The sequence below is a fragment of the Heptranchias perlo genome, chromosome 1 (assembly GCF_035084215.1).
Source record: "Heptranchias perlo isolate sHepPer1 chromosome 1, sHepPer1.hap1, whole genome shotgun sequence".
Classification (NCBI taxonomy): domain Eukaryota; kingdom Metazoa; phylum Chordata; class Chondrichthyes; order Hexanchiformes; family Hexanchidae; genus Heptranchias; species Heptranchias perlo.
In genome coordinates this window covers 31,335,670-31,458,866 of record NC_090325.1, presented here as the reverse complement: position 1 = coordinate 31,458,866, position 123,197 = coordinate 31,335,670, and the positions used below count along the sequence as shown (strand labels likewise).

Here is a 123,197-nt window from a genome sequence, read left to right as displayed (position 1 = left end):
ACAGCGCTAACATTACCGAGTTCAGAGAACAGACAATGCTAACACTACCGAGTTCAGAGACCAGACAGTGCTAACACTACCGAGTTCAGAGAACAGACAGTGCTAACATTACCAAGTTCAGAGAACAGACAGTGCTAACACTACCGAGTTCAGAGAACAGACTGCGCTAACATTACCGAGTTCAGAAAACAGACAATGCTAACACTACCGAGTTCAGAGAACAGACAGTGCTAACATTACCGAGTTCAGATAACAGACAGTGCTAACACTACTGAGTTCAGAGAACAGACAGTGCTAACACTACTGAGTTCAGAGAACAGACAGTGCTAACACTACCGAGTTCAGAGAACAGACAGTGCTAACTACTGAGTTCAGAGAACAGACAGTGCTAACATTACCGAGTTCAGAGAACAGACAGTGCTAACACTACCGAGTTCAGAGAACAGACAGTGCTAACATTACCGAGTTCAGAGAACAGACAGTGCTAACATTACCGAGTTCAGAGAACAGACAGCGCTAACACTACCGAGTTCAGAGAACAGACAGCGCTAACATTACCGAGTTCAGAGAACAGACAGTGCTAACACTACCCAGTTCAGAGAACAGACAGCGCTAACATTACCGAGTTCAGAGAACAGACAGTGCTAACATTACCGAGTTCAGAGAACAGACAGTGCTAACATTACCGAGTTCAGAGAACAGACAGCGCTAACACTACCGAGTTCAGAGAACAGACAGCGCTAACATTACCGAGTTCAGAGAACAGACAGTGCTAACACTACCCAGTTCAGAGAACAGACAGCGCTAACATTACCGAGTTCAGAGAACAGACAGTGCTAACTACTGATTTCAGAGAACAGACAGTGCTAACATTACCGAGTTCAGAGAACAGACAGTGCTAACACTACTGAGTTCAGAGAACAGACAGTGCTAACTACTGATTTCAGAGAACAGACAGTGCTAACACTACTGAGTTCAGAGAACAGACAGTGCTAACACTACTGAGTTCAGAGAACAGACAGTGCTAACTACTGATTTCAGAGAACAGACAGTGCTAACACTACGGAGTTCAGAGAACAGACAGTGCTAACACTACCGAGTTCAGAGAACAGACAGTGCTAACACTACCGAGTTCAGAGAACAGACAGTGCTAACATTACCGAGTTCAGAGAACAGACAGTGCTAACATTACCGAGTTCAGAGAACAGACAGTGCTAACTACTGATTTCAGAGAACAGACAGTGCTAACACTACTGAGTTCACAGAACAGACAGTGCTAACACTACCGAGTTCAGAGAACAGACAGCGCTAACATTACCGAGTTCAGAGAACAGACATTGCTAACTACTGAGTTCAGAGAACAGACAGTGCTAACTACTGAGTTCAGAGAACAGACAGTGCTAACACTACCCAGTTCAGAGAACAGACAGTGCTAACATTACCGAGTTCAGAGAACAGACAGTGCTAACACTACCGAGTTCAGAGAACAAACAGTGCTAACTACTGAGTTCAGAGAACAGACAGTGCTAACACTACCGAGTTCAGAGAACAGACAGTGCTAACACTACCGAGTTCAGAGAACAAACAGTGCTAACTACTGAGTTCAGAGAACAGACAGTGCTAACACTACCGAGTTCAGAGAACAGACAGTGCTAACATTACCGAGTTCAGAGAATAGACAGCGCTAACATTACCGAGTTCAGAGAACAGACAGTGCTAACATTACCGAGTTCAGAGAATAGACAGCGCTAACATTACCGAGTTCAGAGAACAGACAGTGCTAACTACTGAGTTCAGAGAACAGACAGTGCTAACACTACCCAGTTCAGAGAACAGACAGTGCTAACACTACTGAGTTCAGAGAACAGACAATGCTAACACTACCGAGTTCAGAGAACAGACAGTGCTAACTACCGAGTTCAGAGAACAGACAGTGCTAACACTACCGAGTTCAGAGAACAGACAGCGCTAACATTACCGAGTTCAGAGAACAGACAATGCTAACACTACCGAGTTCAGAGACCAGACAGTGCTAACACTACCGAGTTCAGAGAACAGACAGTGCTAACATTACCAAGTTCAGAGAACAGACAGTGCTAACACTACCGAGTTCAGAGAACAGACTGCGCTAACATTACCGAGTTCAGAAAACAGACAATGCTAACACTACCGAGTTCAGAGAACAGACAGTGCTAACACTACTGAGTTCAGAGAACAGACAGTGCTAACACTACCGAGTTCAGAGAACAGACAGCGCTAACATTACCGAGTTCAGAGAACAGACAGTGCTAACATTACCGAGTTCAGAGAACAGACAGTGCTAACATTACCGAGTTCAGAGAACAGACAGCGCTAACACTACCGAGTTCAGAGAACAGACAGCGCTAACATTACCGAGTTCAGAGAACAGACAGTGCTAACACTACCCAGTTCAGAGAACAGACAGCGCTAACATTACCGAGTTCAGAGAACAGACAGTGCTAACTACTGATTTCAGAGAACAGACAGTGCTAACATTACCGAGTTCAGAGAACAGACAGTGCTAACTACTGATTTCAGAGAACAGACAGTGCTAACATTACCGAGTTCAGAGAACAGACAGTGCTAACACTACTGAGTTCAGAGAACAGACAGTGCTAACTACTGATTTCAGAGAACAGACAGTGCTAACACTACTGAGTTCAGAGAACAGACAGTGCTAACACTACTGAGTTCAGAGAACAGACAGTGCTAACTACTGATTTCAGAGAACAGACAGTGCTAACACTACGGAGTTCAGAGAACAGACAGTGCTAACACTACCGAGTTCAGAGAACAGACAGTGCTAACATTACCGAGTTCAGAGAACAGACAGTGCTAACATTACCGAGTTCAGAGAACAGACAGTGCTAACTACTGATTTCAGAGAACAGACAGTGCTAACACTACTGAGTTCACAGAACAGACAGTGCTAACACTACCGAGTTCAGAGAACAGACAGCGCTAACATTACCGAGTTCAGAGAACAGACATTGCTAACTACTGAGTTCAGAGAACAGACAGTGCTAACTACTGAGTTCAGAGAACAGACAGTGCTAACACTACCCAGTTCAGAGAACAGACAGTGCTAACATTACCGAGTTCAGAGAACAGACAGTGCTAACACTACTGAGTTCAGAGAACAGACAGTGCTAACACTACCGAGTTCAGAGAACAGACAGTGCTAACACTACTGAGTTCAGAGAACAGACAGCGCTAACGTTACCGAGTTCAGAGAACAGACAGCGCTAACATTACCGAGTTCAGAGAACAGACAGTGCTAACACTACCGAGTTCAGAGAACAGACAGCGCTAACATAGAAACATAGAAAATAGGAGCAGGAGTAGACCATTCGGCCCTTCAAGCCTGTGTTAACCATTCAATATGATTATGGCTGACCCTTTATCTCAATACCATATTCCCGCTCTCTCCCCATATCCCTTGATGCCTTTTGTGTCCAGAAATCTATCTAGCTCCTTATTAAATATATTCAGTGACTCAGCCTCCTTCTGTGGTAGAGAATTCCACAGGTTCACCACCCTCTGAGTGAAGAAATTTCTCCTCATCTCAGTCCTAAATGTCCTACCCTGTATCCTGAGACTGTGACCCCTCATTCTGGACCCCCCCAGCCAGGGGAAACATCCTCCCTGCATCCAGTCTGTCTAGCCCTGTCAGAATTTTATATGTTTCAATGAGATCCCCTCTCATTCTTCTAAACTCGAGTGAACACAGGCCGAGTCGACCCAATCTCTCCTCATACGACAGTCCTACCATCCCAGGAATCAGTCTGGTGAACCTTCGCTGCACTCCCTCTTTGGCAAGTATATCCTTTCTTAGGTAAGGAGACCAGAGCTGCACACAATACTCCACGCTAACTTTACCGAGTTCAGAGAACAGACAATGCTCACACTCCCGAGTTCAGAGAACGCACAGCACTGACACTCCCGAGTTCAGAGAGGCTATGGAGGGATTTCAACATGAGGATGAGAATTTTAAAATCAAGGTGTTGGTGGACTGGGAGCCAACGTAGGTCAGCGAGCATAGGGGTGATGGGTGAACGAGACTTGCTGTGAGTTAAGATATGTGCAGCAGAGTTTTGGATGAGCTCAAGTACGTTGAGGGCAGAAGATGGGAGGCCGGCCAGGAGAGCATTGGAATTGTCAAGTCTAGAGGTAACAAAGGCACGCATGAGAGTTTCAGCAGCAGATGAGTTGAGGCAGAGGTGGAGAAGCGCGATGTTATAGAGGTGGAAGTAGGTGGTCTTGGTGATGGAGCGGAAATGTGGTCGGAAGCTCATCTCAGGGTCAAACAGGACACCAAGTTTGCGAACAGTCTGGTTCAGCCTGAGACAGTGACCAGAGAGAGGGATTGAGTCGATGCCTGGGGAACGAAGTTTGAGGCGGAGACCAAAGACAATGGCTTTGGTCTTCCCAGTATTTAGTTGGAGGAAATTTTTGCTCATCAAGTACTGGATGTCGGACAAGCAGTGTGACAAATCAGAGATAGTGGAGGGTGGTGGTGGTGAGGTAGAGCTGGGTGTCATCAGCGTACATGTGGAATCGGATGATATAGATGAAAAATAGGAGTGAGCCAAAGATGGATCCTTGGGGGACTCCAGAGGTAACGGCGCGGGAGTGGGAAGAGAAGCCATTGCAGGTGATTCTCTGGCTATGACCAAATAGATATGAATGGAACTAGGCGAGGGCAGCCCCATCCAGCTGGATGATGGAGGAGAGGCATTGGAGGAGGATGGTGTGGTCAACCATATTAAAGGCTGCAGACAGGTCAAGAAGGATGAGGAGGGATAGTTTACCACATAGGATCATAGGATGCTATGTGGTAAATACTTAGCCACACATAGGATGTCATTTGTGACTTTGATAAGGGCCATTTCATTACTGTGGCAGGGACAGAAACCTGATTGGAGGGATTCAATCATGCAGGAAAGATGGACATGTATTTGGGAGACGACGACACGTTCAAGGACTTTGGAGAGGAAAGGGAGGTTTGCAAGGACAGAGGGATCATGGGTAGGTTTTTTGAGGAGGGGGTGATGATGGCAGATTTGAAGGGGAGGGGGACAGTCATGAGGAGAGGGAACCATTAACAATATCAGCTAACATAGGGGCCAGGAAGGGAAGTTGGGTGGTCAGCAGTTTGGTAAGAATAGGGTTGAGGAAGCAGGAGGTGCGTCTCATGGTCAAGATGAGCTCAGAAAGGGGATGAGAGGAGATAAGAGGGAAACTAGAGAAAGATGCGAGTTTAGGACTAGGAAAGGGAGGGAAGCAGAAGAGACAGCTGAATGGATGGTCTCAATCTTAGTGATAAAGTAGAAAGTAGTCCATGAGCTCCTCGCGTTTGTTGTTGGAGGTGAGGGTGGAGGAGGCAGGGGAGAAGGGTTTAAGGAGACAATTTGTAGTGGAGGAGAGAAACCAGTCGTTATCTTTGCAATCCAGGATGTTCCTGGAATAGCGAACAGTTTTGGCAGAGGAGAGCAGGACCCAATAGTGCTTTATGAGGTCCAGCCAGATCTGGCGATGAATGGCTAAACCAGTTGTCTGCCATAAATGTTCAAGTCTGTGAGCCTTGGACTTAAGGGAGTGGAGATAAAGGCTATACCAGGGGGAACGACCAGGGTGAGAGAGAGTAATAGTTTTAATGGGGACATGGGCATCAAAGGTAGAGGTGAGGGTGTGATTGAGCAGATCAGTAGCTGCAGAAATGTTGTGGTGAATGGGGGGGCCAAAGGCTAGATAGTTGGGAATTTGAAAGTGCCATTATAAGTGACTTGGAGAAGAGTTTTTTCCAAGGGGTGAACACAGACGAAAGTGGGATTGGAAGGGGGAAGAGGGATGTGGGTGGAGAGAGATACAAGGAAGTGATCAGAGATGGCCTTATCCGTGATTGACACGATGGGAGTAGAGAGGCCACATAAGACAGCAAGGTCGAGGGGGTGGCCGTGAATTTGGGTAGGAGAGTTTATATGGAGGGAGGGTAGGAGGGCAGTGAACTCAGAGGCGAGAGAGCATGATGAGTTGAGGTGGAGGTTGAAATCACTGAGGATGAGAAGTCGCTCGGTGCAGAGGCTGAGGGAGGAAAGCAGTGAAGATGTCTCAGTGAGAAACTTGACATGGTACTTGGGTGGGCGGTACAGAACGAGGATTTTAAAGGGGGGTGAGAGGGGTGGAACAAGGTGAGATGCTCCAAGGAGGAAAAGGTGCCAGAGGAGCATGGGGAAGGACCAAGATGAGGTTTGGTGATAAGAGCCACACTGCCACCTTGGCTGTCTGGGCAGGGCAAGTGGTGGAAGATATAGCCAGGCGGGGAGGCTTCATTAAGGGGGAAGGTATCATCACCCGTCAGTCAGGTTTCCGTCAAGGCCATGATGTCGATGCAATCATCCACAATAAGCTCATGGATGGCAAGGGCCTTGTTCACAAGTGAACAGACATTCTGGAGGGAGTTGCGGAGAGGGGCGGTGATAGCTGATCCACTGGCAGACTCCACACAAGGTCAGCGCTGGGAGAGGTGAGTGGGACGGGAAGGAGATTGACAAGATTCGCCCCCATTGGACGCGCTGGGCTGGAAAGTCAGTGAGAGAATACGATGGGGCAATTGAGGTTGCTGCTCATAAGGAGGCAGCGACGAGTGTCTCGATGGGCCCTTCGGAGGATGCCAAGAGAGGCACAGAGGGGAGCTGTAGGTTTATTGAAGAGGGAGTCGAGCCTGGGATGGCAGCAGGAGAGTAGGTAGGTCGAGGAGTGCTAAAGGGCTGGGGTAGGAATTTGCGGGGGCAGAGTACTCGAGAGGGGAAAAATGAAAGGAAGCATGACGACAGGAGAGAGGGGCCTTGGAGGAATAAAGAGAAAAGAAGAAAAAAGGGGAAATAGAAGCGATGGGCTCGGGTCTGGAGTGGCAGACAGAACATTCATGTGAATGGACACAGGGAAACTCAAGTTACACAGGCATGGTTACATAGGAAGATTAGGATAGAGATGTCCTGGTAATAAATGGGGAATAGAGAGGAAACAATAGGAGGGATTCCAAAGTAAAAATTGGTGGTGCATCACGGTGGGGGGGGGGGGGGGTGGCAGAAATTATGGAGGATGATCCGTTGAATTTGGAGGTTTGTGGGGTGGAAGGTAAGGACAAAGGGGTCCCTATCATGGTTGTAGGAGGAAGGGGTGAGGGCAGATATGGGAACTGGTGGAAAATTTCATCAACTTTGCTTCCCCGCGCCTTAACATGTTCCATCTCCGACTCTTCCCTTCCTCGACTCCTCTATCTTCATTTCTGTGGATAGGCTGTCAGCCAATATCCACTATAATCCCATTGACTCCCACCCCGCTTCCTGGAACGACTTTATTCCATTCTCCCAGTTTCTGTGTCTCTGTCGCATCTGATCTGACGATGCCACCTTCCACACCAGTGCTTCTGATATGTCTTCCTTTTTCCTCAACCGAGGATTCTCCTCCACTATAGTTGACAGGGCCCTCGACCATGTCCGTCATATTTCCCGCATTCCTACCTTCATCCCTTCCCCTCCCTCCCGGAACCATGATAGGGTCCCCCTTATCCTCAACTTCCACCCCACCAGCCTCCACATTCAACGGATCATCCTCCGCCATTTCCGACACCTCCAGCGCGATGCCACCACCAAACACATTTTCCCCTCCCCCCCATTTCAGCATTCCAAAGGGACTGTTCACTCCACGGCATCCTGGTCCACTCTTCCACCACCCCCAACACCTGCTCTCCTCCCCAAGGCACTTTTCCATGCGAGCGCAGGAGATGCAACCCCTGCCCTTTCACCTCCTCCCTTCCCACTGTCCAGGGCCCCAAACACTCCTTCCCGGTGAAACAGCGATTTACTTGTACTTCTTTCAATTTATTGTACTGTATTCGCAGCTCTCAATGCAATTGCCTCTACATTGAGGGGACTAAACCCGTTGGGTGATCGCATTGCTGAACACTTCGGCTCAGTCCGCAAGCGTGACCCTGAGCTTCCAGTCACTTGCCTTTTAATTCTCCGTTCCACTCCCACTCTGACCTCTCTGTCCTCAGCCTCCTCCACTGTTCCATTGAAGTTCAACGGAAGCTCGAGGAACAGCACCTCATCTTTCGATTAGACACTTTACAACCTTCCGGACTCAACATTGATTTCAATAACTTTAGATAGGGAAGATAGGGAAGGAGAAAAAGGAAGGGGGGTGGTGGCAGTATTGATTAAGGAGAATATTGCAGTGCTGGAGAGAGAGGATGTCCTGGAGGGGTCGAGGACAGAATCTATTTGGTTAGAGTCAAGAAACAATAGAGGTGCCATTACACTATTGGGGGTATTCTATAGGCCACCAACTAGTGGGAAGGATATAGAAGAGCAAATTTGCAGGGAAATTACAGAGAGGTGCAAGAACTATAGAGTAGTGATAATGGGGGACTTCAACTATCCTAATATAGACTGGGATAGTAATAGTGTAAAGGGCAAAGAGGGGGAGGAATTTCTGAAGTGCGTTCAGGAGAACTTTCTTGAACAGTATGTTTCCGGCCCAATGAGCAAGGCGGCATTGCTGGATCAGATTCTGGGAAATGAGATGGTTCAAGTGGAGCAAGTGTCAGTGGGGGAACATTGAGGGAACAGTGATCATAGTATCATAAGGTTTAGATTAGTTATGGAATAGGACAAGGAGCAGTCTAGAGTAAAAATACTTAATTGGAGGAGAGCCAATTTTAGTGGGTTGAGAACAGGTCTGGCCTGGGTAAATTGGAATCAAAGATTGGCAGGCAAAAGTATAATCAAACACTTTAAAGAGGAGATGGTTCAGGTACAGTCTAGGTACATTCCCACAAGGGGAAAAGGTAGGGCAATAAAAGCCAGAGCTCCCTTGATGACGAAAGAGATAGAGAGTAAGATGAAGCAGAAAAAGGGGGCATATGACAGAATTCAGGTTGATAATACAAGTGAGAACCAGGCTGAATATAGAAAGTTCAGAGGAGAAGTGAAAAAGGAAATAAGAGGGGCAAAGAGAGAGTATGAGATTAGACTGGCGGCAAACATAAAAGGGAATCCAAAAGTCTTCTATAGGCATGTAAATAGTAAAAGGGTAGTAAGAGGAGGGGTGGGGCCGATTAGGGACCAAAAAGAAGATCTACTCATGGAGGCAGAGGGCATGGCTGAGGTACTAAATGAGTCCTTTGCATCTGTCTTTACCAAGGAAAAAGATTCTGCCAAAATCACAGTAAAAGAGGGCGTAGTTGAGATACTGGATGGGCTAAAAATTGATAAAGAGGACGTACTAGAAAGGCTGGTTGTACTTAAAGTGGTTAAGACACCCTGTCTGGATTGGATGCATCCTAGGTTGCTGAGGGAAGTAAAGGTGGAAATTGCAGAGGTGCTGGCTGTAATCTTCAAATCTCCCTTAGATATGGGGGTGGTGCCAAAGGACTGGAGAATTGGAAATGTTACACCCCTGTTCAAAAAAGGTTGCAAGGATAAACCCGACAATTACAGGCCAGTCAGTTTAATCTCAGTGGTGGGGAAACTTTTAGAAATGATAATCCGGGACAAAATTAATAGTCACTTGGACAAGTGTGGATTGATTAGGGAAAGCCAGCACGGTTTTATTAAAGGCAAATTGTGTTTAATTAACTTGATTGAGTTTTTTGATGATAACAGAGAGGGTTGATGAGGGCAATGCAGTTGATGTTGTGTATGTGGACCTTCAAAAGACATTTGATAAAGTGCCACATAATAGCTTTGTCAGTAAAATTGAAGCCCATGGAATAAAAGGGGCAGTGGCACATGGATGCGAAATTGGCTAAGTGACAGGAAACAGAGAGCAGTGGTGAATGGTTGTTTTTCAGACTGGAGGAAGGTATACATTGGTGTTCCCCAGGGGTCGGTATGAGGACCATTGCTTTTCTTTGATATATATTAATGACTTGGACTTGGGTGTACAGGGCACAATTTCAAAATTTGCAGATGACACAAAACTTGGAAGTGTAGTAAATAGTGAGGAGGATAGTGATAGACTTCAAGAGGACATAGACAGGCTGGTGGAATGGGTGGACACGTGACAGATGAAATTTAACGCAGAGAAGTGCAAAGTGATACATTTTGGCAGGAAGAATGAGGAGAGGCAATATAAATTAAATGGTACAATTCTAAAGGGGGTGCAGGAACAGAGAGACCTGGGGGCGTATGTGCACAAATCTTTGAAGGTGGCAGGACAGGTTGAGAAATCGGTTAAAAAAGCATACGGGATCCTGGAATTTATAAATAGAGGTATAGGGTACAAAAGCAAAGAGGTTATGTTGAACCTTTATAAAACACTGGTTCAGCAACAACTGGAGTATTGTGTCCAATTCTGGGCACCGCACTTTAGGAAGGATGTGAAGGCCTTAGAGAGGGTGCAGAAAAGATTTACGAGAATGGTTCCAGGGATGAGGGACTTCAGTTACGTGGATAGATTGGAGAAGCTGGGGTTGTTCTCCTTAGAGCAGAGAAGTTTGAGAGAAGATTTGATAGAAGTGTTCAAAATCATGAAGGGTTTAGATAAGGTAAATAAAGAGAAACTGTTCCCATTTGGCAGAAGGGTCGAGAACCAGAGGACACAGAATTTAAGGTGGTTGGCAAAAAAACCAAAGTCGACATGAGGAAAACCTTTTTTATGGAGCGAGTAGTTATGATCTGGGATGTGCTGTCTGAAAGGGTGGTGGAAGCAGATTCATTCATGGCTTTCAAAAATGATGTGGAGATGCCGGTGATGGACTGGGGTGGACAAATGTAAGGAGTCGCACAACACCAGGTTATAGTCCAACAGCTTTATTTGAAATCACAAGCTTTCGGAGTTTTGCTCCTTCGTCAGGTGAAGTGAAGAGATGATATAGGCACAGCATATATAGTCAGAGAACAATGCCTGGTGATTACAGATAATCTTTCTAACTGCCCTTTATCACACCTCAGCAGAGAGATAATCACAGCAATCAAAGGAGTGAATGGTGTTCAAACAGGTTAGTCAGGGAAACATTACATCCAAGAATACTGAGGTGGGGTCACAAGGGGTCAAATGTAGCAGATGCTGGGGTTTGTATTAAAAACAGATAACTTTTTTTTGCTGGAAATCGCAGCAGGTCCGGCCGCATCTGTGTATGGAGAACAAGCCAACTACGACTTGAGTCTGGATGACTGTACGTCAGGTGGGGTTACATGTAGCGTGACATGAACCCAAGATCCCGGTTGAGGCCGTCCTCATGGGTGCGGAACTTGGCTATCAATTTCTGCTCGACGATTTTGCGTTGTCGTGTGTCTCGAAGGCCGCCTTGGAGAACGCTTACCCGAAGATCGGTGGCTGAATGTCCTTGACTGCTGAAGTGTTCCCCGACTGGGAGGGAACCCTCCTGCCTGGCGATTGTTGTGCGGTATCCGTTCATCCGTTGTCGCAGTGTCTGCATGGTCTCGCCGATGTACCATGCTCCGGGGCACCCATGAGGACGGCCTCAACCGGGATCTTGGGTTCATGTCACGCTACATGTAACCCCACCTGACGTACAGTCATCCAGACTCAAGTCGTAGTTGGCTTGTTCTCCATACACAGATGCGGCCGGACCTGCTGCGATTTCCAGCAAAAAAAAGTTATCTGTTTTTAATACAAACCCCAGCATCTGCTACATTTGACCCCTTGTGACCCCACCTCAGTATTCTTGGATGTAATGTTTCCCTGACTAACCTGTTTGAACACCATTCACTCCTTTGATTGCTGTGATTATCTCTCTGCTGAGGTGTGATAAAGGGCAGTTAGAAAGATTATCTGTAATCACCAGGCATTGTTCTCTATATGCATCTCTTCACTTCACCTGACGAAGGAGCAAAGCTCCGAAAGCTTGTGATTTCAAATAAAGCTGTTGGACTATAACCTGGTGTTGTGCGACTCCTTACGGCTTTCAAAAAGGAATTGGATAAATACTTGAAGGGACAAAATTTGCAGGGTTACGGGGAAAGAGCGGGGGAATGGGACTAGCTTGATTGCTCTTACAAAGAGCCGAAACAGGCTCGATGGGCCAAATAGCCTCCTTCTGTGCTGTTACCATTCTATGATTCTAATTTCAGATTTCCACCGCTGCTCCAATTTTTTCAGACAGCAGGTGCTGGTAATGGTTCTGCTGTTGCCATTTACAGCTCCTCTAGACCCATCTTTTGTTTCTTCACTTGTCCCATTACCACCCTGTTTCGCCTTGCATCATCATCCCTTTTGTCATTTAATCACTCCTGCCCTTCACCTTATCACAGTTCTTCCCTTTTGTTTTTGCTCACCTCCCCCCTTTCCTTGGCTCTGTGCTTGCTTAAGAACTGATAAATCTCCAATTTCTTCCAGTTCTGACGAAAGGTTATCAACCTGAAATATGAACTCTGTTTCTCTCTCCACAGATGCTGCCTGACCTGCTGAGTATTTCCAGCATTCTCTGTTTTTATTTCAGATTTCCAACACCCAGAGTATTTTGCATACCCCTGCTTTGAATCCCGCTCCAATGTTGTTTATAAAACAATTAAGCTAATGTGCTCTGGCTCCAACTTGTCTGTCACACAACCATCACTAATAAAAGTACTGTAACGCCCTATTAGCCTCAGATGAACAATATCCATTCGATTAGAAAGTCTTCACTACATTAAATATCTATTCATCTGTAGATTGATATCAAATCTTTAGATTACGTAACATTTCCATAGTTTTGAAAATAGTTTTCTTTCTTTGAGGGTAAGACGAAGACTTCCTGACCTCAGTCGTCAGGAAAATGCTGGAATCCATTATGAAGGAAGTGGTAACGGGGCACTTAGAACATCATAATATGATTAGGCAGAGTCAACATGGATTTATGAAAGGGAAATCATGTTTGACAAACTAGTAAAGTTTTTTGAGGATGTAACTAGTTAGGTAGATAAAGGGGAACCAGTGGATGTTGTATATTTGGATTTTCAAAAGGCGTTCGATAAGGAGCAACATAAAAGGTTATTACACAAGATAAGGGCTCATGGGGTTGGGGATAACATATTAGCATGGGTAGAGGATTGGTTAACGGACAGAAAACAGAAAGTAGGGATAAACGGGTCATTTTCAGGCTGGCAGCTGTAACTAGTGGGGTGCTGCAAGGATCAGTGCTGGGGCCTCAGCTATTTACAATCTACATTAATGACATAGATGAAGGGACCGAGTGTAATGTATCTAAGTTTGCTGACGATACAAAGCTAGGTGGGAAAGTAAGCTGTGAGGAGGATGCAAAGAGTCTGCAAAGGGATATAGACAGGTTAAGTGAGTGGGCAAGAAGGTAGCAGATGGAGTGTAATTTGGGGAAATGTGAGGTTATTCACTCTGGTAGGAAGAATAGAAAAACAGAACATTTTTTAAATGGTGAGAAACTATTAAATGTTGGTGTTCATAGAGACTTGGGTGTCCTCATACAAGAAACACAAAAAGTTAACTTGCAGGTACACCAAGCAATTAGAAAAGCAAATGGAATGTTGGCCTTTATTGCAAGGGGGTTGGAGTACAAAAGTAAGGAACTCTTACTACAATTGTACAGGGCTTTGGTGAGACCTCACCTGGAGTACTGCGTACAGTTTTGGTCTCTTTATCTAAGGCAGGATATACTTGCCTTAGAGGTGGTGCAGCGAAGGTTCACTAGATTGATTCCTGGGATGAGAGGTTTGTCCTATGAGATGAGGTTGAGTAAAATGGGCCTATACTCTCTGGAGTTTAGAAGAATGAGAGGTGATCTAATTGAAATATATAAAATTCTGAGAGGGCTTGACAGGGTAGAGGCTGAAAGGTTGTTTCCCCTGGCTGGAGAGTCTAGAACTAGGGGGCATAGTTGCAGGATAAGGGGTCGGCCAATTAAGACTGATCTGAGGAGGAGTTTCTTCACTCAGAGGGTTGTGAATCTTTGGAATTCTCTACCCCAGAGGGCTGTGGATGCTGAGTCGTTGAATATATTCAAGGCTGAGATAGACAGATTTCTGGACTCTAGGGGAATCAAGGGATATGGGGATCGGGCAGGAAAGTGGAGTTGAGGTCAAAGATCAGCCATGACCTGATTGAATGGCAGAGCAGGCTGCAGGGGTCATGTGGCTTGCTCCTGCTCCTATTCCTTATGTTCTTATGTTCTTTACAAGTTATTGTCTTCTCTTTCTCAATCTAATTACTCTCTCCCACTACCTATCATTCCTTGCTGGGAGGCAGTTAGCCAACTAATTCCCAAAACGTTTTCTGAAGTGCAGTGACTGCTATTATCTAGGCAAATGCAGAACCCAATCTGTGCCAGCAAGTTCCCACAACAACAAATAGCAATGTGAGAGATGACCAGTTAGTCCGTTTTGGTGGTACTAGTTGAGAGAGGAATATTGGTCAGGACACCAGGAATCATAGAATCATAGAATCACAGAAAGGTTACAGTTCGGAAAGAGGCCATTTGGCCCATCGAGTCCACGCCAGCTCTATGCAAGAGCAATCCAGCTAGTCCCACTCCCCCGCCCTATCCCTGTAGCCATGCAAATGTTTTCCTTTTAGGTATTTATCCAGTTATCTTTTGAAGGCCGTGATTGAATCTGCCTCCACCACCCCCTCAGGCAGTTCATTCCAGATCCTAAGCACTCGCTGTGTAAAAAAGTTTTCCTTCATGTCACCTTTAGTTCTTTTGCCAATCACCTTAAATCTATGCCCTCTGGTTTTTGACCCTTCTGCCAATGGGAACAGTTTCTCCCTATCTACTCTGTCCAGACCCTTCATGATTTTGAATATCTCTATCAAATCTCCTCACAACCTTCTCTATCCACATAACTAAAATCCCTCATCCCTGGAATCATTCTAGCAAATCTCTTCTGCACCCTCTCTAAGGCATTCACATCTTTCTTAAAGTGCAGCGCCCAGAACTGGACTCAATACTCCAGTTGTGGCTGAACCAATGTTTTATAAAGGTTCATCATGACTTCCTTACTTTTGTACTCTATGCCTCTATTTATAAAGCCAAGGATCCCAAATGCTTTTTTAACTGCTTTCTCAACCTGTTCTGCCATCTTCAACAATTTGTGCACATATACCCCCAGATCTCTCTGTTCCTGTACCCCTTTTAGAGTTGTGCCCTCTAGTTAATATTGCCTCTCCTCGTTCTTCCTACTGAAATGTATCACCTCGCATTTTTCTGCGTTAAATTTCATCTACCACGTGTCCGCCCATTTTACCAGCCTGTCTATATCCTCTTGAAGTCTATCACTATCTTCCTCACTGTTCACTACCCTTCCAAGTTTCGTGTCATCTGCAAATTTTGAAATTGTGCCCTGTACACCCAAGTCCAAGTCATTAATATATATCAAGAAAAGCAATGGTCCCAGCACTGACCCCTGGGAAACACCACTATAACCTCCCTCCAGTCCGCAAAACAACTGTTCACCACTACTGTCTGTTTCCTGTCACTTAGCCAATACTGTATCCATTTTTCTACTGCCCCCTTTATTCCATGGGCCGCAATCTTGAATACAAGCCTACCATGTTGTACTTTATCAAACGCCTTTTTGAAGTCCATATACACGACATCAACCGCATTGCCCTCATCTACCCTCTCTGTTACCTCATCAAAAAACTCTATCGGGTTAGTTAAACATGATTTGCCTTTAACAAATCCATGCTGGCTTTCCCTAATCAATCCACACTCGTCCAATTAACTGTCAATTCCGTCTCGGATTATCGTTTCTAAATGTTTCCCCACCACTGAGGTTAAACTGATTTGGCCTATAGTTGCTGGGTTTATCCTTACACCCTTTTTTGAACAAGGGTGCAACATTTGCAATTCTCTAGTCCTCTGGCACCACCCCTCCGCCTTTCTAGTACCTCTTCTTTATCAGTTTTTAGCCCATCCAGTATCTCAACTATATCTTCCTTTACTGAGACTGTTCTTTGATAAAGACAGATGCAAAGTACTCATTTAGTAACTCGGTCATCCCCTCTGCTTCCATGAGTAGATCTCCTTTATGGTCCCTAATTGGCCTCAGCCCTCCTTTTACTACCTGTACTCTTTACATGCTTGTAGAAGACTTTTAGAATCCCTTTTATGTTGGCCCCCAGTCTATTCTCATTCTCTCTCTGTCCCTCTTATTTCCTTTTTCACTTCCCTTCTGAACTTTCTATATTCTGCCTGGTTCTCACTTGTGTTATCAAACTGACACCTGGCATACGCCCCTTTTTTTCGCTTCGTCTTACTCCCTATCTCTTTTGTCATCCAGGGAGCTCTAGCTTTAGTTGCCCTCCCTTTCTCCCTCGTGGGAATGTACTTAGATTGTACTCGAACCATCTCCTCTTTAAAGGCCACCCACTGTTCCTCGTTGGGCTGGAAACGTCAAGAAAAATATCCTGAACACATTTCAAAAATTCCTCCCCCTCTTTGCCCCTTATATTATTAAATCCCAGTCTATATTAAGATAGTTGAAGTCCCCCGTTATCACTACTCTTTGCTTTTGTACCTCTCTGTAATTTCCCTGCAAATTTGTTCCTCTATATTCTTTCCACTAGTTGGTGGCCTATAGAATACACCCAGTAGTGTAATGACACCTGTATTGTTTCTTAACTTTAGCCAAATAGATTCTGTCCTTGACCCCTCCAGGACATCCTCTCTCTCCAGCACTGCAATATTCTCCTTAATCAATACTGCCACCTCCCCATTACTTTCTTTCCTTCCCTATCTTTCCTGAACACCTTGTATCCAGGAATAGTCAGTACCCAATCCTGTCCTTTTTTGAGCCAGGTCTCTGTTATCGCCACGACACTGTAATCCCATGTGGCTATTTGCACCTTCAGCTCACTAACCTAGTTTACCACGCTTCGTGCATTTACACACAAGCACTGTGAACCAATCTTAGACTTTCTTCTATTCTCTCTTCGTCTGATCCCACCTAATACCGTACTATTTCTTGCTCTAGTGCTAACTTTCTCTCCCAATCTTTTGTGCCCCTTGTTTCTCCTTTCCAATGCTACATCCTGGTGCCGAACCCCCTGCTAAATTAGTTTAACCCCCCCCGACTCCCCCACAACACTAGCGAACCTCCCGGCGAGGACATTGGCCCCAGCTCTGTTGAGGTGCAACCCATCCGGCCTGTACAGGCTCCACCTCTCCCAGAACTGGTCCCAATGCCCCAGGAATCTAAAGCCCTCCCTCCTGCACCATCTCTCCAGCCATACATTCATCTGCTCTATCCTCCTATTTCTATGCTCGCTAGTGCATGGCACCGGGAGTAATCTGGAGATTACTACCTTTGAGGTCCTGCTTGTTAATCTCTTTCCTAACTCCTTAAAATTTGCCTGCAGGACCTCATCCCTCTTTCTACCTAGTATCATGGGACCGTTAATGTCCAGCTGAACCACCAGGCTGGGCAGGTAAGCCCTTGATTTACTTTTTCAATTGAAGGATGGCACTTCTTTCAGTAGGTGTCAGCCGTGGCCTAGTGGTTGCCTCTGAGTCAGAAGGTTGTGGGTTCAAGTCCCACTAAATCTAGGCTGACACTCCAGTGTAGTACTGAGGGAGTGCTGCATTGTTGGAAGTACAGTCTTTCGGATGAGACGTTAAACTGAGGCCCCGTCTGCTCTCTCAGGTGGATGTTAAAAGATTCCATGGCACTATTTTCAAAAAGAGCAGGGGAGTTCTCCCCGGTCAATATTAATCCCTCAACCAACATCACTAAAACATATTATCTGGTCGTTATCACATTGCTGTTTGTGGGACCATGCTATGCGCAAATTGACTGCAGTATTTCCTATATTACAACAGTGACTACACTTCAAAAAGTACTTCGTTGTTTGTAAAGCTCTTTGGGACATCCTGAGGTCGTGAAAGGCACTTTATAAATGAGAGTTCTATGTTTTAATGCACTGGAGTGTCAGCCGAGATTATGTTCAAATCCTGCTATCCAATGACCCCTGCAGGGAGGGGGGTGCGTGTGTGTCTGTGTGCGTGTGTGTACGTGCAGGCACAAGCATCAGGTGAGGACGCCGGTTCAACTGTGAGGAACCCCACAATCAACTAGCCTGCCATGTACTCAACGTCTAGGCACACACACTTGGAAACTTTTGAGGCTACTGGCGCGTGTGGCACTGCAAACCAGCAGGAGTCACTGCTATCGGCAGAGGTGGGGAAGGGGAGGGGAGGGGGAGAAATAAGAGAAAAATATTGAAGAAGGAGAAAACACAATGAGAAATACAGTAAGACTTTGTGCATGTAAGTTTTCCAAAACACTCTGCAATTTTATTGTGGTGTCTGGATTACAAACGCACATCTCAGTACAGCTGCTGCTTTTCTAGACTGAGCCTGAAGCACGTGGTTTCTAACAATTGGAAAAATGCAATGTCTCCATTTTATCTTCTGCAAATATTTCTTTTCAATCATTTTTAAAAACTATTTTAAGCCTGTATTAGTCCCCCGTAATCAGGGTAGACTAAATACTTTGATACCATTTATTGGATCAGCTCTTATGTTGGTGCAATAAAAGATTCAAATATTATGTCTGTCCTCAAGGTTGTGTGAAATTTTATGGTAGCCATCTGGGATACTCACGGCCTTGCTCCCAGGTTAGCCCCGGATACACAGAAACTAATGACGAGGATTTCAGTATCTTTTGCATTTTGCTTTCCCAAAATTTGACTGTTCATAAAAAAGGAAAGATTAGAATTAAATAGCACCTTATCATGTCTGTCAAAAATGTCTCAAAGTGCAAGTTTGAAGTTCAGTGACTATTGTTATGTTGGCAAATATGGTAGTCATTTTGTGCACAGGAAGGTTCCAGCAACACTATTGATCCAATCCAAAAACCTAAATCCAGTACATAAATCGGTGGGGTGCATATAAACTTCTACCTAGCGATAACTTGATGTAGGCAGCAAATAGATACAACAATAACCCACAACTTTTCTAAAATCCAAAACCGAACAGAGGGCAGATGAAAGTAATTGAAAATCTTAAGGTCGATTTCCTGATGCTGTAGGGAGTAAATGGTAAGGCACAGCATGTCGCCATTCCCGGTTAGATGAGTTAACTGATCTCCAGCGAAGCAGTTGGGGTGCTACAACTGGCCTCAGCACCAATGGAATAGGGAGGGAAGAAAATCATCTGGGATTCCCACTGCTGATTGGCATCCAGTGACCTCTGCTACAAAATGTATATGTGTGGATATCAGGTGAGGTCAGGGTTGGGTTCAAAAGTGATGCATTCCAAAATCCAATGGCCTGCTGAGGCTCACTATCTAGGGTCACACAAAGACAATGGCCATTTGGGCAAGGTACCAGAGTGCTGCCACGTCTAGAGAACTGTAACGCCGCATTTCAGAATGCCTTCAGGAGGGGGCAGCCAGAAAAAGAACAATACCTGGGAAATGGATGGACACAAGGGGTGGGATTCTCCTTCGTCGTGGTGGCAGGACATCCACCCGCTGCCTCGGGACCACTCCAACCCCAACTGATTTTCCTGGGTTAGGGGTCATTTCCCAAGAATTTGGGGGGAGGGGAGGGGCAGCTCCCGCTTGGGATTCCCGCCACCAAGAGGGAGCTCACCACTGCGAGGGTGCTAAATCCTGGCGATGCTGCTGCAGCACTAAAGGGAAATGGATTTAAATGGGGTGGAAACATCCCAAAGAGATTCCAAATATTTTTTTTAGGCCTTGGCCAAAACCAAAGCCTAAAAAGGTGACTGCATTGAGCCATTGTACAGGGGGAGTAGGTCTCAATAAGACCCTCTCCCTGCATTAAAAGAATTTTGAGGCCTTACCACCACCACCACACCCTGGGCCTACTGTCACCTTTCTCCAGGCATTCCCCGGGAGTGTCATATGAGAATTGGATGGCAGCAAAAACAGTTGAGAAGCCAAGTCCCCATCCCCACTCCCCACACCGGCACTGACATGCAGCGGGCAGGGAAAGGGGAAGTGGGCAGAGCTCCTGGCAGGGGAGAGAAACGGAACTCCGGGTGGGAATCCAACATTGGGCCTTACCACCCAAATCTGCTCCCTCTTCTGCCACTACCCCAACCAATTCCAAAGGAAAATCCAGCCCAAGTTCACTGGGGATCCTCTGGTGCAACCTCCTTCAATCTCTGTCTCCAATTCAGCTGGACTGACAGACACAATGTGCCTGAAGATTTAAGCACTGTGGTCATACTCTGCTTTTTCACAACAAACACTGAATAGCTGCAACTAAGGTAAGTAAGCAAAACAAGTCTGTTTATTCAGTGTCAGTGGGTTTTAACAACTCACTCAGTACAAACAGAAATGTTTGGAAAAGCACTGGTTCCCTGAGGTCTAGTTAACCTAGCTCCAGGTTGACGTTACAGTACCATTAATTTCCCTACATACCCCCCCACCCCCACTCTCCTCTCATTCAGGAGGTGACTTGTGCTGTAGAATGTTCCACATGCAATAACAACTCTTTATGTGTAAACCTAGGCATGCTATTCAACCAAGCAAGGGGTCACAGCTGAGCCCGATCCTATCCCCACCAAACACTCATACGTGCACACTGAGGTTAAAGTAGGCCAAAGTAGGACCTCCAACACTAACCCAACAGACATGAACTAATCCAGCACACACCAGAGATCTATGATGGGGTCCTCCTAGTTCTGTTTTTGTCCCTCTTTATTCTCACCTTCTCTCCAAAATGTGCGCACTTTCTGACTAAAGTTCCAATAGTACAACAGCCCTTCAGCACCAAGTGGTCATTCTTTGTGCTGGCATCCTATTCAACTGTGAAGGGCATCACAGTTGTGCAGCTGTTTTTCTCACCCAATCTATGGATGTGTGCACTTTCCGGTCACTGGATAGCAATCAGGGGAAAGAACTCGGCTAGCCCAGGGGCATTCTAGCTGCCACTCAGTCTGACATCAGCTAATTGTGGATACACCAGTAATCAAATCTGCATGGCCCAGTTCCACGATGAACAATAGATTGCCAAACAGAGCCAATGGGGGAGCAAAATCTTCCAATTCTGGCCGCTTAAGTATCCTCGATTTTCATCGCTCTACCATTACCAGCTGTGCCTTCAGCTACATATGCCCTAAGCTCTGGAATTTCCTCCATAAACCTCTCCGCCCCTCTACCTCTCTCTCCTCCTTTAAGATGCTCCTTAAAACCTACCTCTGACCAAGATTTTGATCACCTGTCCTAATATCTCCTTCGATAGCTTGGTGTCAAATATTGTTTGATAATCGCTCCTGTGAAGCTGCTTCGGGACCTTTTACTATGTAAAAGGCGCTATATAAATGCAAGTTGCTGTTGTTGTATCACTCAAAGGTCAATTCATTTCATCCATTTACCTGCTGAGCTTTCAAGGGAGCTCAGGGTGACTGGATTTAAAAGGAAGTGACAGAAGCCATTTTTACCGATACTGTTTTACCTCAGATTCCAGGGAACCGGCAGCTGAAGTGGATTCTGGTGTTTACAGTGATACATTCTAGCTGCAGACTTACAGACCCGTGAAAAACTGGGTCTACAAGTTTGCCGCCTGGATAAGGGAGTTGGATTTAGTAGTGAGCCGGCTCACAGGTGTAAATCTCCTAGAATTAGAATTAAAATGTTCTAGTATTAAAACGGCTGGAGTCTTTTTCTCAGAGGAAAAGAGCTGTACACATAATTTTAATTGCAATGATTTTTTGCAGTGAATTCTGTCATTCTGTCAAACATTTTGTATGAGAAATCTTTTTTTATATAAAGAATGTGCATGCCCCTTTAAGTATTATGCACGGATCAGGAATTCTGTTCAATAGGTATGAATGGGACAAGAGCTGGCCCATTGGAATTCTATGCTTGGGTCAGTATTATGCTTGGATTAGGTACTTGGAGTTGAATGTACTGCTAAATTCATCCTTCAGAGAGAGCCTTTTATCTCACTTACATGCCCCCAGGCAACCAGGGAGGTGATCTTCAGGTGACATCAGCCAAGAGGATCTCAATGGGTGTGTGCCTGTGACCAAACCCTGGTGGCAGTGTTGGACTTAGCATGAGTTGCTCTTCTGAAGACTTTGAATAACCTTTGGAGACAGTTCCACCCTTGAATACAGAAGATTGAGGGGTGAAAATGTTAAAAGGATTCAATAGCGTTCACACAGTAGCTGTTTCCTCTGATGGGGGAACTAAGGACAATTAGAGCCAGGCCATTTATGATGGAAATCAGGAAGCACTTTTTCACACAAAGGGTAGTACAAATCTAGAAATCTGGAATTCTCTACCCCAAAAGGCTGTGAATACTGGGTCAGTTGGAGCTTTCAAGACTGAGATTGATAGATTTTTGTTAGGTAAGGGTATCAAGATATGGAGCTTAGGCGGGCAAATGGAGGTGATTTGCAGATCAGTCATGATCTAATTGAATGACGAAGGAGGCTCGAGGGGCTGAATGGCCTTCTCCTGTTCGTATGTCAGCAGTCCTGCAGTATCTCAAGCAAATGGCTGTTCTTCATGTGTCATCCTAGACTATAAGTGTCAAAATGCCATTTAACCATAGAGGGCCAGCATAGCCATGTTCAATCCTGTCTTCACCCGACAGCCCCCTCCCCTGCCCCCGCAAGTGAACTTTCCAGCAGGGTCCACTGGATTGTGGTCAGGAGCTGACTTTTTTTTTAACCCAGGGACACTGAACCAAATTGTAGGGTCTACTGCCAACGTGGCTGATACCAGTTAATTCAACACAGATCAGTGATCAGATATTGGGACCCCGTGGTCTGTATGGTTCAGTAGAAGTCCACCATGCAGTGGGGTTAGGATTAGGTTTGCTTGTGATACTCAACTTCTAGTTTCAGACATGAATACTGACCATTCAGATAAGTAACCAGAGGGCTGCTAGCAACCATGGAATTGTACTGCACCATAATTCACTCCCTCTGGGGGGAAACTGGGAGGAGAAAAAAAGTTGTGGTAGAATTTCCACAGCTGCTTACACCTTTTCCCCAGGGTTTCTGATGATCTTCCATTGAAGTTACTAAATACCGGGGAGACTGAAGCCATTGTCTGGTCCCTGCCGCAACCTCCGTTCCCTAGCCACCGACTCCATCCCTCTCCCTGGCCACTGTCTGAGTCAAAACCAGACTGTTCGCAACCTTGGTGTCCTATTTGACCCTGAGAGGAGTTACGGACCACACATCTGCTCCACCACCAAGACCACCTACTTCCACCTCCGTAACCGCCCTTCTCCACCCCTGCCTCAGCTCATGCTGGAATCCTCATTCATGCCTTTGTTACCTCTAGGTTCGACTATTCCAATGCTCTGCTGTCTGGCCTCCGCCCTCCAAACACTTGAGCTCATCCAAAAATTTGCTGACCATTATCTTAACTCACACCAAGTCCTGTTCTCCCATCACCGCTGACCTACATTGGCTCCCAGTCTGGGAACGCCTTGATTTCTGTGTGGTCATCAAAATCTGTCCGTCTGGGGTCAGTCATATTTTATGCAGCAAACGCAATGTTTTGAGAATCCTGCATTCAATATTTTTTCTGCATTTGTTGAATTACTCTCACTTGGTTTCTGTTGCCAACACTAATACAGCAATGTTTTCTGTACTGATAGCTCTGTTTTTTCTTTGGGTAGGTACTACTGTCTCGCAAAAGTTAGAACCTGGGGGATATTCCTGGGGATATATCATTAGTTACAGTGAGTCCCACACACAGAAAAGTTTGAAAACTCATGCCATAAAAGAACATATTAAAGATTCAAAATGGAGTCAAAGGCCGTTTACTTTTTCCCCCCACTTTTCTTCCTTCCTCTCTGGAAGTTCTGATTCATGTCGGGACAATGTTCCACAGACGCTACGAGGAGTCCTCTGGTACCATGCCTCAGTGCTGTTCTTCACACCTGAGCTTTAGATAATAATTGTCGGGCGGCAGACACCACAGCCTGACCTCACTTGTGCCAGTAATTTCCTTGGGGGTTTCGTGGGAGGTCTCCCGATCTCCTGCCATAGGTTTGGCGGATTGGCAGAAACTCCAAAGAAAACGGCATAAAGTAGAGGAATTTAGAAGTAAAGGGAATTAGGGGTTACGGGGAGCGGGCAGGAAATTGGACATGAATTTAGATTTGAGGTTAGGATCAGATCAGCCATGATCTTATTGAATGGAGGAGCAGGCTCGAGGGGCTGATTGGCCTACTCCTGCTCCTATTTCTTATGTTCTTATGTTCTTAAATGGCTATTGCTTTGGGGTTTAAGCCTAGGTTATGACAGGAGGTCAGCGAATCCCTGTGGAAATTCTTCCCCCAGGTGTTTAGGGTATGATTTTAACATGGTGGCGGGAAGTCAGTGGGTGGGTGAGTGGGAAACCCAGAAAAATTTTCTGCGCGTCGGCTCGAGTGATAGTGACTAAATTGAAGGTCCTTAATTTTACTTCCGGGTTTTACGTCTCCAAGCTGCACCGCAGGCGTATTGCGCACCTGAATGACGTGCTGTGAACTGGAGTATTTAAAGGGCCAATGCAACAATGGATTTTGAAGGAGAAAGGAGGAAAATTAAAAATGCAGCATCACAATTCGAAGGTAGCACCCCATTTCAGTGACTCCTCTCTTGAGTTGCTAATGGCTGGTGTCAGGAGCAGGAGGGAGATAATATACCCAGCTGGCCGGAGGAAGCGCCCTGCTTCTGCCACCAAGAAGGTGTGGCTGGAGGTGGCAGAGGAGCTGAGCAGCAGGGGCATGGTGACAAGGTCATGAGTACAATGCAGGAAGCGCTTTAATGACTTAACCAGGTCAGGAAAAGTGAGTATAGTTTCTGATTCACCTACATCCTGTGGTGGACAATACCTCCCCCCTCTCACTCTGTCTAGCCAAGCCTACTCCATCACATCACTCCTGATATCCATTTAAGTTTCATCATCAACTTACCTTCACTTTCTGTGCACTTCCCCACCTCCCCATTTATTCACCACTGCCATTCACCCCAATTCTGATGCAATGTGATGAATCTGTCTGATACTCACCCTCTGATGCATCTGCTTCATTGTCAGCCTCACCCAAAGCAATGCATCCATCGGTTGAACACGTCACCTACAGTGACTCACACATCTGTTCTTTCTCCCCTTGTAGGAGAAGAGAGTGCAAAATGCACAGGCGAGGAGTAGGACTGGAGAGGGCCACCACAAATAGTACCCCTGACAGAGGCGGAGGAGGAGGCATTGGACATCAGTCGCACGGTTCAATGCCTGGCTGTCGGAGATGGCAAGAATGACAACCCACAAATGGCTGGTGACAGAACTTTAATGTCCTTCACACACATCACGAATTGATGTTATCAATGACTGACCTGTTGCACACCTCAGTATGCTCATTGCAAACTAACTTCTGCAATGATTGTTAATATTGCTTTACATTCTTTTCCAGGGCCTTCAAGGATTGATGAGGAGGCACATGCCATGGAAGAAGGCGATTCCTCAGAGGAGCTCCATTCCTCTGTGGGTGGACTGTTACATCACATCCAGCCATGCACCAGTGCAGATACTCGACTACAGTGGGTCCTGTTAGGCAGTTAGTTGGGTTGTCACCTGGTGATTCACCATTCACAAGTGAGCACGAGCAAACACTGGTGGCAGGGACAGCTGTGGAGAGTCTGTGTCAGTGGACGCACTCCTGTCCAAGCTCTGCTCAGCTGGACGCAGATATTGAAGCCTGGTGGCTGTCGTTGTGAGTGCGAACGATCAAAGTACAGCTGCACCTTTGTGAGGTACTGGAAAACGTGCCACGTGCACTCTCCACAATAGCAGATAGGATGGAGGAGTCCAACTCCATCACTAGTGGATTGGTGGTGCAGGTAAGTGCGGGAATGTCTTCGATGGAGAGAATGCTATCCTCCATTAAGTTTCAAGCAACGCTCTCAAATGAGTCCATGCAGGCCATGACAACTGCCGTGCGAACACTGGATGCCAACTTGTCTGCCGTCTTAAACAGACAGACAAAAACTTCATCCGTGGCTTTAGAAAGCGCCACTTCTCCTCACCAGCCTTCTGTCCAGCAGAGTGGTGGGAGTGATGTTGCGCTGACCTGGGAGAGGGATGATGGCAAAAGGAGACATGGAAGTGGGGACTACTTGTCTCACCCGTTGCCCCCCCCCCCCCCCCCCTCAACCAGTACCCGCAATGCTGCCTCCTCGCCAGGTGGCCGAGTCTGCTCCTGCACAGGTGCAGGTGGAGAAGTCTTTGCCAGGGCCCTCATGGGCTCCAAAACCCAGAGGTCGTAGGCCGAGGACATCTGATCAGTCAGGGTGTGAATCTGAGCAACTTGCCACTAACACCGCTGAAGCGACAGGGGATGCACCACGTAGAAGCGCTAGGAAGAGAAAGGCTAAGGTTTTGTAATCACCAAGATTAGGCACAAGGGTGTCTGAAGGAATGTAATGCTTTTCATAATTTTTTTGTTAAATGCACATTAAATGTTATAATTCTCACCACCATTGCCACGTCTTGCCCATTCTTGAGTCCCTTTTGTGAAAGTGCCCTTTCCTGTGCTTCATCATGAACGCCAAGACATGACGCCACCCATAGGACACGTGTGCAATGGGTGTATGCGTGGTGGAAGGACTGTTTTGTGCAAACAGAGGGGTAGGGAGTGGGGGGCTGGTGTTGATGGCGGTGGTTGTTCCAGGCGGTCTGAGTTGTTCACTATCTTCAGTTTGCAGATCTCATTATGAGAACCTGTTAGAAATGAGTGAATCCCTGGCATCACAAACAGCCATGTGCGCCACTGCTCTGGTGATAGGTTCCCCATCTTCCTCCTCATCTTCCTCATCTCCTTCGTCAATGTCGATGGCAGATGAGGATGCTTCATGAGTGCATTCGAGCTCCTCCACCTCTAACCCTCTCTGCTGAGCGATGTTGTGCAGGACGCAACACGTGACTATTATTCTGCACACCCTCGCTGGTGAGTGCGGAAGGGCTCCTCCAGATCGATCCAGGCACCCAAAGCACATCTTCAGCATTCCTAAGGCTTGTTCAATGACAGACCTGGTGGTGCTGTGTCTGTCGTTGTACTGCTGCTGTGCCTTGTTGGTAGGGTTTCTCACAGGTGTCATGAGCCACATCTGCAAGGGGTAGCCCTTGTCTCCAAGGAGTCAGCCCTTAAGTCTGTCTTATGCGTGGAAGAGGGCCGGGATGTTGGACTCACACACAATGACGGAATCATGGCAGCTGCCAGGGAATTTGGCACACACCTGCAGAAACCTTCTCTGGTGGTCGCACACCAGCTGCATATTGATGGAGTGATATCCCTTTCGGTTGATGAACAGTCCTGGCTCAAGTGAAGATCCTCAGATTGCTATGTGTGTGCAATCAATTGCGTCCTGCACCCGTGGGAAGCCAGCCAGAGAGTGGAAACCCACTGCCCTCTAAGTCTGGCTGATGTTGTCGATGGGGAAGTTGACGTAGTCGGATGCCCTGGCAAACAAGTCATCCGTCACCTGTCGTATACACTGATGTGCAGACGACTGAGACACCCTGGAGGTATCACCGGTGGCGCCATGGATCCAGAGGCAAAGAAATTGAGGGCAGTGGTGACTTTAACTGCGACGGGCAATGTGTGGCCACCAGGCCCAGCCAGGAGCAGCTCTGCATGAAGGAGCGTATGGATGTATGTGACCACCTGGCGACTCAATCTGAGCCTTCATAGACACTGCTCCTCAGAGAGGTCCAGGAAGCTCAGCCTCTGTCTGTAGACCCTCTCACGTGGGTAGTGCCTCCTGTGACCTCGGCCCCTCCGTTGGACCCCTCTCTGCTCTTCCCCTGGTCCGTCTGGCGCACCTCTGTCTTGTTCACCTGCAGATACCAGAATTGCACGCCATGCTTGCTGTGGATGGTGATCTGCCTCCTCCTCAGATGTACTGTGGAATATATCCATTGCGGCCCCCATCCTGATGGTGTCACTTTGAGGGGGTCCAAAATGTAGGTAAATTTGTCTGAACACAAGAATTCTGAGTGTGAACAAAAAAATCTCAAATCTCTAAACGCAAAGAACTCCCAGCCAAAGGTTTGTCTGAGAGAACCGAGTACCTTGCTGCAAAAACTCACCTTTTATTTACATGTCAATCACTGGTTTAAAGGTCCAAATGAGGGTTGACTGCAACTCGCCTCCGTCTCCTTGGCGTGTTTCAGAGGCCACGGAGACACGTTCAGGAAAAGTTAAAATGGTTTTTGTAACTCAATACACAAAAAGTTAATCATCTTAAGTGGTTTAAATACCTAAATTGGCCCTTTAAATATCGACCCGCCGGCTTTAATTGTCGGCAGGACTTATGGGTTTCTGTTCTGTTCTATTGTGTGCGCACATCCAAACACATCTGGGTCAAACTCTGAAGTGGGTGCGTTAGAGCCGGGATGCAGTCTTGACAGCAAATAAAAAAACTTATTTCAATCCTTCTCAATGCAAATTTGACATGTTGCTTTACTGCACATTGGAGTTTGGATGTGTAACAAAATCCTCCACAATCTGACCTCCAATATGCAGTACAACCTATCTGAACCACAAGTCCCGAATCAGTACCAGTTTAACCAGAGCCACCAGTGTTTATTTTCATATTTACAGTGATTCAGATGCATATTCATTGCACTTATTATAACTAGCTTCACAAACCCACCCTCTGTGTTCCCAATACTGAGGCTGGATTGAAACACAGAGTTTCATATAGCTGAGATAGCTCCATTCATATAGCTGAGATAGCTCCATTCATATAGCTGAGATAGCTCCATTACATACTAGAGTGTAGCTGAATGGACATGAATGAGCCTCCCTGCATCTACTGTGCTCCATAGTATATATATCCAATATTCAGGAGCTTACGTCATGATAGATTCACAAAAATGTACCATTGGATAGATAGGAGCTAACTTCAGGAAAGTAAACGCAGGGGGCAGGTCTCTCACCTTTCCACTGATGCAGAAATTGGGTTCTGTATTCAGCAGTGCAATGAGCATCTCACTGTAAAAGTAAAAGGAGAGTGATGCACAGAGATTACTCACTGGACAAAAACAGTAAAAATAGGTAAGACAAAAGTTCCTTACCCTTGGTATTCCCGTTATAGTGTTTCAACATTTTACTATGTTAAAGGCGCTATATAAATGCAAGTTGTTGTAATGAGTTCAGACCACAGCACGGAGTTTCAGTATAACAGAGTTACCTGAACTAATTTACCCTCAGTACTCTCACATACTGACATTACTACATTGGGTCTTGACTCACTAATATCCAATTTATACTGTGGAACTGCTTTCAACTGCAGCAGTTCAACAATAGGACCCGTCTCCTGTGGTGCTGAATTTGACCTATTTACACTTGTGATGGATTTGGAGTCTGCCAACAACAGAACTATTGCACCATTTTGGTTGTGGATCTTCCCCGATGTCAGGTCAGTATTTTAACATTGCGTAACTGACCTGTACAAGCAACGTAGATTACAGCACTGGCACTCTCTCAGTATAATTGAAGTTATGATCTAAGCAAATTCCTGATGTGGCAGATGGTCTTTGATATGATCATCCTCTGGAATTCCCTTTTTTTTAATCAGATTAACTGGGTAATTCCATTGACTGAGGCAGCCATGTTGTATCCTATTTTATCTTGCTGCTACAGTGTTCTCCTGTGCCTGTTAAATGTACAATTTATAGGGGTGCGTTTTTGTTCTCATTAAGGTTAAGGATATCAGTGCCGGGAAATGGAAACATTTTCCAATTTTCCCACCCAATGTCAACATCAAGAACTCCCAGATATACCATGGCTTCGCCCAAATGTTAGGTAAAGCTCTACTCTGCAATGTACATTTGAAACATATGAAAATGAATGATAAGAAAAGAGGAACTGGCCTATCCAGCCTATCCCGTCCAGACATGATGCAGCCTGCGCTCACTATCAATCCACTCCTGTAGGCCTGCAAACTCCTGGGAGAGGCAAAAAACAGGAAAAAAAAGTGTCAATTTGGGAAAAGAAAGTCTGGGAAATTCCTCCAGTCCCTAAAGGCAATCAAGCAAGCTCCAAGAGATTGCCGTGACCGATAACACTCAATATCCCTTACCATGTGTGGAGACCAAAACTGGGCACAGTACTCTAGATGTGGCCATACCAGGGTCCCATATATATATTTCTAGTTTTGTATTTAGCCGGCCTAGTTATATATCCTAACACCTTATTCGCGGTGACACTGGTTATGGTCTTCAATACTTCATGACCTACGACTCCCCCTAGGCCCCTCTTCTGCTGCACAGCCTTAAGAGGGCCCCCTACATGGTATAACATGCTTGGGATTACAGTGACCCAGATGATCAAACTGTGTTCAGCCACATTGAAGGACATCCACCACATCCAGGCCCAATGTATCTAAATTAGCCTGCAATCTATTTTTCATCTAAAGTCCTAACTCCTACACATACCTTTGCATCATCAGCAATGTAAGGACTATACTCCCAATGCCTTCATCCCAATCATTGATAACTATGGTGAAGAGCAGCAGTCCTAACATGGATTCCTGGACCCCACTAGCAAGTGAACCACATACAGGTGCAGTAAGCAATTAGGAAGGCAAATGGTATGTTGGCCTTTATTACAAGAGGATTTGAGTACAGGAGTAAAGATTCTTACTTGGTGAGACCGCACCTGGAGTATTGTGTACAATTTTGGTCCCTTACTTAAGAAATGATATATTTGCCATGGAGGGAGTGCAACAAAGGTTCACTAGACTGATTCCTGGGATGGCAAGATTGTCGTATGAGGAGAGATTGTGTAGACTCGGCCTGTATTCTCTAGAGTTTAGAAGACTGAGAGGTGATCTCATTGAAACATACAAAATTCTTACAGGGCTCGGCAGGGTAGATGCAGGGAGGATGTTTCCCCCTGGCTGGGGAGTCTAGAACCAGGGGTCACAGTCTCAGAGTAAGGGGTAGGCCGTTTAGGTCTGAGATTAGGAGAAATTTCTTCACTCAGAGGGTGGTGAATCTTTGGAATTCTCTACCTCAGAGAGCTGTGGAGCTCAGTCATTTAGTACATTCAAAACAGAGATTGATAGATTTCTAGATATTAAAGGCATCAAGGGATATGGGAATGGTGCAGGAAAATGGTGTTGAGGTAGCAGATCAGCCGTGATCTTGTTGAATAGCGGAGCAGGCTCAAAGGGCCGGATGGCCTACGCCTTCTCCTATTTCTTATGTTCTTTTGTACATGCAAAACTGCTACCATTAATAACCACCCACTGCCTATGTGAATGCAACAAATTTGCAACCCAGTTTAAAACCTGACCGCCAATTTCAAAGGACACAATCATTTGTGACAGGCATTTTTGAAAATCAAGATATTGGGCTACTATCATCCAGCAACTAGGTGACTTGTTCAAAAGATTTGACTAGTTGGTAAAATAGGACCTCTGTTTCCAAAACCCATGTTGCGATTCCCTAGTAACCACTGCTGTTTCCAAATGATCGGAAAGCTCATCTCTAATAATTCCTTCCAGCAAAACTAACTAATGTCAAACTAACTAGCTTGAAATTCTCAAGAACTTAGTGCTCCCCTTTTAAATACAGGGGTCAGATGGACTTCCCTGAGTCCACAGGAACTGCTGGATATCTGGCATAACAGGCCCCATTTCTTTTAGTACTCTAGGGTGACTAGAGCCTTAACAGTCCTAATCCTGGCCAGGACTGACTCTGCATCAACTTCAATGGATTTGATTTTAGCTTCACATCTATCAGCTCAGGCAACTCAGCATCATCTTCATTAGTGAAAACAGATGCAACGTAACTATTCGGCACCTCAAACTTATCTTGGGACTCTACCCAAATATTGTCATCTAGGGGCTTATCCATAAGTGGTTGTTGCTGCTATGAAGTTTCTTCCAACCTTATGGTTCAGGAATCTCACTCGTGCCTCATTGATAATAAGGCCCATGCTGTTAAGGAGCACTTTTATATTGTCATCCCACCTTGTTCTGGGTCTGCCTCGGGCCTCTTCCATGTTGGTGATGGTTTGGTGAATGATTCGGCAGAGTCAGACTCGGGTTGGCGCATGAGCGTACAATCAATCAACCAGGAGAGTGGTGGTTCATTAGTCAGGTTGTGGCCAGTCTCATTTAAGAATTTGTCCTGAGGCTTAACCTTTAGTAATGTGCGAAGTGATCTAGAATCAAATCCACCGATTTGCCTATTCATTACTTTGGTGCGTACCCACCTTTCTGAGCCATATTTAAATACGGATATTACTAATGCATTGCAGAGCCAGAATTTGAGATTGTGACTTATGTTTGACCTCCATCTATGGGCTAGAGAGTTCATTGTGGAGCTTTCAAGTGCAACGTGCCTGTGGCAGTCAGGAAAACCGTCCTCAATATGCCCTGCAGAATCTCTCTAGGGTTCTTTGTAGTCCTTAATCACTCTCTGACTCCTAACATAATGGAAAAAGCCCTTGCCATCACTGCCACACTTACCTAAATTCATTTTTCATTTCTCTTTTGACTGATCTTATAGCTGACTTTGTTACCCTCAACTGACCCGTATACCTATCCCTATTTTCTTTTTATCATATGCTTTAACTCATGTAAATGGATCAGTGGGTAAGTGCACTGCAGGGTGTGGTATTAAATCATATGGACCAGGACCTCACTAGTGCTCTCTGCTTTTCCACATCTTTCTCCTCCTTTAAGACCTTCCTTGAAACCCACCAATTAGGAGACACCTCTCCTAATATCTCCATCTTTGGGTCAGCATCCATTTTTGTCTGATTATGCTGCTGTGAAGAATCTTGGGACACTCTTCTATATTAAAAACACCATATAAATATACAAGTTGTTGTTTTTGTATTGTTGAATGTTCCAGGTTCTATTTCTGTGCTGAGTTAGCTGATCTTAGCCAAGGATAGCAATGATACAATTGGCCACAGTGTCTTTGAACTAGGAAGCAAGAAAATCAGCCAGGGTTCTTGCTCCTGGTCACTGCTGAAAATATGTGGGATCCTGGGTGAGAACAATGTCAGTCTCACCTGTGATGCTGCCCCCCCCCCCCACACACACACACACAGTAAAACGATCTGCTGACACTCACTATCTTTTCTAAACTCACCACACTGGGCAGTCCATTTACCAGCTGGTCCTTCAGGGGAGCTAAAAAATTGATTCCTTTGAAAATAATTGCATAGGCTGAATTATTCCATGAAGTAACTGCTTGCTGAGCTGTTTTACTGTGCTGTTTACACAATGAATAATAGAGGGAGGCCATTGAGCCTATCTTAGTTCATCATTTTATGGGTTCTTGCTTTCTTTTACTCAGTAATTTTCTCTTCTCACTTCCTCTTCCCCCTTGAAGTCTTCAAGCCCTTACTGGGGTACAGTTCTACAGGCACCAGGCATCCTGTGTTATGTCAGCCAAGTGGCAATCAGGGTAGGGAACTGACTGATTTATTTCCCCCCTCACTAGGCCAGAGGTACTACGGCCAATTGCAGATCAATAAGAAAAGTGTTGGAGAGGCAGCACAAGTGGCTGGATGTGCATTTGCCTCCTGTGTATGTTGCTGATCTCAGTGCACCTGTCAAAGAAGGAACTAAGTAGAGGGCTTAAATTTATTTCATTTAGTGAGATATACTGTGCTCCAAAGTTCTCCAGGGAATTGCTTATTTTGATTTTTTTTCATATTGTATGTGTAATTCCGGTTGCTATGCTGTCATGTGTATTCTTTGTGTCACACATTTGTGAGTTTTCCTTTGTATCAAAGACATATGTTCTTTATATAGTGTACATGTGGGTTATCCACTCTTACCTATCTGATTGTAGCCAGGGCATTTCCAGCAATTGCTTCTCATCCTGCCCCTGCAGGATGAGACCTCCAAAGATCTATCCTTGGCCCCCTCCCGTTCCTTTTCTATATGCTGCACCATGAGGACATCATCCACAGGGGTCAGTTTCCACATATAGGCTGACAACAGCCAGCTCGACCCCTCCACTGCTTCTGTGTTGTCAGACTGCTTAACTGGCATCCAGTCTTGAATAAGCAGTAATTTCCTCCAGCTAAACTTTGGGAGAACTGAAGCCATAGTCTTTGGCCCATTGGAACGTATTCCCACGTTAAAGGTGCAATATAAATGCAAGTTGTTGCTGTTGGCTTATACATGACGAATAGTTACTTGGTTGAAATACTTAGAACCCAGCAAGGTGTCAATTGGCAGTTTTAAGGCATATTTCATAACCCCAAAGGCACTATAAAGGTGCAAGTTGTTATTATCTATCTATCATCTGTCTATCTATCACACAGATATCAATATTTTCAAACGTTTAAGACAACCGTCAAAATTTGATTCACATCTAACCATCCTTTCTCTTTCTCTACGTGTCGCGCAGCAGCGCACAATAACCTCCAAAAGCCAGTTTGCTTTAACATCCCGGCGGCGTTACCTGTTTCCGTACAGTACCCTGGATTCCAGTGAAGGCAAAAATGTCAGAAATTTCCATACAAGAGACTCTAGCAAGTTTCAGTTCCCAAATTTCCCCACCGATTTTTCCTCTTGCCAAAAATAATTATAGTGTGTATTAATTGTGTGCGTTATTAATAGTGGTTTAATGTTCACGGTAGTTCGTTGTAATGGTGTATATGTGTGTGTGTTGGGGAGGGGGGGTTTAATAAGTAAAAGGGTCTGTTAGTAATGTGATCGCTTGTTTGCGTAACAATCACTTTAAACCGGGGGCCGCGACAAAGTGTCTAGACGCACACGTGATCGACCGCGCCAATGCGCAGCCAAACCAAGGGCTTGTAAATTTCAAGCCTTGTGTCAGTTTCAGCCAGGAGTCCGGAGCACTCAGGAAATCCACAAGCAGAGTAGAGAAGAGCTGGAAACGGCGACAACTTTCTTGATTTTTTTTCTCTTTATTAAATCGTGCTTTTATTTTTAAAAGAGAGAGAGAGATTAAGTTAGTAAAAGGAGTGTGGGAAAGAGAGACAGACAAGCAGACGCACGTACAAGTCAAGTCAAAGAGAAAGAAAAAGAGAGGAGACAAGAACAGATTAGAGAAAAGACACTGCATGTGTATCTATAACCGCGGAGAGGAAGAAGGGAGAACGAAGGAAGAAAGCGATCTCCACAATCATTAGAACAGCCTTGCCCGCCGGATCAAGGGTTTGGATTAATCTACCCAAAAGCCAAGGAAGGAACAAGAAGCGAACGCTTGGGTTACATTTTAATGGATACATATTCTTGGCTACATTTTTCCTACTTCATATCGGTGGGTTACAATGCATGATTGTATCTTTGGGGAGCCGCTCTGACCCATCCCCCTAGTTATATATATATTTAATTGCAGTATTGTTTAAACCAATTTTCCCGGATCTTTAATTTTTTTAACTCCCTTTTTTTAAAATAAGGGGGTGGCGTATGCTACAGATTTGTGCGGCTCTTACTGTGTTGTTGCCATCGAGAACAGGCTGGATTCATGTTTTGCGGATATGTTTCTGCTGTACCTGGCTGGATTTTAGCAGATTTCTCTCTGGCGGATCTTCGTCTCGCATGTTCAGGACGAAACGATCGGGTCTGGTCCGGCGACTTTGGCGAAGCCGTACGTTGGGAGAAGCAGACGGACAGACGGATAACGAGGGCGATGCAAACCGAGGAGGAGGAGGGGGAGGCGGCGGAGGAGGTGGAGGTAGTAGTAGTAGCGGCAGCGGCGGCGGTGGATGCTGCGGGGGGAAGGGGTCGAAATCCACCGCCTCGGACCCTGAATTGAAAACCCTCACCCACTCGCTACTGAAAAAGCTGAAAGAGAAACAGTTGGAATTATTGTTGCAAGCGGTGGAGAGTAAAGGCGGAGCCCGCACCGGCTGCCTCCTCTTGCCCAAGATGATCGAGCCCAAACTCAGCAAACAAACTTACTCCTTACCGGTACTGATCTGCAAAGTCTTCCGTTGGCCTGACCTGAGGAACTCTTCAGAACTGAAAAGACTCTATTGCTGTGAATCGTACGGAACCAACAATCCGGATTCCGTCTGTTGTAACCCGCACCACCTTAGCAGACTCTGTGAACTAGGTAAGATCGGTTTAGTTTATTCTAAATTATTTAATGTTTTTTGAAAAAAATCAGGTAACACATTTTTTTTAAGAATGTATTTTTTGGAAGATCTAGCTGTTTTATGACTTCCCTTATGAGCGTTGCGATCACCTGGGCCATCTCTTGTGGTACAGGGGATACATTGATTTTATTTTAGGGAGTCAGCCCGTTACAATAATTGTGACTTTTTAAAGACCTGGAGACCTTAACTTTAGTTCTTTACAAACTTAACCCGCTGTCACTCTTTTACGCCCCGAAACGTGACCTTATAAGAGCAGAATTTGCTTCGTGAATGTTATGTACAAGTTACAATATCTGTAAACTTAAGGTGTAATTTCATGAAAAAACCTCGTTATTAAAAGAACGGGTTTTGTTGTTATGTTCAGATGCAAACAATCCAGTTTGATACCGGATTAGTATTAATTCCGAGCGATCCGGAACACAGTTTTATCACATACTAGTTCAGGGGCAGAGTTTTAAAAAATCGATCGTCTTCTGCGCTGAGTTAAAACTGCTCGTAAAACAAAACATTACCGGGCAACATTCTACCAATTTTTTAAAAGATGTAAATATGTCGCGATTTCAAAGTAATTCTTAATAATAATTAATTCTCTATAAATTTAGATCTCTTTCATTGCAGATTGCGATCTGAATTGAAACTGTTGCAAATATGCTGGGATTAGTTCGAAAACAAGGGGAGCAATTGGAGAATTTGTTTTTTCACTCGTCTAAAATGTTTATTGGAATTGACTGAACATCAAAAGTTATTGTTTGAATTCATATTCCTTTTGAAAGGAAGGAGAAGGAAAGTCATTTTAAAACACCCAATAAAGCCTATCAAATGTATCAATCGAGTAGATTAAAAAAAGTTTTAAAAAAAAAAGTTGTTGTCTAGCAGACTTGTCGCCGCAGTAAATGGGTGATTTTCCAGTTAGATGGCGCGGTCAGATCCTCAGCCAGTCTGATTCAGTGGTAATTTCCAGAGCAGAAGTGGTTTACGTGAGCCAAGGAGGGGCGATTAGACACACAAGTTGCATATCAGTGAGACTGGCGCCAGGCTGACTCTTTTGTTTATGTGACTGTTAACTATCAAGGCGATCGCCGCCTTTGCTGTTCTGCCTCCAGCCCCCACAGCTAAGACAAACAGTTTACGAAAGAATGCCGGCTCTCCTGCCAGTGTTATCATAAGTTTCTATCTCTTTTCTCATGGCTTTGCCTTTTTTTTTCTCTTTTATTTTTATGTTTCCAGAGTCACCCCCACCTCCCTATTCCAGATTTCCAATGGACTCACTCAAACAACCTGGTAAGTCTTGTGTTCACGTTATTTATGATTGGAATGCATTTTTTCTGTGTATTTTTATAATAAAAACGATCTCCCATAACACCCAAGCACTTAAAAAAATAACATTTGACTATGTATACGTAAGAGAAAGTTGTAACGATTTTTAAAAAAGTTGTAAAAGTTGAAATATTTGATTTATTACATCTCGAAGGCATTTCCAAAGAGTCAAATTCTGAGAAGACTGGGGAGGGGGGAGGGGTAGATGTTAATAGACGCCTCCATCGGGGAGGAGAATGATTCAGAATTGATTTGGGGCACAGCTAGAAAATTGGTCCTCCAGAAGATTGTAGGTGTAATCAGATGATCTGTTGGGGAAACTTGGGCCATTCAAACTGGCTGTTTCTCACTTACTGTAGAGTTGAACCAGTAGAAACCATTTTCATTTATACCATAAAAGGGAAAAGAATAAATATACTTTATACAGTTCATGACAGGACATACCATGCACTGTTTTCACACATATTTGTATGAAATATCTGTATAACTAAACATATGGAAATTTTAACCTGTGAAGTTTATTAGAGACTCAGTGGGCTATAAGCTCATGTCAAGACAAACTATGCACGGTTTTCATACATATTTGTATGAAATATCTGTATAACTAAACATATGGAAATTTTAACCTGTGAAGTTTATTAGAGACTCAGTGGAGTCAGTCAGAAAGTTATGACCATCTTCTGTTCTCATGAAAAAACAATCATATACCAACAGTGGTGTCTCATTTTGAGATGGGATTTGCCAGTTTCCTCCCCTGTCCTGAAGACATTGATCTATTCTTGCCACACCACAGGACCTCATTCAGATGATTTTTTTTCTGTGAGCCTAGACATTGATTATTAGTAGGCTATTTGACCATGGGGAAGGGTCTATCACAGTTGAACCTGGTCCTGTCCTCACCCACCCAATGCCCTCACTTTCCAGCAGAAGCCGTTGGGATAGTGATCAGAAGTGGGAACTGTACCTGTTTTTACCCTCCCTAGCCCGGGATTGCTGAGGCCAATTGTACCGTCTCACTACCATGCCAGCTGACGTAAGCTAACTCAGTGCAGACTTGGGGATCAAGACTGAAAATCTCCTCTTCTGTATGGCTCAGTACCACATACTGTGCAGGACATTTAATTCATGGCAGTTCGAAAAACTTTGCTGTAGTTAAAAGTAGGTGTGCTTGCAGGAGTTGTGTTCTGCCACTGGTGTGCTAGTGTGTGTTCCAGCAGGGGCTTAACAAGGCTAGGAGTCAACCGTGACTAAAAATGGGATAATCAGATGTGAACTGGTCATTAGCTGCAACATTTATAAATGTGTTGACGCTCAGACAGTACAGGAAAATGTCTATGGTAAATGTAGAGGAGCCTAGCGTACTTTTACAGATACAAATCAAATGTTTTTATCTCAAAGAGAACATTCCTTACTCCTTTTAGATTTCCCAGCGTTGGGCACTATTCTCTGGGGTGAGACCTGCTCCTCTGCCAATGCAACTCTTGAGCCACCCATTAGGAGGCATGCATGAATAACTCTTGGAGAGAGACTGTATGACTCACCCTTCGTGTTTGCCTGTCTCTCCGCGTGTAAGAGTGGAAGCACTTGTCTTTCATTGTACACTCCCCCCACACCCCGACCTCTTCAATACCATGATGTGAAAACAATAACCATCCATCCCATAGGGTGCCGTGTTGAGAGGAACACTGCAGTGTCAGTAAAATTCCTTTACACAAGTGACTGGCATCAGAGATCTGATTTATTGTAGTGCAGTGATGTTTTTACATGAGTTGTGCTGTCAAACGTCACTGAGTAAAACATAGCAACGTCTGCTGATTGTCTGAGTCTGACATGGAAATGATGTGGTTGTCTGAAGTAAGCCTCTTGGTGGCAGACAGCAGTCTTCATTAAAGGAAAGAGGCAGGAAAGCTGGAGATACTCTTGTTTTGGATGAGGTGAGCTGAGATGTATGTCTGGAATATAGGGCAATAATTATTTTAGACATAATTATTATTTTTGAAATGTAATTACTTTTCCAATGAAATTCAGTTGAGCAGCCACAGGTCCATCGAGTATACCTTTTTCCACTCTGCACCCACCTTCTGAAGCCTCTGAAGCCGGTGTACAATTCCATGGGAACTGACCACTTGCTTGTATCTTGCCCAACCAACCTATTGTTCCTATCCAATTTTCTTCCCTCCTTGCCTGAAGGTGGCGACTTGTGCTGCAGTGAGGTTCAATTGACGCCCTCCCTCTCTGTGAGGAAGAGCCTGGCCTCTTGTGACAGCATGGCCCAAGATAAGCCACTGTGTGGAGAACCATGGGCATGAGTCAGATCTGCAGTGCCACCCATGTGCTTTTAGACACTGTGGGTGGTGAAAATGCTCCCATTCAAAAAATTAAGAATGAGGTCAGAATATGATTTTCCATTCTGTAGTCAGGCTGACTTCCCTAATTAAGTTATTATCGACCTGAGGAATTTCACACCCGTGGACAGAAAATGGCATGAATAGGGTGCGCTGACCTCCATGCCCAAGTTTCTCAAATGTGCTCCTGTCACATGAAGCTCTGTAAATTGTAAAACTTACCTGTTCATTTTTATTTTCTTAAGTGAGGTGAAGATCCGCAAGTACATTGAGGGATTGTTTACAGACTGTGTGATATCCATACCATGCCTCTAGTAATTCAACCTGTAACTTGTCAGAAAGTAACAGTTCAAAATGGATATCTGTGTGATATCCATTCTGGACTGCAAACAACACCACACAAGCTTTGAAGAGAGAAAAAAAATTAAAATATCCCTGAAAATGAATTTGTTTTTATTAGTAATCCAGTATGATTTTAAAGTATTATCATCCTCCTCTCCTGCTCAGGTACTGCTCCACTGGCACCTGCAGGACTTTGGTAACTCACCCACACAGCCATTCTCCGTGTCTGAGTCTGGACAGTGAGTGTTGGTAGGCTATTCGACCATGAAGGGCCATTGCAGCTGAGCCTGATACAAGCCTCACACTCAGTACCCATGCACAGCATTTCCAGCAGGGATATGGAGCAGGAATCTTGGCTGACTTTTTTTTTATCTCTCACTCCCTAACCCAAGTTGCAGAGACCGATTCTTAGCACTGCTATTACCACCCCGACTGAGATCAACAAACTCAGCACAGGCCTGGAATCAAACGTCAACCTTCCAGTACCACACCGAGCAGTGCTGTTATCCACCAGGCCATTGGGGCAGCTTGTGGACCAAGTCACTTTCCATCAACGAGACTTGAGGGCTGATTTTCTGAATTGCACGTCGCTGGTGTGGAGTATCACCCACCAGTAGTACGTATCAGGAAACTGCCGGTTCACTTCCCATCACTCTCCCTCCGTAAGGATGGAAAATAAATGCCGGCCTCGCCAGCGACGCCCACATCCCATGAACGAATAATAATAAAAAATTGCGGTGAGTGTGCCCACAATTTGCCAACATGTGCTGTCGGTAGGCGATGCCCTGTGCTAGCAGTATGTATTTATAAACTTGGCGGCCCTTTAGTTTCTTCAATTGAACTGGTATTTTGTAGATTAAACATAGGCATGTAGATGTTGAGTTGGGAGAAGGGTGGCAGGGGCATTCTTATTGATGTGGATGAATCAAAGGAAATCCTAAATTCAAGCGTGTGTGTTTTATGATTCATGAGTGCTATACCCATTCCCTCCCCAAGTACAATCCCATGGAGTTTCTGCTTACTAGTCAGATTTCTACTTAGAAAAAAAACTGGGAAATTTGGCAATTGTTAACAAAATATAAATACATAATAACAAATGACAAGTTTTACTGGTCAGCCAAATTTGCTGGGCTGCACCCATCACTCAGATTCTGTTCTGAGGGATTGTGTGGGGCTGGGGCTGCCAGGGACAACAGCTTGAGCAGAGAAGAGGCTTAACTAAACAGTTCGGGCCCTCCAGTAAATTAGACGCACAGCGACTTCTGCACCTGATGTGTCCCATTAGTTGAGTGGAACAACTTCCTGCGAGGTGTTGACATAAAGGTTAACGTATGTATGTAAACAGAAAGCCACAATCTGAAGTTGCATTTATGGAAGGGAAAGCCCAGTCACTTTCGAGGAAGTAATGCCGATTTTGGCATTTGGAAGCTGCAGCAAGGCTTTCCTTCTGGTTTGGAGCAAAAACAAACAAGAATTTATATCGATTTCTATGTAGCTTCTTGTTAGTGTTAATAATGTGTTTTTTTAAGAAAATGTGATGCTGCCAAGCCAGAGTTTCACCAATTGGTCCCCTTTGGGCTACACCAAGGATACAATTATAAAAAAAAGTCATTGGCAAAATAGGTGTCACTTTTTATTAAACATTCACTTCACTTTTGCCAGGTTGTCCCTCAAGACAATGTGACTCATCAGGAATCCTAAGAAGAGCCCCGTTGTAATACACAATTGGGCACTTATAATTTTTTTTAATGCCTTTAAGCAAATTTTTATTTTTGAAAAATTATAAACACTGGAAAGGTACAATACATGCGCTGCCCAGTGTGGAACTGAGGCAAACAAACCAGAACGATCCAACACCCAATCTTTGCCTAGTTAGCTGTTCTGAAACGGGATGATGTTAAGGATGCTCCAATTGACGTCAGTGCCTCTGGGTCAGGGAGGGGTCCTGCTGCCAACTGCTGTCTGGTGATCCCTGCTGGAAAGTGCATGTGTGCAGCTTATTAGGTGAGAACAGGATCAGGCATCAACTACAATTCCCACTCCTCCCACACCAAAATCAAAACCATGACGACACTCAAATGCCTGGGCTCACATAATTGGGTGCTGCACCAGTGGGTCTCTGGTACCTGTGAAACTTTACCCCAGCTTGGGACAGTGCCTTTGCAGGGAAGGGAGAGAGAAACAAAACCAAAATTTCACAAAAAGAAACCAATGCTAGAAAAAAATGCTGCATCAGATATGACACCATATGGAGTGCACCCTCACTGCCTCAGATACATAAACACATACAAAAATGGCAGATAGGAAAAGACCAGCTGGTCTATCGAGCCCATCACATACAGCCATGTTGAAATTGAGCATTTTGGCCCCCACCCATCAGCAGCCATGTAATCTCCTAGGAGAGACAAAAAACAGATTAAAAAAAGCTTGAGGCCAATTCAGGGGAAAAAAGGTTCTGAGAAATTCCTCTCCGATAAACACTGGCAGTGGGTGTTTTTTGGCCTAGGCTTCCCCAGGAACAGAGCTTGCCTGAATAGCTCAGGTAATGTTTTATTTTAAACAGACCCATCTTCAGGTTTACATTTATATAGAGCATAGTAATGACCCCATGTAATTATGAGGTACCCTTGGCTGTTAAATATCAGGGGCTGACTTTGAAAAGTTTTTTGTGATATGAGCTGGGTAGAGTTTGGAGCCAGTGCAGGAGGCTGATGTGGGTTAAAGGTGGTTTTTGTGCAGATCGGTTGACAAGCTTTCAACTCAAGCCTGAATAGGTTCACCACACCATTTAAATGTTAAACGTTAGACTCTGAAGCGACAAAACTTCCTTCATAGGAAAGGAGAGACGTTTGGAGACACATTGTAATTGTGCCCAGTCTTATCAGGGGTTGGTTGGTCTTCCCACACAGCTTTGGGTTTTATTGCGTCGCTGAGTATTTGAGGTATTTCAGTGCGGCTGGCTGGGAAATGGAGATAGCTTGGAGAGGAGCCAAAGAAAATGGGCCCACATCACTCCCTCACTGTCCAGCTCTTAATGTGGAACTGTGGCATGAAAACAAGGCTGAAGCTATTTAGGAGATGGCTTTCATCAGCTCGGTCAAAAATGGGCTGCAGGAAAATGGAAATGAAGGGTAACCCTTTGAGGACTGGATGGATTTCTGCATCATTTCACCAGACATTTATGCTACATTTTCATCAATAACTGGCATTGTAACCCTGACTGTGAGCCAAGTTTCCCCTAGGCTGTTTCCCTCCCAGTGATGCCCACCTCCCCCCCCCGTGTAACTTTACTGCCATACTACTTCAAGTGTGTGCCTGCATCTCTCACTGTCTCTGTAGATTGGAGATTACCAGGCTTGGGTAAGTGAAAGGATATGCTTTGAGGGAAATGATGAAGGAGGGAACACCCCCTTCAATAGGTTGACCTCCCTGCCTTTTTCAAGAGGTATAGTACCTTTCTCTGACTGCCGACCTGGCGAGCTCCTGAAGTTGGCTATGAGTCAGAAGGATGGGTGCAATAGAGTGGCAGTCAGACTCCCCCAGAGAAAGTGAAGAGATTATATGTGTCATCCTGGGCGACACGTTCACATCACCTAGCAGCCAGCTTGACAGTGGAACTGGGAGTAATTGGGCTCTGGAAGAGTTGATGGGAATTAGATATTTGAACAGAGAAGTGCGATAAGGTGCGGGTATAGTTATTTTTTTCTCCCCAACTCCTGGTGATTGTGACTTGCTGGGATACAGTTTTATAGACACTGGTTTCCCTCTGGTATCTTGTTAAAGTGACTGTTCTTTATATAATAACCTAGTCAGTGAGTGTCAGTAGGCTTTTATCTACAGAGGGCATGTAATAATATGTGACGTCCAGGTTGAATGATTCAAATAACATCAGAAAAAAAATGTTTTGAATTATTTTAATGGGTGTTTTTCCTTTTGCTTACAGCAGATTCACCGGACTCTGTACCTCCCTCTACTGAAACTGGGGGAACTCATTATATGGCCCCTGGGGGGCTTTCAGGTAAGAGACACTCTATAGCGTTCTCAGCCAGTTAATAATACTGTGATTCCTCTTAAGTGTTAAAACAGGATGTTCACAATTTTTTTAAAAAAATCATTATTAGCAAAGAATTATATATGGGGGATGTTTGAGATCACTGGGTGGATTTTTGTCCTCACTGCCTGGGTTATAATCTAAAGAATCTTACAACACCAGGTTATAGTCCAACAATTTTATTGGACTATAACCTGGTGTTGTAAGATTCTTTACATTTGTCAACCCCAGTCCATCACCGGCATCTCCACATCATGGGTTATAATCTGGCGGAGCAGATTGCCAACTTGGTCTTCATTCCATTGAAATCAATGGGGTGAAAATCAGGTGGGTTCCTTAACGGGTGGCCGATCTGCTCTGCCAGATTACTGCCCAGGCAATGAATACAAAAATTTACCCCCACCACTCACATTGTGAAGGACAGTGATGGTGACTTGAGCTTCATGGATCAGTATCAGAATATAGCTTGTATTCTAGGTGTACACTATATTGTGGTATTCTAGGTGTACAATATGTTATATTATCCCAAGTGTACACTATATTGTATTCTAGGCATGCAGTATATTGTGGTATTCAAAGTGTACAGTTTAGTTTGGCATATTGCGATATTGTCAGTGTGGTTTTCTAGATGTACAATGTAGTGGTATTCTAGATATATACTTTCTATATGATTCTACATGTACAATACATTGTGGCATTCTAGATATGTATACTTTAAATTGTAGGTATATTTTATAGTGTGGTAGTCTAGATAAATAATACTGGGGTATAATGCTCTATTGCTGTCTCTAATAGTGTTACAGAAAGCTTTGCTTTGCTTATACTATGTTGTCCTTCCCTGTTCTGAAGAGATTCACATTTTGGTAGCCAGGTGTGGTGGTGGGATGTGAGGGTTAGGGGTAGGGTTAGGATGCTGCATGGTCTTGACTCTAATTGGTGTTCTTCATCCCCTTGTTGTGGCGTTCCGTGATATTAGATAGGACAAAAATAGTAAGTCAATGGCTTGAACAGACAAAATGGCAGACTCCCTGAACCAACCTGCGCTGCCTAAATATGGCAATTTGTTTTTTTCATTTTACACTCGGTTGTTTTTTGTTTGAGCTGTAATTACGCAGTTATTGAAGCACCCATTTTTAAATTACAAACCAGCGAGGATTGCAGACTTGTGGTGAGGTTTGTTCTCTGTGCAGAAGTTTCCCAGCCCCACCCAGGTGTGGCATGCAGTTGTGTGTGGGCTCCCAAGAGGTGAAGTTGAGTCTATGGGTTCCCATTCTGCAGACTTTGATGGTAGAGGAGCATTTCTTGAAGGTTGTTTGTGAGACGTAGCTGGCTTTACATCAGATGTAGTAATAAAATACGTCAATGGAGTCTAAATCTCTGGAATTTAAAGGGGCAGGGCTATCTTAGTAAAATGTCTTCCTTATTTGCATATTCCTATGTTCTTAAACCACCATTTTTAAAAAATTCATTCATGGGATGTGGGCGTCGCTGGCAAGGCCAGCATTTATTGACCATTTCTAATTGCCCTTGAGAAGGTGGTGGTGAGCCGCCTTCTTGAACCGCTGCAGTCCGTGTGGTGAAGGTTCTCCCACAGTGCTGTTAGGGAGTTCCAGGATTTTGACTCAGCGATGATGAAGGAACGGCGATATATTTCCAAGTCGGGATGATGCGTGACTTGGAGGGGAACGTGCAGGTGGTGTTGTTCCCATGTGCCTGTTGCCCTTGTCCTTCTAGGTGATAGAGGTCATGTCATGTGGTGAATTATGGTGGAGGTGGAGAAAGAATGGGGGGATGGGGAAACTAGCCTTCATCCTATTTTTCCATAGCACACTGTGGTAATGTATCAACATACTTGGCCTTGTTTGTAGGTCTCAGTTGGTCCCACACAAGTGTGTTTGGAGCCAGCTAGTTGCTGGAGTGCAGATCTGTGAGAAATTTTAAAAGAGCGTAATACCGAGTGAACTATTTGACAATAGGAAACAAATGAGGACGCAAAGGCAGATTCTCCTCCTGAGCCAGCGGTACTCTTAGCTCTCTCAAATTAAATGTATGAGTTGATATTTCAGTGACTAACATTCTGGTCAGGATCCAACAAGTTAATTTTAGACTGTGGTACTACATTGTAGGAAGTTGTTGGAACTCAAAGTAACAATCAGCCCCACTTACCGCTGTTAACCTGCACAGTGCAGTCCTGATAGAGGGGAGCTGCGTCAATGCTGTTGCTTGAAGTGCACTTAAACATAATGGCGAGCATGTGGAATTTGTGTCCTATGTTGATTTGAACTGGAAAACGCTTTGCAATATATGAATTGTGTATGGGGTGATTATTTATTTTAAGGTGAAGCACTGATAGTTACAGTTCTGTTACTGGTTTGAGCTGATTAATTAAGAGTGTTGCAGAAAGAATGGACCACATAGCTTTCAAGTGTGTTTACTCAAGTCTTTTATATAGCAGATTGGAACCAATAGTCAAAATAAGCCTAGCAGCGAGACTGCGTTCCAGCAAATAAATGGGACATCAGAGCTTGTTTCATGTGCTGTATGGCTGTTTCAGCGAGGGGCATCTGTCTCAATGAGGGGTTTGGAATTGAGTTAGTAATATCAAAGGAATTCTCTATGTATGCCAGGAGTCAGAATGGACACTTTATTAACATTTTAAGTGAGATCAGTCCTTCTGTGGCTTTGACTTTAGTCAGGAACAAATTCAGTCTTGATATAAAAGAATTGCAACACACCTCGTTAATCCAATCTTAATCCTTAATATCTGTCAAACCAAGGCTTAGTAAACCGGCATCATTAGTTGTAACCTCAGTTAAAAACAACCTTGATTTCTGACTCCAGACAGAGAAAATGATGAAGTAAGTGTGTGTGTGTGTGTGTGGAGGGGGGTTGGACTATTAGGTCTGCTTTTACCATTAACTTGCATAGGAGGGGGAGTTGATAAGATGATGAGCCTTGTGTCCTCAGCATCCTTATGCAGCAACATGTCCCATTGTAATGCGACCCCCCCTGCACATTTAGGCCCATTGACTGATAATGGATAGTACAAGAAGGTGGAATTCCATTTATCTGCATGGTCAGGCTTCAGCTGTTTTAATGGGAGAAGAAAGACTCTTGGTGAGTGGCCTCTGACTTTATCAGCTTAGAAAAAATTATTTCCTATTGCATGTCTTCCCTCTCCCAAAAATTATTCATAAATTGCTTACGTGTATAAAACCTCAGACACAATGGGCTGGATTTTCCTCCGAGACTGATGCCCACCATCAGATTGCAGGCTAACCTCTAGTCCCCCATCCGCCCATACCAGATGGTCACCATCAGCCCTTGCCTTACCTGCTCCATGTAAATGTCAATGGGGAGGCGGGACTCAGCGAGATTTTCCCGCTTTCCACCGTTGATTCCATAGACCCCAGGAGAAGGGGGGGCAGTCATCCCTGGGGTAGCGGTGGTAAATAACAACATCAACTTGCATTTATGTAATGTAAGCCCCCATAAGTTGCAGGATGGATGCAAAAGGCCTAGTAGTTGCTTCCTCCCACTCCATATAGGCCCCAAAGCACTAACCTTTTTAGACCTGAGCTAAGTCCAAGGTCTAAAACCCTTTCAGTTCCTCCCCTTCAGGGCTCTCCTGCCCCATCTAAATCCCTGGCCACCTCTTCAGGTGCTATAGCGCACTGCGGTCTTGGCAACACCGCTAGGATTTTCCGTCCTTGCAGCAGCAGGTTCACTCTTGGTGGTGAGAAGCCCACCCTACATACTTAATGAGCCCCGACCTACGAAAATGGGTCAAGGCTTCGACGGGTTTGCAACAGTGGGTCTAAGTCCCATCCAGTACCCACACGGTGTGTTGTAGCACACTGCGGATGGATTTTTAGTAGCACTGTGGCTGGGTAACAGTGGAGGGCTACTGCGTTTGTACTGTCAGTTCCAAAACAGTGCGTGGATTGAAATGACTTCCTGCTTAACCCGACAACCCTTGCTGGACTATGAGCACGCCGATCCTGCTGACTGGAGAAGTAGCAGCAACAGGTAGGCCATTTCAGGTTTCTTGTTTGCCTCACGGCCTTGAACCAAACAAAACCTGTTATTGATCCAGCCATGTTGTCTGTCGGGACCCGGCCACTTTAATGAGGTGAGCACTGCAGTGGCTTTGTTCATAAGCTGCATCCATTATAAAGGCCATCTATCTTTCCCCTGGCCTAATTTTCGTCTCTCTTTTGAAGGCGCCGACTCATACAGAGATAAGACACAGGCACTGGTGCCTCACCCAAATGGCCACTCTTGACATGCAAGACGAGACAGTGTCACCTATGGAGACATTTTGTAGGAATCTTGAACGTGATCTTGCGCTTACCGACTGACTGAACTCGGCCTGTGTAATCGGGGTGGGGGGGGGGGGGTGCTTCCACAGGGAGGGTGAATCGCCATGGGTTGCATTTGTGCTAGTGGCCAGGTACAGATTTACCAACCTATTATAGGCAGGAGGCCAGGAGCTGGTGATATCGTGCAAGTGTTCCATCCTCTCAGCTGGAACACTTGCACGATGTAGAGATTTAGCTGGGGAGGTGGAGCAAATTAATGCAAACTTAAAAAAAAATAATTGTTTTTCTCCCCTGCTGTCCTGAAAGCCTAGACTCCTCGATGGGGATGCAGGCCCATGGGCGCAAGTAACCCTCGGGTATCTCGTGCAAGTGGCCAATCTTCATGGGTGAGCCTGGGCAGTGAGTATGGGCAGGCTGTTTGACTGTGCATGCATCATAGCCAAGCTGATCCTTTACTCACCACACACATACACACACAGACACACATAAACACACACACACATACACAGACACACATAAACACACACACAAACACACATAAACACATACACACAAACACATACACACACACATAAACACACATATACACACACACATGTATACACACATATACACATACGCACACATATACACACAGGAACAGGAGTAGGTCTTCCAGCCCCTTGAGCCGATTCCGCAATTCAATAGATCATGGCTGATCTGTACCTAACTCCATGTACTCGTCTCTTCCAGTATGGGTCACTGGATCGTGAACAGGAACATGGCTGAATTTCTCCCCTCTCCTTAGCCCAGGGATACTGAGGCCAACTGTAACACTCATATCACCAGCTCAGCACAGATGGGACGGTTGGAGAAGGGAGAGGAATGCTTTTTCAAATAGGGGAAGGAAGGAGTAAAATGAAATATACAACTTTAAAAAAAAACGTTGGACTTTCCAGTAACCTGGCGCCCCTCTCAAGTCATCTCAGGTGGTTTGGAAATCAGTGATGAGCTGTGCAAGAGGTTGTCACTGCTTTATAGAGTGTATTTCTCTGACCTGAAAGTGCATTCAGAGGATGTGAGACTTGTGTGAGAAAGCTTCCGGGGACGCTGCGGCTCTCTCTCTCTCGAGTGTGTTGTGTTTGTTTTTCTTTTGGCCTAATATCCAGAGAGTGGTTATTTAAGAGAGGGAGTCAGCCATTGTTTGCTCGTGGGTTTTAATTAAAGCACTGCAACGAGGGGGTCGCTTTTTCTTAAAACTGTCCAGATGAGTTTATTTCTAGAAATGAAGAAAGATATAAAGCTGGAGTTGAATTGTGGACTTTGCTCTTGGGTTGTGAGGAAGAGGGGGGATATGGAGTGCCTCAGGATCCTTGACGAAATAGCTAAAGGAAGTACTAGTTTTTAAAAGGCGCTTTTCAAAAGGTTTCTGTTACTGATAACATCTCGCCTATCAGACCCACTGGTGGGGAAGAGAGGGGGCTGGGGGAGGGGGGCAGGAAATGGCATCTTTCATTTGAAAGTAAAATGCTGGACGGAAGGAGCTGGTGCTGACCAGGATAGTGTAGGAACAAACAGTCGGGAATTCACGATGGCTGTCCCACTGGGGCCTGCAAACGATTGAACTGGTTTGGGTGTCGACTGGAATTGATCTTTTTGGAAAAAAAAGAGTAAAGGAATATTAATGTAAAAGCCTTTTAATCCTTTTATTCCACCCCCACTCCCCCACTTCAGTTTCAGAAATACCCAGGGCCTCGAGAAGTTTGCATGAGTCTACCCAGACTTGATTTTTTAAAAAATCAATGTCTTGTCTGTGAATATTTAAGGCGGCTCAGTTTTTCAAGGGTCTTTCTGGCTCTGTTCCTCCTGCATTTGCTAAATGTCGAGCTTGCTGTTTGTGGAGTACTAGACTTGCTGGATCTGTTTCTCTTTGAAAGCGCCAACAGAGACCGCAAGGGTGGTGTGGATTGTGCTTAGCTTTTCTACTTCTCATTGCTAGATTTTTTTGATCGTTGAAAACCACAAAGGAAGACTTTGTTTTTTAAAAGAAATGTTTTTCATCAACTCTACAGTGTTGTTGCTGGAGTGAGCTCTGTTGAACCTCACTTTTACTGTGTTTTGCTCAAGAGAGCAGGGCACCGCGACCCCACTGGAGATGTGTATGATCTATTGCCCCTCCCTGGCCTGCTCCCTTCCTCCCTGAAGGTGTTGAGTGAGAAGGTTTAATGGCTGCCGCCTGCCCTCCTGTACCTCGCCCAAGTGGTTGTTCTTCCAGTGTGACGTCAGTCAGTGAGCGTTGGCAGGAGACTCTTCCGTGGAAGTGATCATGGCTGACTCTGATCCTGTTCTCGCCCGATGTCTACACGCACATATATATTCTAGCGTGAGTCACCGGACAGCAATCCCCGTCCGATTTATTTTTCTTCTTTCCTAGTCCAGGATGACAAGGCCGATTGTAGTGTCCTAACTCACCCTGAGATAAGTTAACTGAGGACAGTCCAAGAATTCACCCAGGGACCTACCTGTACCACATCATCTAGTGCATTTTCCCACTGAGCCTTCAGCATTTATTCCTCCCCCCATCTCTCCTTTAGTTTCTTTTTCTCTGTATCTTGTGTCTGTCCCCTTCTCTCTGTCTCATCTCTCCACCTGTGTCTCATGTCTCTTTTCCTTCCAAATTTCTCTCCATCTTTTTCTGTGTCTCTCCTTCTATCCGTCTGTCTCTCTCCCTGTGTCACTTGAGCATCTCTTGTGTCTCTTTTTTCAATCTGTGTCTCTGATATTTACATTAGAGATCAAATTCAAAGGATAATCCCATTGGTCAAGCCTGAATTTGATATCTCCTGCGTTTATACTCACCTCTGCCCCTACCCAGGACATGCTCAAAACAGTACAGTGTGAGCTGGGAGAGGAACAGAGATTCAAAACAGATTCTTCACCTCGGCCTGATAAGTCTATCCATCTTTGGAAGCTACTAACAAGCCTTTAAAGGCTTCAAAGATATTTGCTCAGCTTTTTAAAATAAATCTACACTTATTGTAGCCCATTCGAATTATCTTGTGCCTGAAATGTTGTACGAGTTGAATTTGTACAGATTTAATTTGCTGGCTATTTTTGTGTTTTTTTCTTTCTCTGTCTCTCCTTTGTCTCAGCCTCTGTGTTTCTGTCCATTTTCACATCTCTCTCTGTTCCAGTCTTTGTGGCTCTCTCTGTCCTGTTTATCCGCCTTGCTCTTTTCCCCAGTCGCCATACCTCTATCTCTGTGTTTCTCTTTAGGGTACACTCAGTGAGGCTATGTATGTTCTCGGTGGGAGCATTGCTCGATGCAAGCACGGATTGGAGAACCGGCAGTGAAGCTCTGTACACCCGATTTGTATTGCTGTCTATTTTCAGATCGTTAAAATGAATGACCGGAAAATCACGTGCACTGACCTCCACGAGGGATTCTCTGATCTGTGGTCCATCTACCCTTTTGTTTCTGCCTTGCCTGGCGTTCTTTGTCTTCTCTCAGTCTTGCTATCCCTGCATTCATTTCTCTCTCTGGCTTTCTTTCTCTCTTCTGACCATCTGCATATTTACTTTTATCTGGCTCTTGTATTGTCTCTCCCTCTTCTCTGTTTCAATTGCTCTGACTCCCAAATCTGGCTGTCTCTGTCCTTTTGTTTTTCTTCTTCTGAACCTGTTTCTCTATCTGTCTCTCTTTCTGTCATTACTTCTGTCACCCCATCTTTCTGTACCTTTTTCTGTCTGTCTTTTCTTCTGTCCTTAACTCTGTCTCTCTATGTATATATTTTTCATTCTCTCCTCTTTCTTTATTACCTCTATGTCTCTCTTTATCCCTCTGTATCTCTATTTCTCTCTGTCGTTACCTTTCTGTGTATGTCTCTCTCTATTTATCCCTCTATCTTTCTTCCTGGCCAATGCATAGCTGCAGTCAGTTAGTGTTATGAGTGAGGCTCAGTTCAGGGCAGGAGGGAGGTCTGGGGGCTGAAGCCAGGGACTGACTGAGTTCCTCTGGCATCTACAGGGGGAGAAAAAGCTGAACACTTGAGTGGGGCCTCGACAATGAAGTGGCTCCTCCTTAAAGCACAGAGATGACCTTTAATTCACTGGTTGTGCCCTTTCATGTTGTGTATGAAACTTTTGAGGGGGGAAGAGAGTCTGAACATGGTCTCAGCAGTGAAGACACACATGTCAAGAAATACAATTAACGGATAATTTGCTTTTCTTTATGTTCGCAATATATTACATTTTCAAATCCTAAAGCAATTTCTGATGTATCAATACATTTCTGGGTTGCCCGTTGTTAGGTTTAACTAATATAAGAGCTGGATAGACATGCGATGTTTACCCCAGATTTCTGAAGATTGTATGTGGACAAGTTGAAAGGGAAGGTGTGGTGGCTGATGGGTGAATTGCACATTACTAGATAACTGGAAGGTTCTCTGTCAAACACTTCATTTAACGTGTTTAGTTGAATGAGGGGGTTGGGGGTGAATCAAGGGTTTAACTCTCACCATCATTGAGAACAATAGCAACGGTTAATTTGTACTGTATTTGTGGGGTGGAGAAACTAGTCTCTCAAATGCCTGTGTTCTTGCATTAGAATTGTTGCGTTAGACATTTTGAGTAGGGCTGTACTCCTGTTAGCCCCCTTGCTTAGGCTTCTGTTTTTAAATATATGCAGACCGGGCTCTGGGCTGGCCCCCCTCTCTTCCCACCCCGCCCCCCCCCGACCTTTATAGACTACCTCTGGTACACTGAAGGGCATGGATGCACTAGAGGAACGCTTAAAAATATAACTTTAAGTATCCTCTGCGAGAACAAGCATAGCATATAAATACGCATTAAAAAATAATAAATAATATAGTTTTAAGTAAAAAAAATTGTACCGCTGTGCTTGCAGTGAATTTAGTCTTTTTCGACCATATAGAGCACTGCCTTTTTTATTGGTGTTTATTGAATGTAGAAAAAAAATGCAGACCGAAGGAAGTTAGTGAAGGGTTAACTCAGCCATGAAAAGCCTTTATTGCTCTCTAGGCCGTCTGCCAGACTGGGAGCCTTGCAACTAACCTCTCACACATCACGTGACTAGAACAAAATGCAGCCGGCCAGTGAAGTGCGGAGACTATAGGACTTGGCACTGTCTGCCTGTAGCTGTTGGCCTTCGACAACCCCCCACCCACCCACCTCCCCCCCCGCTCCGGCCCAGTTCCTTCTTGCGCTCTGCCTTCCTGGCTTCAGGCCTCTTCTTGTGCAGGCAGGGTGGGCTTTTTCTTTTCTTTTTGTAGGATCTGCAGCAGGATGTGGTAAGGAGGGCAGGGGTCTGACATTTGAAGAGGCCCAATAAAGGCTTCAGTTTCAAAATTAAAAAAAAAATTAAACTCTTCACACAATTTTTCTTGTGAACTACCCCGGCCTAGATATCTTCTTTAAAAAATAAGACCAATCGCTTCCTCCCGTTTGCTGGCTATCACTTGCCATTCCCACTTGGTCCCACTAGGTTTCTGGGGGCCAACTCCCATTGCTTTTTTACACCTTTTCTGTTCCTTCCCTCCTCCCCATCTCCTCCAAGAACCACAGAATGCTGTTGTAACAAGTGGCTAGATACCAAAATTTGCCCAGAGGTGACAAATGAGCCCAAATGAGGCTGAAATCCAAAACTGCAGCCTGCTAGTTGGGAGATTACTCGATTCAAACCTTCACTTTACCTCCATCCCCACAAGATGAAGTTCTTAAAAATCGAGAGATCAGTATTTTGTAACAACTGGATTTCTGTGAAATTAAAGGGTAAGTATATTCTACAGAATTGTCATGTAACGATTTTTGTAAAGTTCCAATTTTCTGTCCTCCTTACTTGACCTTTTTTGGGGGATATCTTTTCATGGATGTCAACAGCCCTCTGGTGCCTCGTACAAGTGGTCATTCTACACGTGTGAGCCTAGACAGTGAATGTAAGGGGACTGTTAGATGTGTAGGACATCACAAGCGAGCCAGATCCTGCCCTCACCCCATATGCACATTTCCAGCAGTGGTCACTAGACAGCGATCAGGAAAGGGATCCTGGCTGATTTTTCACCTCCCTAACACCACTAAAGCCGATCGTAGCACCACGAACAACTGCCCCAGCTGTGATCAGTTAACTCAGCACAGACGACAGATATTTCTAAATGTTATAAAGGCCAATACCTATACACTATGTCTCTCAGTTACTGATTATTGCCCTGTTCTAGGCACTACCCAGTGACATCATGAACGGGCAGTGCTGCATACTGGCTGAATTCACAATCACTGGAGAAGAATTCATGATATCCACACGGTGGGTGAATTGTGCTTAAAATGGCCCGGAATTTCCTCTGAGTTGCCCCCCGCCCCCTCCCCTGCTGTAACTTCACTGGAAGTGCGGCAGAAATCCTGTTTAAACGCATAAACAGTTTCTGCCACACTTACGGCGATGTTATGGCAGCAGAGCAGGAGCAGTTCTGAGGAAATTTGGGGCCAATGTCTGCTTCTAGACTGTGACCAGAAGTGCTCCAGTGTAAATCAGGGACGATTGAAAGACACCGGAAAGTGCACATACATCAGCCTTTTATAAACTCTAGTATTATGGGACACACATTAGACTGTACTTCCCCTTTAAGCAGTCACAGCAGGCACAGTTTGCTATCTTATAGTTTGTTCTGGACATTGCTGCCAACTTGTTTGGAACTTGCCAAATAAATGTAGTAATCTCACAAAACAATATTTTTTGTTAACTCGGGTCCTGAGAGGGCATGTGTGCCCTTCTGGCTTCATTGACCCTAGGCCATTTGCCAAGTGGCAGAAAGGTCAAGAGAAGCATTAGACAAACAAGAACGTATTTCAGCATTGTGCTGAACTAGCAGCCAACAAATGTCCCGTCTCTATAGCAATTAATAGGATGACCCCTTTGGCTCTTTGCCTTTGGTTGAGGCCATGGTCACATGCAGAAGCTGACCTCTTGATTCAGGACTATTTGTAAGGGGGGTGAGAGGGTGGGGAAAGAGGGCGCCAGAGGGTTCTTATCAGCTGCATGTCACAGTTGCCATCCACTGAGAGGACGTGGAATGCCTGTTGGTGCCGTCTTGTACTGACCTTTGCGCTCCACTGTGAAAAAGAATACTGTAACACTGCGCTGACACTGGCATCGTGCTCTGGAGTCGGGATTGAATGACCCACAGGCACTGGCTTGGCTGCCTGCCCAATGTCATAGAGATGTTTCCTCTTGTGTGTGTGGATGTGTATTTTTTTTCTTTTGAGAGAGTCATATAGCTCTTGGGTTAGCCCTAGTTCATGCTTTTTCATGGCAGATGGTTTAACCAGAGCAGCAGCCAAGCAGCTCTGTGCCTCCCAGTTACACTGAGAAAAATGGACTGCATCTGAATCATTGCTACAGTCAACTCCACATAGTTATTGGTCATTTATAAGATATTCGTGCTCTCTGAAGACCTAGTAAGTGAAGGTCGTAGCACAAACCAGAAGGTCCCAGGTCTATGCTGAGTTAGTCGACTCAACCATGGCGGCAGTAAGGGTGAGATACAATTGACCTAAGTGCGTCTGAGCATAAAATGGAGGAATTAGCAACATTAAGTGAGAACAGGATTGGCTCACCTGTAATGCCTTCCTCAATCAAAGTAGTCTGCCAAAAATCACTATTTGGGCTCATACATGACAAGAGAACACTGGGGTGAGGAACCGAGGGTTCCTGGGTTCTGTGGAACTGTAGGAGTGACCCACTTCAGGGCAGAAGGGGGGAAGAGGAGAACAAAACATTTTTCCATTGTTGTCACCAAGAGTTCAATTGATGGTAGGTGGGTAACATTTTCGTTATTTCCACCTGAATAAAACAACCAGTAAATAATTAGAAAAGCTGGGTTGCATCAGGACATAGTATTTTGAACTACAGTATATTGAGCTACAGCATATAACATTAAGAGTGAAGTACTTTTGGTTGCAGGTCTGTCTCTGCCATTGGGAGCAGTTTAAGGTGATGAATATTGAGTATCGCATAAGAAGCATGTTGCATAATATTAAAGCGTATTGACTTAAAGTGTGAATTTTCCTGTCGTACATTGGTGCCAATACACTCAATAAGCTTAGTTTCAACCCTATCAGTTATCACTTCCTATCAACTCAAGACCTTTACCTGTAAAATTCTGTAAGAGGAGTTGTTGTCATAGTAACAAATGTTGTCAGAAGGCTCTTCTTTGTCCAAACATGATGATATAATCTTTTCAACAGTTACTTAGCAATTTTTTAGCATAGGTTTTAATAACAATTTAAAATAAAAATATGAACTGTGCAGTTAAAAAAAATTGCATATTCCCTGCAAGGTGCATCTGTCTGTATGTTGCTCTATCAATCGTTTGTATATATTGTTGGCTTGAATATGATTTCTTTTCATTTTTCTATCCTCTCCTCTCTCTTTGTTAGGATGTACCTCCTAGGCTAGCTAGTCCTTCTCCTATGTGACTGTTCTTCATGTGCGAGCCTAGACCGTGAACATTGACAGGCATCATTCATACATGGCCTTTCCAACAGGGATCACTCGACACTATTTGACGCGTGCCTGTAGGTTAGCACACATGCATATTTCTTAGAATTTATCTTAAAAATTAAAATCAAACTTCAACTCGTTGCTGCCTGTTGCACATACTTATTGCTAGGCTATATGCATGAAATCGGGTTGCATCACAAGAAATGATGCCTAGCATTTTATCACGTGTGTCAGACAGGTCCCAAAGTACTTAACAGTCAAAGAATTACTTTGATTTGCAGTCCCCGTTGTTTGTATGTGAATGTAGCAGCCATTTTGCATGTAGCAAGGTCCCACAAACGGCAATGAGATGAATCGGTTAATCTGTTTTAATTGTATTGGTTGAGTGAAAAATGCTGGTCGGGGCACTGGGGGAACTGTCCTCTCTTCAAGTAGTGTGATAGGAAGCATTAAAGGAAGAAATCTGAGCTACTCATTTAAAAAAAAATTGAAGGAAAAGAAATGCAGCCTTGCGAACAACATAGAGCTAGAGGATAAAATCTATGCACATAGAACTGGGACTGACTAGAGACATTTTCAAGGCAGAATGGAAGAGAGGAAGACAGACAATGAAAGTACTGTGTTGTATTTATTTAATTTTTTCTTCTCCTCCTGATGGTAGGATGGTAACGTTTCTCTTTAATTTAAATACGGCCTTGATCATTACCCAGAGGGATGTGGTCGTCTGCTTCTTGTTTATGGATATTTCATTCCTTTCCCAGTTTCCTTCCCTGCTGTGAAGCCAAGGAAGCTCTTGGCTGAAGAGCTGGTTTTGATTTGCACTTGGGTTTGGTCCCAGACCTCTGGGCCTTGCACACTGGGCTCCACCCAGTCTCATCAGCACGAACTAGCAAAAGAATTACACCTTCGTTTGTACCCTTTCCCCCCCTCCCCCCCAAATAAATTATTATTCTGCTAAAAGGGGAAATACGTTTTGCTGAATTGACCCTGTATGCCTAACTTTTTTATTACCGAGAGGCCTAAGTGAAAGGTGAAGGCCTAGGAGTCTGGTACACCACTAATGTCTAAAAGAATAGGAGAGTTAAATCAGGAATTTGTGGTTTGGTGAGGCCAAGCTTGGGTTTTAAAAGCCTGTAGATTGTAGGAGGGAGGAAACTGTGAGGGAGGGAGGGAATTCTTCAGCTTTGAAATCCTGAGAATATGATAAAATGCACTCTTCCACGTCTCAGTCACCTTTTTTTGTGACTAATTTAGATCTGCTAGATTTGCAAACATTGCGAAATCCCATCAATTGTCTTCATGTAGGGGGACGGTGGGTAGATATTCATGATGTGAAATTGTATAAGACATTACTCACTGTAACCCTGATGTAAGACACTGTGGGTCACTCACGCATATGTCAAAGAACAAGAAAATACTAGTTTTTCTCTGTAGTTAATATTTTAAAAAATCACAAGTTTCAAAGCTGTGTGTTCCTGTGATTCATTAGTGGTTTATCAATCACAGAGAAAAATGGGCATTCTCCTATTTTTCATTGAGAGGAATTTCTCACCCACACAAATCATAACAAACCTCCACTCACTATAGTAGACTCTCACAGCACTGTGGCTCCTATCAATACATAAGCTGTATAAAGCACCCACGTTGGTTCCTTTGAAAGAGCTTGGTTCACTTTACAGCATATATGAATTTTGCCTCTATAGCCTCTACGTCACACTTCAAAGCCTGAAAACTATTTTAAACAAAGGTGGGGGGGGGAGGAAATTCAGTCATTTCACACTGTTGTCTTCTGACCCAGGACTGAGAATCTTCAAGCACGTGCCAATCTGCAGACTAACCTCACCAACAGTAAACCTCTAATTGACCTCAGCATTTACACAAATCAGCCTTTCTGGCCTTAAAGAGATAGCACATCTTAACACAGCCCCACCCTTAGCAACAGAATATTATATTGTGCATTACATGATTTAATGCACCTTTCCTTCTAAAATAGAATATCATCTGACTGGCCATGAAGAATGGCACAGGAGCTTCACTGGTTTATCGGTGGCAATCCAGCTAAGTGTGCAATGGAGGACCTTTTCCTTAGAAACCATAGGCCAGAATTTATTTACACTTACTGTGTATATGTAATAAGCAAATTCTTCGATATGTAAGTCAAGCAGCCTCTTGTTTGGTGGGTGGGGGAAGGGGGCTGGGGGTGGGAAGGACTTGTACATTTGAGCCAAGATTCCACTGTCCCATGGCATTATTATATGAATACTTTGTATCTGTGTGTAAATCATGAGAGAAGGTTCTAAAATAACACCTTCTCCAGCAGTCTAGGGCAAGTTGATTGATATGGAAGGATGATGAGAAGTAATGTGTTCTTGCCTGGAGTGCTTCATGAAGTTTGGACAAGTTAGTTATCAATAATTTATTAATTCCAGACGTTGCGGCCAGCAAGTTGCTTTTAATCATTGTTTTCATTAGTCATCGAGTTGCAAATGACAACAGGCACTGGGAGCACTGTGGAGTGAATGAGGGGGACTGGTCAAAACATAGTGCAGCACCAGGATGCAGGCAAGTTGTAGCTCATTCAGCAAAAAAAACGATTTGTTTAAAGATGGAAATATTACCCCGGAAGGAAAATCAATGGCGTGTCAACTACAGCTGATGAATGGTGGGGTGGGGCAGGCAAGTGGGTGTTCTAAGATGGTGCCATGCAGAGAGTTGAACACCATTTCTGTAAAAAAATGCCTTTGAATGGTTTTCAAATAAGTATTAATTAGATCGCTGCACTTTTGCAATAGGCGAGAAACACCATGGCTGGGAATTTCCTCAGAGTTGCTCTCACTTCGTGACCGTAACTTCACCGGAAGTGCGGTGGGAATCCTCATCTCTTCCTCACTACATCCCCCTGATGGTCTCGCAAGGGGTTACTTTATGTGGTGTTAAGACTTTCCTGGCCCTTCCCAAACCCTGGCGCAGACAAGGGCACTGCCCTCAAGCTGCGTTGTCCCTGCTGTGGCCAAGTTGTGGCCAATTTTGGTGTCTCAAGCCATTAGCATGGCTCCAGGGGCACCCCTGGCACAGGCCTGCCCCCTGGCATGGTGTAGCATTGGGAAACAAGAGGAGGAAAATGGAATGTAGCTGCAGGCCTGAGGTGCCAGAAGCTGCATACCCTGGCCTCAGGCCTTCTGTCTGCTGACCTCCAGCACCCCAACACCCAAGAATAACCAAATTTATTTTTAAAAAATCTTTTATTTCTGGTTTGTTGCCAGACAGCCTCATATCCTCCGATCTGACAGGGTCGTGGTGAAAACCCTAGTGCCAGCATTGTGTCCGAGCACTCCTAGGCTGCGCAAACAAGACATTTTTTATTTGTTCATGGGATGTGGGCGTCGCTAGCAAAGTCAGCATTTATTACCCATCCCTAATTGCCCTTGAGAAGGTGGTGGTGAGCCGCCTTCTTGAACTGCTGCAGTCCGTGTGGTGAAGGTTCTCCCACAGTGCTGTTAGGAAGGGAGTTCCAGGATTTTGACCCAGCGTCGATGAAGGAACAGTGATATATTGATATATTTCCAAGTCGGGATGGTGTGTGACTTGGAGGGGAACGTGCAGATGGTGTTGTTCCCATGTGCCTGCTGCCCTTGTCCTTCTAGATGGTAGAGGTCGCGGGTTTGGGAGGTGCTGTTGAAGAAGCCTTGGCGAGTTGCTGCAGTGCATCCTGTGGATGGTACACACTGCAGCCACAGTGCGCCGGTGATGAAGGGAGTGAATGTTTAGCGTGGTGGATGGGATGCCAATCAAGCGGGCTGCTTTGTCCTGGATGGTGTCGAGCTTCTTGAGTGTTGTTGGAGCTGCACTCATCTAGGCAAGTGGAGAATATTCCATCACACTCCTGACTTGTGCCTTGTAGATGGTGGAAAGGCTTTGGGGAGTCAGGAGATGAGTCACTTGCCGCAGAATACCCAGCCTCTGACCTGCTATTGTAGCCACAGTGTTTATGTGGCTGGTCCAGTTAAGTTTCTGGTCACCCCCAGGATGTTGATGGTGGGAGATTCGGCAATGGTAATGCCATTGAGGTAGGAAGACCAGGAACACTCCTCTCCCTCCCCCCCCCCACCCCCACCCTACTCCCACTTTATTTGCATGAATGTGTTGGGCCTGTGTATGTGCTCTGCCCCTGAGAGGAAAGGAAGCCTTGGGAATTCCGGGCGCAGTGTAAAGATGGTGGAGGCCTGGCAGAATATATATCCACCCCCTCCCCTGACCTTTGCGCTTGGGGAAATGGATAGTCCTGGGGGGGGGGGGGGTTGCAAAAGTCATGGAAATTGGCCCCCATATTTTTGACGGCGCGTGACAGCATAAGAAGAGATGAGAGATCCTCTGCAGTACTGTATGCAGAAAGCAATTTGGCTCTCTGAACTGTACTGCGACTTTCAGCGATCTCTCCAGGAAAAGAACAGAAGGGAAGGTTGACGTCATGGCCATACTTGACTCCACATGCACTCATGCTTGGTTGTCACGCTGCTTGAAAGTTGCTAAAATATCTGTCAGATCTTGTGAAAGAGTTCCAATAATTATTTCTTGTAGCCTTGTGATTTTAAATGGAAAAACTTCAGTAAGGGCCTGTGTTGAGATTTGATCTTGAATGGCCCAGTGATGATTTTACAGGGGTTGGTGGTGATGTCAGGCCCCGTGACCTTGTGACTTAACAACGATAATTCCTTCAAAGGTGTGGTAGTAATACAGGTCCAAACAGTAAGGCCCATCATATCAGTGGGTTAAAATGTTGCTATGGGAGAACTCTGGGTTCCCCCGGGGCCTGCTAAATTGCCAGCAAACGGGGAAAACCTTATCAATTCTACCCTTCTGAAGGTAGCATCAGGGTTTCCGTGCACCGACCTTGAACTCCTGCCTGGGATTGTTAAAATATTGCGATCATTACAAGCTCACTCTCTCAACTTCTTGAACTTTTATCAATAGAAGTCCTCCTGACCCAGGCCTGCTGCCCTTCCCTTTTCTGAATTCATTTACCAGACGCTGCAATCAAAATGCATAGGTGGATTTTCCGGACGGGTTTTGACATACTTCGTTGTTTGTCGTAGCCAATTTAGGCAGGCTCCTTGTATACAGTTTAAATTTTTAAGAACTACTGAATACCGTGGATATATACTAGTGCTACCAAGTTACATAATACTCCCCTCTATTCCTCGTTTGCACTCTCTCTCTCTCTCTCTTTTCAGGTTTCTTTGCCATTTCCTCAATTAGATTACATTGACATACTAACATCCTACAAGGCTGATGCTGTTCCGGTTTCAGACAAGCCAAAACACTCAGCCTGAGTCACGCATTGTGTTCCTCTAGTCTGCTGCTGGTTAAGGTTCTGGCGGGTGGGGCGCTGTTATTAATGTCATCGTTTACTTTGAGCTAATAGCTGGGAAACAGCTGGCATTTTGTCAAGAAGACTGAACAAGGTCTCAGTGGGGTTTTTTTTTTGAAGATAATTTTTTTTTTGGTTTGCAAAGACTCCCAAGGTTGTCTACTACAGCAGGTTTAGTCATATCACAAAATCTATCTTGGTAACAGAGGAAAAAAATGGTATCCCAGCATCCCCTTCAGGTATTTCAGACAGCAATAGATTCTGAAACCACAATGCAAAAGGCAGGGAAACCATGGAGGAACGGCAGCTGAAGACGTGGGTTAGAAGGCGGCACACAGTTAGGAACTTCTTGTGTGAGATGAAAGATTGGATAAGCTCAATCAGTTGACTACAGATTTCAGTCAAATGAACACATGCAAGCATGAGATATCATATGAGACTTGAATGGAGCTGGGTTGTGCTTTTGAAGTGTGGGAAGGAGGGGTGTATCTGGGGCATTTTCAGGCCTAGCTTGGCTTTGAAAACGCCACCATGACACTAATGCCATAGTGGCCAAGGAGTGGGGGAGGAGATTTGTGCTATAAAATGAATAGCAGAGAAAGTGATCAGTGGCGCACTGATGCCATTTTGCTGCTAGCCATGTCATTGGTCCTTCTCTGTATAAAGCTTCTTATGGGAGGGAGAGAGGAACAAAATCATACATGCCTCTCTTGTTGGGTTTCATCCTATCTCAACAATGGGACCAAATCCATTTTTCCTAGACCCTATTCAACCCAGGAATTTGAAACAAAAAAGGGGGGGAGGTATTCTGTAGCATATTTTAAATATCAGCATTATTGAGATTTTCAATTAAAAGGTTTCAGTTACAGTACTTGTCACATATCATCTTGTGTGGTTTGGTGCCAGATTTTGTTTGATAACGCTCCTGTGAAGCACCTTGGGATGTTTTACTATGCTAAAGGTGCTATATAAATGCAAGTTATTGTTGTTGTTGTTGTCACACACCTTGTGCCAAATTTGATCAGACTGTGTCCCAACTGGTGGAATGCTCAATTGGAGAAGTTGAATGCAATTGCAGATACCCCCTAAAGATTGTCCTGACACATGACAGGGCATCAGCCAATGTTTCTCTTCAGTGATGGTGACAATATTGAATTTTGCCCTGAGGTGCATTAGTGGTTGTGAAGAGTTCTCTTGATTGTATTTAAGCCCTAGGAGCGGCAGTTTTTAAAATCCAATCAAAGGATCTAAAAAGGAATATTGGCTTGAATGGGAAGCGGCAATCTTCTAGGAACAATATAGTAGGCCCAACAGACTCTTTTTCTTGATTAATCTCACTTGCCCACCTTCTCACCATATACTTCTCTCCAGGAATGCACTTAATTGCCCTTTGAACAATTATACTGTCCCATTCACTGGTAACTGATTCAACAGTTCTATTTCCCATTGAATATAAAAGTTCAGCTTGACTGCCCTTCTCACTGTGTCCACTTCTATACTACCAAAAACAAATGAACTCGTTCATCCCATTGCTGCTTGTGCGACCTTATGTGCAAAATTCCTGCTGCATTTGCCTGCGTAACAACTCAGATTGCGCTAAAAGAAAACAATTAGATGGGAAGCACTTTGAGAAGTCCTGAGTGACATGATAAGATGTCAGATAAATGTAAGTTCGTTCTCTCTTCCTTCGTTCTGAACTTTTTAATTTTTAACTTGTGTCCCTGGTACTTGAACTCTTTGCTACAGTGAAAAAAATGTGATGAATTCCTCTGCTGAATAATCTTAAAAACTTCCATAAGGTCACCTCGAAGTGTGAAATAAGTTCTGACTGAATTTCCTGTTTAGTCCCAAATTTCTAATTTTAATAAATTACGTCCCCTAGTTTTTGAACCTCTGGAGAGTCGTAGGAATAACGATCGAATAGCAATAAGAGAGGCTCCAGCTGGACTGTAAGGGGGAATAAAACACACAGGCTGTGCTTTCGTCCTTCAGACTGACCTGCCGAGCCTCCATTTCCCCAGTACAGTACAGACAGTTGTCTGTTCTTACTTCACGACCTGCTATTTAGGCCAGAATAGCTTGGGGGTTGGGGAGCTGGGTGGATTCATTTACTTACAAATGAAAACCTCCAGAAAAAAAACACTTTTAAGATGTGGGAGATGCACCCAGAGCATGCGGGCGGTGAGTGATTTATATCACAAGCTGCAACCTCACTGTGCCTATGTGGTGCGTCAGGGAAGAAAAGCCGTGTGATCAGGAATAGAAATGATTTGATTATAAAGCCAGACAGAAGTAATCATTAACTTCTTCAGGCTGCTCTCTGTCTCCAGTCTGCCGGGTGGTGTTGTTTTTCCCCATCAGATGCCACGGGGACACAGTCTGCAGGTTGTTAAGTTGTAAAGTTGGCCGATGGTTGGAGGAATTGAAGGGGCGGGTGGGGGTGGGGTTGTGGGGGGGGGTGGTGGAGAGCGGACAAGAAAAGATAAAGGTACAGAATTTCTTGTCAGGCACAGGATTTATAATCACAGCAGTTTTCAGTAAAGTGTAAATGGTGGGCATGCAGTATTTTCATACTACGTCCACTTCAACTGTGAAAAACAGCACAAGTACGTTGTGTGTCCTTCCAATTTTGAGTTGTGTTTAGAGAAAGCATTTTATACTGCACTTATATTGTAGCACTGACATATAGGGCCGGATTTAAGTGCTCACCGTTATTTATGCTCAAATCGGACAGCAAGTGAGCAGAGATGTGCAGTTAAACATGAAAATCCAGAAGTTGCGCAAAAAGGGCATCTCGCCGTCTGGCTCCCCGTTCAAATGTATTGAATGGCATGAAGTTCCTGTACTGATGTCATGGATAAGAACTAAACTCACTTGTCTATTCCAATCTTAGGTACCCTTTTAATGGCATGTTAAGTCTTAATTACTGCCAAACAACCTCTCTGGCACTGAAGATTAATTTTTACAAATGTGGAGTCTCATTCCTTCAGATTTTAATTATTGTTGGAGATTTTTTTTTGAAACACTTAAATAATTTTTAAAAACTTTTTCTTTCTGTCTCTTTTATCTCTCTCTCTTAATCCAATCTTTCTTTCCCTCTCTTTATTTCGCTTACTGTACCTGATTTGACACTGAATTCACTATTCTAACTTACACTTTCTGGTTCAGACTCTGCGCTGCTCATTAACGATTCTTCAATCTGATTGGTTAAGGAGATACACAGTTACTTGCCCTGTTCACACAGGTCCCAGATGCCCTGTAGAGGGCTCCGCACTGTTTGGATGTTTGGCTGACAGCATCTTGCCATGCAAAACCCCATATAAAGTCTATGGGCAAGCACAAGGTGCCGTTTGTTTGCCGCTCACTGCAACATCTGGCCTAATGTTTATTGGGAAAAGTACTTTTGAGGGAATTGTCCATCCACCTACATAGGCCACAAGTGCCACTTTCATATTGCTGGCCTGTGGGACCTCTTGTCGACATCAGTGAAAGTCCATTGACTGAAGTGTATCAACACAAACACAAGGTTTGAGAGTCTGCACACATGCAATTCTTGTTGGGCATGAATAAGGGGGGGAAATTCAGATTATATTGCAGAATTGGTTCTCCAATGTAAGGAGGAGGTATTAAAGAAGAAAAAAATGAACTTGCATTTATATAGCGTTTTTCATGACGAAGACGTTCCAAAGCGCTTTACAGCCAATTAAGTACCTTTGAAGTGTAGTCGCCTTTTGTATTGTGGGAAACCTGGCAGCCAAATTGCGCACAGCAAGCTCCCACAAACAGCAATGTGATAATGATCAGATAATTTGTTTTAGTGACGTTGGTTTAGGGATAAATATTGGCCAGGTTATCGGGGAGAACTCCTCTCCTCTTCTTCGATATAGTGCCATGGGATCTTTTCCGTCCACCTGAGAGGGCAGACTGGGCCTCTTTCTAACATCTCATCCGAAAAGCTGAGCTGGTGCTTTATAGGTCACTGTTAGGGGGAGGGCACTGGTAAGTGCAATTTCAGGTGAATATTTACAAGTATTACACACAAAGTGAATTGTAAAACATTATGAGAGATTAATAGGCTGGGTGATAACACTGATTGACCAGTGAAATTCATAAAACATAAGTGTACATTATCTAGACCACCAAGGGGCATCCTGCTGCCCAATGAGTTGGCCACGTACACCATCTTGAAAGGGACAAAGGCTGCCACAAGTACATTAGCTCCAGATACTTAAAAAACACATGTACCCTTATAAGGAATAGTCCTGTCTATCAAAGGCCTTGAACTGGTTACAGTGGGGATGCTAATATAATAGTTCTGTTAAAATCAGCAAGCCCTAAAATGATCGCATGTTCAGAATTGAAAGGATTACTAGTCTTTTCCCTTTTCCTTCGCTCTGTTTCAATTACCTCATCCCCTTTTACGGAACTGAATAAAATTTGGCTGCAGATGGTGTTTAAAAAAATCATACGTTGGTTATTTATTTTTTCATTGCCCCTCCCCCTTAATATTTTACATGCTTGAGGACTATGAATGGGTTCAGTCATAAAGAGTTGGCAGAAAGGCTATTCCCATCTCTGTGCTTGAATATGATTTTTTTTAAAACATTTTTGATAGGGAAAAAAGACATTTAAAATGGTTTTTGCACACGACCGCGTCAAATTGGGTGGTGATACCGCGACCCCCTGTGTAAAGGATTCATTACAGTGCAATAGAAAACCAATTGTGTTTTTTTCCACTGGGTTCTTTTCTATAAAGGCATCCCTTCCCCCACCCCAACAAAAACAGCTCCTTGAGTGTGTCATCTTGTGTGGGTACATTTATAATGAAATGAAGATTTCCATTTATATAAGGCCTTATCACAACTCTCAGACACATCTCAAAGTGCTTTGCACACAGTGAACTACTTTGGAAGGCAGTGATTTGTGATGTAAGCAAAATAAAAACAAGAAAGTTTAAGATAACACAAATATTTTAAAAAACAAATTGTCATAAATCTTTCCCAATTGCAGCAATGGGCCGCCCAGTTCATCCATCCAGCCAGCCCGGCCCACCCAGCCTAGCCCACCCGTCCATCCGCCCAGTCCAGCCCGCCTAACCATCTTTGCCATTTTGTTGGCAACGTCAGCTCTTTTCCCCTTTAATCTCAATCTCCCGCCCTTTCTCAGTTGGCGATAGTTGCCTTTTATTTTCATGGAGGCAGTAACCCATTTAAAATAAATAGGTTATTGTCTGCGTTAACATAGAGGAGGAGATAGGAGTTTTATACGATCGCAGTAAGCATTCAGATGCTAATATCGGCAACAGTAATTTCTAGGTTCATATGCTTAATAGGAATATATCTGTGTTAATCCCTTTGTTGTCAAGAACAATGGAACACCTTGCCAAAGAGGCTGAAGGTATTTGTCTGAGAGCCTTTTATGTAACCGGACTGGGTTAATACCATGATGATAGCACTGACAGCTGCAGACAAATACTTACTCTGCGCCACTGAACACAAGAGTCTGTGATAAAGGAAATGTATTTAAAACATTTCCACATTGTTTCCTCCATCCCATCGCCCGGTCACCTACTTTCTCGTGCTGGCAGCCCCCGGTACCTTGGCCCAAGGGGCCATTCCTCAACTGTGAGCTTTTAAACATTTGACTATCAGCGGGCCATTCAACCAGTGAGGGCATCGCAGTGCATCCTGCCTTCACGCGATATCCACACACACACACACACACACACACATGCTGGACAGTGATCAGGAGCAGGTACCCTGGCTGAGAAGCATGAGAACACTTGAATTTTTTTATATATGCAAAAGTCTCCTTGTCAGTTTCTTTCAGATAAGTAGCCGGGCATAATTGTCATCTTTGGCACAATAATTTTAAAGTGCACAAAGTGTATATGCGTGAAAATTATGGATGGCCACTTCACGAAATTTATACCTAAATCTTTAATTGCATAAAATAATTATCTATATGTACCGTATAATATAAAAAAAATGCGACAAGAAGACTCCTAAGACAATTATACTCTGTCTGGAAATAAATTGTCTTAAACTGTAAGTCCCCCGCCCTCCCTTTAAGGGCTTAACTTACTTGAGTGAAGTGCGTGCAGCAGTTGCCCTGCGGACAGAGTTGCACTCTGTAATTTGCATGGCTGATGAGGAGCTTACGCCTATGGATAAAGAATGTCAGCAGGAAGCAGTAATCAGCTGTCTGCCCCATTCACTGGAGACAGGCTCTTGCAGACAAAAGGAGCACTGCTTGCTTGCTTTCCCTTGTTTTATTGTTCAGGCCCCAGCTACTGCAATGAATGGGAGGGCTCCAGCAGGCAGCTAAGCAGAAGCGCCTTTGTGTGGCCGTCTCTCTTTTTATTGACGGTACATTTCCATCCTGCAAGCAACACTCCCCACCCCCATTTCATACGTAACCATCTCCCCTGGCAGTGGGCCCGAGTCAATAGAAATATATCTGTCTTTTAAGATTTTACACTTACTATTATTTAGCCTTTTAGCATTGCAAAGAAATCTATATGTTGTGTCTTCTTACTCCGCACCCCCCTCTTCCCCCACCCCCCCACGATTTCCATTTTGGGAGGTGACGCGTGCCGTGCTCTGCCCAGTTGTACCCAGCAGCAGAGTGGAAGAGGACCAAAAATGGTACGTTTAGATGTGTCTTGTGGAACGGGGAGGAGAAGGAGTGCGCTCCACACCTTCCCCCCCTCCCCGGCGACCTACCTTGCTACCAGCCAATACTGTGATGTCCGAGAGCCAGCGGGGTGCCCGGGGTGGCATGGGTAGGCTCCACAGGCCAGCCGCCCCAATAGTCTTTAGCGATAACTCACCCACATATGCATAACTCACCAGCATATATACATAACTTTTTTTTTTATTAGTTCACGGGATGTGGGCGTCGCTGGCAAGGCCGGCATTTATTGCCCATCCCCAATTGCCCTCGAGAAGGTGGTGGTGAGCCGCCTTCTTGAACCGCTGCAGTCCGTGTGGTGACGGTTCTCCCACAGTGCTGTTAGGTAGGGAGTTCCAGGATTTTGACCCAGCGACAATGAAGGAACGGCGATAGATTTCCAAGTCGGGATGGTGTGTGACTTGGAGGGGAACGTGCAGGTGGTGTTGTTCCCATGCGCCTGCTGCCCTTGTCCTTCTAGGTGGTAGAGGTCGCGGGTTTGGGAGGTGCTGTCGAAGAAGCCTTGGCGAGTTGCTGCAGTGCATTTCTCCCTTCTCCTGAAGGACTTACGCTGAGGCACAGTTCCACAACCTGCCAGGACTGCTTTATATGTGTGAGCTTAGAGTGCTTAGAGTGTACTTACTTGGCAGAGCACCAAAAATGAGCCAATCCTATCTGTACCTTCCAGCGGTGGGGTTGGCAGTGATGGGAGGGGGTCACTGCCAGAGAGCAGGAGCAGGAGCTCTTGACGATTATGTTCCTCCCCTTCAGATGAGAGGAGTTGAGGCCAATCATAGCGCCGCTGGGCTGCACTGGCTGAAATTTAACTAGCCCAGGATCTGATCTGGGTCGACCCTGGTCTGTACAGCTCAGAACTACCCTCAAAGTGCATTTACCAATTGAGTCACTGTAGGAGATCCCGGCTTGTGTTATAGGTGTGTACATCCGTAAGTGAGAATTTAAATAGTAATTACTTGGAGCCTTAGTGATCTAAAATGTATGATCAAGAGCCCAATGTTACTGTAAACTTGAGTTTAAACTTCAGACACTCAGCACACACATCAGAGGGGGCAGAGCGGTAGTTAATTTTTCAATCCAACCTGCAGTGGGGTGGGGGAGGGGGGCTGGGGTGGCACTGTCTCTTTAAGGACTGTAACAGCACAGCCCAGTTTATCCGGGACGGACAAATAATGGAATCTCTGAATCCACTGCACTGACGTCGGCATGAAAATTGCAGGGCGGATTACAGGGCTGTGAAGATGAAAAAGGAATCGTCCGGAATGATCTGGGGTTTTCTTTCAAGTGACGGGTGGTTACAGTCAGGTCTCGGGAGTGAAATAAAGTTCCTGGTATTTGTTAAGATTGTTTTTGTCCTTGTTCTTCTTTTCCGCCTTGTTTCATTTTGGAGATGAATGTATTCCTGTTTTATGTGCTGAGGGGCAACGTCGAGAACTGCAGGGCAGAAAAAAAAAGAGCCCCATTGAACAACATGTTCCTATTTGATTCTGGGGCATGTTTTATGGAGCATTTTCGAAGTAATTTGACACAGATCCTTTCTTCTTTTTTTTCTTCCCTTTTCCTGCTTCTTGTTCGCTGCCAGGATTTCAGTTGGACGTAGTCGAGCTGGAGAGGGTTACAAGGGGCACTGCAAGGGGGGGAAATGAAGGGAGTGGTGGTGGTGGGGGAGGGGTGACAGGGTACACTTAAAGGGGCAGGGCAACACTTCCTCATTCTAGCTTCATGAAAAGAGAACAAGTTATCCACATTACTTGCTGACTAGCTCCTGCTGCTAGGACAGAGTCAAATGCACAATATGTCACACACACACACAGCCATCATTTAGAGACAGTGCGGTGGGCTGTTGGATTAACCAACAGTACAGAAAAAAACTTGCGTCACAGCTGTAAATAAACCAGACATTCATAAAACATTTATGTTTGGGTGTACGCACTGTTTTGACGTTGATAATTCAGACTGCATTTCAGTTAGTCAAGGGTTGTTATTGCCTCGGCAGTGGTGAGCTTTCTGGGAGGTTCAGTCTCCCTACTACCAAGGTACAATTTAAACTAGAATGCAACATTAATTTTTAAAAATTCTATGCAGGATTGGCACAGCAAAATTAGGGCCGTCCGGTCTCTTCCGGTTTAAAGTCACCGTATACAGCGATCTAACCGACCTGCTTCCCTGGGCCTATATGGGGGAGTTAAAGCAGGTTAGCCTGCCACTAGGCAAGACAACATGGCCCATTTCTGTTAATGTTGCTGTTTGTGTGGTGTGGCTTCAAGAGGGGCCCCTCAGAAACCACATCTTTTGATGGTTTGCAGTCTCCAGGAACAATGTGATTACTTTGTTTGCACCCCTAGTTTGCTGCTGCCAACAACATAAAAGAGATATAAATTTCAAGTGTGAGAAACTAGCTGTCTCTTATGAGTTTCGCTATAGGAACCGTATGAAAAAGGTCACGTGGGCAAGTCCCCCCCTGTGAAAATTGGAATGGCAGAGTGGGAGGGGGCATAACTTTGGATCTTTAGCATCATACACTTCTGGTTTTCGCATGTGTGTGTCTGTGTCTGCGCCCATGTCTGTATCTGTTTCTGTGCGTTCCTCGGTGTGTGTGTGTGTCTCTGTTTTTCCATGTCTGTTTCTGTTTGTGTCTCTGTGTTTCTGTGTATCTCTGTTGCACATTGCGTTTGTGTGTGTATCTCTGTTGCTGTCTGTGTTTCTGTGTTTTTTCTGTTGTCTGTGTTTCTGTGTGTCTCTTGTCTGTGTTTCTGTGTGTCTCTTGTCGTGTTGTTGTCTGTGTTTCTGTGTGTCTCTCTGTTGTCTGTTTCTGTGTGTGTGGAATGTGTTTCTGTGTCTCTGTGTTTCTGTGTGTGTGGAATGTGTTTCTGTGTCTTTTGTGTTTCTGTGTGAGTGGAATGTATCTCTGTGTTTCTGTGTGTGTGGACTGTGTTTCTGTGTCTCTTCTGTGTTGTCTGTATTTCTGTGTGTCTTTTTTCTGTATTGCTGTCTGTGTTTCTATGTGTCTCTCTGTTGTCTGTGTTTCTGTGTGTGTGGAATGTGTTTCTGTGTCTCTGTGTTTCTGTGCGTGTGGAATGTGTTTCTGTGCATGTGCTTGTTTTTCTGTGTATTTCCGTGTGTGTCTCTGTTGCTGTCTGTGTTTCTGTGCATGTGCCTGTTTTTCTGTGTATTTCCATGTGTCTCTGTTGCTGTCTGTGTTTCTGTGTGTATGTATTTTGTGTGTGTATCTCTGTTGCTGTCTGTGTTTCTCTGTCTTGCTATGTGTACATGTGTTTCTGTGTGTGTGCCCCTGTTTTCTGTGTCTATTTCCGTTTTTGTGTCTCTGTGCGCCTCTTTCAGTGTTTTATTTCCTCGCTATACGAGTACACACAGGTACAGATTACTACATTCATATGTCAGTGATGGCAGTAACCTAACCACATCTATTAAAAGCAAACACCACTGGATTGACAAGGCCACTGGTTAATAGGAAGACATTTACATGGTGCAGATTCAGACAACTCAAAATGTAGAGTAAATATTTGCTGTTCAAGCCCCGTCCGTGTAAACCAAGGCCAGCTTACGTACCGATGTTTTATGTGTTTGTGTGTGTATATATCTGTTAATCTATTTGTGTCTGCGTATGTATATCTGTGTCTGTATATGTGGATGTGTATGTATGTATTGTGTGTGCATGTTTGTTATGTGTTTGTGTATGTATGTTTGTGTCTTGATGGTTGTGTGTGGGTGTGTGTATATTTATAGCTGTCCATACATATATGTGTATTTCTATATAGTGTACATATGTGTATGTCTATATCTTTATATGTTTGAGGGTATGTATGTTTTGTGCTTGTTCCCACACAACCACTTATATTTATATGAAAATATGTGCATAATACCAGAATTGGCAGTGATTCAGTCAAGCGGTCTGGTGACAGCAAACTGCTTGAACGAAGCCTATTGCTGGCAGATTGTTGAGATGGAACAACTGGATGAAACCCAAGTCAATCAATCCTGATCTCTATAACATATATTCCATTGGTTATTACCTTTTTTATTTAAACGTTTGATGTTATGGTTGCAGAAGTTGGATGGAGCTGGCTGCATGGAGTAGGACGTGCCGGTGTTGTACTATAATGGCACTTTTAAAATTGGTGTTTTCAGCACAATATAGCGCAATTTGTAGTGCACATTATATTCTGTAAATAAATCTGTTGTGAGTGGCATAAATATCGGGAATGAACAGAGAAACCTGGAAATGTACAATAAGTCTGGCAGCATCCGAAAGAGAAAGGTTCGCATTTCAGATGTGGACCTTTTATCAGAACTGCCAGTTAAGTTGAAAGATCCTGCCAAGTATAAAATATTTTAATTTCAGATTTCCAGTATTTTTCTTTTTGCCTCCGCATTAATATCTGTGCTGTTACTAACATTCCATAACATACAGCGTAATGATGGTTATGTAAAATTTTTGTAATATATGTCCACTTGAATTGTGGGAAAACTTCCAGCAGTACATCGATATTCTCAGTACAGTGAGAGATTCTCAGTACAGTAAGAGAGAGTCTCAGTACAGTTAGAGAGTCTCAATAGAGTTACAGCTTCTCAGTACAGTGAGAGATTCTCAGTACAGTTACAGATTCTCAGTACAGTAAGAGATTCTCAATAGAGTTACAGCTTCTCAGTACAGTGAGAGATTCTCAGTACAGTTACAGATTCTCAGTACAGTTAGAGAGTCTCAATAGAGTTACAGCTTCTCAGTACAGTGAGAGATTCTCAGTACAGTTACAGATTCTCAGTACAGTGAGAGATTCTCAGTACAGTAAGAGAGAGTCTCAGTACAGTTAGAGAGTCTCAATAGAGTTACAGCTTCTCAGTACAGTGAGAGATTCTCAGTACAGTTACAGATTCTCAGTACGGTTACAGATTCTCAGTACAGTGAGAGATTTTTCCCTTCCAAACTTAGCCCGAATATTGAGCATTATGGGATGTGTAATACTCGGGTAAAGTACTATGGATTACAGGTCTGTCACTGGTGGTGGGAACAGTTTGATGTATATCGGTTTAAGTGTAATCTTTCCCCCCGCAAGGTCTGTTGATATCAATGTGCTGAAGATCCATGGGATGGGGGGCGGGTGATAATCCAGAACATAACCAGCAAATTCTTCTGTATTTTCATTATTTTGGTTGCTGGACTAAAGTTCCTTTCTTCTTCTCCCTCAGATTCCCGAATAAGTCAGGAGCTGGGAAGTCGGTCGCACTGGTGCGTCGTTGCATACTGGGAGGAGCGGACACGAGTGGGACGCCTGTACACTGTCCAAGAACCCTCCCTCGATATCTTCTACGATCTACCTCACGGGAACGGATTCTGCCTGGGACAGTTAAACTCGGACAACAAAAGCCAGCTGGTGACCAAAGTCCGGAGCAAAATCGGCTACGGCATCCAGCTCAGCAAAGAGCCGGACGGGGTGTGGGTCTACAACCGCAGTAACTACCCGATCTTCATCAAGTCAGTCACACTGGACAACCCGGACTCCAGGACGTTACTGGTTCACAAAGTGTTCCCGGGCTATTCCATCAAGGCTTTCGACTACGAGAAGTCTTACACCTTGCAGAGACCCAACGACCACGATTTCACGCACGAGCCATGGTCTGGATTCAGCGTCCAAATTAGTTTTGTAAAAGGCTGGGGCCAGTGCTACACAAGACAGTTCATAACCAGCTGCCCTTGCTGGCTGGAGGTGTTCCTCAATAACCGATAGAATGGTGTTATTAAAGGACTCAGATTCAGCAGAGATGCTTTCAATGAAAAGTAATGAGATTTAATAAAAGAAAAAAGTGTATTTTATGTTATATATAAATATATTATATTACTTGTAAATACGAAGACGTTTTATAGCATTATTTATGTATTGTGCAATGTGTAAACCAGACAAATAAAGATGCACTTTGCTTAATATAAATGCAAATAAGATGAAAAAAACGCCAAAATTTAAATAACACAAAATTGGTGTTCTTATGGGTGCTGAAACCAAGAAGAATGTGTTTTTTTAAATAGAGGAGTTTATGTTCAAGTGGAAAAATAAAATTGTACACCTGATTTAATAAAACGCTTTGAGTATCTTTTTAAGGTGAAGCAATGTGAGAGGAAGATTTTGTCTGTGAGTTCTTTGTCAACGAGTTTACGATTTCATTATTCAGCACCGAGGAAATTTCCCCTCTGGTGTCATTTAAGCTCGTTTGTGACCTTTTGACCGTCAATAAATTTGGCATTGAATAGGATGGGTGAAGGACTGATTTGGGTTACAGCACATCTTCTTACCCTTTATAAATTTGTTATATCGCTCTGTCATCCTTTATCTGATGAGGCACAGGCAGTAGGTAACCAATTCCCAAGGCAAGGCCAGTATATTTTCTCCAAATGTTCTTCCTCACCTACTCTCTTGAAGACACTGGTTACAATTCATGGTTGCTAATAAGCCTGTGGTACCTCATCCAAGCGATAATTTTCCATGTGTCAGCCTAGATGGAGAGTATTGCATGATATTTGACCAAAGGAGTAAGGAAGGCATCACAACACAATTGTCCCCCTAACAGTCACAGTTCTTTCCATCAAGGGCTAGGGATCAAGAACAAGAAGTCCAGTTAATTTATCCTTCCCTAGCTGTGGGTTGCCAAGGTCAATTATGCTGCCGCTCCTGCAGAGATCAGCTAACTCAGCCTAGACGTGTACCTACCCTGGTCTGTATGGTTCAGTACCACGTCAAATGGTGTACTTAGTCACTGAGCTACCAGAGGAATACCAATGCCAGTCTTTTAACCAGGAGGTGCACAAGATCAACACTGTTTGAATGCCATCAAATATCTGTCACTGGCATATTTACATACCGCCTCCCGAATTGCCTCTTCCTTCCATAGACACAGCTGAGTTCAGGAACTTGCTGTAGGGGGGAAGTAACATTGTGGACACAAAACCACATCTTGCCTTTATGATGGCTCAGTGCCTCACTGCATGTTACAATGTCCCATTGAGCTAAAGTAAGGCCCTCAAATGGGATTTCAACATTTAAGCTGTTTGAGTTTTAAGGATTTCAAAGAGAAAAGATAACCTCCAGGAGTGAGAAGAGAATTGAATCAGTCTGATTAAAAAGCAGCTAGATGTATAGCTAAGGTCCCAGACTCAAACCAGTGTTAGTTGAGATGGCTGACCGACACTGGGATGAAGATCAACGCACTTCAATTAGCCTCATCCAAATGAATTAGAGAGGGAATCATCGGTCCCAATCCTGATCACTTCAGCAACACCTGTTGGAATTGTACTTGTGTGGATAGTGGACGAGGAAAGGTGTGGTCCTGATTGTGATGCCCCTGCTGTTGAAAAGCTTGTTGGCACTCTCTCTAGGCTCACCTATGAATACTTGCCCCTTGCATGATGTAGCAGAGGGTGGCCACCACCTGTGGTACTGAACACCAGCAAGCAGTCATACGTATTCAGGAGAGGAGGGAATGGAAATGGGAAGAAATTGGTGGGAGAAAAACACAAGATGGAATTCTCTTGATTTAATATGGAATTCTCAGCCCAAGCAGGTAATTTAATAACCACCCCAGAGCACGGCTGGAAGCAGCCTGCACTGCAAACTCTCAAGGTCTTGTTCTGATCCAAAAAGAATGTGAACTCTACAGAGCTGAAAGTACTAATGCATCTTTGAGCTAAGTGTAAATATATTTGACCTAGACTTATTTGGGGCTGTTCTTAATTAGGGTTAGAAACTCATCCAGTTTGATTTTCAGGTTTTCCAAAGCTTATTGGGATATAACCATGGTTACGAGGCCTACCATGCTGATTAGGCCAGGAGCAGCCTACAGTGATTACATTTTTTTTCCTGCACTTGTTCCAATACTGTAGAAATAACTTTTTGATCTTATTTCAGAAAAGCAGGATTGAGCTCACTTACTGTTCAGCGTTTATTTGTGCTAGTCATAGCACTTTTCCCTTTCCTATGAAGATTAGTCACATCAGTTATATATCATAAAAGGAAACGGTGTGATTAATCGTCACATTCCATTTAACGTGGATAAGAGTCTTCATTAAAAAGACTAAAAAGAAACAAAAAACGTCAAGTTCAGAATAGCAAGATCAAACTATGAAAATGCTAGAAAAGATGGAAAAAATTAAAAATAAATGAACTAAATTGAAATATTTGAAGACTGGCTGGTGCATTAGCTTAGCACACACTCTTTGGGATAAAGCTTTTTGAATACTCCCCCAGATTGGTGGGATAAACATCCACTCAGTTTATGTAATGTGTTTTTTTCTACCTGTCCCTTTTTGTATCTTCTTAAATGCTGTTCATCTGGAATAGCTTTCATTTCTGAGGAAGGATTTCTATCTGAACCATCGAATTGATTCGGGTTTTCTCCATGGATTCTGTCTGACCTGCTGAGTGTCTCCACTCTTTTCTGCTTTTTGTTTCAGATTTCAAACATCTGCAGTTTTTTTGATTTTTGCTTACATGAAATTAGATTTTTTTTAAAAGTCCATCCAGTTTGTAGTGAGCAAGAATCTATAGCACAAAACTACCCAAAATTCTATATTATCTGGCAGTGATTTGGCATTATCAGTCGAGAGACCATAACAATGGCTGATGTAGAAAATGAAACCGTGACAATGCAGCGAGGGGCCTTCTGAGAGCCATAGAGAAGCAAATTGCCAGGGTCGAGTAGAGGAAGCTTCATTTATATAACCTGCATCTGAACTGCTTGACGTTGGACGCAAACTCAGAAATTTCCATTACCCATCAATGACACCGCTCCTTTTGATAAGCACAAAAACTAACCAAGTGAAAACTTACAAACCAGTTCAATCTTTTGTTGGTGAATTACTGCTCCCACCATACAATATTCCTTACCATTTTCCATCATCATCAGACTCCTCTCACCAAAGCCTCCACCCATGTATGTTCACTCTGTGGGAAGAAGTAATGGATGGAAAATTGTGGGCCTTAGTTCTGGTGCGTGCCAGAAGTCCGAATATGCATTGTTGGCACACAGACTTCTGCACTGGAAGAGCTAAAGGACAAAGTTAATCCTATGGAACATATGTAATCTCCATAAAGTTCCGATTTTGACAAGAAATCAACATATTACTAGAATGGTACCAGGGATGTGGGACTTAAGTTATCTAGAGAGACTAGAGAAGCTGGGATTGTTATAGAAACACGAAACATAGAAAATAGGAGTAGGCCCTTCGAGCCTGCTCTGCCATTCAATATGATCATGGCTAATCCTCTATCTCAATACCATATTCCTGCTCTCTCCCCATAATCCTTGATGCCCTCTGTGTCTAGAAATCTATCTATCTCCTTAAATATATTCAGTGACTTGGCCTCCACAGCCTTCTGTGGTAGAGAATTCCACAGGTTCACCACCCTCTGAGTCAAGAAATTTCTCCTCATCTCAGTCCTAAATGTCCTAACCCATATCCTGAGACTCTGACCCCTCGTTCTGGACCCCCAGCCAGGGGAAACATCCTCCCCGCATCCAGTCTGTCTAGTCTTGTCAGAATTTTTTATGTTTCAATGAGATCCCCTCTCATTCTTCTAAACTTGAGTGAATACAGGCCGAGTCAGCCCCATCTCTCCTCATACGACAGTCCTGCCATCCCAGGGATCAGTCAGGTGAATATTCGCTGCACTCCCTCTATAGCAAGTTTATCATTTCTTAGGTAAGACCAAAATGGCACACAATACTCCAGGTGTGGTCTCACCAAGGCCCTGTATAACTGCAGTAAGACATCCTTGCTCCTGTACTCAAATCTTCTTGCAATGAAGGCCAACATACCATTTGCCTTCCTAATTGCTTGCTGCACCTGCATATTTGCTTTCAGTGACTGGTGTACAAGGACAACCAGGTCCCTTTGTACATCAACATTCCCCAATCTATCACCATTTAAATAATACTCTGCCTTTCTGTTTTTCCTTCAGAAGTGGATAACTTCACATTTATCCACGTTATACTGCATCTGCCATGTATTTGCCCACTCACTCAACTTGTCTAAATCGCCTTGAAGCCTCTTTGCATCCGCCTCACAACTCACGATCCCACCGAGTTTTCTGTCATCAGCAAACTTGGAAATATTACATTTGGTTCCCTCATCCAAATCATTGATATATATTGTGAATAGCTGGGGCCCAAGCACTGATCCCTGCGGTACCCCACTAATCACTGCCTGCCATCCCAAAAAAGAACCATTTATTCCTACTTTCTGTTTCCTGTCTGTTCAGCAATTTTCAATCCATGCCAGCATATTACCCCTAGGCCCATGTGCTTTAATTTTGCACACTAACCTCTTATGTGGGACTTTATCAAAGGCCTTCTGAAAATCCAAATCCAACACATCCACTGGTCCTCCCTTATCTATTCTACCAGTTTCATCCTCAAAAAACTCCAGTAGGTTTGTCAAACATGATTTCCCTTTCATAAATCCATGTTGACTTTGCCTAATCCCGTTGATATTTTCTAATTGTCCTGTTGTCACATCCTTTATAATAGACTCTAGCATTTTCCCTACTACTGATGTTAGGCTAACCAGTCTGTAGTTCCCTGTGTATTCTCTCTCTCCATTTTTAAATAGTGGGGTTACATTTGCCACCCTCCAATCTGCAGGAACTGTTCCATAATCTATAGAATTTTGGAAGATGACAACGAATGCATCCACTATTTCCATGGCTACCTCTTTTAGTACTCTGGGATGCAGATTATCAGGCCCTGGGGGTTTATTGGCTTTCAGTCCCATTAATTTCTCCAGCACTATTTTTTTTACTAATACTAATTTCCTTTAATTCATCCTTCTCACTAGTCCCTTGGTTCCCTAGCATTTCTGGGAAGTTATTTGTGTCCTCTTCCGTGAAGACAGAACCAAAGTATTTGTTTATTTACTCTGCCATTTCCCTGTTCCTCATTATATATTCTCCCATTTCTGACTGTAAGGGACGCACATTTGGCTTCAATAATCTTTTTCTTTTTACATAATTGTAGAAGCTTTTACAGTCCACTTTTATGTTGCTTGCAAGTTTACTCTCATACTCTATTTTTCCTCTCTTAATCAATCTCTTGGTCCTTTTTTGCTGAATTCTAAACTGCTCCCAATCCTCAGGCTTGCTACTTTTTCTGGCAACTTTATATGACTCCTCTTTGGATCTAATACTATCCTTAATTTCTTTTGTTAGCCATGATTGGGCCGCATTTCCTTTTGTGTTTTTGCGCCAGAAAGGAATGTATAATTGTTGCAATTCATGGATTCGTTTCTTAAATGTTAGCCATTGCCTATCCACTGTCATGCCTTTTAATGAAGCTTCCCAATCTATCATAGACAACTCACTCCTCATACCTTCGTAGTTTCCTTTGTTTAGATTTAGGACCCTAGTTTTGGATTGGACGACTTCACTTTCCATCTTAATGAAGAATTCTATCATGTTATGGTCACTCTTCCCTAAATGACCCCACACAACAAGATTATTAATTAACCCCTTCTCATTGCACAATACCCAATCTAGGATAGCCTGTTCCCTGGTTGGTTCCTCAACGTACTGATCTAAAAACCATCTTGTACACACTCCAGGAATTCATCCTCCACAGTATTATTGCTAATTTGATTTGGCCAGTCTATACGCAGACGAAAGTCACCCATCTAGTTATCCCTAGAGCAGCGAAGATTAAGGGGAGATTTAACAGAGGTGTTCAAAATTTTGAGGGGTTTTGATAAGTGTACATTTTACAGTTTCCACTGGCAGGAGGGTTGGTAACCAGTGCATTCCAGATCATAACAATTTGCAGCGCAAAAACAATTCTCCTCATCTCCCCTCTGGTTCTTTTACCAATTACCTTAAATTTGTGTCCTCTGGTTATCAACCCTCCTGCCAGTGGAAACTGTGAAATGTGCTCATATCAAAACCCCTCAAAATTTTGAACACCTCTGTTAAATCTCCCCTTAATCTTCACTGCTCCAGGGATAACAATTCCAACTTCTCTAATCTCTCCAGGTAAGTGAAGTCCCACATCCCTGGAAACGTTCTGGTAAATCTCCTCTGCACTCTCTCCAAGGCCTTGACATCCTTCCTAAAGTGTGGTGCCCAGAATCGGATGCAATACTTCAGCTGAGGCCTAACCAGTGATTTATAAAGGCTTAGCATAACTTCTTTGCTTTTGTTCTCTATGTCTCTATTTATAAAGCCAAGGATCACTTATGCTTTCTTTTAACAGTCGTATCAACTTGTTCTGCTGCCTTCAAAGATTTGAGTACGTAAACCCCCAGGTCTCTCTGTTCCTGCACCCCCTTTAAAATTGTACCATTTAGTCTGTATTGCCTCTCCTCATTCTTCCTTCCAAAATGTATCTCTTCACACTTCCCTGCATTAAATTTCATCTGCCATGTGTCACCATTTCACCAGTCTGTCTATGTCCTCCTGAAGTCTGCAATTATCCTCCACATTGTTTACTACATTTCTGAGTTTCGTGTCATCTGCAAACTTTGAAATTATGCCCTGTATATCCAAGGCCAGGTCATTAACATATATCAAAAAGTCTTCACTCCATCTTTCCCATGTCCTGGAAACAATCACCATCAACTGCATTTGCATAGCAACCCACTTAACTGCCAGCCATACCACTCCTTTCAACTGTACATATATTTCCTTGAACCATAAAAATGAAACTCTCTGCACACATTGTAGCTTAAGTGCCATCATATTATTCAAAATGTGATGTGCCTTTGATTCTAGTATCCAATACCACAGTACTTTCTCTTCCTAACAGTATGTGTTGTTCTGTACCACCTAATCTTGTGTTTCTTTTTGGTGCTACCCACCAGCACTGAGTTAGTGACATTACTGTCAGCTATGTGTCCATGAGAGGTTCGTAGGATTGAGGTGGCATTTAACGTCTGTGGACTGAGATGATTCAGCTGCAGCACTTCCGCAGGTATCAGGTACACCTGGCACTGCCAACTTTCTGGCACAGCCGGGGTCACGTGGAGAGGGGATGAAATAGTATGAATATGTTGTCATTGGGAGAGACAGCAAGATTATCAATGCCATTTCACACCTGTCCCTGCCCCATGTCACTCTACCCGTTGACTGGGACAGCAGACATTACAGCAGCAATGAAATTATTGACGCCCCTATCGATGATCTATTCCATTCAATTACCTGCCTTGTCTAAAGATGGTGAAGCCCAGTTCCTTTATGAGGCAGTCCAGCCCCAAGCCTGCATGGACAGTGCAGCCCAAGCCTTGTGTGGGACAGTGTAGCCCATGGCCTGAACGGGACAGTGTAATCCAAAGCCTGTATGAGACAGTGTAACCCAAGGCCTGTACGGGATAGTGTGGCCCAAGGCCTGTACGGGACAGTGTGGCCCAAGGCCTTTATGGGATAGTGCAGCCCAAGGCTTATATGGGACAGTGCAACCGAAGGCCTGTATGGGACAGTGCAGCCCAAGGCCTGTACAGGACAGTGCAACCCAAAGCCTTTATGGGACAATGCAGCCCAAGGTCTGTATGGGACAGTGCAACCCAAGGCCCATATGGGACAGTGCAACCCAAGGCCTGAATGGGACAGTGCATCCCAAGGCCTTTATGGGACAGTGCAACCCAAGGCCCATATGGGACAGTGCAACCCAAGGCCTGAATGGGACAGTGCAACCCAAGGCCTTTATGGGACAGTGCAACCCAAGGCCTGTATGGGACAGTGCAGCTCAAGGCCTGTATGGGACAGTGCAACCCAAAGCCTGTATGGGACAGTGCAACCCAAGGCCTTTATGGGACAGTGCAACCCAAGGCCTGTATGGGACAGTGCAACCCAAGGCCTGTATGGGACAGTGCAACCCAAGGCCTGTATGGGATAGTGCAACCCAAGGCCTGTATGGGACAGTGCAACCCAAGGCCTGTATGGGATAGTGCAACCCAAGGCCTGTATGGGACAGTGCAACCCAAGGCCTGTATGGGACAGTGCAGCCCAAGGCCTGTACAGGACAATGCAACCCAAAGCCTTTATGGGACAATGCAGCCTAAGGCCTGTATGGGACAGTGCAACCCAAGGCCCATATGGGACAGTGCAACCCAAGGCCTGAATGGGACAGTGCAACCCAAGGCCTTTATGGGACAGTGCAACCCAAGGCCTGTATGGGACAGTGCAACCCAAGGCCTGTATGGGACAGTGCAACCCAAGGCCTTTATGGGACAGTGCAACCCAAGGCCTGTATGGGACAGTGCAGCTCAAGGCCTGTATGGGACAGTGCAACCCAAAGCCTGTATGGGACAATGCAACCCAAGGCCTTTATGGGACAGTGCAACCCAAGGCCTGAATGGGACAGTGCAACCCAAGGCCTTTATGGGACAGTGCAACCCAAGGCCTGTATGGGACAGTGCAGCTCAAGCCCTGTATGGGACAGTGGAACCCAAGGCCTGTACGGGACAGTGCAACCCAAGGCCTGTATGGGACAGTGCAACCCAAGGCCTGTATGGGACAGTGCAACCCAAGGCCTGTATGGGATAGTGCAACCCAAGGCCTTTATGGGACAGTGCAACCCAAGGCCTGTATGGGACAGTGCAGCCCAAGGCCTGTACAGGACAATGCAACCCAAAGCCTTTATGGGACAATGCAGCCCAAGGCCTGTATGGGACAGTGCAACCCAAGGCCCACATGGGACAGTGCAACCCAAGGCCTGAATGGGACAGTGCAACCCAAGGCCTTTATGGGACAGTGCAACCCAAGGCCTGTATGGGACAGTGCAACCCAAGGCCTGTATGGGACAGTGCAACCCAAGGCCTGTACGGGACAGTGCAACCCAAGGCCTGAATGGGACAGTGCAACCCAAGGCCTTTATGGGACAGTGCAACCCAAGGCCTGTATGGGACAGTGCAACCCAAGGCCTGTATGGGACAGTGCAACCCAAGGCCTTTATGGGACAGTGCAACCCAAGGCCTGTATGGGACAGTGCAGCTCAAGGCCTGTATGGGACAGTGCAACCCAAAGCCTGTATGGGACAATGCAACCCAAGGCCTTTATGGGACAGTGCAACCCAAGGCCTGAATGGGACAGTGCAACCCAAGGCCTTTATGGGACAGTGCAACCCAAGGCCTGTATGGGACAGTGCAGCTCAAGGCCTGTATGGGACAGTGCAACCCAAGGCCTGTACGGGACAGTGCAACCCAAGGTCTGCATGGGACAGTGCAACACAAGGCCTGTATGGGACAGTGCAACCCAAGGCCTGTATGGGATAGTGCAGCTCAAGGCCTGTATGGGACAGTGCAACCCAAGGCCTGTATGGGACAGTGCAACCCAAGGCCTGTATGGGACAGTGCAGCCCAAGGCCTGTACAGGACAATGCAACCCAAAGCCTTTATGGGACAATGCAGCCCAAGGCCTGTATGGGACAGTGCAACCCAAGGCCCATATGGGACAGTGCAACCCAAGGCCTGAATGGGACAGTGCAACCCAAGGCCTTTATGGGACAGTGCAACCCAAGGCCTGTATGGGACAGTGCAACCCAAGGCCTGTATGGGACAGTGCAACCCAAGGCCTGTACGGGACAGTGCAACCCAAGGCCTGTATGGGACAGTGCAACCCAAGGCCTGTATGGGACAGTGCAACCCAAGGCCTGTATGGGATAGTGCAACCCAAGGCCTGTATGGGACAGTGCAGCTCAAGGCCTGTATGGGACAGTGCAACCCAAGGCCTGTATGGGACAGTGCAACCCAAGGCCCATATGGGACAGTGCAGCTCAAGGCCCATATGGGACAGTGCAACCCAAGGCCTGTATGGGACAGTGCAGCTCAAGGCCTGTATGGGACAGTGCAACCCAAGGCCTGTATGGGACAGTGCAACCCAAGGCCCATATGGGACAGTGCATCCCAAGGCCTGTACGGGACAGTGCAGCACAAGGCCTGTATGGGACAGTGCAACCCAAGGCCTGTACGGGACAGTGCAGCACAAGGCCTGTATGGGACAGTGCAGCTCAAGGCCTGTATGGGACAGTGCAACCCAAGGCCTGTATGGGACAGTGCAACCCAAGGCCTGTATGGGACAGTGCATCCCAAGGCCTGTACGGGACAGTGCAACCCAAGGCCTGTACGGGACAGTGCAACCCAAGGCCTGTATGGGACAGTGCAACCCAAGGCCTGTATGGGATAGTGCAACCCAAGGCCTGTATGGGACAGTGCAACCCAAGGCCTGTATGGGACAGTGCAACCCAAGGCCCATATGGGACAGTGCAACCCAAGGCCTGTATGGGACAGTGCAACCCAAGGCCTGTATGGGACAGTGCAGCTCAAGGCCTGTATGGGACAGTGCAACCCAAGGCCTGTATGGGACAGTGCAACCCAAGGCCCGTATGGGACAGTGCATCCCAAGGCCTGTACGGGACAGTGCAGCACAAGGCCTGTATGGGACAGTGCAACCCAAGGCCTGTATGGGACAGTGCAGCACAAGGCCTGTATGGGACAGTGCAGCTCAAGGCCTGTATGGGACAGTGCAACCCAAGGCCTGCATGGGACAGTGCAACCCAAGGCCTGTATGGGACAGTGCAACCCAAGGCCTGTATGGGACAGTGCAACCCAAGGCCTGTATGGGATAGTGCAACCCAAGGCCTGTATGGGACAGTGCAACCCAAGGCCTGTATGGGACAGTGCAACCCAAGGCCTGTATGGGACAGTGCAGCTCAAGGCCTGTATGGGACAGTGCAACCCAAGGCCTGTATGGGACAGTGCAACCCAAGGCCTGTATGGGATAGTGCAGCTCAAGGCCTGTATGGGACAGTGCAACCCAAGGCCCATATGGGACAGTGCAACCCAAGGCCTGTATGGGACAGTGCAGCTCAAGGCCTGTATGGGACAGTGCAACCCAAGGCCCATATGGGACAGTGCAACCCAAGGCCTGTATGGGACAGTGCAGCTCAAGGCCCGTATGGGACAGTGCAACCCAAGGCCAATATGGGACAGTGCAACCCAAGGCCTGTATGGGACAGTGCAGCTCAAGGCCCGTATGGGACAGTGCAACCCAAGGCCCATATGGGACAGTGCAACCCAAGGCCCATATGGGACAGTGCAGCACAAGGCCCGTATGGGACAGTGCAACCCAAGGCCTGTACGGGACAGTGCAGCACAAGGCCTGTATGGGATAGTGCAACCCAAGGCCTGTATGGGACAGTGCAACCCAAGGCCTGTATGGGACAGTGCAGCCCAAGGCCTGTACAGGACAATGCAACCCAAAGCCTTTATGGGACAATGCAGCCTAAGGCCTGTATGGGACAGTGCAACCCAAGGCCCATATGGGACAGTGCAACCCAAGGCCTGAATGGGACAGTGCAACCCAAGGCCTTTATGGGACAGTGCAACCCAAGGCCTGTATGGGACAGTGCAACCCAAGGCCTGTATGGGACAGTGCAACCCAAGGCCTTTATGGGACAGTGCAACCCAAGGCCTGTATGGGACAGTGCAGCTCAAGGCCTGTATGGGACAGTGCAACCCAAAGCCTGTATGGGACAATGCAACCCAAGGCCTTTATGGGACAGTGCAACCCAAGGCCTGAATGGGACAGTGCAACCCAAGGCCTTTATGGGACAGTGCAACCCAAGGCCTGTATGGGACAGTGCAGCTGAAGCCCTGTATGGGACAGTGGAACCCAAGGCCTGTACGGGACAGTGCAACCCAAGGCCTGTATGGGACAGTGCAACCCAAGGCCTGTATGGGACAGTGCAACCCAAGGCCTGTATGGGATAGTGCAACCCAAGGCCTTTATGGGACAGTGCAACCCAAGGCCTGTATGGGACAGTGCAGCCCAAGGCCTGTACAGGACAATGCAACCCAAAGCCTTTATGGGACAATGCAGCCCAAGGCCTGTATGGGACAGTGCAACCCAAGGCCCACATGGGACAGTGCAACCCAAGGCCTGAATGGGACAGTGCAACCCAAGGCCTTTATGGGACAGTGCAACCCAAGGCCTGTATGGGACAGTGCAACCCAAGGCCTGTATGGGACAGTGCAACCCAAGGCCTGTACGGGACAGTGCAACCCAAGGCCTGAATGGGACAGTGCAACCCAAGGCCTTTATGGGACAGTGCAACCCAAGGCCTGTATGGGACAGTGCAACCCAAGGCCTGTATGGGACAGTGCAACCCAAGGCCTTTATGGGACAGTGCAACCCAAGGCCTGTATGGGACAGTGCAGCTCAAGGCCTGTATGGGACAGTGCAACCCAAAGCCTGTATGGGACAATGCAACCCAAGGCCTTTATGGGACAGTGCAACCCAAGGCCTGAATGGGACAGTGCAACCCAAGGCCTTTATGGGACAGTGCAACCCAAGGCCTGTATGGGACAGTGCAGCTCAAGGCCTGTATGGGACAGTGCAACCCAAGGCCTGTACGGGACAGTGCAACCCAAGGTCTGCATGGGACAGTGCAACACAAGGCCTGTATGGGACAGTGCAACCCAAGGCCTGTATGGGATAGTGCAGCTCAAGGCCTGTATGGGACAGTGCAACCCAAGGCCTGTATGGGACAGTGCAACCCAAGGCCTGTATGGGACAGTGCAGCCCAAGGCCTGTACAGGACAATGCAACCCAAAGCCTTTATGGGACAATGCAGCCCAAGGCCTGTATGGGACAGTGCAACCCAAGGCCCATATGGGACAGTGCAACCCAAGGCCTGAATGGGACAGTGCAACCCAAGGCCTTTATGGGACAGTGCAACCCAAGGCCTGTATGGGACAGTGCAACCCAAGGCCTGTATGGGACAGTGCAACCCAAGGCCTGTACGGGACAGTGCAACCCAAGGCCTGTATGGGACAGTGCAACCCAAGGCCTGTATGGGACAGTGCAACCCAAGGCCTGTATGGGATAGTGCAACCCAAGGCCTGTATGGGACAGTGCAGCTCAAGGCCTGTATGGGACAGTACAACCCAAGGCCTGTATGGGACAGTGCAACCCAAGGCCCATATGGGACAGTGCAGCTCAAGGCCCATATGGGACAGTGCAACCCAAGGCCTGTATGGGACAGTGCAGCTCAAGGCCTGTATGGGACAGTGCAACCCAAGGCCTGTATGGGACAGTGCAACCCAAGGCCCATATGGGACAGTGCATCCCAAGGCCTGTACGGGACAGTGCAGCACAAGGCCTGTATGGGACAGTGCAACCCAAGGCCTGTACGGGACAGTGCAGCACAAGGCCTGTATGGGACAGTGCAGCTCAAGGCCTGTATGGGACAGTGCAACCCAAGGCCTGTATGGGACAGTGCAACCCAAGGCCTGTATGGGACAGTGCATCCCAAGGCCTGTACGGGACAGTGCAGCACAAGGCCTGTACGGGACAGTGCAACCCAAGGCCTGTATGGGACAGTGCAACCCAAGGCCTGTATGGGATAGTGCAACCCAAGGCCTGTATGGGACAGTGCAACCCAAGGCCTGTATGGGACAGTGCAACCCAAGGCCCATATGGGACAGTGCAACCCAAGGCCTGTATGGGACAGTGCAACCCAAGGCCTGTATGGGACAGTGCAGCTCAAGGCCTGTATGGGACAGTGCAACCCAAGGCCTGTATGGGACAGTGCAACCCAAGGCCCGTATGGGACAGTGCATCCCAAGGCCTGTACGGGACAGTGCAGCACAAGGCCTGTATGGGACAGTGCAACCCAAGGCCTGTATGGGACAGTGCAGCACAAGGCCTGTATGGGACAGTGCAGCTCAAGGCCTGTATGGGACAGTGCAACCCAAGGCCTGCATGGGACAGTGCAACCCAAGGCCTGTATGGGACAGTGCAACCCAAGGCCTGTATGGGACAGTGCAACCCAAGGCCTGTATGGGATAGTGCAACCCAAGGCCTGTATGGGACAGTGCAACCCAAGGCCTGTATGGGACAGTGCAACCCAAGGCCTGTATGGGACAGTGCAGCTCAAGGCCTGTATGGGACAGTGCAACCCAAGGCCTGTATGGGACAGTGCAACCCAAGGCCTGTATGGGACAGTGCAGCTCAAGGCCTGTATGGGACAGTGCAACCCAAGGCCCATATGGGACAGTGCAACCCAAGGCCTGTATGGGACAGTGCAGCTCAAGGCCCGTATGGGACAGTGCAACCCAAGGCCAATATGGGACAGTGCAACCCAAGGCCTGTATGGGACAGTGCAGCTCAAGGCCCGTATGGGACAGTGCAACCCAAGGCCCATATGGGACAGTGCAACCCAAGGCCCATATGGGACAGTGCAGCACAAGGCCCGTATGGGACAGTGCAACCCAAGGCCTGTACGGGACAGTGCAGCACAAGGCCTGTATGGGACAGTGCAGCTCAAGGCCTGTATGGGACAGTGCAACCCAAGGCCTGTATGGGACAGTGCAACCCAAGGCCTGTATGGGACAGTGCAACCCAAGGCCTGTATGGGACAGTGCAACCCAAGGCCTGTATGGGATAGTGCAACCCAAGGCCTGTATGGGACAGTGCAACCCAAGGCCTGTATGGGACAGTGCAACCCAAGGCCTGTATGGGACAGTGCAGCTCAAGGCCTGTATGGGACAGTGCAACCCAAGGCCTGTATGGGACAGTGCAACCCAAGGCCTGTATGGGACAGTGCAACCCAAGGCCTGTATGGGACAGTGCAGCTCAAGGCCTGTATGGGACAGTGCAACCCAAGGCCCATATGGGACAGTGCAACCCAAGGCCTGTACGGGACAGTGCAGCACAAGGCCTGTATGGGACAGTGCAGCTCAAGGCCTGTATGGGACAGTGCAACCCAAGGCCTGTATGGGACAGTGCAACCCAAGGCCTGTATGGGACAGTGCAACCCAAGGCCTGTATGGGACAGTGCAACCCAAGGCCTGTATGGGATAGTGCAACCCAAGGCCTGTATGGGACAGTGCAACCCAAGGCCTGTATGGGACAGTGCAACCCAAGGCCTGTATGGGACAGTGCAGCTCAAGGCCTGTATGGGACAGTGCAACCCAAGGCCTGTATGGGACAGTGCAACCCAAGGCCTGTATGGGACAGTGCAACCCAAGGCCTGTATGGGACAGTGCAGCTCAAGGCCTGTATGGGACAGTGCAACCCAAGGCCCATATGGGACAGTGCAACCCAAGGCCTGTATGGGACAGTGCAGCTCAAGGCCTGTATGGGACAGTGCAACCCAAGGCCCATATGGGACAGTGCAACCCAAGGCCTGTATGGGACAGTGCAGCTCAAGGCCTGTATGGGACAGTGCAACCCAAGGCCCATATGGGACAGTGCAACCCAAGACTCATATGGGACAGTGCAACCCAAGGCCTGTACGGGACAGTGCAGCACAAGGCCTGTATGGGACAGTGCAACCCAAGGCCTGTATGGGACAGTGCAACCCAAGGCCTGTATGGGACAGTGCAGCTCAAGGCCTGTATGGGACAGTGCAACCCAAGGCCCATATGGGACAGTGCATCCCAAGGCCTGTACGGGACAGTGCAGCACAAGGCCTTTATGGGACAGTGTAGTCCAAGGCCTGTGTGGGACAATGCAGCACAAGGCCTGTATGGGACAGTGCAGCACAAGGCCTGTATGGCAGCCGTCTGAGCATTTATGAGATGCTAAAACTGACATTAGAGTCTGTGCAGGCATCTCCTGCAGATGTCCCTGGAGTTTGCAGGCACCCCAAGGTAGACTGCAGATTTTCATTCGGGTTGTAGAATCATCCTACAGAAACTGTTAAATATTGAATAACATACAGCATATTATATATGGAACACACAGCATGTTACCAATAGAATAGCACACAGCCTGTTACATTTGGAGCACTCAACATTTTGTTTGTTCTTGGGATGTGGGTGACACTGGCATTTATTGCCCATCCTTAGTTGGTGGTTGTGGTGGGCCTTCTCTTTGAACCGGGGATAGCCCTTATGGTGATGGTGCTCCCGCAATGGTGTTAGGTAGGGAATTACAGGATATTGACACAGGAACATTGAAGGAATGGCGATATATGTCCAAGTGGATGTGATAGGGCTACAGAGCTTTGCTCTGACCTGTTGATTGTGGGACCGCTTATCCTGCTGCTTTTGGTGTTTAACATGCAGGTTGCCCAATGTAGCAGCTTCATTCTAAGATGTGCCTGCTGCTGTTTCTGGCACACCCATCTATACTCCCCATTGAATCTGGGCTGACTTCCTAGCTTGATGGCGATCAAGTAATAAGGGATGTGTTGGGCCATGTTATACATAGAGCACACAGCTTGTTATAGCCTGCTTGTAATAAATAAGGTAAAGTTCTTTATGAGAGCATTTTACCGTATCTATGTCAGGGGTCAGGTAAGCTTCCCTAAACATTTAAGTGATACTGGGTTTTATGATGGAGCAGTGCACCTTATTTATACTCTACTCCTGTTATGCTGTCTCACTGGCTGCTATGCCCTGTATATTATAGCCTGTTATTTTTCAGTATCATACAGTGACATCTATTCCTGCCCCACTTTCTGTTCACAAACAACTTGCACTTATGTAATGTAAATAGTCAATCTTCCTTGGCCTTGCAAACGGGTGGTCAAGGCCAACTTGAATTTTTCAGGTCAAGCAAGTTTGGAGAGTGGGGGGATAATGGAAACAATGTGGGAGAGTGGGGATGTGGGAAGGAGGCGGACGCAAATAGGATGGGAGGAGGGGAAGTGAGGAGGGAAAGGGGAAAGTAAGGGAAATAGGAGAGAGGAGCTGAGGAGGGAGACTGAGAGAAAGAGAAATGGGGAGGGGTGGGAGAAGACAGTGGGAGTGGAGGTGACAGTGGTGGGGAGAGTGGTTGGAGAGGAAAGGAAAGCGAAGGGGGATGAGGGGAGGGTGAGCGTAAGGGACCACTGAGGAAAGGAATTTAGATCAGAGGGGGTCATGTATGTGAGGCAAGGAACAGCCAGTCATCAGGGGCAGCGAAATACATCCAATGCAGAGTGGGTGCTGTGAATGGGAAATTCAGTCGAAAAGGGGTTTTTGTAAAAGGGAAATGAAGCAGGGTAACAGGGATGACTTGAGCTAGTGGGGTAAAAAACAGAAAATGCTGGAAAACACTCAGCAGGTCAGGCAGCATCTGTGGAGAGAGAAACAGAGTTAACGTTTCAGGTCGAAGACCTTTCATCAGAACTGGAAGAAGTTAGAGATTTAACAGTTTTTAACGTTAACCTGAAATGTTAACTCGGTTTCTCTCTCCACAGATGCTGCCTGACCTGCAGACCGTTTCCAGCATTTTCTGTTTTTATTTCCGATTTCCAGCATCTGTAGCATTTTGCTTTTGTTCTAGCTAGTGGGGTGGTGGGAGGGAAAAGGTTGGCAGCCAATGGGTGGGATAAAATAGGAAATGTAGCCAGTGAGGGAAGGGAAGGGGTCAAAATGTTGCTCATCAAGGGGAGTGGGCTGAGATTCATTGATGGGGAGTGCTCGTGGGAGGGGGCTGAAATTTTGTTCAGGGGCAAGTTAAGGGCAAAATCTTGCTCAGTGGGTGGGGTGAAAATCAGCTAGGGTTCCCTCTTTTTGCATATGTATGTAGATTTTGGGTAAGAATAAAGTTGGCTCATGATGGTTCCTGTAGTCAAATAGCCTGACACTCACTGAAGAGGCGTGCACATGAACAATGGTCACTTGGGCAAGGTAGTAAAGGGCAGCCAACTCCTTTGGATCTGTATCCCAGCATTTATTATTCTCATTATAGAGCAGGATATGGTCACAAGATCACAAGATAATTGTGGATGATGAAGGCCATTGAACCCATCTTAATTCATCCATCCAGAGATCCTAAAGCCCCCCCCCACCCCACCCCAGCCCCGACCGTGCAGCATTGAAATATTTCTTAATTGAATTCAGGATTTTTGCCTCCACTACTCTCTCCGGAAGTTTATTCCACACATTGTTCACTCTTCAATCTCCTCCAGCCCTACAACCCTCAGAGATCTCTGCGCTCCTCTAATTCTGGCCTCTTGAACATCCCCTATTTTCTTCACTCACTCCACCATTGGCGGCCGTGCCTTCAGCTGCCTAGGCCCTAAGCTCTGGAATTCCCTCTCTAAGCCTCTCAGTCTCTCCACCTTTCTCTCCTCCTTTAAGACGCTCCTTAAAACCTACCTCTTTGACCAAGCGTTTGGTCACCTGTCCTAATATCTCCTTATGTGGCTTGGTGTCAAATTTTGTTTGATAATTCCTCCTGTGAAGTGCCTTGGGACGTTTTACTACGTTAAAGGTGCTATATAAATGCAAGTTGTTGTGGTTTGTGTAAAGAATTTTCTGTTATCAATCCTAAATTTGCCTGAACTTGTGCCCTGTGGTTCTTTTCCCACCGTTTAATTTGAAGTAATATTTCAGGTAAATTTTTTCTATACCTATAACAATTTTATATGCCTCTATAAGATTTCCTCTCAGATGTCTCTTTACCAAACTAAAAAGCCCAAGTTTCTCTTGTCTATTGTCATAAAAAAGATTCCTGACATATGGGATCTGCCTCGGTGGCTTTCCGCTGCACTGCCTCCAGTGCTTGAATGTTTCTCTTGTTGCTTGGTGATCAGAACTGGATGTAGTATTCAAGGTGCGGTCTGACCACAGCACAATAAATTTTGATCGCTACCTCCTCTAACTTATATTCTACTGTTTTAACTAAGTAGTTCAACGTCCTAGTGACTTTATTGCTTTCTGTTGTGCATTGTTTGGATACGTTTAGTATCCAGTCGACTGAGGCTCCCAGCTCTCTCTCTCGGCTTCATCTGTAGTTATTTCCACACGATTCATGGAGAATGCATCATCCTTTTTTCTTACTATGTGTAGCACTTTACCACCGTATTGGATCGGGCATCCAGGGAGTACACCAGAATCAATTAAAAGCCCCATTATCATAATTAAGTAAGGGTCCACGCTTGTTGTGGGACCCTTTTGTGAAATTGGGTTGCCCCAGCACCTGACTCGCCATGTGATAAACTCGCTCAGTAACTCATGGCGTTAGGGGCAGCAATGATCCTTCAGTAGCGTGATGTAAACGTCTCATCCACCTCATACAGGATAGTTGCTGGTTTGTCCTTTTAGGCAGCTGGTTAACTTCTGGGCATTTGTTTTTGCCTTTTTTTCTGCCTTCTACCACTGATTTCCATCTTCTGCTAACAGGGTTTTGGTGATGCTGGACTGCTTTCGTCTGTCATCACAACAGTTTCACTGCAGTCATGGGTGGTCTGGTAGGTCCGCCCTGGTGGCTGGAGGAGGAGGAGGTGCAGCCAAGAAGACGGGGGAGAGCAGGAGCAGCTGGGAGAAGTGGGTAGAGGTGGGCACTAGGTAGGAGGCCATACCCTCTATGGGTTTTCAGCTAGCACTTCTCTTTCGGAGGAGCAATGTGTCGGGCACCTTCGCTTCACACAGGAGGCTGTCACTGAACTACGTCACCTGCTGCACCCACAACTTGAACCTCAGACCAGGGTATGGACAGCACTCCCTGCGGGTGTCAAGGTCACCGTGGCCCTTTAACTTTTATGCTATGGGTTCATTCCAAGCTGCAGCAGGTTTCGTCAGCGACATCTCGCAATTTGCTGTTCACCGTTGCATCAGGCAGGTCACTGAGGCTTCCCACACCAGGGGGAACAGCTACATTACTTTCCTAATGGACAGAGTGAAGCAGGATGAGAAAGCACCAAGTTTTGTCCACATTGCAAGATTCCACTGGGTGCAAGTTCCATAGACTGCACCCACATTGTCTTGCGTGCTCCCCTTAACCAGCCTGGCTTCTTTCTGAATAGAAAGAGATTCCACACCCTCAATGCCCAGCTTATTTGCGACCACAGGCAGTGCACCATGCAATTCATTGCCCGCTATCCTGGCAGCAGACACGATGTGTTCATCCTGCACCAGTCCTCTGTGCCGCCTTTATTCCCACGAGGCCTTCAGGGCACAGGCTGGCTACTGGGTGGCAAGGGATATCCCCTCCAGACATGGCTCATGATTCCTGCCACGAACCCAGTCACAGCTGCGGAGCTGGTTTACAACAAGACTCCTGCTGCCACCAGAAATGACAAGCATTGACTGGCACCTGTGGTATTCTATTCCCCTGCCCTAGCCCTTGCTCACTTGCGGCCGGTGATTCACCATGTGAAGACCCCTCCTCTGGCCCACCCTCTAAAGTACACGTGGTGCCAGTCTCTGAGCTGATACTTGCTAGGGTCAGATTGAATGATGCTGCATCTTAAGGAAGGCTGGCCTCCTCTTCCTGATGTGGCAGAGGGGTGTCTACATTTTCAACCCCTGAAATGAAAGAGAGAGACCAGGGTTAGCTTTTAGTGCGATGTGGGAGCGGAGAGCGGCTGCTGAAAGCTGTGACTCCAGCCCCTGCCCGTGATGGCCATCATGTTTTCTTCCACAGAGGAGAGGATGTGTAGGTGGGCTTGGCCTCCTCTGGTGTCTGTAGTGAGTAAGATGTGGGAGTTGGAAGTGCAGAGTGTGTGAGTAGAAGGAGAAGGAGATGGAGTGAAGTGTGGTGCAGTGATTGTAGGAGCGTGAAGGAAAGCGAGGAAGGGGAGTATTGTGAGCAGTGAGGCTGCAGGTGGCGTAGGTGTGAGCAGAGAGTAAGAGAGCAGGATTCTTACCTTGATAACTTTGGTGAGGTCATTGAGCTTTATTGTACAATGCAGCCATATCCTGGAGCTAAGCTCCCTGCATTATCCTCCTCTGCATCCTCTTCCCAATAGAGATGGAGGTGTTTTCTGCCACCTGGGTGGGGTGGGGGGGGGGGCGGGTGGGGACGACGACAGTATCTCCCTCCTCTTGTCCACCGCCTGGACCAGAGCCTCCAATGAAGCATTGAAGAGTCTGGGGACCTTACCTGGGATCTACAGGTCTTGCAGTCATTTGTTTCTTCAGACGCCTTCCTTCCTTCCTGTCTGCAGCCAGAGTGTACCTCCCCTTTAACATAGGAACATAGGAACAGATGTAGGCCATTCAGGCCCTTGAGCCTCTTCTGCCAAAGAGTTGCTGGCTGCCTTTAAATGGCATCAGTGAAGCCTGATTTCTTGCCCCCCCCCCCCCCCACAACAGATACACAGCCAATGAAATTCAGGATAGCACTGGCTGCAGACAGCTGTTAACTAGGCTGTTGTTGTGTAGATGATTCTCAAGTTTACTCCTGATAATCCATTTCCATTATCGTACATGGAATGGAAGTAAGACCAATGGGTCTGTAATTGTCCATGTCTGTTTATTACCCTTTTTAAAATATGGGCACCACATTAGCCTCTTTCCAATCTATTGATACATCCCAGGTGTCCATTGACTCGTTGCTAATGATTGTCAGTGCCTCGCAGATCTCCATAGATTCTCTCAGTACTCTGTGATCAATACCATCTAGCTCTGAGGACTTAGCTGTTTTGAGCCCTTTTAGCCTGTCCACCAGATCCATCTCATTTATAATAAACCCATTAATCTTACTTAGGTCATCTCTGTCTGAGGAAGACATGTTGTTCATATATTCCCTTGGTGAATACTTGGGAGAGTGGAGACATTTAGACCAAGAGTCAAAATCTTCGGGAGAGGAGGGGAGGAAATTGGATGAAAAATCCTAATGAGTGCCAAGGGTCTGAGTGGCTGCTTTTTTTTTTGTCTATCATCATTTAGGTAAGACCCAACAGAGAATAGGACACTGAGTAACTGAAAACAATTGGACTGTTCTTTATTCACATTGACCTCTGCCAGGCAACTGTATGGAGTTTATAGTTTGTCCTGTCAGATTGTAGAAGTTCAATAGAAAGCACAGTAATTACTGCATCAGACTTGCAGTCTGTTGTCTCGGATCTTATCAGATTAAATCTCTAGACAGTGCTGTGTTGCACAGCCCAGTAAACACTTTTAGGTTTGTGGTATATCCACTAAGTGGCATAAACACAACAAAAGTCAGTTACCATCTGTTAGCATCTACGACATTCAATGAAATTATATTTTAACCTTTTCATATCTTTTGTTAATGTCTTGCTGCTGATTTTCACCCCTTCTCGCCTGAAGGCACTGCCTCTTGCTGGGGTTCCACGGTGCCTATCAAACTCTGCTACCTTGTCCAAATGGTCATTGATTCTCTCTCTAATTTTGCCTGCTAGTTTTTCTCCCTTCACCACCTTACTCCTAGCTGCGACACAATTCCAGGGGACTTTGATTCACAATAGTGCTCATTATTTATACGTGAGCCTTGACAGTGACTTCCAGCAGGAAACTTGAATCGCAGGAGGCCTCACAGCAAAATCCAATCCCTTCCTCACCTAACACACACTCAAATGCACTTCCAGCAGGGTCAATGGACAGAAAACAGGAGCAGGAACCCCCAGCTTATTTTTTCCCCTTCCTAGCCCCATTATGTGTGTACGGCTGTATGTGCATTGCCGTTGGTCCTAATTTTCATGTTGGCATTTTAAGGAAGGAGGTTGTAGGGCGATCATCAAACCTCCTGAGGACTGTGTTATAATATTAGATTAATGGGGGGAGGGGGTGGCAGTTGTAGTGGGGAGGGGACAACTAAACAAAGGAAAAAAAATTAAAGATGGTGGAAGCTTTGCAAGTGCAGGAAAGTTTGCAATCTTCGAATGCTGCCTCACTACTTTGTACTTCAGTCCAGGAAGTGGTGGGTAAAATGGTTAAAGATGCTGTGTGGAGCTAATTGGAAATTCTGGCACATGTTAAAAGGCATTGATTTCTGGAGATTGGGATTGTGATAGTTTTCAAACACCCCACAGGTAGGTTCGGAAAAGGTCGGCATGACCTGATTTTACTCACATAGTATTCAATGAAGATGCTCGCCTCATTGGATATCTGATCTGAACAGCTTCCAGAGATAAAATTGCCTTCAGACAGAGAGAGGGAACACTGTAAACACATTCAGTCACTCAGCTAAATTACAGGAAACACTACCCACCACTGATCCTTCAAAGCAGCCCGCGAGCCTGGTGCTGCAGCAGTACGCTGTTGTGCATTTCCTTCTGCTCCTGTCCACTTGTTAAAGTGTACTGCTCTGCCAGTGGGGTATCTGGTCAGTGCCCTGCACAATGTGGTATTGGGCCCTACTGGAAGGTCCTAGAGCTTGATCCTTGGCATTAGTTGGGCTGCAGTAGGGTACCACATTGGCTACAGCTCCCTTGGTTTAGAGAGAGGTAAATCATTCAGGATTCCTGCTGAAAGTGCATGCCTGTGGGTGGTGGGTGAGAACACAATCATTCACGGCTGTGGTCCCTCCTCCTTCCCCGTAATTGCTGACACTCATTGTTGAGGCACATTGTGCGTGGAATGGCCAATTGAATGAGGTATTGGTGAGTTATGGAATCATAACCATCATGAGTCAACGCCTTCAGGAGAGATGGAGAAAATAGAAGGAGGCATTTTAAAATAAGATTAAAAAACCTAGTAGAGTGACTCATTCTCTCGTAGTGATGTTACAATTAAGTATTGTGATGGCATTTTTGTGACGTACTGTCAGATTGTTGCAAAAGAATGACATTGAATCGCATTTACAAACAGCAACGGAAGCTTGCTTAATAACTTTCCAGGGACAACGATATCCTGTACAGTGAATACCACTGTATAAAGGAGCACTGTTGGAGGTTTCCCTGCTGGTTCAATATATAAATGCATCACCTGTTGTGGACCTGACCTATATAGAAAGTTCCAAGTTTGATCCTGGTCTGTGGCAAGTTAGCTGATCTGTGTTGATCTTGGTCAAGATGTGGAGATGCCGGTGATGGACTGGGGTTGACAATTGTAAACAATTTTACAACACCAAGTTATAGTCCAGCAATTTTATTTTAAATTCACAAGCTTTCGGAGGCTTCCTCCTTCCTCAGGTGAACGAAATGGTCAAGGTACTGGAAAGCTGCCAGTAACTAAACCCCAGCATAAGGCATTCTCTTTGGAAGGAAAGGGTAAAGAGGAGAAAACTGGAGGAGAAAGAACATCCTTAAAAATCTCTGAATCTCTGATAAGTTTAGAGGCAATGCTTATCTAAATGCTTGACTTCCATCTTGGAACAGAGCCAGTACAAGGAGAAATGGCAATGCAATTTCCAACCCCTCCCCCATTGCCTGACCCAGTTTCCTTGGTAACATATTATAAAGGGAGATACGCCATAGTTTTACTACAGTTCCAATCCCTGAAGAAACGTTGAGGGTGGCAGGACTCAAAATGGGATGCATTATCCTAAAAAATATGATGGGCACTGAGTGAGACAGGTAAAGTGTCAGATGTGCTCCCCAGCCTGTTGTGAGTTTTGCTAATGTCAGATGGGGTGGTGGTAGAGGCACTGTAATTGGCCTTATCATCCTTCGGTTAGATAAGGAAAAATTGGGCATATCTCCAGCTGCTGATTGCTATGCAGCAATCTCTGCTGGACATCTGCTGGGTCAGGAAAGCATCTGGCTCAGCTCTTATGGCCCTCACTATAAAAAAATCATGTTTCATTATAAATGGCTGTGTCTCTTTTCTCTCCCTCACACAGTTTTTTTTCCCCAATTCCCTCCTGAAGGCACTGCAGTGAAGTTCCATAGGGACTGGCAGCCTCTCATACCTCCTGGATGACACTCAGCTCCCCCCATTGTAGCATCCAAATGTTTCTCAAATGATTCCAAGGTTTTCACCTCCACTACTCTGTCTGGAAGATCACTCCATGTGTCAATCACTCCGTGTGAAGAAGAACTTCCTGATATCAGTCCAAGTGGGCATTCTTCATGTGTGAGCCTGGACAGTGAGCGGAGCTAGTACCTTCCCGGTCTGTATGACACCTAGTTTGGAAACAATGCTGCATTTACTCTCCCTTCTCTTACAGGTTGTCTGCATTTGGCTGCACTTCAATATTCTGAGAAAAGAATTGGTTACATCTGCCAGAAGTGGCTGCCTGCTGCAGGAAATGGAGCCCAAGGAGAGATCCTCTTTCCTCACCACCGCAAAGTCAGTAAGACCATGGGCCGAAGAGCTTGACAGGAGGTGGCCAAAGCCCTGTCCTGGCTACAGTGCAGCAAGAAATTCAGTGACCAGGAGAGGAACGGTAGCCCATGCACTTGTTTGCACTCTGACTCTACTTTTACCACCATGAGCGGTCACCTCCCAAACATGTTTTTTTTAAAACTTTATTCCCCCCTTGCAATCCCCGTCACACCCGGCACCAATTCCCTTCACTATTCCCCCACATCCTACACAATCATGGCCAGAGCAGCTTGCTAGCAACACAGCTACCACCTGCTTGCTGCACCTTTGCAATAATTAAGGAGTTCTCTTTCCCACACAGGTGGCCTCTCATTGCATTGAGTCATTGCCAGCTAATCAATGCCTACATTACAACAGTGACGACAAGTCAAGAATACTTCATTGGCTGTGAAGTGCTTTAGGACGTCCTGAGTTTGTGAAAAGTGCTCTATCATTGCAAGTCTTTCTTTCTTTCTTTCTATTTTGGCAGAAGGCCACACACAACAAGAGATGGATGTCCGCCACTGGAGGGCCACAGTTATTGTAAATGGGAAGACCTCATTCGGGAGCTTGTCCTCCAAATACAGGGGAGGAATTTGGAGGAGGAGGCCAGAGACAGGTAAGCAGGAAGGTTAGGGTGGTATCATGCTGCAGCAAACAAAATACCACACCCCATTCAGTCACACAAGCACTAATCTGCAAGTTGACATACAGCAGTAGCTCACTGCCAGCTGATTGGTGAACCTTGCTGTCTGATAAGTTGCTCTGATGAAGGGCTATTAAACTCTCTCTCCTCCTTTAAAACGTTTCTTAAAACTCCTGCACATCTGTAATCTGTACATCACCGATTGTGCTACCTTAAACTAACCAGCGAAAACACCTGGGGTGGTTTGACCTGGGATGGTGTTGTCCAAATTGAGATGGTGTGAGGAGGTGAGTGGGGAGATGCTGTGTGCCGAGAAGGCCTGAAACTACGACTACTGCCATACCTGCAAAGACATAACAGCAACAACTTGCATTTATGTAGCGCCATTAACATAGTAAAACGTCCCAAAGCCCATCATAGGAGTGCAATATAACAAAATTTGAAACCGAACAACATAAGCATTATATTAGGACAGGTGACCAAAAGCTCACCACAGACGTCCTCAGAAACACAGAATCACACAGAGCACCTCACCTCACACAGCACCCCACCACACACAGCACCTCACCGCACACAGCACCTCACCGCACACAGCACCTCAACACACAGCACCCCACCACACACAGCACCTCAACACACACAGCACCTCAACACACACAGCACCTCACCACACACAGCACCCCACCACACACAGCACCTCAACACACAGCACCACACCACACACAGCACCTCAACACACACAGCACCTCAACACACAGCACCACACCACACACAGCACCTCAACACACAGCACCTCAACACACAGCACCTCAACACACAGCACCACAGCACACACAGCACCTCAACACACACAGCACCTCAACACACACAGCACCTCAACACACAGCACCTCAACACACAGCACCTCAACACACAGCACCTCAACACACACAGCACCTCAACACACACAGCACCTCAACACACAGCACCTCAACACACACAGCACCTCAACACACAGCACCTCAACACACAGCACCTCAACACACACAGCACCTCAACACACACAGCACCTCAACACACAGCACCTCAACACACACAGCACCTCAACACACGGCACCTCAACACACAGCACCTCAACACACAGCACCTCAACACACAGCACCTCAACACACACAGCACCTCAACACACACAGCACCTCAACACACAGCACGTCAACACACACAGCACCTCAACACACAGCACCTCAACACACAGCACCTCAACACACAGCACCTCAACACACAGCACCACACCACACACAGCACCTCAACACACAGCACCTCAACACACACAGCACCTCAACACACACAGCACCACACCACACACAGCACCACACCACACACAGCACCTCAACACACAGCACCTCAACACACAGCACCACACCACACACAGCACCTCAACACACAGCACCTCAACACACAGCACCTCAACACACACAGCACCTCAACACACAGCACCTCAACACACACAGCACCTCAACACACAGCACCTCAACACACACAGCACCTCAACACACAGCACCTCAACACACACAGCACCTCAACACACAGCACCTCAACACACACAGCACCTCAACACACAGCACCTCAACACACACAGCACCTCAACACACACAGCACCTCAACACACAGCACCTCAACACACACAGCACCTCAACACACAGCACCTCAACACACACAGCACCTCAACACACACAGAACCTCAACACACAGCACCTCAACACACAGCACCTCAACACACAGCACCTCAACACACACAGCACCTCAACACACAGCACCTCAACACACAGCACCTCAACACACAGCACCTCAACACACAGCACCTCAACACACAGCACCTCAACACACACAGCACCTCAACACACAGCACCTCAACACACAGCACCTCAACACACACAGCACCTCAACACACAGCACCTCAACACACAGCACCTCAACACACAGCACCTCAACACACAGCACCTCAACACACAGCACCTCAACACACAGCACCACAACAAACAGCACCTCAACACACACAGCACCTCAACACACACAGCACCTCAACACACAGCACCTCAACACACACAGCACCTCAACACACAGCACCTCAACACACAGCACCTCAACACACAGCACCTCAACACACAGCACCTCAACACACAGCACCTCAACACACAGCACCACAACACACAGCACCTCAACACACAGCACCTCACCACACAGCACCTCAACACACACAGCACCTCAACACACAGCACCTCAACACACACAGCACCTCAACACACAGCACCTCAACACACACAGCACCTCAACACACAGCACCTCAACACATAGCACCTCACCACACACAGCACCTCAACACACACAGCACCTCAACACACACAGCACCTCAACACACACAGCACCTCACACAGCACCTCAACACACAGTACCTCAACACACAGCACCACACCACACACAGCACCTCAACACACACAGCACCTCACACAGCACCTCAACACACAGCACCTCAACACACAGCACCACAACACACACAGCACCTCAACACACAGCACCTCAACACACAGCACCTCAACACACAGCACCTCAACACACACAGCACCTCAACACACACAACACCTCAACACACAGCACCTCAACACACAGCACCTCAACACACAGCACCTCAACACACAGCACCTCAACACACAGCACCTCAACACACAGCACCTCAACACACACAGCACCTCAACACACACAGCACCTCAACACACACAACACCTCAACACACAGCACCTCAACACACAGCACCTCAACACACACAGCACCTCAACACACAGCACCTCAACACACACAGCACCTCAACACACAGCACCTCAACACACACAGCACCTCAACACACAGCACCTCAACACACACAGCACCTCAACACACACAGCACCTCAACACACAGCACCTCAACACACACAGCACCTCAACACACAGCACCTCAACACACACAGCACCTCAACACACACAGAACCTCAACACACAGCACCTCAACACACAGCACCTCAACACACAGCACCTCAACACACACAGCACCTCAACACACAGCACCTCAACACACAGCACCTCAACACACAGCACCTCAACACACAGCACCTCAACACACAGCACCTCAACACACACAGCACCTCAACACACAGCACCTCAACACACAGCACCTCAACACACACAGCACCTCAACACACAGCACCTCAACACACAGCACCTCAACACACAGCACCTCAACACACAGCACCTCAACACACAGCACCTCAACACACAGCACCACAACAAACAGCACCTCAACACACACAGCACCTCAACACACACAGCACCTCAACACACAGCACCTCAACACACACAGCACCTCAACACACAGCACCTCAACACACAGCACCTCAACACACAGCACCTCAACACACAGCACCTCAACACACAGCACCTCAACACACAGCACCACAACACACAGCACCTCAACACACAGCACCTCACCACACAGCACCTCAACACACACAGCACCTCAACACACAGCACCTCAACACACACAGCACCTCAACACACAGCACCTCAACACACACAGCACCTCAACACACAGCACCTCAACACACAGCACCTCACCACACACAGCACCTCAACACACACAGCACCTCAACACACACAGCACCTCAACACACACAGCACCTCACACAGCACCTCAACACACAGTACCTCAACACACAGCACCACACCACACACAGCACCTCAACACACACAGCACCTCACACAGCACCTCAACACACAGCACCTCAACACACAGCACCACAACACACACAGCACCTCAACACACAGCACCTCAACACACAGCACCTCAACACACAGCACCTCAACACACACAGCACCTCAACACACACAACACCTCAACACACAGCACCTCAACACACAGCACCTCAACACACAGCACCTCAACACACAGCACCTCAACACACAGCACCTCAACACACAGCACCTCAACACACACAGCACCTCAACACACACAGCACCTCAACACACACAACACCTCAACACACAGCACCTCAACACACAGCACCTCAACACACACAGCACCTCAACACACAGCACCTCAACACACAGCACCTCAACACACAGCACCTCAACACACAGCACCTCAACACACAGCACCTCAACACACACAGCACCTCAACACACAGCACCTCAACACACAGCACCTCAACACACACAGCACCTCAACACACAGCACCTCAACACACAGCACCTCAACACACACAGCACCTCAACACACAGCACCTCAACACACAGCACCTCAACACACACAGCACCTCAACACACAGCACCTCAACACACACAGCACCTCAACACACAGCACCTCAACACACAGCACCTCAACACACAGCACCTCAACACACAGCACCTCAACACACACAGCACCTCAACACACAGCACCTCAACACACAGCACCTCAACTCACACAGCACCTCAACACACACAGCACCTCAACACACAGCACCTCAACACACAGCACCTCAACTCACACAGCACCTCAACACACACAGCACCTCAACTGGATGCCTGTGTCCAGCGGTGTGCCTCAGGGATCGGTGCTGGGTCCGCTGTTATTTGTTATTTATATTAATGATTTGGATGAGAATTTAGGAGGCATGGTTAGTAAGTTTGCAGATGACACCAAGATTGGTGGCATTGTGGACAGTGAAGAAGGTTATCTAGGATTGCAACGGGATCTTGATAAATTGGGCCAGTGGGCCGATGAATGGCAGATGGAGTTTAATTTAGATAAATGTGAGGTGATGCATTTTGGTAGATCGAATCGGGCCAGGACCTACTCCGTTAATGGTAGGGCGTTGGGGAGAGTTATAGAACAAAGAGATCTAGGAGTACAGATTCATAGCTCCTTGAAAGTGGAGTCACAGGTGGATAGGGTGGTGAAGAAGGCATTCAGCATGCTTGGTTTCATTGGTCAGAACATTGAATGCAGGAGTTGGGATGTCTTGTTGAAGTTGTACAGGGCATTGGTGAGGCCACACTTGGAGTACTGTGTACAGTTCTGGTCACCCTATTATAGAAAGGATATTATTAAACTAGAAAGAGTGCAGAAAAGATTTACTAGGATGCTACCGGGACTTGATGGTTTGACTTACAGGGAGAGGTTAGACAGACTGGGACTTTATTCCCTGGAGAGTAGGAGGTTAAGGGGTGATCTTATAGAAGTCTATAAAATAATGAGGGGCATAGATAAGGTCGATAGTCAAAATCTTTTCCCAAAGGTAGGGGAGTCTATAACGAGGGGGCACAGATTTAAGGTGAGAGGGGAGAGATACAAAAGGATCCAGAGGGGCAATTTTTTCACTCAAAGGGTGGTGAGTGTCTGGAACGAGCTGCCAGAGGCAGTAGTAGAGGCGGGTACAATTTTGTCTTTTAAAAAGCATTTGGACAGTTACATGGGGAAGATGGGTATCGAGGGATATGGGCCAAGTGCAGGCAATTGGGACTAGCTTAGTGGTATAAACTGGGCGACATGGACATGTTGGGCCGAAGGGCCTGTTTCCATGTTGTAACTTCTATGAACACACAGCACCTCAACACACACAGCACCTCAACACACACAGCACCTCAACACACAGCACCTCAACACACACAGCACCTCAACACACAGCACCTCAACACACACAGCACCTCAACACACACAGCACCTCAACACACAGCACCTCAACACACAGCACCTCAACACACACAGCACCTCAACACACAGCACCTCAACACACAGCACCTCAACACACACAGCACCACAACACACACAGCACCTCAACACACACAGCACCTCAACACACAGCACCTCAACACACACAGCACCTCAACACACAGCACCTCAACACACAGCACCTCAACACACACAGCACCTCAACACACAGCACCTCAACACACACAGCACCTCAACACACAGCACCTCAACACACAGCACCTCAACACACACAGCACCACAACACACACAGCACCTCAACACACAGCACCTCAACACTCAGCACCACAACACACAGCACCTCAACACACAAAGCACCTCAACACACACAGCACCTCAACACACACAGCACCACAACACACAGAGCACCTCAACACACAGAGCACCTCAACACACAGCACCTCAACACACACAGCACCTCAACACACACAGCACCACAACACACACAGCACCTCAACACACACAGCACCTCAACACACAGCACCTCAACACACACAGCACCACAACACACACAGCACCTCAACACACACAGCACCTCAACACACACAGCACCTCAACACACAGCACCTCAACACACACAGCACCTCAACACACAGCACCTCAACACACAGCACCTCAACACACACAGCACCACAACACACACAGCACCACAACACACACAGCACCACAACACACACAGCACCTCAACACACAGCACCTCAACACACACAGCACCTCAACACACACAGCACCTCAACACAAAGCACCTCAACACACAGCACCTCAACACACACAGCACCACAACACACACAGCACCTCAACACACACAGCACCTCAACACACAGCACCTCAACACACACAGCACCTCAACACACACAGCACCACAACACACACCACCTCAACACACACAGCACCTCAACACACACAGCACCACAACACACACAGCACCTCAACACACAGCACCTCAACACACAGCACCTCACCACACACAGCACCTCAACACACACAGCACCTCAACACACAGCACCTCAACACACACAGCACCTCACCACACACAGCACCTCAACACACACAGCACCTCAACACACACAGCACCTCAACACACAGCTCCTCAACACACAGCACCTCAACACACACAGCACCTCAACACACACAGCACCTCAACACACACAGCACCACAACACACAGCACCTCACCACACACAGCACCTCAACACACAGCACCTCAACACACAGCACCTCAACACACACAGCATCTCAACACACACAGCACCTCAACACACACAACACCTCAACACACAGCACCTCAACACACAGCACCTCAACACACAGCACCACAACACACACAGCACCTCAACACACAGCACCTCAACACACACAACACCTCAACACACAGCACCTCAACACACAGCACCTCAACACACAGCACCTCACCACACAGCACCTCAACACACACAGCACCTCAACACACACAGCATCTCAACACACAGCACCTCAACACACACAACACCTCAACACACAGCACCTCAACACACAGCACCTCAACACACAGCACCTCACCACACACAGCACCACAACACCCACAGCAGCTCAACACACACAGCACCTGAACACACAGCACCTCAACACACAGCACCTCAACACACACAGCACCTCAACACACAGCACCTCAACACACAGCACCTCAACACACAGCACCTCAACACACAGCACCTCAACACACACAGCACCTCAACACACACAACACCTCAACACACAGCACATCAACACACAGCACCTCAACACACAGCACCTCAACACACAGCACCTCACCACACAGCACCTCAACACACACAACACCTCAACACACAGCACCTCAACACACAGCACCTCAACACACACAGCACCTCAACACACACAGCACCTCAACACACAGCACCTCAACACACAGCACCTCAACACACAGCACCTCAACACACACAGCACCTCAACACACACAGCACCTCAACACACAGCACCTCAACACACAGCACCTCAACACACAGCACCTCAACACACACAGCACCTCAACACACAGCACCTCAACACACAGCACCTCAACACACACAGCACCTCAACACACAGCACCTCACACAGCACCTCAACACACAGCACCTCAACACACACAGCACCTCAACACACACAGCACCTCAACACACACAGCACCTCAACACACAGCACCTCAACACACAGCACCTCAACACACACAGCACCTCAACACACAGCACCTCAACACACAGCACCTCAACACACAGCACCTCAACACACAACACCTCAACACACAGCACCTCAACACACACAGCACCTCAACACACACAACACCTCAACACACAGCACCTCAACACACAGCACCTCAACACACACAGCACCTCAACACACAGCACCTCAACACACACAACACCTCAACACACAGCACCTCAACACACAGCACCTCAACACACAGCACCTCAACACACACAGCACCTCAACACACAGCACCTCAACACACACAACACCTCAACACACAGCACCTCAACACACAGCACCTCAACACACACAGCACCTCAACACACACAACACCTCAACACACAGCACCTCAACACACAGCACCTCAACACACACAGCACCTCAACACACACAGCACCTCAACACACAGCACCTCACCACACACAGCACCTCAACACACACAACACCTCAACACACAGCACCTCAACACACAGCACCTCAACACACAGCACCTCAACACACAGCACCTCAACACACACAGCACCTCAACACACACAACACCTCAACACACAGCACCACAACACACACAGCACCTCAACACACACAGCACCACAACACACAGCACCTGAACACACACAGCACCTCAACACACAGCACCTCAACACACACAGCACCTCAACACACACATCACCTCAACACACACAGCACCTCAACACACACAACACCACAACACACAGCACCACAACACACAGCACCTCAACACACAGCACCTCAACACACACAGCACCTCAACACACAGCACCACAACACACACAGCACCTCCACACACACAGCACCTCAACACACAGCACCTCAACACACAGCACCTCACCTCACACAGCACCTCAACACACAGCACCTCAACACACACAACACCACAACACACAGCACCACAACACACAGCACCTCAACACACAGCACCTCAACACACACAGCACCTCAACACACAGCACCTCAACACACAGCACCTCAACACACACAGCACCTCAACACACAGCACCTCACACAGCACCTCAACACACAGCACCTCAACACACACAGCACCTCAACACACACAGCACCTCAACACACAGCACCTCAACACACAGCACCTCAACACACAGCACCTCAACACACACTGCACCTCAACACACAGCACCTCAACACACAGCACCTCAACACACAGCACCTCAACACACAACACCTCAACACACAGCACCTCAACACACACAGCACCTCAACACACACAACACCTCAACACACAGCACCTCAACACACAGCACCTCAACACACACAGCACCTCAACACACAGCACCTCAACACACAGCACCTCAACACACAGCACCTCAACACACACAGCACCTCAACACACAGCACCTCAACACACACAACACCTCAACACACAGCACCTCAACACACAGCACCTCAACACACACAGCACCTCAACACACACAACACCTCAACACACAGCACCTCAACACACAGCACCTCAACACACACAGCACCTCAACACACACAGCACCTCAACACACAGCACCTCACCACACACAGCACCTCAACACACACAACACCTGAACACACAGCACCTCAACACACAGCACCTCAACACACAGCACCTCAACACACAGCACCTCAACACACACAGCACCTCAACACACAGCACCTCAACACACACAACACCTCAACACACAGCTCCTCAACACACACAGCACCTCAACACACAGCACCTCAACACACACAGCACCTCAACACACAGCACCTCAACACACAGCACCTCAACACACACAGCACCTCAACACACAGCACCTCAACACACAGCACCTCAACACACACAGCACTTAACACACAGCACCTCAACACACACAGCACCTCAACACACACAACACCTCAACACACAGCACCTCAACACACAGCACCTCAACACACAGCACCTCAACACACACAGCACCTCAACACACAGCACCTCAACACACAGCACCTCAACACACAGCACCTCAACACACACAGCACCTCAACACACAGCACCTCAACACACACAACACCTCAACACACAGCACCTCAACACACACAACACCTCAACACACAGCACCTCAACACACAGCACCTCAACACGCAGCACCTCAACACACACAGCACCTCAACACACACAGCACCTCAACACACACAGCACCTCAACACACACAGCACCTCAACACACAGCACCTCAACACACACAGCACCTCAACACACAGCACCTCAACACACACAGCACCTCAACACACAGCACCTCAACACACACAGCACCTCAACACACAGCACCTCAACACACACAGCACCTCAACACACAGCACCTCAACACACACAGCACCTCAACACACACAGCACCTCAACACACACAGCACCTCAACACACACAGCACCACAACACACACAGCACCACAACACACACAGCACCTCAACACACACAGCACCTCAACACACACAGCACCTCAACACACACAGCACCTCAACACACAGCACCTCAACACACAGCACCTCAACACACAGCACCTCAACACACACAGCACCTCAACACACAGCACCTCAACACACAGCACCTCAACACACAGCACCTCAACACACAGCACCTCAACACACAGCACCTCAACACACAGCACCTCAACACACACAGCACCTCAACACACACAGCACCTCAACACACAGCACCTCAACACACACAGCACCTCAACACACAGCACCTCAACACACACAACACCTCAACACACAGCACCTCAACACACACAGCACCTCAACACACAGCACCTCAACACACAGCACCTCAACACACAGCACCTCAACACACAGCACCACAACACACAGCACCTCAACACACAGCACCTCAACACACAGCACCTCAACACACAGCACCTCAACACACAGCACCTCAACACACAGCACCTCAACACACAGCACCTCAACACACACAGCACCTCAACACTCAGCACCACAACACACAGCACCTCAACACACAGCACCTCAACACACAGCACCTCAACACACAGCACCACAACACACAGCACCTCAACACACAGCACCTCAACACACAGCACCTCAACACACAGCACCTCAACACACAGCACCTCAACACACAGCACCTCAACACACACAGCACCTCAACACACAGCACCTCAACACACACAGCACCTCAACACACACAGCACCTCAACACACACAGCACCTCAACACACACAGCACCACAACACACACAGCACCTCAACACACACAGCACCTCAACACACACAGCACCTCAACACACAGCACCTCAACACACAGCACCTCAACACACAGCACCTCAACACACACAGCACCTCAACACACAGCACCTCAACACACAGCACCTCAACACACAGCACCTCAACACACAGCACCTCAACACACAGCACCTCAACACACAGCACCTCAACACACACAGCACCTCAACACACACAGCACCTCAACACACAGCACCTCAACACACACAGCACCTCAACACACAGCACCTCAACACACAGCACCTCAACACACACAGCACCTCAACACACACAGCACCTCAACACACAGCACCTCAACACACACAGCACCTCAACACACAGCACCTCAACACACACAACACCTCAACACACAGCACCTCAACACACACAGCACCTCAACACACAGCACCTCAACACACAGCACCTCAACACACAGCACCTCAACACACAGCACCTCAACACACAGCACCTCAACACACAGCACCTCAACACACACAGCACCTCAACACTCAGCACCACAACACACAGCACCTCAACACACAGCACCTCAACACACAGCACCTCAACACACAGCACCACAACACACAGCACCTCAACACACAGCACCTCAACACACAGCACCTCAACACACAGCACCTCAACACACAGCACGTCAACACACAGCACCTCAACACACACAGCACCTCAACACACAGCACCTCAACACACACAGCACCTCAACACACACAGCACCTCAACACACACAGCACCTCAACACACACAGCACCTCAACACACACAGCACCTCAACACACACAGCACCTCAACACACAGCACCTCAACACACAGCACCTCAACACACACAGCACCTCAACACACAGCACCTCAACACACAGCACCTCAACACACAGCACCTCAACACACAGCACCTCAACACACAGCACCTCAACACACAGCACCTCAACACACAGCACCTCAACACACACAGCACCTCAACACACACAGCACCTCAACACACAGCACCTCAACACACACAGCACCTCAACACACAGCACCTCAACACACAGCACCTCAACACACACAGCACCTCAACACACACAGCACCTCAACACACAGCACCTCAACACACACAGCACCTCAACACACAGCACCTCAACACACACAACACCTCAACACACAGCACCTCAACACACACAGCACCTCAACACACAGCACCTCAACACACAGCACCTCAACACACAGCACCTCAACACACAGCACCTCAACACACAGCACCACAACACACAGCACCTCAACACACAGCACCTCAACACACAGCACCTCAACACACAGCACCTCAACACACAGCACCTCAACACACAGCACCTCAACACACAGCACCTCAACACACACAGCACCACAACACAAAGCACCTCAACACACAGCACCTCAACACACAGCACCTCAACACACAGCACCACAACACACAGCACCTCAACACACAGCACCTCAACACACAGCACCTCAACACACAGCACCTCAACACAGAGCACCTCAACACACAGCACCTCAACACACAGCACCTCAACACACAGCACCTCAACACACAGCACCTCAACACACACAGCACCTCAACACACACAGCACCTCAACACACAGCACCTCAACACACAGCACCTCAACACACAGCACTTCAACACACACAGCACCTCAACACACAGCACCTCAACACACAGCACCTCAACACACAGCACCTCAACACACAGCACCTCAACACACACAGCACCTCAACACACAGCACCTCAACACACACAACACCTCAACACACAGCACCTCAACACACAGCACCTCAACACACAGCACCTCAAAACACACAGCACCTCAACACACAGCACCTCAACACACAGCACCTCAACACACAGCACCTCAACACACACAGCACCTCAACACACAGCACCTCCACACACACAGCACCTCCACACACACAGCACCTCAACACACAGCACCTCAACACACAGCACCACAACACACAGCACCTCACCACACACAGCACCTCAACACACAGCACCACAACACACACAGCACCTCAACACACACAGCACCTCAACACACAGCACCTCAACACACAGCACCACAACACACACAGCACCTCAACACACAGAGCACCTCAACACACAGCACCTCAACACACACAGCACCTCAACACACAGCACCTCAACACACAGCACCACAACACACACAGCACCTCAACACACACAGCACCTCAACACACAGCACCTCAACACACACAGCACCTCAACACACAGCACCTCAACACACAGCACCACAACACACACAGCACCTCAACACACAGCACCTCCACACACACAGCACCTCAACACACACAGCACCTCAACACACAGCACCTCAACACACAGCACCTCAACACACAGCACCTCCACACACACAGCACCTCAACACACAGCACCTCAACACACAGCACCTCAACACACAGCACCTCCACACACACAGCACCTCAACACACAGCACCTCCACACACACAGCACCTCAACACACAGCACCTCCACACACACAGCACCTCAACACACAGCACCTCAACACACAGCACCTCAACACACAGCACCTCAACACACAGCACCACAACACACAGCACCTCAACACACACAGCACCTCAACACACAGCACCTCCACACACACAGCACCTCACAACACACAGCACCTCCACACACACAGCACCTCACAACACACAGCACCTCAACACACAGCACCTCAACACACAGCACCTCAACACACAGCACCTCCACACACACAGCACCTCAACACACAGCACCTCAACACACACAGCACCTCAACACACAGCACCACAACACACAGCACCTCAACACACAAAGCACCTCAACACACAGCACCTCAACACACAGCACCTCCACACACAGCACCTCAACACACACAGCACCTCAACACACAGCACCACAACACACAGCACCTCAACACACACAGCACCTCAACACACAGCACCTCAACACACAGCACCTCAACACACAGCACCTCAACACACAGCACCTCAACACACACAGCACCTCAACACACAGCACCTCAACACACAGCACCTCAACACACAGCACCTCCACACACAGCACCACATCACACAGCACCTCAACACACAGCACCTCAACACACAGCACCTCAACACACACAGCACCTCAACAAACAGCACCTCAACACACAGCACCTCCACACACACAGCACCTCAACACACACAACACCACAACACACAGCACCTCCACACACACAGCACCTCAACACACACAGCACCTCAACACACACAACACCACAACACACAGCACCTCCACACACACAGCACCTCAACACACAGCACCTCCACGCACACAGCACCTCAACACACAGCACCTCAACACACAGCACCTCAACACACAGCACCTCAACACACAGCACCTCAACACACACAGCACCTCAACACACACAGCACCTCAACACACACAACACCACAACACACAGCACCACAACACACAGCACCTCAACACACAGCACCTCAACACACAGCACCACAACACACAGCACCTCAACACACACAGCACCTCAACACACACAGCACCACAACACACAGCACCTGAACACACACAGCACCTCAACACACAGCACCTCAACACACACAGCACCTCAACACACACATCACCTCAACACACACAGCACCTCAACACACACAACACCACAACACACAGCACCACAACACACAGCACCTCAACACACAGCACCTCAACACACACAGCACCTCAACACACAGCACCACAACACACACAGCACCTCCACACACACAGCACCTCAACACACAGCACCTCAACACACAGCACCTCACCTCACACAGCACCTCAACACACAGCACCTCAACACACACAACACCACAACACACAGCACCACAACACACAGCACCTCAACACACAGCACCTCAACACACACAGCACCTCAACACACAGCACCACAACACACAGCACCTCAACACACACAGCACCTCAACACACAGCACCTCAACACACAGCACCTCAACACACACAGCACCTCAACACACACAGCACCTCCACACACAGCACCTCAACACACAGCACCTCAACACACACAGCACCTCAACACACAGCACCTCAACACACAGCACCTCAACACACAGCACCACAACACACACAGCACCTCAACACACACAGCACCTCAACACACAGCACCTCAACACACAGCACCTCAACACACACAGCACCTCAACACACACAGCACCTCAACACACAGCACCTCAACACACAGCACCTCAACACACAGCACCTCAACACACAGCACCTCAACACACAGCACCTCACCACACACAGCACCACAACACACACAGCACCACAACACACTGCACCTCAACACACAGCACCTCAACACACAGCACCTCAACACACAGCACCTCACCACACACAGCACCACAACACACACAGCACCACAACACACAGCACCTCAACACACAGCACCTCAACACACAGCACCTCAACACACAGCACCTCAACACACAGCACCTCAACACACACAGCACCTCAACACACACAGCACCACAACACACAGCACCTCAACACACAGCACCTCAACACACAGCACCTCAACACACAGCACCTCAACACACACAGCACCTCAACACACACAGCACCACAACACACAGCACCTCAACACACACAGCACCTCAACACACACAGCACCACAACACACAGCACCTCAACACACACAGCACCTCAACACACACAGCACCTCAACACACAGCACCTCAACACACACAGCACCTCAACACACAGCACCTCAACACACACAGCACCTCAACACACAGCACCACAACACACAGAACCTCAACACACACAGCACCACAACACACACAGCACCTCAACACACAGCACCTCAACACACACAGCACCTCAACACACAGCACCACAACACACAGCACCTCAACACACACAGCACCTCAACACACACAGCACCTCAACACACAGCACCTCAACACACACAGCACCTCAACACACAGCACCTCAACACACACAGCACCTCAACACACAGCACCACAACACACAGCACCTCAACACACACAGCACCACAACATACAGCACCTCAACACACACAGCACCTCAACACACAGCACCTCAACACACACAGCACCTCAACACACACAGCACCTCAACACACACAGCACCACAACACACAGCACCTCAACACACACAGCACCTCAACACACAGCACCTCAACACACAGCACCTCACCACACACAGCACCACAACACACACAGCACCACAACACACAGCACCTCAACACACAGCACCTCAACACACAGCACCTCAACACACAGCACCTCAACACACAGCACCTCAACACACAGCACCTCAACACACAGCACCTCAACACACACAGCACCTCAACACACACAACACCTCAACACACAGCACCTCAACACACAGCACCTCAACACACAGCACCTCAACACACAGCACCTCAACACACACAGCACCTCAACACACAACACCTCAACACACAACACCTCAACACACAGCACCTCAACACACACAACACCTCAACACACAGCACCTCAACACACAGCACCTCAACACACACAGCACCTCAACACACAGCACCTCAACACACAGCACCTCACCACACACAGCACCTCAACACACACAGCACCTCAACACACAGCACCTCAACACACACAGCACCTCAACACACACAACACCTCAACACACAGCACCTCAACACACAGCACCTCAACACACACAGCACCTCAACACACACAGCACCACAACACACAGCACCTCAACACACAGCACCTCAACACACAGCACCTCAACACACAGCACCTCAACACACACAGCACCTCAACACACACAGCACCTCAACACACACAGCACCTCAACACACAGCACCTCACCACACACAGCACCTCAACACACAGCACCTCAACACACAGCACCTCAACACACACAGCACCTCAACACACAACACCTCAACACACAGCACCTCAACACACAGCACCTCAACACACAGCACCTCAACACACAGCACCTCAACACACAGCACCTCAACACATACAGCACCTCAACACACACAGCACCTCAACACACAGCACCTCAACACACAGCACCTCAACACACACAGCACCTCAACACACACAGCACCTCAACACACAGCACCTCAACACACAGCACCTCAACACACAGCACCTCAACACACAGCACCTCACCACACACAGCACTTCAACACACAGCACCTCAACACACAGCACCTCAACACACAGCACCTCAACACACACAGCACCTCAACACACACAGCACCTCAACACACAGCACCTCAACACACAGCACCTCAACACACAGCACCTCAACACACAGCACCTCAACACACAGCACCTCAACACACACAGCACCTCAACACACAGCACCTCAACACACACAGCACCTCAACACACACAACACATCAACACACAGCACCTCAACACACACAGCACCTCAACACACAGCACCTCAACACACACAGCACCTCAACACACACAACACCTCAACACACAGCACCTCAACACACAGCACCTCAACACACAGCACCTCAACACACACAGCACCTCAACACACAGCACCTCAACACACACAGCACCTCAACACACAGCACCTCAACACACACAACACCTCAACACACAGCACCTCAACACACACAGCACCTCAACACACAGCACCTCAACACACACAGCACCTCAACACACGGCACCTCAACACACAGCACCTCAACACACACAGCACCTCAACACACACAACACCTCAACACACAGCACCTCAACACACACAGCACCTCAACACACAGCACCTCAACACACACAGCACCTCAACACACAGCACCTCAACACACAGCACCTCAACACACAGCACCTCAACACACAGCACCTCAACACACAGCACCTCAACACACACAGCACCTCAACACACAGCACCTCAACACACACAACACCTCAACACACAGCACCTCAACACACAGCACCTCAACACACACAGCACCTCAACACACAGCACCTCAACACACACAGCACCTCAACACACACAGCACCTCAACACACAGCACCTCAACACACACAACACCTCAACACACAGCACCTCAACACACAGCACCTCAACACACAGCACCTCAACACACACAGCACCTCAACACACAGCACCTCAGCACACAGCACCTCAACACACACAGCACCTCAACACACAGCACCTCAACACACAGCACCTCAACACACACAGCACCTCAACACACACAGCACCTCAACACACAGCACCTCAACACACAGCACCTCAACACACAGCACCTCAACACACAGCACCTCAACACACACAGCACCTCAACACACAGCACCTCAACACACAGCACCTCAACACACAGCACCTCAACACACACAGCACCACAACACACAGCACCTCAACACACAGCACCTCAACACACAGCACCTCAACACACACAGCACCACAACACACAGCACCTCAACACACAGCACCTCAACACACACAGCACCTCAACACACAGCACCTCAACACACAGCACCTCAACACACAGCACCTCAACACACAGCACCTCAACACACACAGCACCTCAACACACACAGCACCTCAACACACAGCACCTCAACACACACAGCACCTCAACACACACAGCACCTCAACACACAGCACCTCAACACACAGCACCACAACACACAGCACCTCAACACACAGCACCTCAACACACAGCACCTCAACACACACAGCACCACAACACACAGCACCTCAACACACAGCACCTCAACACACACAGCACCTCAACACACACAGCACCTCAACACACAGCACCTCAACACACACAGCACCTCAACACACACAGCACCTCAACACACACAGCACCTCAACACACAGCACCTCAACACACACAGCACCTCAACACACACAGCACCTCAACACACAGCACCTCAACACACACAGCACCTCAACACACACAGCACCACAACACACAGCACCTCAACACACAGCACCTCAACACACAGCACCTCAACACACAGCACCTCAACACACAGCACCTCACCACACACAGCACCTCAACACACAGCACCTCAACACACAGCACCTCAACACACAGCACCTCAACACACAGCACCTCAACACACACAGCACCTCAACACACACAGCACCTCAACACACAGCACCTCAACACACAGCACCTCACCACACACAGCACCTCAACACACACAGCACCTCAACACACAGCACCTCAACACACAGCACCTCAACACACAGCACCTCAACACACAGCACCTCAACACACACAGCACCACAACACACAGCACCTCAACACACAGCACCTCAACACACAGCAACTCAACACACACAGCACCTCAACACACACAGCACCTCAACACACACAGCACCTCACCACACACAGCACCTCAACACACAGCACCTCAACACACACAGCACCTCAACACACAGCACCACACCACACAGCACCTCAACACACAGCACCTCAACACACAGCACCTCAACACACACAGCACCTCAACACACAGCACCTCAACACACACAGCACCTCATCACACACAGCACCTCAACACACAGCACCTCAACACACAGCACCTCAACACACAGCACCTCAACACACAGCACCTCAACACACACAGCACCACAACACACACAGCACCTCAACACACACAGCACCTCAACACACAGCACCTCAACACACAGCACCTCAACACACAGCACCTCAACACACAGCACCTCAACACACACAGCACCTCAACACACAGCACCTCAACACACAGCACCTCAACACACACAGCACCTCAACACACACAGCACCTCAACACACACAGCACCACAACACACAGCACCTCAACACACACAGCACCTCAACACACACAGCACCACAACACACAGCACCTCAACACACATCACCTCAACACACACAGCACCTCAACACACACAGCACCTCAACACACACAACACCACAACACACAGCACCTCAACACACACAGCACCACAACACACAGCACCTCAACACACAGCACCTCAACACACACAGCACCTCAACACACACAGCACCTCAACACACACAGCACCTCAACACACACAGCACCTCAACACACACAGCACCTCAACACACACAGCACCTCAACACACACAACACCACAACACACAGCACCTCAACACACACAGCACCACAACACACAGCACCTCAACACACAGCACCTCAACACACACAGCACCTCAACACACACAGCACCTCAACACACACAGCACCTCAACACACACAACACCACAACACACAGCACCTCAACACACACAGCACCTCAACACACAGCACCTCAACACACACAGCACCTCAACACACAGCACCTCAACACACACAGCACCTCATCACACACAGCACCTCAACACACAGCACCTCACCACACACAGCACCTCAACACACACAGCACCTCAACACACACAGCACCACAACACACAGCACCTCAACACACACAGCACCTCAACACACAGCACCTCAACACACACAGCACCTCAACACACACAGCACCTCAACACACACAGCACCTCAACACACAGCACCTCAACACACAGCACCTCAACACACACAGCACCTCAACACACACAGCACCTCAACACACAGCACCTCAACACACACAGCACCTCAACACACACAGCACCTCAACACACAGCACCTCAACACACACAGCACCACAACACACAGCACCTCAACACACAGCACCTCAACACACAGCACCTCAACACACTGCACCTCAACACACAGCACCTCACCACACACAGCACCTCAACACACAGCACCTCAACACACAGCACCTCACCACACACAGCACCTCAACACACACAGCACCTCAACACACAGCACCTCAACACACAGCACCTCAACACACAGCACCTCACCACACACAGCACCTCAACACACACAGCACCTCAACACACAGCACCTCAACACACAGCACCTCAACACACAGCACCTCAACACACAGCACCTCAACACACAGCACCTCAACACACACAGCACCACAACACACAGCACCTCAACACACAGCACCTCAACACACAGCACCTCAACACACAGCACCTCAACACACACAGCACCTCAACACACACAGCACCTCACCACACACAGCACCTCAACACACACAGCACCTCAACACACAGCACCACACCACACACAGCACCTCAACACACAGCACCTCAACACACACAGCACCTCAACACACAGCACCTCAACACACAGCACCTCAACACACAGCACCTCAACACACAGCACCTCATCACACACAGCACCTCAACACACAGCACCTCAACACACAGCACCTCAACACACACAGCACCTCACCACACACAGCACCTCACCACACACAGCACCTCAACACACAGCACCTCAACACACACAGCACCTCAACACACACAGCACCAAAACACACACAGCACCAAAACACACAGCACCTCAACACACACAGCACCTCAACACACAGCACCTCAACACACAGCACCTCAACACACAACACCTCAACACACAGCACCTCAACACACACAGCACCACAACACACACAGCACCTCAACACACACAGCACCTCAACACACAGCACCTCAACACACAGCACCTCAACACACAGCACCTCAACACACAGCACCTCAACACACACAGCACCTCAACACACAGCACCTCAACACACAGCACCTCAACACACAGCACCTCAACACACACAGCACCTCAACACACACAGCACCACAACACACAGCACCTCAACACACAGCACCTCAACACACAGAACCTCAACACACACAGCACCTCAACACACAGCACCTCAACACACACAGCACCACAACACACAGCACCTCAACACACACAGCACCTCAACACACACAGCACCACAACACACAGCACCTCAACACACAGCACCTCAACACACACAGCACCTCAACACACACAGCACCTCAACACACACAACACCACAACACACAGCACCTCAACACACACAGCACCTCAACACACAGCACCTCAACACACACAGCACCTCAACACACACAGCACCTCAACACACACAGCACCTCAACACACACAGCACCACAACACACAGCACCTCAACACACAGCACCTCAACACACACAGCACCTCAACACACAGCACCTCAACACACAGCACCTCAACACACACAGCACCTCATCACACACAGCACCTCAACACACAGCACCTCACCACACACAGCACCTCAACACACACAGCACCTCAACACACACAGCACCACAACACACAGCACCTCAACACACACAGCACCTCAACACACAGCACCTCAACACACACAGCACCTCAACACACAGCACCTCAACACACACAGCACCTCAACACACAGCACCTCAACA

The 123,197-nt window shown here is 46.8% G+C and overlaps 1 protein-coding gene across 2 annotated transcripts; it reads left to right on the top strand.

Annotated features, from left to right (window-relative positions):
- Positions 1–34,785: 34,785 nt before the first annotated feature.
- smad7 (SMAD family member 7) lies at positions 34,786–75,111 on the top strand. Of its 2 annotated transcripts, XM_067983409.1 has the most exons (5): positions 34,786–35,246; positions 35,386–36,044; positions 37,315–37,368; positions 44,035–44,109; positions 74,225–75,111. In XM_067983409.1, exons 2-5 carry the CDS (start codon positions 35,396–35,398, stop codon positions 74,761–74,763), a joined length of 1,317 nt encoding a protein of 438 aa, XP_067839510.1. In that variant the 5' UTR covers positions 34,786–35,246; positions 35,386–35,395; the 3' UTR covers positions 74,764–75,111. The 2 variants fall into 2 exon arrangements, with proteins under 2 accessions (XP_067839510.1, XP_067839505.1); XM_067983404.1 differs by having other exon boundaries at positions 34,786–36,044.
- The last annotated feature ends 48,086 nt before the right edge of the window (positions 75,112–123,197 follow it).

What these genes read in the sequence shown, in the direction of transcription:
- smad7 (XM_067983409.1), top strand. Translation starts at nt 35,396, where the DNA reads ATGCTACAGATTTGTGCGGCTCTTACTGTGTTGTTGCCATCGAGAACA. An exon ending in TAGCAGACTCTGTGAACTAG is followed by an intron (nt 36,045 to 37,314) that starts GTAAGATCGGTT and finishes TTATGTTTCCAG; the next exon opens with AGTCACCCCCACCTCCCTAT. An exon ending in GGCCCCTGGGGGGCTTTCAG is followed by an intron (nt 44,110 to 74,224) that starts GTAAGAGACACT and finishes CTTCTCCCTCAG; the next exon opens with ATTCCCGAATAAGTCAGGAG.